Source organism: Thamnophis sirtalis, unplaced genomic scaffold, assembly GCF_051295495.1.
Source record: "Thamnophis sirtalis isolate CommonGarterSnake01/CBP01778 unplaced genomic scaffold, rThaSir2_p1.2 scaffold_2, whole genome shotgun sequence".
Classification (NCBI taxonomy): Eukaryota; Metazoa; Chordata; class Lepidosauria; order Squamata; family Natricidae; genus Thamnophis; species Thamnophis sirtalis.
Window position 1 is genome coordinate 155,581,015 of NW_028261382.1, and position 126,157 is coordinate 155,707,171.

Consider the following 126,157-nt stretch of genomic DNA (forward strand, 5'->3'; position numbering starts at 1 on the left):
CCATTCTCTGAATGCATAATAGCCAGTTTTAAAAAGGCAGAGCAATTGTATCAGCATATTTCATTTAGTAACAAATTCCTGTTGTAATTTCATTGGCTCCAGTCTATTATTTTTACAATGAAAGTATGTATCCCTTTCAAAATTAATATTTGTTTTGACATCAAACCTTTTGATTCCATCCTCCAGTTAAAACAAGGATGATAGATTGTAAAGAGTAGATTTTTCCGCAATAAAGGTTGGAAGTCATACATTGCTTGACTGCAGGAAACCCATCCCTGCTGTCCATGCAGATGATCAATATGGAAAAAAATAACTTCAGACACACAGCTCCTTTATCCCAATGATTAAAGGCATGGAGGTTGAGAGGTATGCCATGCACTTATCCTAAGCATGGAATAGGAGTAGCCTACACAACCTAGTACAGGTAGTCCTCGACTTATCACCACAATTGAGACCAGAATTTCTATTGTTAAGCAAGGCAGTAAAGTGAGTCATACCCAATTTTACAATCTGTTTGCCATGGGTGTTAAGCAAGTGTAGGGTCCCCCACTGACTTTGCTTGTAGGAAGCTGCCTGGGAAGGTTGCAAGTGACAATCACATGACCCCAAGTTGTTGCAACTGTCAAATGTATGTCAATTGCCTGAATTTTGATCACATTACAGTTTTAGGTGTGAGTAATGGTTGTAAGTCACTTTTCCCAGGGCTGTAGTAACTTTGAATAATCACTAAATGAATGGTTGCAAGTCAAGGAATCCTTGTGTGGTAGTTCCTCTCAATCAGAGAATAATGCCCCTGCTTGCACTCTTGCTCCAAAATAACTGGGAAATATTGACCTTGGCTCAGTTGTGATGAAGCTGTGTAATGATGATCTATTCCTTTTCAAATCACACCGCAGGGGCTGGGTGGAAGCACAAGCATACTCATCACTTTGTTGTTCCCAGAGCAACATTATTCCACCTGTTCCTTCCAGCTTTGAGTCACAACTCTGCTAGGCAAATGCAGAATTGTTCCTTCTGGCTCCCATCTCAATTCTGTGCTGGAAAACTCCTCCCTAGCAGGTGGCCGTGACTGAGATTCCGGATGCTTGGAATAATCAATTGCCCTGTAGTGTTCACTGCATTTAAGACCAAGCCAAAAGGAATGATCTCCTTTTGTGTGGCTGCATTTGCTAACCAATTTACAAAGGCAAACCAAGGTTGGACCTCTTTCCCCCCACATTCCTGTAGGAGTAATCTGCTGGAAGCAATATGGCAATAAATTCATTGGTAGATATGGCCAGAGCCTAAAGTTGGCATAACCCATAATTTTCTAGCACTCATTTCCCTCCTGTTCACTTTGTAGCCAGCTGTTCCAAATGGGTCAGATTTCTCCTGTCCAAGAACTTAAGGGATCACTTGCAAAGTATCTGCAAAATAAGCCTCGGAATCATGTATGGCAACAAGACTCCAGTGGTAAATCAGCATTGGCACAAACTTTACAAAGTACAAACTCCTGCGGCACCTTTTCCATTTCTCAATTCACTGGAAGCAACACTTACTGTAGGGCAGGGGTGAAATCCTCCCCGTTCAGCTCGGTTCAGCTGTACCGGTAGGAATGATTATCCCTGGTTCTGGGAACCGGTAGTAAAAAAAAGCTTCCAAGGAAGCTGTGAGCAGAGCGATTGTCAGAAGCTCCCCCCCACCCCCGGGGCGCTTTTTAAAGTATTTTTATCCTGCCTATTTGCTTGAACCAGCAGGGAAAAAATGCTTTAAAAAGTGAAAAAATAGTTGGCCACACCCACCCAGTCGCATGACCCCACCATCACCAGTGGGCAAAATTTTTAGATTTCACCACTTCTATGGGTTTTTTTGAAGGCATCTGGTTGGCTGCTGAACAAAGCAGGACACTTGCTTGCCTAATTCAATTCAGTTCCTATTCATATTGCTAATTTTCCTTGACATCTACCACATGTGTAGTTTTTTTTTCAGCTGATAGGTTCAAAACAACAAAGAAGCAAACACAATACAATAATGGAAAGAAATGGGGGGGAGGTCAATAAATTTTAAGGGAGAATTGGTATAAAATGTTTTACAGGTGATATATAACTCCATCAATAATTACCAAAGCAAACAAATCATATAACAATATATGTTGGAAGTGCCACAAAAAAAAAAACATTTTATCATACAGTATATGATAGTCATATTAAAAAAAATCCTCAAAATACTGAAAAAATATAACAAAATATTCAGAAAATTCTAAAAAGAAAATTTGAATTGAAACCATTAATTTTTTTTCTGATATAATTCCAGAAAATATAAATTAAAAAAATACAATTCATTAAGATACCCGCTGACATCTACAATTTGCCATAACATAGGAAACTGACATATCTGTATAATAGAAATCTAACCAAATTTAAGCAAAAGTGCACATCACACAGGAAGGCAATATGATTTCTAGTAAAACAATTATGAGACCAATCCAAAATAACTAATTAAAGGACCTAAACAGAAACTAGCAATATCCTTCAAAATTTAATGCTAAGTCATGGAAACAAATAAAAAGAGAAATGTTCCCTAATTTTTTTTCTATAGTGTTTTTTATCCATGCTTTATCACTAGGGGTTTCTTTTTTAATTCCAATATAGGTAGCCCTCAACTTACAACCATAATTGAGCCCCAAATCTCTGTTGCTAAGTGAGACAGTTGAATTTTGCCCCATTTTATGACTTTTCTTGCCACAGTTGTTAAGTAAGTGTTTCTCAACCTTGGCAACTTTAAGTCCTGTGGATTTCAATTCCCAGAATTCCCCAGCCAGCAATTCTGGGAATTGAAGTCCACAGGACTTAAAGTCGCCAAGGTTGAGAAATACTGTGTTAAGTGAACCATTGCAGTTGTTAAGTTAGTAACATGGTTGTTAAGTGAATCCAGCTTCCCCATTGACTTTGCTTGTCAGAAGGTCGCAAAAGATGATCACATGACTCTGGGATATTGCAATCATCATAAATATGAACTAGTTGCCAAGCAATCATGCTGTCATATGAAAAACAATCATAAATCATCACTTTTTTCAGTGCCACTGTAATTTTGAACAGTCACTAAATGGATGGTTGTAAGTGGAGGACAACCTGTTTTAAATCCCCATCTTTCTAAAAATCTAAAAGCTTAAACAAAAAAGGGAGGAGGTGGGATGCATGGATGCATGTATTATAGTGCAGATAGTACACTCTATTCTCTCCCTACTTTGTCTAGTTTTGCACCAAGCTTAGGCGAGCAATGAATGAATGATCCTTTTTGTCAGCCTTCACTACCAATGAATGCCTGGGTAGGCTTGTGCAGTTGGTAACATTGTTGAAAGTGGTTTACTGCATCTTCTTCTGGATTATTTTTCGACCTCTTACTAAGGACTAAGAGAAAGTGATTGGTCCAATCACCCAACTAGCTTTCATGCCTAAGGGAGCATTAAAACTGCCTTTAACCACTGCCTTTAATCCAGACTGCTGAATTACACCATCTCAATGTTTAGGACAAGTATGTGGCCACCTACTAGTAACTAGAGCAGTGCATTCGCTGGCTGGGGAATTCTGGGAGTTGAAGTCCCGGACATCTTCAAGTTGCCAAGGTTGAGAAACACTGAACTAGAGGGAGGGCTGGGCAAATGCCAGGGACTCTGAACACTCTGAACATGTAGAAAGCTGAGCCCCTAGCTCTTAGAGAGAGACAGAAAGAGAGAGGGCGGGGAGAGGGGAGAAAGAAAGAGAAATTAATGAGAGAAAGAGAGAGAGGGAGAAGGACATGAGAGAGAGAGAGAGAGAGAGAGAGAGAGAGAGAGAGAGAGAGAGATGAGTGAGGGAATTAGAGAGGCAAAGGTGATGAGAGAGGGAGACAGAAAGAGAGAGAGAGATAGGGAGAAAGAAAGAGAAAGTGGTCAGAGAAAGAGAGGGAGAGAGAGATAGGGAGAAAGAAAGAAATTGATGACAGAGAGGGGGAGAAAGACATGAGAGAGAGATATGAGTGAGGGAATTAGAGAGGCAAAAGTGATGAGAAAGAGAGAGACAGAAAGAGAGGGAGAGAGAGATAGAGAGAAATAAAGAGAAATTGATGAGGGAGAGAGGGAGAAAGACATGAGAGAGAGATGAGTGAGGGGATTAGAGAGGCAAAAGTGATGAGAGAGAGACAGAAAGAGAGAGAGATAGGGAGAAAGAAAGAGAAACTGATGAGAGAAAGAGAGGGGGGAGAGATGAGAGGGGGAGAGATGAGTGAGAGGGAATTAGAGAGGCAAAAGTGATGAGAGAGAGAGAGAGAAAGAGAGAGGGAGAAAGAGATGAGAGAGAAACAGAAAGAAAGAAAAGAGAGAGAGAGGATTCACACGGCCACAGGCGCGTCCGGAGCAAAGGCTGATCAGGGGCAGCGCCAGTTGATACCGCTGCTCCCTTCCTCTCCCCCCCCCCCAACTTCTGTGAAGTTGCCGAGTGAGCAAAGCTGGGCGGCTGAATCACGGCCCGGGAGCCAATGAAAACGTTCATTGGAGGTCGCCGCTCCGCATTCATCCGCCGAAAGGCTTGAAATACGGGAGGCAGAAGGGGAAGCAGAGGAGGCGACGGCAAAGCACCACCACAGCCATGAGGGAGATCGTGCACATCCAGGCGGGTCAGTGTGGCAACCAAATTGGAACCAAGGTATGAAGGGGGGGAGAAGAGAAACCATCTGGTATTATAAGGCCAAGCGATCCATCCTAGGCAGCCGAGATAGGCAGGGGTGGGCGCGAGTGGGCGATGTCCGGCAATCCCCTAAGGACGACCGCGCCTTCCCTTCCCGTTCTTTTTCAGGTGTACGCCATGGCTTCGAAGCCGCCCCTTTCCTTCCTTCGTCTTTCATACCAAAAAAGGGGACAATGAACAAAAATAAATAAATAAATAAAGCGATGAGCAAAATTCCTCCTTGGGGAGATTTTTTGCGAGGAGAACATTCTTTAAAACTGCCGGCGAGCCTCCTGGGCGCCGAGAGCGCTGGAAAGAAAACCGCACCCACCCACACTCCAAACGGGAACTAAGTGGAGCCCCCTTCTTTCGCCTTGACCATACAAGGCTTCGGAAAAAGCTGAAACCGGGAGGAAAAAATGCTGAAGCGGCGGTGAAAGAGGGGCGGGGGAGGATAGAGCGATTGAAAGCGGGGAAAAAGGCTGAAGGTTTCAGTAGGAAGCGGGCAGAGGATCTTAAACCCGATTTCTTTTCCTTTTTGCAATTCTTCGGTTCCCTCCCTCCCTCCCTCTCTCCCCCCCCCTCTCTCTCTCTCTCTCTCACACACACACACACACATACAGTCCGCCCCATGTTGTCCCTGCTGGGTTGTGGCGGGGAGGGGTTGGCCTCAACCATGCCTGGCATTCGGCAGCTGCTGGATCCGACACATGCCTTCGAGGCCGCCTCTGCCTGAGCCGCGGTGGGTGGGAGACAGGCAGGCGGCCGCGCAACGGACCCGGCGGGCTGCTTGAGAACAGCGCCGCCCTAAACCGTCCTTGTCCTCGCAGTTTTGGGAAGTGATCAGTGACGAGCACGGGATTGACCCGGCCGGAGGCTACGTTGGTGACTCAGCTTTGCAGCTGGAGAGGATCAGTGTCTACTACAATGAATCATCCGGTAAGTTGTACGCAGTTTCAGGCATCCCCGCCGTCTCTTTAGGGGAGGAGAAGAATGGGAAGAAAGCAATCAGGTTGCTCAGGCGTTTCCTTTAGAAGAAATACTCCCTGAGCTGGCACACAAAGAGCAGCATTCCCCTGGCTTTAGTCTGCCCATTCCCAGGCATGGTGGGGAAATTCTGGGAACGTCCCAATGCACCTTTGTGTTTTAGAAACTGCTCCGTGAACTTCACCATACTTTTATTATCAAGCTGGCTTTAAAAAAAATCATCTAGTAAAGAAGTTCATATTAGTGCAATATCTATAATAGTAACAGGAAGCAGTATTTAAGTGTGGCACCATCATGAGTGAATTGAGTTTAGTTATACCACTTCAGAATGGAAAGTGAGGTGTTGCTTATTATTTATAATCAATTGTGAAATGGTATTTTTGTCTTTTAAGCTCTGTTGCCCCATGTGTTTTGGGCCTTTTAATTAATAAGTACAACATACATATATCAATAATTTTAAAAATACATACTGTTTCTTGCAGAAATAGGATTACTGGGGGAGACAGAAATGAAACATGGGACAAATACATTACAATTTTAATAATATGTGCTTTATTTGGCTCTCAATAGTACCTGTCATACATGTCAGCTTTTACCCTAATTCCCAATGTAAAAACAACATCTACTGCTTGTGATGCTCCTTTACATTGTTGAGCCATTCTTTTAAGAATGTTCCTAATTTGTAGTGAAAAATCTGTTCCTTTGTCACTCCTTGAACTTCATTACATATGACCCTGAGACGGTCTTTGTGGTCACATCCTTGGACAAATGGTTGCTGATACTGCTGCCTCAAATTTTTGTCCTGCCACATTTACTCAACTCCCTTCTCAACTGTTGCTGAATGCAAGGGTTGAGTGCAAGCCTGATGAAGTAGCAGAAGGCGCATGCATTGGCTGGAAGAGGCTGGGTGCCAGGAGTCACCTGTCCTTGACTTAAATGGGGAAATTACTTAATGAGCTCTCAGTTCTCAGGAACGGGAAATTGCAGTTCCTCTTCCACTGAGTGAGAGACATTTGTGAATGTGGGTGCATGCATATTTACAAGTACAATATGTGTAGCTGACTTCTGACCCGCCGTCTTTTGCCTCCTACAGCATTGGGAGCAGTGGCAGATTAAGGCTCACTGGTGCCCTAAGCACTGACAAATCTTGGTGCCCCCTTCCTGTACAAATATTCATTGAGGTTTTTTTTCTTTCTCAACTTTGTGGTGCCCCCTTGGGCCTGGTGCCCTAAGCATGTGTTTAGTCTGCTTAATAGTTAATGCACCACTGATGGGGGATGATGGTATAGAATAGTTGCCCTAAAGCTCTTTCTTGATTAGAGAAAAAATTATGAGTGTGAAGTTTGGAAAACCTTAGTAACTAGCAGTGATTTACTAACATCAAGCCCTAATGTTTTGAGCTATTGTCCCAATCCAAAAGCATGAAATTCTGCCATTCTTTACAAGTGTGAGCATGTTAAGCTTGGTCCTAGATTAATTTCAGATAAGGTTGTAGTTTATTCTCCTCTCCCCTTCCCCCCCATCCCCAGGGCTCCTGACATTTCTGGCTGAATGAAACCTCCACTAACTTTCCCCATCTGTTGAAGTATACAAGTTTCATTTGCTTATCCTTACTTTAGCTGATAGCATGATAGATAGGTGTTCTGACCCCCCTCGTCCAACACCAAAGCACGCAGAGCCAAAGATACTTTACAGAATTTATTAACAGAAAGACATTTATTGGCAGCAAACCAGCACAGACAAGCCTTGGCAGCAATCCAGCACAGACAAGCCTTGGCAGCAATCCAGCCTGCCAAGCTAACACTACAGTTCTAAGAGCCAAGGTGGCGCAGTGGTTAAATGCAGCACTGCAGGCTACTGCTAGATCAGCAGTTCAGCGGTTCAAATCCCACCGGCTCAGGGTTGACTCAGCCTTCCATCCTTCCGAGGTGGGTAAAATGAGGACCCAGATTGTTGGGGGCAATATGCTGACTCTCTGTAAACCGCTTAGAGAGGGCTGAAAGCCCTATGAAGCGGTATATGTCTACTGCTATTGCTATTGCTATTACAGTTCTCCAACATTAGTTAATGCGTTGACTCCTGCAAAGGGGGCGTGTGCACAAGCATTCCTTTTATAGTCTTGAGAGGAGCCTAATTACCACCAGCTGAGTGCAATTACCTTCCGTAACTGCGCAACTGTTCTTGGTGCCTAATAGCTCTCTGGTGCTGGGCATTCAGGAACAATTCCCTTGGCTCCTCCCCACTGCTGAGGTCCGGATCACACTCCCTTGTCTCCTCCCCACTGGTCCAAGGCTCAGACGCCTCCTGGTGGCCAACCAGCCTCTCTGCGCCCTGCCTGTTCGGAGTCGGAACCCTGTCCAGGGTCCTCCAAGTCCTCCAGAACGGACTCATAGGGCCCCTCACTGTCGGAGTCTGGTGGCAGCTCCAACGGCTCCTGCTGGGCCACAACCGATAGGTAAACAAAAGAAGCTCTAATCGTTGTCGGCCATGTTTATAACTGATAACCGATACTGGTTATTCTGATCCACTATACTAGCATGACATACTAACATGAGGCTAATAACAAAGCTATCATTCTCATCCAGACATGGCCAAGGACATGCCTTTGGGAAGCCAAAATCTGAATACAATAGTTGTAATGGTATGTGGAAAAGAGTATGATGATCTGAAACTAAGTAACTCACTCACTCACAAGGACACTCCTGCAGGTGTTGGCCAAGACAGAGACTTCTCAAAACAAAAGAACAATTCATAATTGGACAATGTGTTCCATCAGAAGTGGGGAGAGATCTATATTTTAATATGTGGACTTGCGTGTGAAGCATTAGAGTTGGTTTAGCATTCTTCAGTTCTGAAACCATGTACTCAATAAAGTTTTGCTTTGGGGATTTTGAAGTTCCTGGAAGTGTCTGCTTTTGTTGGGTTCGGTAGTTAGACTGTTGACATTGGGACTGTAAAGGCTTGAAATTCTGGTTTTATAAACTGCACTAACTTGGCATTTATATCCATAAATGCTCACTAGATATGGCACCTAAAGGATGGATGTGGGAGTGAACTTTATAGATTTTAAAAATGGTATGGCATACGTGCTTTGGCTGAACTTAAGCAAAAACCTTCTTGCTTAAGGACAATTTCAATAAAGGAGAATAAGACGTTTTCCCAAAGGTAAAGAAATTGATCCCTCTTTTTGAGATCAAATAAAAATTAGATGGTGTGGCAAATATTCAGAAATTCATGTGATAAGATGGGTACTCAGTTTTAATTTAATGTACTTATCATTTCTTTTAGCCCAAACATATGTACCCAGAGCAATTTTGGTGGACTTGGAACCAGGAACCATGGATAGTGTTCGATCTGGCCCTTTTGGACAACTCTTTCGGCCTGATAATTTTATCTTTGGTATGTTGACGATATTCTTTTACAAAAAGGAAACTTTTAAAGGACAATGCTTTAAATACATGCAATGGACAACACTCATGTATCCTTGCACATTGGCAGCTTTGGTGGGTTCCTCTTGTTTCACATTAACTCCAAATGTAACAAAACTTTATACAGCTAGCCAATACATTTTTCTATAGCGCTGGCGGATTAATCTTGAATTTTTAATAAAAGGTTTTTTTAAATGTGAACTGGAAAACATATCCATCTCTGCACTAATGGTTTAAATGGAATTCCTGTTTTCTAGTGTCCGTATACCACAATGTACCTGAGTGTAAAATTATATGAAACATTTCTAAGAATGTTTTGGCTATTATTTGGCAGTTACAATTCCCAATATATGATAACACTTCTTGACAATGTTTAAATTTGTCTACATTTTGGAATGGTGACAATTCATCATTACAGATATTTTGAGTCTGTTTCATGACTTGGTAAATTTGACCTTTTTCCTATCATTTCAGGACAAACAGGTGCTGGAAATAACTGGGCCAAAGGACATTATACCGAAGGAGCAGAACTTGTAGATTCAGTGCTTGATATTGTGAGAAAAGAATGTGAACACTGTGATTGTTTGCAAGGATTTCAGCTCACTCATTCTCTTGGAGGAGGAACAGGTTCTGGGATGGGAACACTTCTCATCAGCAAAATTCGAGAGGAATATCCAGATAGGATTATGAATACATTTAGTGTCATGCCATCTCCCAAAGTGTCTGACACTGTGGTAGAACCATATAATGCCACTCTCTCAGTCCATCAGCTGGTTGAAAACACAGATGAAACCTACTGTATTGATAATGAAGCACTGTATGATATTTGCTTCCGTACTTTGAAGCTTACCACTCCAACATATGGAGATCTCAACCATTTGGTGTCTGCCACAATGAGCGGGGTGACAACATCACTGCGTTTTCCTGGCCAACTAAATGCAGATTTACGCAAGTTGGCAGTAAATATGGTTCCATTCCCACGCTTACACTTCTTTATGCCTGGATTTGCTCCTTTGACTGCCCGAGGCAGCCAGCAGTACAGAGCACTTACAGTTCCAGAGCTCACTCAGCAAATGTTTGATGCCAAAAACATGATGGCCGCTTGTGATCCAAGACATGGACGATATCTGACAGTGGCCACAGTCTTCCGAGGCCCCATGTCCATGAAAGAAGTTGATGAACAGATGCTGGCCATCCAGAACAAGAACAGTAGCTACTTTGTAGAATGGATCCCAAATAATGTCAAAGTGGCTGTTTGTGATATAGCGCCTCGTGGCCTCAAAATGGCCTCTACTTTTATCGGAAACAGCACCGCCATTCAAGAGCTCTTCAAAAGAATTTCAGAGCAGTTCTCGGCCATGTTTAGGAGAAAGGCTTTTCTTCACTGGTTTACTGGTGAAGGTATGGATGAGATGGAATTTACAGAAGCAGAAAGCAACATGAATGATCTAGTTTCTGAGTACCAGCAGTATCAAGAAGCAACAGCAAACGATGGAGAAGAAGCATTTGAAGATGATGAGGAAGAAGTTAATGAATAAACTTAATACAGTTAATAAAGTTAATTCTCAAGTCTGAAGTGTTTGCTTTAGTACTAATCATTTGCCTGATATTAAGAACATCATAGTGCTTAATTTTCAAAGAATTTATTTAGCCATTTTCTCTAGAACGGATCATGAATGCTTTGCATCAAAAGTAAAGCTAAGGATTCCCCTGATTTATTTACTTGCTCAATGGGGCTGTGAGAGCAAGACTTTAACACACATGTACACGGCCCAAATTCTGCAAAATGAGCATTATCTCTCCCATATTCACTGGGTTGGCTGAAGCAGCAAAATTGAGTCTTGGCCATTTAAAGATAGTGTCATAATTGTAGTTTATAAATTACAGAACTGCCCGTTATAATGGGCTTATGAGTGCACTTCATTTGACTTGGTGTTAGTGCACATAAATAAACATTATACTGAAATAAGTAATTGTATCCAGCTCTTTGAAAGAAATGGAGATTTTTTTCTTTTAAGAAAGAATATCTCCCCCGCCATCAAACTGAAACAATTTACACTGTAATCCTATGCATGGTTACTTGAAAATAAATATTTCTTACTCTAAATGGGATTTAGGTAAAGGTAAATGTTCCCCCGCACGAGTGCTAGTCATTTCCAGCTCTAGGGGGAAGTGCTCATCTCTGTTTCTAAGTCAAAGAGCCAGCACTGTCCGAAAATGTTTCCGTGCTCATGTGGCCGGCATGATTAAATGGCAAAGGCACATGGAGCACTGTTACCTTTCCACCAAAGTGGTCCCTATTTTTCTACTTGCATTTTTTACATGCTTTCGAACTGCTAGGATGGCAGAAGCTGGGACAAGTAACGAGAGCTTACTCTGTTATACGGCACTAGGGATTCAAACCACTGAACTGCTGACCTGATCGACAAGCTCGGCATCTTAGCCACTCAGCCACCGTGTCCCTCAAATGGGATTTATATCCAAGTAAATGTGTTTCAGAATTGCAGTGTTACTATGTCTTTGTTCTTTTGTACCATGTAGACTTGTTGGGAACAAACTCCATTAATTAAAAATGATTTTAAAATATAGTCTTCTGCATATTCCATATTTATAATTAATGCTTCAACATTGGTGTTTTGGAATCTTTAAAAAAATAACCTCCAAGGAAGTGAATGATTCTTTTGGAAGCTGACGCCTTACATTTCATTCAGAGGTTGCAGGACCACATGTACCCTAACTAATTCTCAGAATTCTTTCAAACATTGTTACTAATTTTCCACTTTACATGTGATAGAAAGCATTAAAAACATTCCATGTGGCTTAACTACAGCAAATGGAATTTTGTTACATTGAAATGTAAATTAATTCCCATGTTCTTTTTCTGGCTCCAGCAACTTTGCTTTTAGCCCCACCTACCTGTTTTGTAGTGCTACCAAGCACGGCACCAGTCATTCTCTTGAGTAATCCCCATCACGTGAATGGACCAGACAGGTTGTCTGAATAGTTGTCAGCACATTCCATAAGAATTCCAGTCTACTTCACTATCCGCCCCATTAGATTTTCCTAAATGCTATGCCTGTCCTATGCTGACTTTGGACATTTTGGAGTAGATAGTATGACACTTAACCAGCATCAAGTGAAACAAAGCACTTTCCAGCTGAACTCCCATTCCAGGCTGCAAAGATGAACCTCCAAGTGTGTGCAAATGAAATAGCTACTACAGGAACCTAATGATGAAGGCTGGGTTCTGTCAGAGCTTTCATTAGCTATCTAGCCTTTTCGATCCTTGATTCTTGTGCTAGCTCTTGTCACAATCCAGATGATGTGCCATTAACGGTTGAATTTTTAATATCTTCTTTGAAGATCTCCAAACATGATTTTTTTTAGTGCAGCCACAAAATGGACTGGATTTTTCATGGGTCTATTTTCCACAATCTTACTATCCTTGTTTTGTCACATATCCATAACATACTCGCAAGCTACAGATTTTGCCCCAATGCTCTTCCTTTGATAGTTGCTTCTACTATTTATTGCTTTTTAGATTGATGTTGTGGGAACACTTTTCCATTCTTCTCTTTTTACTGAACTAGATACTTTTGCAGCAGTAGTCATGTCTTCTTTCTGCTCAATACCAGGTAATTTATGAGCAAGTTAAAGGATCTGTTAGCAAAGATCCCCAGTTTTTTCTTCATTGTCAGCTATTCAGATTGCATTCTGTTCTAATTACTAATGTGTAAAAGGAACTCCAGCTTCTTAGTCTTAAATACTCTTTGCTAATGAGAGATCCATCCATCCTTTCTTGCTTGTGCAATCTATCTATGGTTCTGAACAGGAAGATCGGTATGCACATGTGTGTGTGAGCTCATATGATTTTACTTAATATCTAGATAACAGTACAGAGCAGACTACCGTACTTCTTGATGTTATTTTTCATGTCAATTTACTACAGTAGATGGTACATGATGAATTCTGATTTTTCTCATCTCATAACCACACTTTATCAGTATGTCTATGGGTCTACTAATCTTCAAAAGTTACCATGTAATCTTTTGTGTCTACATTTTTGTAGTTATTAGAAATCTAATATGGTTGTATTGTCTCATTACTGGCCCAAGGATCCAAGAGAATCTGCCTGTTTGCACAGTCCAGTGTGCTGATTTTATTTGATGTTTCTAAACTGTATTTACAAAATACATTTGTATGCTCAATATTTTACAATCTCATGTAGAAAAAAAATCCACACTTTATTAAAATTGCAGTAATATAATTTAGATTTTACACTTCATTGCAGCCACAGACCCATACTTCTAATGAATAAGCTCTTTAGCAGGTTCCCAGTTTGATCACCGACATCTGCAGAGTCTTTTTATTGAACAAGAGAAAGAAAGAAATTTAAATCGGTGGTTGAAAACTATGTGCTTTAACAAAACAAACATATTTAGGCAATGTGGGATCCCGGGAAATACTCTTTATGATCCAAACCAACAATTTCAGGATATTAACAACTCACATTTGGTAGAGGTGATCAAAAGAATATTTTTTTTCCAGTTTTCTGGGAAGTTGTACATTCTAGGGCAGTTTAAATATGTCAGGTTACACAATTGTGATACAGATCTGAAAAGCTGCAACTCTAGAATTGATTCAATGTAGACCCATTAGTTCTATGAACTATATTTTTTAAATCAGGAATTCTGGGAAACAAGCTTTCTGTAGATTCTGAATACTCTGTAGAGGGGAAAATCCACCCTTGATAGCCTTCTTCCATAAAGCAGAGGATACTTGGACACCAGATTTTTGAAGGGTTTCCTCTTTACTTTTCAGTGCGCAACATAATACTGTGTCACTTTTATGTACACCACCATCATACTGCAACACTAAAAAGGCACATGTCCTCTGATCTGCCTGGCAGTTCCCTCATCTGTTGCCTCTTCTTTCTCCTCGCGTTCTTTGTTCCAGTCTTTAAGGCCTTCTGGAAGTGAAGTATCTTCATCTAAGCTGCCCGTGCCTTCAACAAATTCTTCATAGGTAGATTTTTCAGCAAAAGGTCGGGGGCCAAGCATTTCAACCATATCACTCTTATCCAAAACCTCTTTTTCTAAGAGCCTTAAAGCCACCTGAAACAATAGACATGCACGTATTAGAAGGAACTTCAGCCTCTAATCTTAATATAGTGCTTATGGATAAAAGAAATTCCAAATTTTAAAAACGATTAACTCTGCTGAACATCTTCTGAGCTGATTACAGTACTACTTTTTACAAGGTCTTCCAGGTTAGAAAATGCATAATAAACTCTGCATCTCTGTATTCCAGTATTTCAAGCTTTCCAAAAACAAAATGCAATAGCAATAGCAGTAGACTTATATACCGCTTCATAGGGCTTTCAGCCCTCTCTAAGCAGTTTACAGAGAGTCAGCATATTGCCCCCAACAATCTGGGTCCTCATTTTACCCACCTCGGAAGGATGGAAGGCTGAGTCAACCCTGAGACGGTGAGATTTGAACCGCTGACCTGCTGATCTAGCAGTAGCCTGCAGTGCTGCATTTAACCACTGCGCCACCTTGGCTCTTATGCATAACTTTTATTCTGTTATGACTAAAACACCATCATTTATACTAATGAGATATCTGGAAATAACATTTCTGCTGCTGTCAAAGCTTTTGGTCAGAGATTATGGCTATTATTTTTGTATAATTATACTTTTGAACAAATAACACGATATATTAATAGATACAGATTTTTCTGATACACAGAGCTTACTGAAACTCCACTACCTTAATTTCACATTGGAGGTAGGCAATTTTCATTTGTTTCTGTTCTTATACCTACACTCTTAAATAATAATTCTTGGTAACCAGGTGATACTGGAATTTGAAAGGAAAAAGGAGTTGGAAGAAATGACCATCCCCATTTCTTTCATCAACTAGAAGGAATTCTTATGTTCTCAGAAAAACAGGTTTGGACTCAAATCAGCAACCGTCTTTTAACTTACTTAGGTAAGAATCATTAAGTAGGACAAGAATGCATACCTTTTCTACCTCAGCCTTCTTTTCATTAAGTAGAAAGAGTGTCCTTTCATAAGCTTCATTAATAAGTATTCGCACTTCATCATCTATCAATCTTGCAGTTGCTTCACTGTAGGGTTTTTCTAACACCATGTCTCCTTGCCGGGGAAGATCGAATGAAATTTGGCCAACTTTTTCATTCATTCCAAACTGAACAATCTGAGGATTGAACAGCAGAGTAGTTAAGCAATTTTGATAACACTTAATCAAGAATCTAATATTAGTGGGTAGCTGTTTTCGGCGATAATATCTTAGCTGACAAGCTGACCAACATTAACTGTTGATATGTTAATATGAAGTTGGCTTCTGAACAAGAACAGATTAAAAGTCCCAGTAAGAACCTCTGGCGGGGAATCGCTGGCCAAGAGCCATGTTCTGACTTTTGAAAAACTCTCAGGAAGAAGGATTGTCCATTTGCATTTCCATAATTATTTAGTTCTGAAGTCAATAGTACAGGCAATAGAAAGTATCATGCTGATGTAACATCACTGAAATGCATGGAACCTGCTCAAGAATGCAATACACACACCTGTGCAGCAGTTCCCATTCATTCCTGTGTTCTCAGAGAGATGCTTCGGAAGAGACTCTTCCTGGATTTCACCCAATACAGCCTGTAAAGGGGATGAGGCACATGCTTAATGGCTATCCAGGAAAGTTCTGTTTAGCAATAAGACAGGCCCAATCTAAGCTGCTATGAGGCAACCCAAGCATTTCAGCATAAGTCTAATTCCCCTGATTGCAGTTAATGTCAGTAGCCTAAAAGCCATTTAATTGGGAGATGCTAATCAAAATTATATAGTACTTTGGAAAAGGGTAGGTGATAAAATTTAAATGACCAAATAGGATTTTTAATTTTTGCATGAAGAAACAGAATTTTGGGAAGACAGCAAACTCTTTTTCATTTAGCATTTAGCAGATTTCAGATGAATCTTTGAAAGAAACTGTGGTATTGTCAGAAGATATTAAGAGGAAATAGCATGTACCAGCAATATTCTTGCTAGGGAAGATTTCTACAAAGGTGGTGAAAACACCAAGTAAAAATACAGACCTGAGCATATGCACTCTGAGTAACTTTCTTTAGGTCATCTTGGGCCCCTGTGGTAATTTTTCCGAAGAAGATTTGTTCTGACACACGTCCTCCCAAAGTCATACACATTCTGTCTAGAAGCTGTTCTTTGGTGTACAGATACTGTTCTTTTGGCAAATATTGAGCATAGCCCAGTCCTTTCCCACGAGGAATAATAGATACCTTATGTCAGAAGAGAAATAGATACCTTGTGTCACAAGTGTTTTTATAATAAACAAACGAAAAAATAAACAAGCAAGCATTAATCTATAACAGTGATGACTAACCATTTTGTCATTGCGTGCCAAAAGCGCGCCTGCACCCATAATGCAATGCGTGTGACACATACACACCCCATACGCCCTGCTCCTGCGCGCATGCACCCTGCTCCACCTCACCCATTTTTGGCTTTCAGGTTGGCGCAGGAGGGGTTGGGGTCTCGAAGGCCTCCTGCACCAACCTGGAAGACAAAACAGGGCCCGGGGACGCTGCACGAGCCCCCAAAATGCAATGTGAGCACCCCTCCGCCCATGCTCTCCTCCCCAACATGCACAGCAGAGACCCGAAGACCAGCTGGTTGGCAGGAGGTACGCATGCATGTGCGTGGAGCTGTGCTGATGGCTAGTGTGCCCACAGAGAGAACTCTGCGTGCCACCTGTGGCATGCGTGCCATAGGTTTGCCATCACGGGCCTATAACAAATCTGTATTTCATATGATGGCTATCTCTCCAAAGACACTTTTACATAAGAAATATCTAAGACATGACTTTTGAATTCAAAGATAGTTAATTGACTTAATAATCTTCCATACTATATGAAATAGATAGAGAATTAATAAGAGGTCCTTCGTACTCTCTGAGTTTGCTTGTTTTCTTGCAGACATTTTATTACCACAACTAGGTAACATCATCAGTGATAAAGGATTAATTCAAGGCATCCTGGTTTGAAAGCACTGCAAAGGGGGATGCCAAGGAGATATATAAAAGACTCACCTATTATTTATTTCAACTGAAAAGCAGTCCTTCGAAAGAACCTCTATTCCAGAAGCCAACATACCTTCAGAAGTGGATCAGCGTGTTCCAGAAACCACCCAGCAACTGCATGGCCAGCTTCATGATATGCAACTATTTTTTTCTCTTCTGGTTGCAACACTTGCGTTCTCTTTTCGAGACCTTTGATTGGTTAAATAAATAAGTATTTAATCAGTATATCAATTTCTATGGAGCATATTTCTCAGCTGCTGTGCCAATGAGTGGCTAACAAAAACACAACAAAATGAAACTACTAGATAATTTTTCTGTTCTCCCTCTGCATGAGTGAAAAATTATCACAAGAGAGGAAGAAGAAAATTGGCTCCTACATATAATTTTCAAGTAAGAAGCAAAATATCATTCTTGCCTCATAGCAGGGGTGCCAAAAATTTAGATTACCAGTCAAAGCAAAGTCAAAGTCCCCTGAGTGGTTAAATAAATAAGACCCCACTTTTTTGCAGTTTAAGGATTTACAGATGAATGGGCAACACAGGTGCCTTAAACCTCATGTATACTTAAGGCACCTGTCTCATCTGTTTAAAGTCCCTGCTCCTGCCCGGGGTTGTAACTTTCATTGGTGGTATCTAATGAAAAAGGGACTCTTACTGCATTAGAGGAATAAAATGCCACTTGACAATCAAAATTTTGACTGTCATGATTTTGTCATTCCTTCTAAGTTTTTAATTCCCTCCTCCATCCCTGTAAATTATTCTATGGACACTGCCCAGATGCTCATGGCATCCATGTGTTGCGTAAAGCCTAGCACTATCCATGTAGTAATGAAAGTATTTGCCAAACAAGCAACATTAGAACATGAATAAAAGAACCAACTGATAACAGCACAGATAATGTGTGACTCCTCACCTCCTATCACTCTTTCAATAGCTTGCTCAAAATGCTTTTGACCGATGGCATCTGCAAGATGTCTTGCAGCAATTAAGGCAGCTTCATTGCATACATTAGCTATATCTGCACCTAAAGAAAGGATAAGAGACATGTAACTCCAGACTATTTCCATTTTTTTAATCATTTGCCACAAGGAGGATATTTTGACATTTTATATCTCAATGGCTAATGTTCCACCAAAATAAATGCTACTCCTAGAAAAACCAAACTTCAAATAAATTTTGAGTCAATTTAAAGATTAAATTGCAAATTGCTAATATAAAGAATCCATTCAGTATACCTAAATAATTGGAACCTAAGTTAAAAGAAACATTATTTGCAAGCTCCATAAAACTATGTTCTGTATGCTCAAGGTTAACCCTATTTTGTTAGGCACTTTTTTCCTTTGAAGATCACTATGCCATCTTCAAAATAATCTTGGCATATAACATCACAAACAATGTTCCCTCTAAGCTGTGCGGATGCGCGGTCGCGCACGTGGCAACAAAACACAGCGCAGCAGTTTCCAACTGCCGCCCAGTGGTTTTTGTGAGACGCCTTCCATGATAATAGGAGAGGAGAGCCAGCCTGGAGACAGCAATCACAAGGCAGAAAGTAGCTGAGAGAAGGGGTGCGGGGGTTGGGAGAAGGCATGGGACGGGCTTCCAGCAGCGGCTGCTCAGATTTGCCATTTGAGAGAAAGAGAGGGGGGGGCGGAGGGGGAGAACGCGAGTGTGTGTATCCCTCCTTCCTTCAGCCCAACACTCTCACTGGCATTCTGGCCAGACGAGAGGGACTGCAGAGGGTCTCCTCGAGTCTAGGGCATCGAGTCATTCGATGGGAAAGTTGCCTCTTGGAAGGAATGACCCGGCTTGGCTCCCGCTTCGTCTCTCCTGCCTCTTCGCTTCTCCATTCGGTTGTTGGGCGACAGATCAAAAGCGGGAGCCAAGCCGGGTCATTCCTTCCAAGAGGCAACTTTCCCATCGAATGACTCGCTGCCCTAGACCCTCTGCAGTCCTCTCGCTTGGCCGGGATGCCAGCAAGAGTGTTGGGCTGAAGGAAGGAGGGATACTCCCTCTCCCTCTCTCTCATTAAGAGAGAGAGAGAGATAGTTGGTGGGCAGGCTTAGCACTTTGTTAAATTTGTTTCTCTGTGTGTTGTGTATATATACATGTCTCCATGGATGCAATTGTGCAAGCATTTTTTTCCCCTTTAAAAGAATTTTCGGATTTCTCCTCACCAAACCTTTAAGACTAAAAGAGTTAGAGTTGAAATATAAAGAGATTGTCAATCGCCATACTGTTAGATTAATAGGCAATTATGGACTATCTTGATTATATCCTCCTTAGAAAGAATATGCTACTGTATGGTTGAGAAAAAGATCAAACTTCATTCCATGGAAGCCCAACAAAGTTCATAGGGAGGGTTTCTTTCTACGATGGGCTTCTTGGGTCAAGAGTGAATATCAGTTATCAAAAATGTAGGTAGAAAATTAAGCAGGCAGTAGGCAATTGCAAAAAGGGAAGCCAACTTTCTGAATTCTGTTTCTTTGTACTTAGTGACTTATAAATAGACTAATGTTCTGAAAACCTCACCTAAATTACTATGTATTTTAAATAGCTGTAAAGCTATGCTGAAAAAGTTATTCTCACGGTATTGTGATAAATTCAATAAAAAGAAGGGAATTCTTGATGAACTTAAGGAGAAATGAGAGTATTGGATAGTAAATGGACAAATAAAATTACCAATCAAAGAGAATATTTGCACCTCAGGGTTGAAATGAGATGTTCTCTCTTACTCTTTCCTTTTCCTCTCTTCTCTGTCTCTCTCATCCTTTTTCTCTTTGTTTCTCTTCTCTTTCTCTTCTATTCTTCTGTCACTTTCTCTCTCCTTCTCTGTCTTTCTGTTTCTCTTCCCTCTTTTTTTCTTCCTCTTTCCCACTCTTATTTCTCTCTACCGCCCAGTCTATCCCCATACTTATCTTCAACTGATCATGTTTGCAATAATTTACCTTCTTTTCTAAATAGGCACAGTTCCCTTACCGGATCCCTCAGTCACTCAAACACACACACACACACACACACACACACATTCACAGATGCACAAAACCATTTTTCTCCATTCCAATTCGGATCCTATAAATCAATTGCTCTGTGAAACATCTGTGAAAAAAATTCAGGTGCTCAGGCATGAAAATGTGCCGCTCAAACACTATACTTTTCCGCACACACTGAAAAAAAATTAGAGGGAACATTGATCACAAAGTCTTCTTAATATGTGTACAAATTCAGTAGATGATATTTGTTGTGGAATGTATTAACAATGCATTAGTTATTACATAGGATTACCTACCTGAAAATCCAGGGGTTAGTGATGCAAGTTTCCGTGCTAAATTATCTTTATTCAAGGTAGTATCCAACTTAAGAGGTCTAAGGTGAACTTTGAAAATAGATGCTCTTCCCTTTATATCCGGTGGCCCTTGGAAAGTTTAAAAAATACTAAATACTTTAAAATACACTTTTTACAAATATTTCAAACATGTATACTTTTTATAAAAGCTAATAGTAGTCTCTAATTACTCCATTTTTCTTGCCTTCCACGTACAAAGAGTATCCAATTTGAGAATCTTTTAGATGATAAGTAATTTCACACGTTAGATTTGCTTAGATGCGCTAGGAAAAATAAGAATTGCACTTCATTTCCTCTCTGCGTAATATTGTTTAGTATCTTACAAGGCCAATATGGGGAACAGCTTACCAATGAAGATCTGTCTATCGAAACGACCTGGCCTCAGAAGTGCAGGATCCAGGATATCTGGTCTGTTGGTGCCTGCCAAGACGACGACGTTTGTTGTGGTATTAAAACCTATGAATGAAAAGTAATATTGAGTAGATATTGATTATTGAAAATATATTATTTTCCAAAACAGACCAATAAATTATGTTTTAAGCCTTGATTATTCAGAAATCCCTAAAGAGGCAAAAATGCATTTAAGCTTTATTAAAATAAAATTGTGGGAAATGTATTTCAGCAAACATTGCTGGAAAAAGCTGTTTCAGTGAATTTTTAATATAATTTTTGTTATTCCATAATTCTTTACTGCATTTGCTTTCCAATTCTCAAAGTAAATTATAATTATTATTTCCATTTTATCTCTTTAAGACTGCAGTTTTATTTTAATACCTAAGTAATACAATGTAGCAGAATTACTATAAAATTTAAACAGTTACCATCCATTTCTACTAGGAGTTGATTGAGTGTATTTTCTTGTTCGCTTTGCCCTCCAAAGTTACTCCTTCCTCTCTTTCTTCCCACTGCATCTATTTCATCAATGAAGAGAATGCAAGGTGCATTTTTACGAGCCAGAACAAATAAATCACGAACCTTTGCAAGAAAACAGAAAGTATTTTCAATGAATTAGTTCCACCCCTTGTTTTTTATTCAACAGAAAGTTACAGCAAAGTCAGCAATTATATTGTAGCCAATAACTAGATGTAAAATGCATTTTGTGCAAATTGTAAGATTTTTAAAATGCATCAAACATACATTTTATGTTTAGTTTAACCATAAAATTAAACATAAAAATATTTTCTTGTTTGAGAGCCAAATATATAGAAGAGCTGGATCTAAAATGAATAAAGATTGATCCAAATTCCATCTGCTAAAGCCAGATCATTTCAATTATGTGTGCCCTATTTATCCAGATACTGTAATATGAAAGGCTATATTCAGTGTTTATAAACAATGAAACTTCAGCAAACATAGTATTATGTTTCCATCTTAGAAATACCAAAGCAATCCATGCTCTGTTTCTAGACAATGCAATAAAATGTTACTTTAATCAGAACTGAAGGGGGAAAGTATTGCCTAAATCTCTTCAAAAAATTAGTATTAAATTGCTTCTCCCATATTTCTTATTGATTGTGCAATTCTGCATTCATGACCCAGTTAGTACATTTCCAACATTGATAAGCAAAAGATGAATCAACACTATCCTGTATTCAGCTTATTCACAAAAACAGAATGTACGTATACTATTCCATTATTTAAGAAAATATGAAAGAAGAATACATACTGTATTCAGACAGTAAATCCATAACTTCACTCAATTTTATTACAGAAAACCAATTGCCTATAATTAATCCATACCCATAAATATAATATATTTCATTGGCTATAAATAAAGAATCTGATTTGAATCTAACTGTGCTTTATCTGGTCCTTATCCAATATAGCATATTTTGAAGTGAGATTTCAAAATTTGTATGTTAATGAAACAAAGGATTCAAAGTACAACAGTATTCACATGATTGTTAATAAGAATGTAAAGAAGAACAAATTGACATGCAGTGAAAAAAGCTGACAGTAAAAGGGACTACAGGTAATCCTCAATTTACAACCACAATTGAGCCCAGCATTTCAGTTGTTAAATGAGACATTTGTTAAGTCAGTTTTGCCACATTTTACGACCTTTCTTGTCACAATTGTAGGTGAATCACTGCGGTTGAAATTTAGTAACTCAGTTGTTAAGTGAATTGGCTTCCTCATTGACTTCTCTTCTCAGAAGGTTGCAAAAGGACACAGCAATGGTCATAAATATGAACCAGTTGCCAAGCATCTGAAGTTTGATCATATGATCTGGAAAAGGTTGTAACTGTGGAAAATGATCATGTCACATTTTCAGTGCCATTATAACTCTGAACTGTCACTAAAGGAAATGTTTTAAGTCAAGGAGTACCTGTACTAATGTAAGAATGAAGGAGGAACGGAAGAAAAATTTGATATGCAGGTAGCCCTTGTTTTGAGACCGTTATTTGGACTGAAAACTTGGTTAAGAGAAGCAGTTGCCAAGTGAAACTGCAATTGTGCTTACAATCTTCAGCTCTTCTATGCTTTTCAGATCTGTGAAGGTTGAAAATGTGAGGATTGGTCTTAAACTTACTCTTTCATCTCTGTTATAAATGAGAAGTCACTAAACAGGGCAGTCATTAGCCATGGAATATGAAAATATTACACTGTTTTATGTGAAAAACTCTTAACAGATATGGATAAAACTGTGAGTCTAAATCAAAAACCATGAACTGGAATGAAAGCAAACAAACACTTCTATTATTCCTACTTCTGTAATACGGGAATCAAATCCTAATAATTTCCCTCTATTTATGTTCCAATCTGGATTCAATCCCAACCGTAAAGTTGCATTAAAACTGTGCTCTTATTTATATCTTATTTTATTTTTTACACCTGACTCCTTATTAGAAATAAAATAATAAGTAAAAAAGGTAATATCTAATAAGGATTTGTAAACTTGTGTATAAACTTTTTAGTAGCATTTCAAGTCTGTTTCGTTCTGAATATGGATTGAAACATTCAGGCAGAAGGTGGTGGTGGGGCGAGATAGGGAGAAAAAAATCAAGGATGCTATTGTGTTTGTCTCGTGCACTATGGCAACACACAGAGGCAGATGGGGTATATAGTGCTAGGAGCTGTTGAAGGAAGAGAGGGGTCCCATGTCCTACTTACTTTACAGAATCATTCTACATCACAACAAATGTCTGTAGATTTTGAAATAAAGTATTTTTGGTTCACACAGAATCCTAGAATCTAAATTATTTTATTCATAATTTTGTCCATATGCTGTTTAAAAAAATGCAACAAAATAGTAATGTTTATCCTACCTAAGGCTGCTGCAATATTGCATTATTAGCAGATAAAACAACAATTGTATGCATGAACTCTTGCTAAAATTAGAGATGTCAATGAATCACTGAAATTTCAAGACCTAATTAGTTAATACAAATTATACACCAAAAAGCATTGTTCAGGAAACCAGAAAATAATATTTTTCTTTTAAAAAAATCTAAAAACCCCCAACTGCATAGAAAACTAATTGAGAGAGTATTTTTTTTAAAAAAACTGGATTACTACCACACAGATTTTTATAATCCATCTCTGAACAGTATTATTAAAGCAAATGCTGCAGCTACCAACTTGGAAGGGTCAAGGTTTTGCTTACAAAATGTAATCTGAAATTGTTGACTGTGCTGGAATCTTAGAGGATAACTTTGTGATAGATCATGACAGGATTTCTCTTTGGTGGTCCCTACACACTGGAACATAACCTGTGTCTCCTAAATTTCATAAGGTTCTACATTAGTTCTTATTTAACAACCAAAATTGAACCCAGAAATTTGGCTGTATATTGTTGCAGTCATTAAGGGAGACACCCACATGACAGCTCTCTGAATGACTGCAATCTCTGCTCTGTAGTTGCAATTCATTGGAGGATGGCAGGCAACTCTTTCGCTCCTTCACTGAACTTCTTCACTGGGTGAACTGAACAGGGCTAGGATCTTTCCATATAGCTTGCCCAGTGAAGGTGTGAACTCCTTCACTGGGCAGGCAGACAAAAGATTGGATCTTTGGGATTCAAGTTTGTTTATCCAGCCTAGTGTAGGAGTTCACCCCAACCCCATATCAGAGAAGGACCATTTCAGCCAGCCTCTTTTGAGAATGAAAGAGCTTCCTGCTAGATTGATATGGCCCAAGTGGGACGAAGTCCCTCTGCCAAGCAGCTGTTTTGCTCTCAAACAGGCTTAGTGAAACAGGTCTATCCTGAAATCCAAGGTTTTCAATCAGTCCTCAGGAATTAGCCAGAAAGCAGCAGCTTGAAACTTTCCCGTTGATCATGTAGGAACCTAACAAAGATGAGTCTCTTCACTCAGGCTCCTTGCGCACACATCAGATGTACTGTTCTTGCTCCTGGTCTTATTTCTGATCTTTTTATGGTATTTGATTTTATATTATCTTTAATTTATTATTTTGCATGCGTATTTTATGAATTGCATTGAGATGGTTTTCTATAATGTATCAATATAACTTTCCCTAAGTATTCTGCCTTACATATCTCAACCAGCCAAATGCTTTTCTTCCAGGCATCAGTCACTCCTTCTTCACCTAGCCCATACACATCTCTAGCCTTCTTGTTTACAGTATACAGTATATCAACAAGCTTGTTATATTTATTAATTAAAAGACCTAATATGACCTAATTGAAAGAAACAGACAGAAAACTGCACATCCAAAATAAGATTTCTTAGAAACTGAGTGGAATATCATAGAGTGGGCTCAATTAAAAACTTTGACATCTATAATTTGAAAAAGAACTGTAATCTGGATAATAAATAAAGTACAGTGTATTATTAGGTTTTTAGGCTTTCAATGTTAACTATTCTTTTAATCAATGACACTGCAATAAAAGATCAAAGTCATGGACTTACTCTAGCAGGACCCACACCGACAAACATCTCTAAGAATTCAGACCCATTGACTGTAATAAAAGGAACGTTGGCTTCCCCAGCTGTTGCTTTTGCCAAAAGAGTTTTTCCAGTGCCTGGGGGTCCAGTCAGAATAGCACCCTAAGAAAAGGTAGGGAATGAAAGTTAAGCATGATTAAACACACACATACACACACAGAGTCATTGTCATTTAATTTTGTCACAGTACTAGCAAAATTCAGCAAAGGGTTTCAATTGGAAAAAGATGTGAAATATTTAAGAAGCTCAATCCAAATTATAAGATCTTATGTCAATACAGGGCACATACTTCCTACTGAGGAGATGAAGCTAACACATATTAGCTTGCAAAGCAGTCTTTAGATTATAGCTCCCAACATGCACAGAGCAGTATAAACATGTTTATTATTATTTTTTAAACTTGCAGCCACCATTTGTTGAGGTTAATTTATATCAAAAAGGTTTCCTTTTTTTTGTTTTATCTAAAAGGAAGTAATAGGATTGAGTTAATTCAGCAACATCAACAGTATTCTTTACAATCCATAAATTAATAAACAAATTTTTCTTATTCGTGCAGTTAACTAAAAAAAACTAACATAAATAGAATGTAGGAAGATAATAAATTGTGACTGTTTGAAATTACTATTCCATACCAAAGAAATTTCTAGATATTTCTAGCTCTAAATCAATGAATACTCTTGAGAATTAGTACCTTTGGGATCTTTGCTCCAAGATCTTGATACTGCTTTGGGTTTTTCAGAAAGTTAACAAACTCCATTATCTCTAATTTAGCCTCCTCACAGCCAGCTACATCTTTGAACTTCACATCTATTTCATCTTTTAAGACTTTAGCAGTTGTTTCACCAACACTGAAGAGTCCACCCATTCCCCGGCCTCCTCGGCCTAATCCAGCTGCTCCTCTTCTTATTGAATATAGCAAAAAGCCAATTATAAGGACTGTTGGCAACATATTCAGCAGAAATGAACTAAAAAAGGATAAAAGTGAAAGTTGGTATAAAACGTGACCTAGTCAAAATATTCAAGCAACTTGTCAAACTCAATGCAGGGAAAGTACATTGCAATGTGTATATTTATTGTGTTAGGAATCTTCTAAACTTAATAGAAAGGCTAATATTTACATTAGCAGAATATCTATTCTCTTCTTTAAAATGTTTAGAAACATACCATCTATATCGTAAAGAGAATACCGGATTTATTTTTCAGGCATTTAGGACTTCTTTAACTTATTGTAAACAGGTCTAAGTGTCAGAACTGCCACCTCGCGTTCTGCTATCGCTTGGTGCCAGTCTGCCATGAACTCCAGGAGACTGGATGGGAGAGGGGAGTGCCTGGGGTAAAGAAGAGTTCACTGCATCAGCTAGAGTTGTGACTTCCAGATCAGATGGCTAAGAATGGACCGCAGTTGCATTCCAACACTTGGAGCAACCATTCTGAAAAAAATCTTTTTGAATTTGATTGGATGTTTGGGGGCCAGCATAGAAATAATCCTAAGGCACAGGATGGGCAAATTTCAATTCTGGCTTAATGTTAGACCTGCCTCAACTTGAACCTTTAAGTAAGAATGATCCTTGACTCCATTCGCTGAGAAAGATAGTTTATTAAAGGTCAAATGAAATACAGTAGAGCAAAGCCAGAACTGAAATGCATGCACCAAAATACCCAAATCTAACATTCTGTCCCTTAGAATCCTCCCCATGCTGGCCCCTAAATAGCCAATCAAATTTGAAAATGATGTTTTCTGAATGATTGTTTCAAGTGTGGGTTGGAATGCAGCTGCAGTCAGTTCTCAGTTGTCTGACCTTGAAGTCGCAGCTATTGCTGATACAGTGAACTCTTCATTACCCCTGGTTGCTCCTCCCTCCCATCCAGTCTCCTCAAAGCTCAGGATAGACTGGTGCCAAGCAATAGCAGAGCATGAGGTGGCAGTTCTGACACTAAGGCTAATTCTACTGAGATAAGTGCAAACGTAACTAAAGAGAACTTTGGATTCCAACCATTATTTAAAATGATGAAAAATGGAATTCAGATTAAAAACAAGGAAACAATGGTTTATTTCATGCATATCACACAATGAAATAGCTAAAAAAAAATCATTTCCCAAAATACTGAAAAAACAGCAGCAACTGCTCAAAAACCCTCATTTGACGGTCATCTTTGCTTTTAGTTCTGAGAAATCAACAAAGACTTTAATAACATAATTATTCAATATCTTTTAAAAGCAGCTGCTCTTGCAAAAGTGAATCTTTATTTATAATTTTCTTCAAAAATGTCATCCTTAGTCTCAATAACCCTTTAGAAGAATTGTTTAATACTTCCCTCTAGTGATTTTAAAGGTAAATTATAATGCAAAAATTAAAATCTCTATCATTTAAATTGCTTACCCATCACTTTCTGCAGTATATACTACTGGCAATTTGTTCTCTCCTTCTATGCCCATCTCCTGTTGGGCAGTTTCCAAATTCCGCTCAAATGTATCGACACTCCCAATATTAAACCAAAGAAATTGCTGTAAACAGACCAAAATGGTAGCTTTAGCACTTGAAGTAATTTTAGACAATAACACTTAATTTCAGAGAAAATGATTCCATTATGCATTAAGTAAATCAGAAAAAATATGTATTGATTGAATTGCTATTTAGCTTTTCATTCAGTTCAAATTGCCACATATAGTAAGTATTTTGTTCTATTTTGTCCCACAACAGTAACAGGTTTAGCAGATATGTAACAAAATTAGAAAATTCTGGATTCAAATACACATGCTGATTTCAGAAGATTGTAAAGATTAATATACAATTGAGACCAACAGATTTCATTTTGCAGTTGATGAACAAGCAGTTGGGAAAAAATCGTGAAAATAATTTGTTTTGTGCATAACTGAAGTGAGAACCATATGCAGAAAAATGAAAAGATTTGGCATTAACCTCAATAGAAAATTGATTGATGAAGGCGATGAAACTTGCTGAGATGCATAAATTGACTTCATAAAAATGACCTCATGATTTATGGTTTTGATGATTTAAAAGAACATATTATGATTGAGATGATTAACATTAAAATTAAAAACATAAATTTCTTAAAAGTGCAGCAAAAAACCCCATTTCTTCTCCATGAGCCTTAGTTTTTGCCAACTGTATATGAAGACATAGACCTAATGCCATAATGCTACATAATGGGGGGATAAGACATTATTTAACTTATAGGAATGCATATAAGTATAAATATTGCAGCCCTTGATGTTTGAAGGTTACTATAAATTCAATTTACCCCATCAACAGGAGATTTCCCTGGAATAAAGACGACTCTAACAAAGCGTTTGTTCACTACTTCTAGTTTGTCCACCTATTAAAAAGAAAAGAAACATATTATTACCAGTATTCCTTGTTCATGTAATACTGCATTTCTATTTGTATAAAAGCAGCAAAGTATTAGTCCTAGATTTATTAACGTCTCCAAATTGTTCTCCTTGCTAATTAGAGGCTTTAAATCTGAATCTGTGCTACAATGATGTAAATAACCAATCTGTGTTCAGTTTAAAATAATAAAGAATATGGGTAATGTTGATAAATTCTCCCTATGAGCAGACCTGTGTTTCGTATAACTGTGCCCCTGAACAGTTGGCCCAAAATATGTTGGGGCAATGAGAGGAAGAACTACAAAAAATAAATGAGAATCCACTAGTCCCTGCTTTGTGATCCTTTACGTGTCTTGAATTGCACTGGTGGGCCCATTCTTTAAACAAATAGAAAGAACAGTACCTGAAACCATGGATTAACATTACTTAAACCTATTTAATGCTACCATTTGGTAAAATGTACATTTTTTAGCGTTTGCAATAGAGCTTTTTCTCAATTTCAGCTTTCCTATTTAACTTCTGAGGTACAATAAACAGTTAAATGTAGATTGCTCCATTAGCTCTTCATCTCCTACTAATGTTTATAGGGATATGTTACAAAGATGACTGGATCTTAGGAGGCTAAAACATATGATGAATAGTTGCAAGAAGTGAGTACGTCTAACAAAGAGAAGGACTAGGGTGACATGATAGCAGTCTTCCAATATTTGAGAGGCTGTCACAAAAAAGAGGAGGACCCAAAGCACCTGAAGGCAAGACAAGAAGTAACAGATGGAAGGCTTGCCTCCAGAAATTGCGGATACTCCAACACTCAAGATTTTTAAGAGATTGGACACCCACTTGTTCAGAATGGTATAGGGTCTCCTGTTTGGGCAGTGGGTTGGACTAGAAGATCTCTATTACTTTATAAAAAGACTATTCTGAGTCTGTCACTGCAACATTAATAGACTTATGGATCTCAAGATATATATAAACTAATAAGAAGATACTTATTTGCTTCTCTTGAGGGATCATGACTTTTTTTTAAACAAAAACAAAAAAACAAAAACAAGAGTTAGAGAATATCTTGCCTTTAGTTCACTGTATATGTGGTAAATTTGTGGGACCTCTTCTGCCTTAGAATATCTGCTCACTCCACCAGATTAGGTAAGGTAGGCATGCTCCAGATCTCTTCCCTGAAATGTCATTTAATGGGAAGTGTGCCTTTTCTGGATTGCCCCTACCTTACAGAAGACTTCTCCCCAATGATTGGAAGGCCACCACCACCATTTTAGCTTTTAGGTAGGCTATCAAGATCTGGCTTATTATTTAGATGCTGAGATAGGATTGCATTGAGTATACAAATAGTTTGGATGAGGGTGACCACAGCCTTCTGTGGGGCATCTTAAGGAGATGGTTAAGATACAAAGGTTTTGCTTTATTGCTTTTATTATTGTTTTATAATCACTGGTTTTATTGTTGTGAGCAGCCAAGAATTATTTAGGATGGGTATCCACGTAAACCAAATAAATACATAAATAAATAAACTCTAAACAAATAAATGGATGTACTACTAGCTTCTCAAAAGAATGATAGATTTTTTTAAAAAATAGGAAAAATGAGTCGTAAAGTTCTGAAACTAGGACTTGTATTTATTCATATGGAAATGTGGGGTAAAATGATTATTTTGTTAAAAAAAAAAGACCTGTAAGAACATTCCAAGTATGAATTACCTTCTGGATAATTTAAAGAAATCCTGTTCAAGATACTATGTTCTGTTTATCAGACAAGATGGCTTAGGATAAACATGGGACTATCCAATGTGATTCTTTTCTATCCCCACCTGTCAAACCTGGGAAGGTCCTTCTCTCTTTCTAAATATATGGCAGTTTGAAATCAAATTGCTCTGTATCTCTTTCTTTGGGTGATCTAGTGAGGAAGGAAGGAAATGTTTGTTTCTTTGTCACCAGATAGCAATAGCAATAGCAATAGCAGTAGACTTATATACCGCTTCATAGGCCTTTCAGGCCTCTCTAAGCGGTTTACAGAGAGTCAGCATATTGCCCCCAACAGTCTGGGTCCTCATTTTACCCACCTCGGAAGGATGGAAGGCTGAGTCAACCCTGAGCCGGTGAGATTTGAACCGCTGACCTGCTGATCTAGCAGTAGCCTGCAGTGCTGCATTTAACCACTGCGCCACCTTGGCTCATTACGACTTCAGACAAGCTAATGATCCATGTCCTGATATGATATAATCTCCAGGATATGGAATCTTTATATTCTATTTTCTCCTTCTGGAAATTCAAATCAATTTACATGGGCACATTTTTACATTAATTCAATAATAACAATAATGTAGAGTAGACTGGATAAAGAGAGTGGTCCCAGATCAGCCAATAGGTTTCCATGGCTGAATCAAACGGATCCCTCCAGTTCTAGTTTTAAGACTTTAACTGCTATTCCACTTCAGTTTATGGATCAATAAAACTATTCCTTGTGTCAAATTTAGAATACTGTCTTTTGAAACACACACATCTTGAAAGCTATTATACCAATTACAATGTTAAGTATCTATCTGAATTCTGGCACACATTAATTAATATACAAGTAAACAATGAGAACACCCATAATATTTAGAACCTAAAGTACTTTCTAGAAACTAAAGCACCTCATTAAGAAACTCAGACATAAATATTAGTGTATTTGGGTCTTGTATCATGGGGAACCATCAAACAGTGATTCTGGTTTCCACTGAATACAGGAAACTGCCTTATGCTAGTCAATCCATCATTCCATCAAGAACAGACAACCTATAAAGTTACAGATTTTGTGAACTTCAACTTTCAACAGATTCATGACAAATAGTAAGGAATGTCTAAATACTTTATAGTTCAGTTATGTCAGGTGAGTTACAATTGTCCTCTTTTCTGACTGGCATCAGTTCTTCTAGGATTTTAGATAAGAGTCATTTTGTAGCAGGGGACACAAGGGATTGAGCCTTCTGCATGGAAAACACTAGTTCTGGTTACTGCTCTTGATATTATATAACCTGTTTCCCTGAAAATAAGACCTCCCTGGATAATAAGCCCAATTAGGCTTTTGAGCGCATGCGCTAAAATAAGCCCCCTCCCCCAAAAATAAACCCTCTCCAAAAATATTGCAACACCGCAGCAGCCATGACATGACCACATTCACCGCCTCCTTCACCTCAAAAATAAGTGCTTATTTCGGGGGGTGGGGGTGGGGTCAAAAAAAAAAAGCCTGTCTTATTTTGGGGAAAACATGGTAGCTATTTTACTTATAAAATGCTAACCCAAACCACATTACAGTAAATGTTTATAATTTTCTAGGTTAATCGGTGTTGAGGTGAGCTTAATCACATTAATTATAAATTATATAGTGATGCTATCTTTCATAAGATTACTTCTTATGGCTACTTACGACTCCTTTGGAAAGATAATTGTTGACAAAGTCTTTCCATGTGATTTCTCTTCCAGAATTCCTGAACATAACATAATAGATTACCAAAGACCAGAAAAGAGAAGTTGAGATGAAATAATATCGGAACTCTTTATCATCCCAGGGAAAATCACCCTAAAAAGAAAAAAAAAGGCATTACTACCTCCAGAAGACAATTCTGTATAAAAAGATAACAATTTCTTATTTTATACTAACAAAAACAAGCATGTAGCTTTTTAAATATCCTACCAATTACAATATCTTTCACAGTGTACAATATCTTTCAGAGTTTTATATTGTTCTAAAAATATTTGAGTTCTGTACATTACCTGAAAATGCATTAAATGACAGGCACTATAAATTATAAATACAAGCAAAGATTATATTGAGATAAATACAGATGCTTTCCACAAACACTGAGTTTAGGTCAGAGACTTATAAATTTAAAACACAGAGTGGCATAATTTGTATTGCTTTGTACACTAATAAATAATTTGATTTAATAACATTTTCTTAAATTAACAGCATTCCAAATGGAATATCATATGTTAATGTATTTATTTAATAAGGCTTTTATGTTGCTCCAGTCCACAAGGACTTTGAGGAGTTTGTAGTCCCTTCTCTCCAGATACAAGATAGCAGCTTTACCACATTGCCTGTTTGGGCTAGGTTAAGAAATAAAACAGGTATCAGTGGACTCTGTGCTAAAGAATAATCTCTTCCAGTAACTTCATACAAAGGTGTATAAAAGGGATACAAGTGACAAGCCCTGCAGCACTCCATAACAGAGCAGCCCCAGGCTACTTTTCCTATCTCCACTATCACTGACTGGAACATCTTCTTCAGAAACCATTGTAAAACAGTGCCTGTTGTTCTTAACATTGGGGGGCGGAGAATGGCCATCAGGCGAATCACACTTCTGTATCTCAGTCCCACCACAGATCTTCCATATGGGCAGTCAATAAAGTTCTAGTACCATATTTAGTCTGAAGCCCAACTGAAAAGTATAATGAATGTTGGTCCACCTCAACAATCTTCCTAACAAAGGAGACTATATTATTGTTATTATTGTTGCTGGGTTGAGTATTCTTCAGGAGGGGATGCATCATCATTTACTTCAGATAGGGCCATTGTCTCTCTCAAGGATCCATTATCTACACCTCCAACCCAACTTTCTGCTATCTCTTGAAAAAAGAATTGGAACCTTTTGTAATCTTGACCACCAGTTAGAATCTTCTTTCTTGCCACCTTTTTTGCCTCCACCACTACCTCCTCCACTGCCAGATTTGGAAGGTTGCTGGGACTCTGCCTCCTTTGCATCTATAATAAACATACATACGTTTCAATGGAAACTATAAAAGATTTATAAAAATTATCAATCTGACATTCTCAGATATAGACAGTTCTGTATATGCAATATTTATACAACATTAATTGCTATAATAGTAGAACAGAGCTTCAAGTAATTACACCACCATTAAAATTATATTTTGCACATTTAACTTTAAACTGTTGGCTTATCAAGAAAGTATGCATGATGATGGAAATTTGATTGAGAAAATCTCCTATTACATCCAACATCTAATATTAACTGTTGTTGTCCATTATTTCCCATCTAATTGAATACAAATGCTATTATACAGGATAGTTTATTGCAATACGTGATGAGAAAGCTCCAGTGATTTTGGTTTGCCAATAATCTCAAAGCCAGTAGGTCCACAACCTGAGGTCTCTGAAAACCTAGAATGTAATCCTGGAGTCTTTCAAAAGTTATCGAATGCCAATTTTTAATGTAAGAAAAAAAGAGGGTGGGATAATTAACTATACCATTATAGAACAATTATATTATTTTAATTAGATTTAAACATTAACAAATGTTTATTTGGAACATATTTGACTTTTTTTTTTTGCAGGATGGCATTTCATTGAAAGAATTAGTGTAGTTTCAGCTTTGTTATAGAGAAAGATATCTCTGGCAACCACTGCCTTCCTTATGTAAGGAGTCACATGGCTTCTTTCCCACAAAGTACCGTATTTTCACGACCATAAGCCGCACTGAAAATCCTAAAATTTGTCAAAAAACCGGCAGTGCGGCTTATAACCCGGTGCGCTTTATGTATGGAAAAAGATCGAAAATCTCTCCCTCCCGATTTTACGCTCAAACTTGAAGTCCCTTGGGTAAGGTGACCAGTGTACATAAAGAAAAATAAAATAGTAAGATAGTGGGATCCTTCCCCATCAAGCTCAGAAAACAGCGATCCCACGATCTGTCCCACACCTCCTCTTTCCCTAAGAGGTGGTGGGGTGGGAAATCCTTGCCCATCAAGCTCAGAAAACAGCGATCCCACGATCTGTCCCACACCTCCTCTTTCCCTAAGAGGTGGTGGGGTGGGAAATCCTTGCCCATCAAGCTCAGAAAACAGGGATCCCACGATCTGTCCCACAACTCCTCTTTCCCTAAGAGGTGGTGGGGTGGGGGATCTTTGCCCATCAAGCTCAGAAACCAGCGATCCCACGATCTGTCCCACACCTCCTCTTTCCCTAAGAGGTGGTGGGGTGGGAAATCCTTGCCCATCAAGCTCAGAAAACAGGGATCCCACGATCTGTCCCACACCTCCTCTTTCCCTAAGAGGTGGTGGGGTGGGGGATCTTTGCCCATCAAGCTCAGAAACCAGCGATCCCACGATCTGTCCCACACCTCCTCTTTCCCTAAGAGGTGGTGGGGTGGGAAATCCTTGCCCATCAAGCTCAGAAAACAGGGATCCCACGATCTGTCCCACACCTCCTCTTTCCCTAAGAGGTGGTGGGGTGGGGGATCTTTGCCCATCAAGCTCAGAAACCAGTGATCCCACGATCTGTACCACACCTCCTCTTTTTCCCTCTCTCCCCAGGCGGATTTTGCAGTATCCTACCCCTGGAGTGGGGAGGAAATGTGGATTTCATAGTATCCTTCCCCTGGAGTGGGGAGGGAATGGGGATTTCATAGTATCCTTCCCCTGGAGTGAGGAGGGAATGGGGATTTCATAGTATCCTTCCCCTGGAGTGGGGAGGGAATGGGGATTTCATAGTATCCTTCCCCTGGAGTGAGGAGGGAATGGGGATTTCATAGTATCCTACCCCTGGAGTGAGGAGGGAATGGGGATTTCATAGTATCCTTCCCCTGGAGTGAGGAGGGAATGGGGATTTCATAGTATCCTTCCCCTGGAGTTTGGAGGGAATGGGGATTTCATAGTATCCTTCCCCTGGAGTGGGGAGGGAATGGGGATTTCATAGTATCCTTCCCCTGGAGTGAGGAGGGAATGGGGATTTCATAGTATCCTTCCCCTGGAGTGGGGAGGGAATGGGGATTTCATAGTATCCTTCCCCTGGAGTGAGGAGGGAATGGGGATTTCATAGTATCCTACCCCTGGAGTGAGGAGGGAATGGGGATTTCATAGTATCCTTCCCCTGGAGTGAGGAGGGAATGGGGATTTCATAGTATCCTTCCCCTGGAGTTTGGAGGGAATGGGGATTTCATAGTATCCTTCCCCTGGAGTGGGGAGGGAATGGGGATTTCAAAGCATTTTAAACTATACCTTATAACCTTCCAAATGGAATAATAATAATATAAGAATGGCAAAGAAAAAGAATAATTATGCTTTATATTTTTACTGTCATTTATTATCTTACAGGCAGACAGGTTAGGAAACGAAATGAACGAGTGGCCAGCCAGGCTAGGAAACGGAATGCAGGCAGTGGGGAAAACGAAATGAATGAGTGGCCAGTCTAGGAAACGGAATGCAGGCAGGGAGGGAAACGAAATGAACGAGTGGCCAGCCAGGCTAGGAAACGGAATGCAGGCAGTGGGGAAAACGAAATGAATGAGTGGCCAGTCTAGGAAACGGAATGCAGGCAGGGAGGGAAACGAAATGAACGAGTAGCCAGCCAGGCTAGGAAACGGAATGCAGGCAGTGGGGGAAACGAAATGAATGAGTGGCCAGTCTAGGAAACGGAATGCAGGCAGGGAGGGAAACGAAATGAACGAGTGGCCAGCCAGGCTAGGAAACGGAATGCAGGCAGTGGGGGAAACGAAATGAACGAGTGGCCAGCCAGGCTAGGAAACGGAATGCAGGCAGTGGGGGGAAATGTTGCAAAAAAAAGTGTGGCTTATAACCCGGTGCGCTTTATATGTGGAAAAAGTTTGAAAAACTAACGTTAATTGATACTGCGGCTTTTAATCCGGTGCGGCTTTTGGTCGTGAAAATACGGTATATAAAACTGTAAACATCTGATTCTGGATTTTTTGAGCTTTTACAAAGTTTGCATCTACCCAGCCACTTCAAGTTAATAACCTAAGAAAAATACTAATATTCAAATTATGTGATTATGCTACTACCATTAGAACATGTAAATACTGAGGGAGACAGTTTTGTAAGCAATTTACAAATTACAGATCGCCCTTCAGGACGATATCAAGAAATGAACTGGTATGACTAATGTTTCAAAGACTGTTTGTAATTTTCCAGCATAGTATTGGATTTCAATGACAAGAAGCAATGGGTGGAAGCTTATCATACATTTCCAAATGTATTTATTAAAACATCTGTACTAATGTTATGGCCTGCAAAATAGAAGGCTGAAAATTCAGTTTCATCTCCCAGATGCCCTGTGGATCCCAAGGAAACTAAGATAAGTTTAGCCTAATAAAGAGAAGGTTTAGGAATGACATGATAGTTGTCTTCCTATACTTGAAAGACTGTCGCTGTGAAAAGATGGTTGATTTGTTCTCCAAAATAGCTGAAGACAAGACAAGACGCAATGAATGGAAGCTTATCAGAGGGAGATCCACTCTGGAACTAAGGATACATTTCCTTAGTTCTAATTTAAAACAATTAGAACAGCTTGCCTACCGGAATTTTAGGTGCTCCCTCACTGGAGGTTTTTAAGAAAGAACTGGACAACCATTTCTCCATGATGGAATAAGGACTCCTGCCTTGGGCAGTGGATTGAACTGAATGACACCCAAGATCCTTTCCAACCTTATGAGTCTATGATTCCTTGCATCCTGCTCCTATTCTTGCTCTGAAGTAGCAGCTTAGGCATTCCTGCTGCAACCATAACCCTTCAGGGAGATTCATTTGGCATATAGCTCCTAATATTAGTGTGCAAGACAGATAAGATTCTTTCAATCTATGGTTCTATCTAACAACTAAAACATCAAAAATCAAATGTTGAAATGATTTTGCTGGTGCCATATTATGTTTTTATAAAGAGCCGAGGTGGCGCAGTGGTTAGGTACTGCAGGCCACTTCAGCTGACTGCTATCTGCAGTTCAGCGGTTCAAATCTCACCGGCTCAAGGTTGACTCAGCCTTCCATCCTTCCGAGGTGGGTGAAATGAGGACCCAGACTGTGGGGGCGATATGCTGACTCTATAAACCGCTTAGAGAGGGCTGAAAGCCCTATGAAGCGGTATATAAGTCAAACTGCTATTGCTATTGCTATATAGTAAAATCCCACTGTAGCTGTAGGCATTAAAAATGAGATATTCAAGCGGACTGACAAGGGTTGTTCTACGGGCATTTTAACTGCAACTTTCACATTAGCTAAGAAAGAAAAAACCATGAAAGGTGCTAGAAATTTAATTGCAGATCATCATAGCAGAGTCTTCACCACCTCCAATGAATATAGTTTGAATTATCAATGAAGGCTATACACCTATAATTTTGTAACTTATGCAAAGATTAACAAAGATTTCCTGGTATCATGCAGGAAAGAGATATAAAAAATTAAGCACAAATTTCTGGCTACCTAGAGTAGAACCTCTGGTCACGAATGCTTTTGACCATGAACAAATCAGGTTCCAACCAAAAAGTTCACTTTTTTTCTCCTCATGACCGATTTCCCCTTCCATGCCATTTTTTTTGAGAGAGAGGGAGGGAGGGAGGGATGGAGGGAGAGAGAGAGAGAGAGGGAGGGAGGGAGGGAACTTAGAATCAGTTTCTCTCTCTCTCTCTCTCTCTCTCAGTTCTCTTACATGACAATATGACTGTTTGCAGACTAGATTTCCAACTATATTATTTGCTGTGATTGCTCAGCTAATTCTGTTTCAGCTACTCTATCAGTAATGTCTTCAGGGATGAAAAGGTTAAAATTAGCAAGATGGCAGATGGACTATTACAATACAGGCCTCACTTCTTTAAGTAGCATACAATGTTGGCGGATGTACAAAAGAAGTGGAACTTCCATCAACCTTGTTCTTCTATACTCTTGCTGATTTTGACACCCTCTACCTATGAGCACTATTGCCTTCCATGTTACCCTTTTTCTTTGCCCTCTTATTATTTATAACCACAATTGAGCCCAAAATTTACATTGCCAAGCAACACAATAGTTAAGTGAATTTTGCCCCATTTTACAACCTTTCTTAAGTGAATCATAGCAGCTGTTAAGTTAGCAACACGATTGTTAAGTGAATTTTGCTTCCAGATTGACTTTGCTTGTCAGAAGGTTGCAAAAGGCGATCACATGACCCTGGGACACTGCAACTGTCATAAATATATGCCAGTTGCTAAGCATCTGAATTTTGATCACAGGACCGTGGGGCTGCTGCAATCGTTGTAAGTGTAAAAAACAGTCATAAGTCATTTTTTCCCAGTGCAGTTGTAACTTTGAGCGGTCACTAAACAAATGATTGTAAGTCAAGGACTACCTGTAATATACACAACAGTAATCAAATAATCAGCTCTTTGCTTTCGAGCAATACCTAATATATAACAAATCTGACAATGAAATAGCAATTTAATATGAAGTCAAATCTGAAATGTGCATTAACACAATATATTTTTTTCTAGCTAAAAGGTATTCACAGAAAGTAAAATAACACAAGTGAAGAACAGAAAGATTATCTTTAGAGAGAGTCATTTAAACCAGTTTAAGCACTGAATTATAAAACAACAAACATGCGTACTAGTGCAAATGATCATTTGAGTTAATGAGTACTAAAATGGAAGTAACCAAGTGAATATTCATTCTACATACAGGCCTCTAATGTAAGAGCGTCTTGGTACCTTTGGGTTCCTCACTGGGCTCTTTCTCATCATTAGGTTTCTTTCCCCCAGGAAAATATTTTTCAAATCCTATTAAAATAAAGCAGTGGAAATAAAACGACCTTGACATTGATGCCTAAGACAGTAAAGTTTCATTATATAAATTATCAGGTGGCTTCCAGGTGCAATTCAAGGTGCTGGTTATCACCTTTAAAGCCCTTCAGGGCAAACAGCATTACTAGTGGAGGGACCATTTACCACAAGCTGCTTTTGCCCATTGGGTGTAATCAAGAAGGATGGGTGTAATCTATAGATTCTGTCCATCAAACAGGGTCAGTTTACCTATCCAATAAGCACAACAATTTGGTTGCAGCAGCTGTCTTCTGAAATGATACCTCTCAAAGATTTGTGCAGCTCCTACCCTCATGATATTCCAGAAACTGGGGAGGGGGGGGGAAACAAAGCCATGGAATAAATAGGGTGATGGAGGAGCTCCTTTTAGTTTAGATTAATATTTTCTAGATTAAGACTGTATTTTCTTTTTGTGTGTGTGTATGTGTAAGCTACCCAGTTAGCTAGCCTTGACTGGGATTGATTAAACAAACAAATAAAATAAAACTCCCATTAATAAAAAAATGAGACATACTTGTAACTTTGTTTTTCCATATTTTTATATTCCTAGATACTTAATTCCATCAGCTGACTAATTCAGTTAAGCTACAGTTTGTTAAGCAAAGGAAATATACTTATTCAGGCTTACAAACACATTCCTTTTCATACCAAAAGAAGAAGAAAAAATTATCCCTGGCGGATTCCAGTATGAAGAAGAAATAGACAAGATGACTTCTGATTTGTGCTTTATAATGATTTTTGACATTCAAAATTTGTATATATGTGCACATTTCTTATAAAAACAAAGCCACATTTAAGACTACTGTATTTGATTCAGTTGACATAAAGAAAGGGACATCAAAAATCAAATATTTACCTATATTATTTAAGGAAATGTTTTAAAACATTTATAAATAATAATATAGTAGACATTTTGATATTTAGCTAAAATGTTACGTTTCACTTTATATCATAAAGACAACTCAATGTATTTTCTTTAGTTTCTTTTATCAATATTAAATTGGACATTAATTGTTCAATTTTTAGATATCTCATTTGAATTTTTTTTTAAATTAAAAGAAAAAAGTATTTTGATTTGAAAGTACCTGGAGCTAGAGAAAGTTTTCAAAAAATTATGAACATACATGCATAATTCTATTGATATCATTGAATTTTAAGATGTTGAAACTAAAATTATAGAATAGTTGAAGCATGCATATTATGAGTTTAAATCTCATTGCACATTACTAGCTTCCAGTAAGTATTACCGATATTATAGGATTTCAGGAAGATGTAGCTGTTGCATATTTTTTTAAGATGATATAACAAATTTTCCAAATGGAAATGAAAATTTCATTGATTATATTTTAAACTTTGCTACTTTTTAATAAAATGCAGAAAATGATAATAAATATATGAAACAATCATATTTTGAACAATCTTTTGAAATTAATGAGTTAGATTCCTTTTATCTCAGCTAATTTACTTAAAGTGACTGAATTTGAATATTTTTTAAACCATAAAACAATCTGCAAATCACAGTTTCATATCTCTCTCTTACCATTCAGAATAAGTCTTGTTACCTGTATGCATACTTTTACATAACAATATGTAAGGTATATGGCATCACTATTATATAACAATAATTACCTTTTGGAGGTTGGGAAAAGAGTTTTTGGTAAGCAGCAATTACATTTACAAGGACACTGTTTCTGTTTGTAGGAACCTGGGAGACCACTTTATCATGAAGCTGAAAAAATGAGAATGATCATTGTAAGAATGAAAATCTTTTCAGATCTTTTTAGTACAATTTTAGGCACATTTTAAAATAACTTACGATGCTTACAGTAAGTCATTCAACAATGGAAGTGTGACGAGATCCTGACAGATGAGAATGTAATTAAAAAAATATTAGAATGTGCAGAAATGGATAGACTAATGCTTACTATTAAGGGCAAAGAAGAAACTGAATACTTTTTGACATGGGACTTATTTTATCAATGGTTAGACAATAAAAACAGAAGTTAGAAATGCAGGGACTTAAAAAGGATAAATATTAAAATTGAAGTTTGATAAAATAGACAAGCTAAATATTATTGTTATTATAGTATCAATGTTATTGTGATGTTATTGTAAGCATTTTGATTATGATTGCCTAAAAACAACTGTACCCAGACAACACACAGTTTGATTGAAATGGAATTTTTACATGTTATTCAAATAAAATAAATATAATATTAAAAAAAGATGCTTATGGTGAGGATTACTGGTAAACTGCATCCAATATTGTTAGATTTGAATTTACATAAACCTATCCAGGATTATATCTCACTGATGTCACACTTCCATTATATTGTACATTCCCTAACTTCTTCGGAATTCCGATGAGAGCCCCAGGAAAGCAGTACTTCAAAATGGCTTTCAACATCCAACAATATCACACCCATACAGGAAGCACATTTGGAATTTCTTAAAAGTTACATCAGCCTCATGTCTAATAATAGTGTGATCACCAGAAATGATCAGAACGCCCATGAATGAGGAGATGAGGAATAGATAATCCCTGTTAGCTCTTCCTTGATATCTATGTGAGCCATGGAATACAAGTAGTTTTCACAATTAGCACAGAAATAAAAGTGTCGTAAATGGGAAATAGAATGCTGTAGCAAATATCTATGGAGATTCTCAGTCATCCAGACCATGGTGGTCTCAAAGATGCTTTTTCAAAAGGCGATTGGGTTGTTTTTTTCCTTGAAGGAAAAACAGACCATTTGCCTTTTGAAAAAGCATCTTTGAGACAGAATGCTGTACTGTATACTTCTTCCGGCAACAAATTTAACAGAAGTCTTATTTTTCTGTTTAACGATTTTAAAGTTACATAAGGTTCATATATTGTGCTAAACTGGGATTCACTGAGTAACAGAATATGAAGGACTGGGTTATGCAAGCAACAAACAACTATACGTTTTTGTGCTGGTTTTGAACATCTGAGGGAAGCTTCCTTTCTACAACTTACAATGGAACAAAACTTCTTTAAGTTAATTTCTTTCCCAAGTAATTGTCAGGGTTCCGACCATGCCCTAATTAAATCATGAGTTGACATTAAAAATATTAACTGTCATTGTAGAAAAATATTTTTTCTACAATTGCTTACCAGATAACTAAAGCATAATTAATAGCTACTAAATACCATGCGGAATAAAATTCTTTCTTCCTTATGGAATCAGGCACCCAAGCATTTTACGAGAATCCCAGCACATGATGAGAGAGATGGGGATTTTGTTGCACTGTAATGTGTTTTAAACTTTCTGATGATGTTGAGGTTCACTCTTAAGTCTGCCAGAGAGGACGCCCCATTTAAAAAGATTATAGGATATTCATTAGTATTAAGGCTGCCCTAAAGGGAGCGATCCTGATCTGAACATGCAGATCTGTTGCGTTCTTGCCGCGAGCAAAAACGCAAGCTACGCAAATGTGCTTCGTCCCGGCCGCTGGCTCAGTCGATTCGGGTGATTAGGGGCTCAAGAAGCGCTTATGGGGGGGAGGGGAGGGCAGCAATGGAGGAAAGAAGATACCCATCTGCCCTTGCCCTGCTTATCATATGTGACTCACCTGTCTCAAGGAGCGGGAAGGGACAGCTCGACCTCGGGACCAAAACTGCAGCTGAGGTCCGGGGACCCGAGTAGGCGTCCGCCGGCAACAACCGCGCGACAGCCACAGACAGCGATGAGCCATGGCTCCCCCCCAAACAGGCCTAAAGGCCCCACAAGCACAACTCTCTCACGCCTCCTGAAGAGGCTGGACCACGCTCCTGGCGCTCCGTTTCCGTCATCACGTCGACGTCCTCCTCCTCCTCCTTTTTCCCATGCGCGCGCAGAGCGTCTCTACGCCTGTCATTTGCCTGCGGGCGTCCCGTTTCTTTTTGCAGTCCTTTCTTTTTTTCTAAATTGTGGAAGCGCCGCTGTTTCCCAAGCCAGTTTTCGTGCAACAGTGCCTCCGTGCTTTTCCAGAAGGATCTTTAGGAAATAGGAAAAAGATCCGCTAAAGTAGCCCAAAATTCGGACCAAAATAGCATAAATAGAGAGAATAAGTTTGAAAAGTTGCAAGTTTAGAATTATATTTGCAGACCTTCTTCATACATAATCAGTTTCGCAGAGGAGGATAAAGATGACTTTTGTATGCTTTTGCTTCAAGATAGTACAACAACAACAACAAGGCTTGAACAGAGCAAGTAAAATATAACTGGCTTGTTTTCTTTCAGAATTCTTAGAAAACACCTGATGCTGGAAACTGGGCTACTAGATTCTAGTTTGTGAGGAATACAAGACTCACTGTGTTAAAGAAATTGCTCAATAATTAATGGGATTTATGTTCAAGCAAGTAGAAATGAAATTGTGGCAATTTTGTTAAATGAACATGAACTGTTTTCTAATTAAATGGTAATTATCCAGGAAATAAAAACATGGTTTCAAGTCTGCTCCCAATCTGAAAAACCTTTCTATATGTCTATGGAGAGTTTTAGTCATCCAGGTCATGGTTGTTCCAAATGTGCTTTTTCAAGAGGCAACTGAATTTTCTGGTTTTTCTTTGAAGACGTTTTGCTTCTCATCCAAAAAGCTCCTTCAGTTCTGACTAGATGGTGGGGAATGGCAGGATTTATACTCTTTGCAGACAACTGGACATTTGCATTCTTTTAGTCGTTGAGGGCACCTTTTTTTTTCTATACTTCAATTTTATAATCACATGATAGGTGTGACTTGCTGACCCAGCTTGAACTGGACTATATAAATGTGATACTCTGAGTTCTAGGACATTCTGACAAGCAGCAAGGGCATCAATAGCAAAAAAAAAAAAAAGGTTTATCTTGGTCTTTGTTCACACTATTACATCACCGCATGACTGATCTACCTTTCCTCCAGAAAAAAAATAGCTTGGAAAGGACTTAAAAATCTGTTTTACTAAAGGTTTTTAAACCAGGGAATAAAATAGTTTAAATTACAAGGAAGTTGATTTATACTGGGCATCTGGGAAAAAATTCTAACATTAAATACTAATCCAGTTGGCTGAACTACAGATGTCTGAGGTTGCGCTACATATGGTAGTAATACTGTACATTAGGTAACAGCTGAAATTGCACAATGCTCATTGTCAACTCTGACCAAAATACCTACTAAGTGAACATGCCCATCTGATAAGGCTATGCGTTTCTTTTTTGTTTTAATTAAAATTAGTGATCCAATACGATTAATTATTAAATTCGGTGGATTTAGCCAGGCATATTTTAAAATGAGGACATTCTTCTTTAAAGTGCTGCCCATTCGGAAGTAAGTTCTATTCGCAGTGCTTCTCAACCCTGGCAATTTCAAGAGGACTGGACTTCAACTCCTAGAATTCCCCAGCCGAAAAGCCCGGCCGCGTAGCAATGACGGCGCCGACCGACAAGGTGAACTCGGCGTCTCCGGCTTCAAGGGCGTTGCCGCCTTTCCTTGTGCGCTTGGCCCGCCTTTTCCCGCCTGCCAGAGCCGAGAGTGGCTGATCCAGGAGATGCTCTGCCCTTGCCTTGGTGACGCAAATGCTGACGTCTCTGGCCACATTCCTGTCCGGGAAGCTTTGCCTTTTCCTTCTGAGCCCAGAAGCCGGTGCCTTCCGCCGTGCAGCCGCCGCTCTTTGCAGGATGAAGATCTGGAGCTCGGAACACGAATTCGGGTAAGGGGAGGCAGAAGGGGAGGACGTAGCTTGACATCCAGCACGGGTTCCTCTATAGCCTGCTTTGTGGAAGATCTCCAGCTTTTCCTAGCTTGCCGTCTTGCCGTCCCTTTAAATTCCCTTTAATGGGAAAGGCTGAAGTGATCCACTCTGCTGGCGCTAATGAAATCGTAGTTTATTTCTTGGATTTGCGCAGTGGGCTAATCCATAACCCACGATTTACAAATCGTCCCGCCTGGATCCCCGGAATGTTTCCTAAAGATACAGTGAGGTAACAGATATAAATATAAACATGATTATGTATACATGAAATGAATACGAAAGAAGAAATATTAGGACAGGGACGGTAGGCACGCTGGTGCGTTTATGCACGCCCCTTAAAGACCTCTTAGGAATGGGGTGTCTTGTCTGAAATGGTAGAAGATCTCCTACTTGAGCAGGGGGCTGGACTAGAAGACTTCCAAGGTCCCTTCCAGCTCTATTCTGATTCAAGATGTTGTGTGAATGCAGCCCGTTAACCCACAATTTATTGGTCAGCGCCAGGGAAACCCGTTTCCTACAACGTCTCTGCCTAACTGCTGTAGCTTTGCCGACCTCAGGGTCATGATGTCGAAGACTTAGGTAAAAAGTGAGAAGAGCTTTAAAAGTTGGCTGGTATTGGTGGGTGGGTGTAGAGAGAGTTACACTCATTTTGATTTATTTAAGGCATTAATTCAGTATTTATAGTAACAAGGTCTTTTCCCCCTAATGTTTCCTTCTTGTCCTTATTGCAGGGCAAAGTAGTTCTTGATTTGCCCTCTAACAGAAACTGGTAAGAGGACACTTCTGCTAGGATGCTGGAAGGTCAAGTTGGTGTTTTCTTCCTCTATAAATGTGTGTGATCCAGGTTGGCTAGTCCTTTGTGGATGATCTTAAAACCCTTACCTGTTCTGAGGTTTTTAGAAATAGTTTTCTGATGTGTGCAATTTTAATAAACAGTTTGATTAAGTGGCAAGTAATACTAGTCCTAAATCTTCCTCTCTGGTCCCCACTGTTTTGACATATTTGAGTCTGCTTTGGTTATGAAAAATCCAGAATTTGGACTTCAACTTAAGTCCAAATTCTGATTTTTTTTTCATAACCAAAGCAGATTCAAAAATGTCAAAACGGTGGAAGCCAGAGAGGAAGATTTAGGACTAGTTTTACTTGTCAATCAAACTGTTTATTTGTTTTTCCTCATTTATGTTTCTTTGTATGCATACATGAGAAATATTTTGTTTTCTAAATCCATTTCTTCTTTGTCATCTTTTTTTAGTAGAGAGTTTGTCCTTTTAGAGACCAAATTAATATAAAACAGATTTAGCACTTCAAGGAAGGGTGGCTAAAAGTAAGAGGTAATGTTGTGATATATCTCCAAGTATACAGATATGGAGGAAATAAATTCATGATCCAATTATTTTGGAATTTTCTAAGTAGAGAATTTAGGACACTGTAAAAGTTGTCTTCATTGTAATGGTCTGTTGGATAATTTTTGTTTTGCATGAACAGAAGTTATATTTTCTCTCTGGCAAAATTATGTTTCTTGCATGGAAATTAGAATTACGATTTTCTCAAACTCATTTGATACACTTGGTTTACATTTAAAGGCTTCAGTGATTGTCCAGTCATGAAAAGCAGATACCCTAAATTATGTACAGTATTATGTATACTGTATATAATTTAACAGTATATTATACTATATTATTATGTAGCATAATAAACTGTTAAGTAGCTGTGCTATTATAAAATGATTCTATGAAGTTTCAGCATAAACTATATGTCTTTCCTATTCACTGATCTTTTCCCAGAACCTCATACAGTTCTTCCAGCTGATACTGAGTGTGTCTGTCTGTCTGTTTAATAGAATGAATATGAACAAGCCCAATATAGTATCCTTCAGCTATTCTAATTTTCAGGCTTCTAAATGATTCTGAAAAGTGCTTCTGCTTTAAGCATCATATTGAAGGTAATTAATTGGTGTCTTTAAACAGTCACACCTTTTTTAGACTTCCATGGAAGCCTAAAAAAAAGAGGGTACTTTAATAAACGGCAGGGTGGTTCTGAAACATTTTTTTTTTTGAGGAGTCCAATTAAGTATGCCATTCTCATCCTTGTGTCCCCCCCCCCCCCCCCCCCGAATGTTTAAAGACATCCGAATGTGAACTTACCCTTTATCATCTTTCTGTACAGTGTCTGGTTAGATTGCATAAACCCTAACATTGCACATACTGGTGTGATGAAAATCTTGTAATCTCTTACTGACATTTCAGCTATTTTAAATCTGCATTTCTATTCTGCAATAGATACCAAAATGAGAATACAAACCTGTGGCTGCAGTTTCCTACCAAAATTTATAGAACCCTCTTCTAATTATATCAATAATATTCTGCTAAGAGAGGACTTTTTAATTAATATGTGAAATAATTCCTTGGTGGAGGATCATTTTTTTAGAATGAAAATTGAAGATAGTGGTACTTATACTTAATATTGGTCAGTGCTCCTTCCACTGGAAATGGAAACAAAGGTGGATACATTTTTAAGACATGCAAATTGTGGTGCAAAGGTAGCAGGTAGAATATGAACAAAAATTGAATATTTATCCCAATAATTTAATATGGCTGGCTGTGTGAATGTGCTTTTGCCTAATTTATTATATAGAAATGAGTGTTGGTTATATCAAAAGAAATATAAAAGTAACTTGATGTAGGAGAAATTGGCTATGTTAAAGGGGGTAGCTTATAAATTTATGAAATAAGAATGCATACTATTGAATGAACATTAAATACAAAAAATGAGCAAGCAGTGTAAAAGAAGAATGTTGGTCATAGAGAAATTCCACTCTTCCACTGTTAGTTCCACTCCAGGGCCAGGTGGCGAGAATTGTCAGGGCCCTGGTCTCAGGCTGTTGTTGCTAAATGCCAGGTCTGTGGTTCACAAAGCTCCCCTTGTCCGGGACCTAATTTTAGACGAGGGGGCAGACCTGGCATGTATTACTGAGACCTGGCTGGGCCCAGAGGGAGGAGTCCCCCTCACTGAAATGTGCCCAAAAGGTTTTCAGGTGCTTCATCAGCCGCGACCCCAGAGAAGGGGTGGGGGAGTGGCTGTCATCGTCCGAGGGTCTTTAGTTCCTCGTAGGATCCCTGCTCAGGAGTTTGTCGGGTGTGAGTCCCTGTTGATGAAGCTGGACCTTGGTGGTCAAGTGGGTCTGTTGCTAACGTACCTACCTCCCAACAGCATTGCAACAGCCCTCCCCTCGCTCCTCGAGTCAGTAGCCGAGTTGGCGGTGGAGTTCCCCAGGCTTATGGTTCTGGCGGATTTCAACCTGCCTACACTTGGTGAACGCTCTGATGGGGCGCAGGAGTTCATGGCTTCCATGACAGCCATGGACTTGACCCAAGTAATTCGAGGTTCGACTCATTCAGCGGGTCACACACTTGACCTTGTATTTCTGTCGGAGCAGTGGAGATGTGATCTAGAGTTGAAGGGCATTAAAACCTTGCCCTTGTCATGGTCTGATCACTTCCTGCTGAGGCTTGACTTTCGGAAGCCAATCCCCCACTGTAGGGAGGAGGAACCGATTAGGTGGTTCCACCCCAGGCGCCTGATGGACCCAATGGGGTTTCAGACGGCGCTTGGAGAAATACCTGACACCATCGTCCACAATCCAGTGGAGTCCTTAGTTGCTGCTTGGAATACAGTGGCGGCGGGGGCTCTAAACCGGATTGCGCCTTTGCAACCTCTCCGAGGCGGCGGATCCAGGAGGGCCCCTTGGTTCACCGAGGAACTCCGGGAGATGAAGCACCAAAAGAGACGCCTAGAGCGCCGCTGGAGGGCCAGTAAATCTGAGTCAGACCGAGCACTGATGAGAGCCTTTATTAGAGCCTATCTCGTGGCAATACGGGCGGCGAAATGTTTGCATTTTGCCGCCCTTATTGCATCCACCGAATCGCGCCCAGACGCCTTGTTTAGAATAACTCGCTCCCTCTTGAAAGGGAGGGACGCGGGTGACCCTCTACAGGGTAGAGCTGAGGAATTTGTTCAGTATTTGACGGATAAAGTCGCTCGGATTCGGACAGAGCTGGACTCCAATTGCACGATACCAGCCGAGGTACCGGGGGAGGGTCTTGAGCATGCTTTATGGCTTGAGTTTCAACAGGCTTCTCCTGATGAAGTGGACAAGGCCATGGGAGCGGTGAGTGCCTCCACTTGTATACTGGACCCGTGTCCCTCCTGTCTGGTCTCAACCAGCAGGGAGGTGACACGCGGCTGGATCCAGACGATTGTGAACACCTCTCACCAGGAGGGAATCTTCCCACCCCTCCTAAAGGATGTGGTGGTGAGACCCCTCCTGAAGAAATCGTCTCTGGACCCAGCCATTTTGAGCAACTATCGTCCAGTCTCCAACCTTCCCTTTGTAGGGAAGGTTGTTGAGAAAGTGGTGGCGTCGCAACTCCGACGGTCCTTGGATGAAGCCGATTATCTAGACTCTTTTCAGTCGGGTTTCAGGCCTGGTTACAGCACGGAAACTGCTTTGGTCGCGCTGATCGATGATCTCTGGCGGGCCAGGGATAGGGGTCACCCCTCTATCCTTGTGCTTCTTGACCTCTCAGCGACCTTCAATACCATCGACCATGGTATCCTTCTGCGACGGTTGCAAGAGGTGGGGGTGGGAGGCACCGTTTTGCGGTGGTTCTCCTCCTACCTCTCGGACAGGTCGCAGTCGGTGTTTGTCGGAGGGCAGAGATCGACCCCAAGGCCCCTCAAGTATGGGGTGCCGCAGGGTTCGGTCCTGTCCCCCCTCCTATTTAACATCTACATGAAGCCGCTGGGTGAGATCATACGCCGGCACGGGATTAAATATCACCAATATGCAGACGATACGCAGCTGTATCTGTCTGCCCCGTGCCAACTCAGCGAAGCAGTAGAAATGATGTCCCAGTGCCTGGAGGCTGTTAGAGTCTGGATGGGAGCAAACAAGTTGGCACTCAATCCAGACAAGACCGAGTGGCTTCTGACGATCCCTCCCAAAGATTGTCCAACTGTTCCATCTCTCAGGCTGGGGGGAGAAACTATACGCCCCTCAGAGAGGGTTTGCAATTTGGGAGTCCTCCTGGACCCACAGCTGACTGTAGAACACCATCTGTCGGCTGTGACCAGGGGAACCTTTGCCCAGGTCCGCCTGGTGCACCAATTGCGACCTTACCTGGATCGGGAGGCCCTTCAGACAGTCACTCACGCCCTTGTGACCTCAAGACTGGATTATTGTAATGTGCTGTACATGGGGCTGCCCTTGAAGAGTGTTCGACGACTCCAATTAGTCCAGAATGCAGCCGTGCGAGCGATTGTGGGTGCACCAAGGTATACCCACGTTACACCTATCCTCCGCGAGCTGCACTGGCTACCTATTAGTAGCCGAATCCGAATCCGCTTCAAGGTGCTGGTCGCTACCTATAAAGCCCTACATGGCATCGGACCTGGGTACCTGAGAGACCGCCTCCTGCCGATTACCTCTCTCAGACCAATTAGATCGCACAGGTTGGGTCTCCTCCGGATTCCATCTGCCAGCCAATGTCGGCTGGCGACTCCCCGGGGGAGGGCCTTCTCTGTTGCAGCTCCGGCCCTCTGGAACAAGCTCCCTGTTGAGATCCGGACCCTTACTACCCTCCCGGCCTTCCGCAAAGCCACCAAGTCCTGGCTGTTCCAGCAGGCTGGGGGGAGCTGAGAAGCATCTACCTCCACGGAAATTGTGAATGTTGGTTTTGTTTTTAATATGTTGTCTTTGTCTCGTTCCCCCCTTTCCCTTGTCTTTTGTGAGCCGCCCGGAGTCCTCCGGGAGTGGGCGGCATACAAGACAAATAAATAATAAATAATAAATAATAATAATAACAAGGATCAAATTGCAAAACAAGTATGTGAAGGAGAAGACAAAGAACATTATGGTTGCATAGGATTGATGAACTACAAAAAGAGACCAATGAGGGATTTAAAGAATAAAAAAACTATTGTGTGAAATGGCATACAGAGAAGGTAAAAACCGAAAATGAGACATGTATTGAAGTGTCCTTTCCTGTCCTTATTTTTTCCTTTTAAACCTTCTGTTTATATGTTACTCTTTTTCTAAAATGTGCATATCATTGCTTATCTAGACAAAGAACTGCATGATTGGTATGATATATGTCAATGAACCAACACCCCAGAATAGCTGTCATCTTGCCAAAGTTTATCTAAGGTTAAATCCCGAAACTTTTTAAAAATTGCATTATTATTTGTATGACGTTTAGTATCAAACATTTAGCTTCCAGCAAAAGTCTCAATCTACATGTAAGTGACAGAGAATAAACTGTAGAGGTAGAGCTCGCTTAAAAACAATAATTCGGACTAGAATTTCTATCACTAAGCAATGAAGTTATGAGTGTGATGTCACATGACCAGATTTCTTATTGACAACAATCCCAGCAATTCCTGTTGCTGTTGTTAAGTGTGGATCATGGTTGTTAAGTGAGGACCTCGTGTGATTGGAACGTGTGACTTTTAACCAGCTTCCACCAAGTTAAGACAATGGGGAAGCTGATAGGAAGTTGCAAGTCTCCTTCGGTGGCTTTACAAGCAGGGCAGCAAGTGTTTGCGGACCTGGGATGCAAAAGTATGTGTGGGTACTTTGTTGTGGTGTGATCCCGGCAAGGCCAGCATGTGTATGCTCAACACAAGTGCAACCAGATAGGTGGCTGCCTACCTGCCTGGGCCTATTGTTTGGGATTTCTTTGAGAGAAAAAACAGTGGGGATTATTTACCATAGTAACTTGCAACCTTCCATACTGGCTTCCCCATTGACTTTCTTATAGAAAGCCAGAAGAAAATATCATAAATGGTGATCACAGGATGCTGTAAGTGTAAGCCAGTTTCCAACTACCTGAATCGTGGTCATGTGACTGCAGGGGTGTTGGGAGGGCCACAAATATGAATACTGGTCGTAAGTATCACGTGTCAACAGTGTCCTAATTTTGAATAGTTGCTGAACAAGTGGTTTTTAACCGATAACTACTAGTATGCATTCTTGCCTTAAATAAGTTCCTGTCAGCTCTTCAGACTTGGAAAGAATGGAATGTTCTGGCACACTGAATGAGATTGTACTACTGATATGAATTGGTGAAATTCTTGTTGCAATTATTTATCCTGCGTAAGACTCATGCTAAAAGATATGTTTAATGTGATTTGAAATTGCCAGTGCACATCAGAAAAGAGCATTTTCAGCATTTTATTTTATTTTCATCCTGTCGGTGTTGTTATTTAGAAATAACTCAAGGTTGTAAACATACCTAATACTCCTCCTTCCTCCTATTTTTCCCCACAAACATTTCATCTGTGAAATGAAGTGGTTGGACTGAGAGAATGACTGACCCAAAGTCCTCCAGCCAGTTTTTCATGTCTAAGACAAGTCCAGAATTCACAGTCTCTTGGCTCTTAGGCCAGCACCTTAACTACTAGACTACACTGGCTTTTTCCCTGTGTTGGAGGAAATATTATTCCTCCTATTAAATTAAGAACCAAAGTGATTGAAAATAGTTCCAACAAAATATATTTTATTGGCAGGCCCAGATTATAGAAACCACAGGCCTTCTCACCAAGGAACTGTAGAAGAACCCTGAACAAAGCATGGTTATATATGTTAGACATTTGGTTTGTTACTCTATGTAAGATAGATTAAGAAAAAATTGTAAATCACAGTGAGACCTTTGTAAAACAATCCCTTTGAATATGATGGTGAGTAACCTTGCTCTGATGCTCCACACAATTCCTTCACACAATTAAGATTCCCTCTTGATGTATGCAGTCAGCATATTTTTTAAACAATAGTGATTAATGTATCGGCATGCTTTCTCCTCTCCTCTCAGTCTGTTAACATTTTGAGGAAAGGCAGTTGTTTTGGTTTCTGTTATCTGTAACTCCAGGGACACCGCACTAGCCTTCATTTCAAATTCTACTGGACAGTTCAATTTTAAACTATGGGAGAGCTATTAACTAAAAGAATAAATGAAGTATAAATGAATTAAACCTCCAGGCAAGTATTAATTATCAAGAGAATCTAACAGAAGCTCAAGCTACGTATATTTTAGCATATGGGAATTGCAACAGAGCCACTTAAAAGAGAGATGTGGAACAAGTGATTCTATAGAACAATGTTCTGTTGCTCTCCTTTCAATTCCAGTGATCTAAAGGTACTTCTAAAAATCAAAGTCCAGCTTACATGTTCAGAATATACACGTGTTACGTGCTGACTTATATTCAGCAGCCTGAGGCAAGTAGGGAACAAAGGTTGTGAGTTGTAGTTTGATTTATCATTGGATACTTCCAGACTTATCAGCAATAGTTTTCAAACTGACCTAGTTTCTTGAATAGGCATTGAATCATGATGCCTCTGTTAGATATTTCATTTGCATAGTCAGTTTTCTGGAGCCATCAGAATTCAACATAAATGGAAAATATAAATAGATGTTGAGTGACAGATGAGAACTATCTAGGAATTTAAAACTTCCAGAAATATGGTAGGGAGAAAAAACAGATAAAATAATAGAAATGAGAGAATATTTCCAGGTCAGGTGGTCAAGTGGATGAGACAAGACTAAAAACTACTTTAAAAAACTTATAACCATAACATTGAAACAGTTTCTAAATACATTGTTGGCACTGGTGATTAGCAGAGCTCTGTTTTAAGAAAATCTTAAATACATAATTGAATTTATAACCTGAAAGATTTTCCTTTGAGTACAGTAGACCATTCCTAGATAGGAACTTTCTACAGAGAAAATTTGTCTTGTTAGTTTTTAAAATGAATAATATTTGCATTGGTATTGTAATAATATAGTATGATGTTCTTGTAATGCTGCTCATGCTAAAACAAATTATGATATAATTCTTCCAATTGAAAAATATAAAGTAGAATCCAAATTAAAAGTGCATTACACATGATTTTATTCTTCATAACATTAGCACATCATTTTATTGTACATTAATTATATGTTGGGCTACCCTTATGTCCTTTGGATTGCGGGTGTGGAGGGCTGTTCAATTAAAAAAAATTGCATACATTCACTTTCTCCTAACTAACATAATATGGATGGGAAAAGTTGGGAGAAGAATTAGAAAATTAGGAGATACTGATTCCTTTGGGGGGCATTCTTTAACACAAATTAAAATAATTGCTACCTGCATTGAACCTTCTTAAAGATGTATATTGATTAATTCTGTTCTATTTCATTTTTCTCAGGCATTCATGGGATACTGTAATAAAAGCTGCAATGAGAAAATACCCCAATCCTATGAACCCATCAGTGGTAGGAGTTGATGTCCTGGACCGAAGCCTTGATAATCAAGGAAGATTACATAGTCATCGATTACTTAGTACAGAATGGGGTCTACCAAATATTGTAAAAGCTGTAAGTTACAAAAGCCAGCGAAAACAAAAATAAAACGTATAATGTTTTTACTAATTAACTTACCCTCTTGGCTTCTTAATACAATTATTGCTTTTGACCTTGCATTATTCCAATGATAAAGATTTAATATTGTTTTGTTAGGAGAAAGAATTACAGTGTTTGTGAAGAACCCTTCTTTTAAAGATTTATGTTTATTGCATAATTTCTGCTCTTTAAGTGTGACTTTGTATTAATTCTTTTTTCTTTTTTTCTTCAAGATTTTGGGAACAAATAGAACTGTTACATACATTAAAGAACATTCAGTAGTTGATCCAGTGGAAAAGAAAATGGTATTGAGTTCCACAAATGTAAGTAATGAAGTCTGTTGGTTTTTTTTGCTTGCAAGATAAGAGGCTTCCTGAATGTTTTCTCTGGGTGTCTTTAATACAACGTGTGAAGACTCTTTGAAAAATATAGTTGTAAAACCAAAGTGGTCAACGAGGACAGAACACTAGACAATATTGAGTATCTCTGAAGTAAACCTTAGGAAAGTCATGCAGGGGATTATAGATCTGAGAGTAGGGTGGACATCCAGAGGTGGGCTGCTACAGGTTCTCCTGGGACAGGTTCAGGAGAACCCATAGCTAACATTATCACCGGTTTAGAAAATCTCCAAATCCCACCCCTAGCTGACTCCGCCCACCCCACCCCTCCCAGAAGTCTCCATGCGGCCCATTTTGGATGCGAGGTAAGTGCAGGGCCTGGCACAGGAGGCTGATTAGGCCACGCCCACTATGGCCACACCCACCCAGCAACCGGGCAGGGAACCCATTGCTAATTTTTTTAAATTAATTAAAAAAAAACAACCTTTACAAATGTTTACCTCCCCCCCCCCCCGACTTCCCAGAACCAGTAAAGGGTATAAATCTTTAACAAAGATATTCTAAAATAAACTTTAAAAAGGTTAGTATCATCTTTCATTTGAGCTTTAACTCCTCTTTGCTAGGTTAACTCTAAACAAATTATATCATTCCTTGTTTCTTCAGTCATAAACTATCTGGAATTTCTTAGTGCCAGTAAGGAGCAGTAAGGAGGAGTTGGAATATAGAAGCCAGGAAGAACAACAACAGAGAACAACGGAAGGAGAACAAGGAGAACGTAGTAGGGAGGAGAAAGAGCAACAGAGAGAGGAGGAAGTGAGACCAAAAACAAGGAGCTGAAAAAGAAACTAGAGTTAATAAAAATAAAGACAGGCAGAGAATTAGGAGGAAGGAAGTAGAAATACAATTATTGTCAGTAAATATTAACGGTTTAAATTCGCCAACAAAAAGAAAGCGTATCTGGGCAAAATTAACAAAACAAAAGGCAGATATAATATGCTTACAGAAAACACACATTAAAAAACAAGATATAAAATACCTGGAATTAAATTAGGAAAATTATATGGAGCATCAGCAGAAGAAAAGAGAAAAGGAATAGTGATATATGTTAAAGATGGGATAAAGACAAATTTAATGTATGCAGACCCAGAGGGAAGAATATTAATGATAGAGATAGGGATAAACCAAAAATAAGTACTACTGAGGTAATATATGCCCCAAACGAAAATCAGAAGGACTTTTATAAAAAACTACACAAAAAATTAGAGGAATTGGATTAGGGAATATTTGTATAATAGGAGATTATAATGCCATAGAGGACAGTAAAAAAGATTACATAAGTGACAAAAAACTAAAAACAAAAAAAAAGTATTACTAACAACTTGCTTTGAAATGATGGAGGAGTTAAATTTAATAGATATTTGAAGAAAAATGGAACCAGAAAAAAAACAATTTACCTTTCACTCCAATCCACATCAATCCTGGTCATAGAATGATATGGCATGGATGAATGGGGAAATTGGGGCAGAAATACATACAATTGAAATATTACCAAATAAGGGGGTGGATCACAACCCCATTAAAATAATTTGGGAAGGAAAAAAAACAACTAGATGAAGATGGATGTTAAATTTGCAAATGTTAAAAGAAAAAGAATTTATTCAAAAATGTAGAAACGAATTGGAGTTATTTCTTAAGGAAAATACAAAAGAACAGACATCTATACAAAATCTATGGGACACCATGAAAGCTTATTCCTGCAGAATTATTATAGCGTATTCAGCAAAAAGAAACAAAGAGAAATGGGCACAACAGAAGATATTAGAGGAGAAAAATAAAAATTTAGAAATAGAATTACAAAATAAGCCACAGAATGACAAAATTAGAAAGGATTGGATGTTAGCAAAACATAAATTAAATATATCAGACCAGGAAGAAATGGTAAATGGCCTAAAACTAACAAAACAAAACTTCTTTGAGCAAGCAAATAAACCGGGAAGGTGGCTGTCATATAGATTGAGAAAAGAGAGAGAAAAAAGATTAATATATCCATTTCAAGAGAAAACTGGTGAATTACAACATACAATGGAAGGGAAGAAAAAGATTGTATACAAGTACTTTGAGAATCTGTATAAAGGAGAACAAGCAGATAAAAAACGAAAAAAGAATATCTGAACGGAGAAGAAACACTGTCAATAACAGAAGACATGAAAGAAATGTCAAAAATAAATAAATAACGAAACTGGAATTGAAACAGGCGATCCAAAAACAGAAAAATAATAAAACGCCTGGCCCAGATGGACTTCCAGCAGAATGATATAAAATAATAGATGAATTGAATGAATTGATAAAACCCTTGATGTTGGAGATATATAATGAGGCACTGATGAAAGCAAAAATATGGGATTCACGGAGGGAAACACATGTTGCATTAATATTTAAATAAGGTGCACATAAAAAACATCCAAAACTATAGGCCAATCTCATTGTTAAATGCCGGCTCTAAAATATTCACAACAATAATAGCGGAGAGATTGAAAAAACTATTAAATGACTATATACATCCAGATCAAAATGGATTTCTTCCAACAAGACAAACAATAACACCAGAATAGTAGCAAATATCTTAGAGTACTATGAGGTGCATCCAGAGAAACAAGTGGCACTTGTTTTTTTCTGGATACACAGAAGGCATTTGACAATTTAAATTGGGAATTCATAAATTGGAAATTAAGAATATGAAATTAGGGGACCAATTTGAAAGATTAATAGAAACAATATACTCTACCCAAAGGACAAATATATTATTAAATGGGGAAAGTACAGAGACCTTTAAAATAATGAAAGGAGTAAGGCAGGGTTGCCCACTACCACCTCTGCTATTTATCCTGACGCTTGAAAGTCTGCTAATAAGAATTAGACAAAATTCGGAGATAAGAGGAACTAAAATTAAAAGAGAGGTATAAAATTCAGGCCTTTGCAGATGATTTGGTATTTATTATAGAAGATCCACTAGAAATAGAAAATAATTTAATGCGAGAATTAGAAAAATATGGAGATGTAGCAGGGTTAAAGATTAATAAAGAAAAGACTAAAATGATAACTAAAGATTTGAAGGAAGAACAAAATAAAGAATAAGAAAGAATAATAGGACTGCAAGTGACAAAGAAAGTTAAATATCTTGGAATATGGCTAACTGCAAAGTGCTCAACTACAAAAGAAAATAATTATACAAAATTAGTGCAACAAATAAAAAATCTAGAATTATGGGGGAAACTACAATTATCACTATTAGGGAAAATAGCAGCGATAAAAATGAATGTATTACCAAGACTATTATACTTATTTCAAACAATCCCCATAAAATTAGAATTTTTTTTTTATTGAATTGAACAAGATTATGTTAAAATTTATATGGCAAGGGAAAAAAGCCAGGATAAAGTTGAAAGCTCTACAGTATGACAGAAGCAGAGGTGGTATGGAACTCCCTGACTGGGAGCTTTATTACAAAACAGCAGCATTAACATGGATTAGGGATTGGGTAAATTAAAAAAATAAAAGAATACTAACATTAGAGGGCCATGATTTGCAAACGGGATGACACTTTTTCCTATGGGAGAAGGTAAAAATAAACAAAAATACTTTCATAGACACTATGTTAGAGATGCACTGATACAGGTCTGGAATAAAATTAGAGAAAAATACTACATGAAAATACTGAGCCATAAATAAATATATGGCTTTCCACTATGGAAGCCATGACACATCCCAATATACTAGATCTATCGAAAATGGTTAGATATAGTGAAATTTTAGACATCCAAGGAAATTTGAAAACAAATCAGGAATTAAAAGAGCAAAATATAAATATAGACTGGTGGCCATACTTTCAACTACAATCGAGATACAAAAAAGATGTAAAAGAATATGGAAAATACACAGAATTACAACAAATAGATAAAATTTTATTTGGCCTGGAAAATAAATTCATAACGAAAATTTACAAATATTTATTAGAAGTAACATTAGAAGAAGAAAAAGTTAAAAGTTGCATGATAGCGTGGGCCAAAAACTTTGGACACAATATAGATCTAGTGCAGTGTTTCCCAAACTTTTGACATATGTGTACCCCTTCTATAATTTTCGTAACGCTGAGTACCCCTCATAAAAAACATACCGTATATACTCGAGTATAGGCCGGCCCGAATATAAGCCGAGGCACCTAATTTTACCACAAAAAACTGGAAAAGTTATTGACTCGAGTATAAGCCTAGGGTGGGAAATGCAGCAGCTACCGGTAAATTTCAAAAATAAAAATAGATACCAATAATGTTTTTGAATATTTATTTCAAAGAAAAACAGTAAACTAGCTCTGGGATATCGTTATGTGGCTGCTTGCCATAACAAGGAGGAGGTGGGACATCGTTGCAGAGCGGCAGGAGGGGGAGGAAGGGGAATCGTAAGACAGCCCTGCATTACATTAGAATGTGAGGAGGGGGGATGGTGCGGTGCGCGCTGCGTGGCAAACTGACACAGAGGGAGGGGAAACTCACAGGGGCGCCGGGCCATTCACGAGCGTCACCCAGCAGCATGGCCCCGCCCCTTTTTCTCCTCCATTTCGGGCAAATTTTTCACTGACTCGAGTATAAGCCGAGGCGGCTTTTTTCAGCCCAAAAAGTGGGCTGAAAAACTCGGCTTATACTTGAGTATATACAGTATGCTTTAATAAAAATCAAAATATTTTTATTTTTTATTTTTTTGGTACATACGCAAAATAAACGAAAGTTATATTATAAAGAAGATTTATTTGATTCAATGAGAATGATGAAATTGTTTATGTTGAGATGACAGATCATCATAATTTGGTTCCCTGGTTGTTAATTTTAATCTGAGATGCAGTTCCACGTCCAATAGTCTGTTCCTTTTTTTTGACTTAATGCGTACCCCCACCAAACTCTTCCCGTACCCCTGGGGGTACGCGTACCACACTTTGGGAAACACTGATCTAGTGGATTGGGAAAGAATTTGGAACACAAATTATAAACTAACACGATTGGTAGCACTCAAAGAAAATATGTATAAAATGTTTTATCGTTGGCATTTACCACCAACAAGATTGGCTAAAATGTACCCAAACATGAATCCGACCTGCTGGAAGTGTAAAAAAATACAAGAGACTTTCTATCACACATGGTGGGCCTGCCCAGAAACTCAAAAATATTGGAGAAAAATTTAGAAATGGGTGCAAGAAATTACAGGAGAACAAATAAAATACAAACCTGAATTCTTTCTGCTGGGAATAATCAAAGGGAAATGTACAAAGAAAATTAAGTACTTATTAACACATGTGCTGACCACAGCTAGAATAGCATTTGCCCAATGCTGAAAACAAAATAATATCCCCTCGGACGAATTAGTGATACAAATTTTTTTGGATTGTGCAGAGATGGACAAATTAACACTAAAATTAAAAGACAAAGAAGAGTAGGAATATTATGAAATTTGGAATATATATAGGGAGGGAGGGAGGGAGGAGAGAACTGTGTATAAAGGTTTATAAACATAGAAGCGAAATAATATTTACATGTACAGGTATGATGACATAATAATGTTGATATAATGACTAAGGTGTTGTAGAAGGAAAAAAAATAATAATAATAATTTTAAAAAAATGATAAAAGAACTAATTTATGTTTTTATTTTTCTAAGATAACGCTTACAAATCTTGTATCAGTGGACGAACGATTAGTTTATACACCTCATCCTGAAAATCCTGAAAAGTAAGTTTTGATTCTTCTTAAACAAAAGCATGAAAATTAAGAATCCTTTGTGGTCTAACTTTTTAATTTTTTCCTTCCCTAGGACTCTTCTAACTCAAGAAGCAATTATTACAGTAAAAGGTGTTAGTCTCAGTAGTTATCTGGAAACTTTAATGGCCAATACAATATCCTCCAATGCTAGAAAGGTAGGCATATAAAAACTTCTTATTGTATTACGGTTACTACAATGAGGCCTACAGACTTAATTAGTACACATTGTTAATTGTCATTAGCTTTTGGGATAGATGCAATGGGCTCTACATGGGGTTGCCCCTGAAGTGCATCCGGCGACTACAGCTAGTCCAGAATGCGGCCGCACGAGTGATAGTGGGCGCACCTCGGTTCGCCCACGTTACACCTGTCCTCCGCGAGCTGCACTGGCTACCTGTTGGTCTCCGGGTGCGCTTCAGGATACTAATGACCACCTTTAAAGCACTCCATGGTAGTGGATCTGGGTACTTGAGAGACCGCCTTCTGCCGATTACCTCCCTAAATCGACCAATTAGATCGCACAGACTAGGCCTCCTCCGAATTCCATCAGCCAGTCAATGCCGACTGGCGACCACACGGAGGAGAGCCTTCTCTGCTGCTGCCCCGGCCCTATGGAACGAGCTCCCCATGGAGATCCGCACCCTCACCACGATCCAGACCTTCCGCGCAGCCCTCAAGATCTGGCTCTCCCAGCAGGCCTGGGAATAGGTTTCCAATCACCCGCCCGAGTGTTTGATTGCTGAATGAAAGTTGTGTTTTATTATTTTTCTTTTGTTCACCAATTGTTTTGTTTTGACCTTGCACCTCCCCTCCCCTGTGGTTGTAAGCCGCCCTGAGTCCCCTCAGGGAAAAGGGTGGCATATAAATCCCAATAAAACCTAAACCTAAACCTAATCCAAGATGCCCTCAATTAAAACCCTTTTAACAGAAATAAAAGAGTAGTCAAAATGCAACACTATTTAGTAGTTTTCCAGTATGATGCCATCTAGACATTTTGGATTATAATCCAATGTATAAATTGTTTTGGAGTGACAAGAGTTAAATTGAATGAAAGTCCCTCATTCAACATTTTAAAAACATGGTCAATACATAATGTGTGTAGCACATGATTTGTGCTTCTGGCAACCTCTGTACTTCCTAAAATATTCAGTCTTTTTTAAAAATTGCAGAGAGCATATTTATCACAGAAGCTTTGACCTACAGCTACAATTTTATTTTTAAAAGGAAGTCATGGTATCCAGGGGATTCTTAGAAATAAAAAATAAGAGGTTGCTCTTTTGCTTTGCAATGTAGTAACTTCCTTCTAATTTTATTTTTAAACATTAAGATGAGGTAAGAGGCTTGAGGATAGGCCAAAGAAATATCTGAGGCCCCCTATTGGAATTCAAAGCCAACCCATCTGAAAAACCACTAAATTGCTGAATGGTAGGGAAACATTACATTAAACATTCAATATAATTTTTTAAAAGTAAGATTAAGAACAGGAAAACCAGTGGTCTTGTAGAGAACATTCTTACTATTTAGAGCTTAAGATTCAGAAATTCAGATGGTGTTGCATATGTACTGATGATGTGCTAGGTTTTCTTTTCACATACATTTCTTTGTGTGTATATGCTTGTTAAAATGGATATTTATAGCTAAAAGAGTAGAATGTATGTGGCTGAGATATAAATCACATATTCAGTTTGAACTTGAATTGGAAATGTGACAGTTGGCCTCCTGAACATAGATTAAAGAATAGTATTTCTTATTACTAATTATCTTACCCAGTGAGTTTCTGAAGGGACATAAGATTACAGAGGAAGCAAGCCAATCACCTGCTTGTCATTTGTAGCCTGGAAAGTAGGGGAGAGGAGAAAGAAAGGTGTTTATCTATTCATGTCTTTGGTTTATATTATGCATTAGCAACTGTTTAAGGCAGCAGTTACCACCGCATGATGCGATGTGATGTGAGCACCTTCCTGAGAGAAATCTGGGAAGAGGGGAATTATTTACAAGTTATTTAAAATTAAAATTGCCCAAATGTCATGGAATATAACGTGAGAAAAGTGTGCAAAAGCTTGTCTTTCTCAAGTTTATAAGCTTGCAGGAACCATCCAATAGTTCTTTGTTCCCAGCCCCTGGTTTCTTTGCAAATATAATCTGGCAACTACAATGTGGAATCTGTTCCAACTGTCATTAGACAACTTTCATCAAGTGTATCCAAAATAGCTAGTGCTATTGGTTTTTAGGTTGAGTATGAAAAACATGGCATACTTTCTGTTATGGCTGCATTCCATTGAGAATAGTCTGCTGCTTCAGGGAAAGTTGAAGTCAAGAATTGGCCTGCCTCCTTTTTACAGATTAGTGCAGATTGCAAATACCTGCTCTGTTTAGTGATACATGAAAAAAAAAGCTTACAAAATATTTACTTTAAATGGTTGATGCTGCCTTTAAAATAAGGTGTAATACACACAGTCCATATGTTTGAGACACTGGTGATAAACCTGTCACCTCCAGCTATTGCTGGTCTCTGTTGGGCATGATGGTTTAAGCTTCTGGAAGTGAAGGTTTTGAAAAGGTACAAGTTTCTCCTTCTGTGTTAGTGGGTAAGACAAAGCTAGCATCATAAGCATGTCATCTTTTTCAATAATTTCTAGTGCAATTAATTTTAAATAATAAATATGGAGATTAGTCAGTAGTATTTTCACCTAAGTTGATAAGTCTGACAAACTGCAAGTCCCTCTTTTCCCTGTGACTTTGGGCTTGTCCTAATTGCAGCACTTAATGTTTGCTATGAAATATAACTTTGGGTTCTGTGATGTGTAATTCTTAAGTCTTTTAGAATTTAATTAGAAATGAATGGCAAAATGTCAACTAAGTAGCTCGCTCCTATAAAGTCTGTTTTTTGGAAAAGATCCATATGATGAGATGCTGTTCACAGATTTTTGGGAAATGTGATAAACAATTACATTTACCTGTCGTTTTAGAAAATTGTCACTGCATTGCTTGACCTAGTCATTTGCCTGCAGTTTTTCTGCAGTTTCTTCTTTTCTGTCCTAATTCTGAGACCACTAAACAGTCAATGTGCCTTTCTATTTTTCACTGATTCAGCTGAGGTCACTTTAATTTTGTAACCAAGTGTCTAGATGGCGGTTATTTTTTAAGAATTGATAACACATAATCTCAAGTAGATGTTAAAAACAAACGAACAACACTTGGGCTTAGTTGACTCTTCATTATTAGTATGATGGGATGCATGTTTATATGCTGTCAAAATCCCGCTTTGCTATACATATAAATGTTTTTTTGGGTACTCTTGTTTTCTATAGCTATGCAATTAAAAATGTTTAATTTTGCAAGAGGCTCTTATATTGTAGGTTTGATGATTGAATAACTGTTTGCTGCAAGTTGTACATTTTTTCTGTGTTGCTCCAGGGGTGGGATGCTCTTGAATGGACAATTCAACATTCTGAAAATGTTCTAAGCTAGCAGTCTCTTTCTACAGCTGCATTTTGTACTAACTAGTGGTAATGTCAGCATTTGTTATCTTGGTATAGCATTTCAGCTTCTAGCAAGTACATGCATGTTGTGGTGATGTACCTTTTAAAAGTTGCATGCTTTTATATGTATATACACACATTGCATATAGAGGAACAGTGCCCCTAATTCCTTAATTATGGAATCAGGGCTCCTTTGGTATCTAAATACTTTGTCATAGGAAGATTCTTAATCCAAGGGGATCAATTTAAAGCTATTTTTATATTCTTTGTTGTTGCTTTTTGTGTAAAAAGAATATTATTAGAATACTAGAGAAAATTTCTTTTTGAACATTTCTATGTTGAATTGATTGAAGAGCTCTATTAAGCAGTACCTGTCAAATCAGATGGATTACATTTCAGGTCTGGGCATTGCAAGACTACATGTGAAATAACTATTCAATGAAGAGTTACATTCAAATCCTTGGTTGCTTAACATGTATTACTTGACATGTAATGTCAAGTAATTGGTTTCAGTTGACTGCAGTATTTCTGTAGAAGAGGGGTGTCAAACGTTGTCATCACATGATGTATTCATGACTTTTCCCCCTTTGCTAAAGCGGGGGTGGCCAGCGTGTGACGCATCTGGCCCACAGGCTACAAGTTTGACACCCCTGCTTAGAAATATGATGCCAACTGTATTTAGTTAATTGATTGATTATGTGCCAAGAAGTCATTATCAACTTTAATAACCACATATATTTTTTTTTGCATGGTGATCTCTTAACAGAACATTGCAATACAGCATGTGATAAAAGCTGTTCAAATACAATCAGTGTACTCTGATTATCAGATTAAGTTTAGTACTGCAACCACTTCAGCTGACTGCTAGCTGCAGTTCGGCGGTTCAAATCTCACCGGCTCAAGGTTGACTCAGCCTTCCATCCTTCCAAGGTGGGTAAAATGAGGACCCAGACTGTGGGGGCAATATGCTGACTCTGTAAACCGCTTAGAGAGGGCTGAAAGTCCTATGAAGCGGTATATAAGTCTAACTGCTATTGCTATTAAGTATATGGATTCCAGCTGCTAGAATTTGACAGAGATAGAGGGATGCTATCCAAATCCTCCTCATGAGGGGGCAGCCAATTCTCAGGTTATTTACATCTCATGCCTTGCCTTTCTTGACAATGCTGTGGGGAAGAAGTGGGGAAGGTAGCAGATTCCATACATGTCATGATATATCTAAGTCAAACTATATGTACAGTATTTGCCCCATAGAAATACAAGATTGCTTCCTCCAATAATTAGGGGGTTGGAATTAAAGTTATCATTTTGAAGATTGGGCTTTATTTGGAAACGGCTACTTGTCTGATGAATATTAACTCTTTTGTGACATCTAAATAGTCCTTCTCTCTTTTCTTCCCTTCACAAATAGCTGCCTCCTTCCTTGACCACATCTCCGTCTCCTTCCTTCCTTCCTTGACCACATCTCCGCCTCCTTCCTTCCTTCCTTCCTTCCTTCCTTCCTTCCTTCCTTCCTTCCTTCCTTCCTTCCTTCCTTCCTTCCTTCCTTCCTTCCTTCCTTCCTTCCAATATGATTCTTCATCTGGAGAGTGGTTTATATGACAGAATATTTAATATATGCTGATGAATTAATGGATTTATTTGCATTGCAGTTATTAATTTTAGAAAGTTATTCATTCACTAGTCCCAGTTTTGTCTATTTCTGGAATGTGATTTTTTTTTTGTCCGTCACATCCGTAAAACACTCATATTTATTGGCAATGTTGAAAATTTCCAGCTGGTGAGAACCTGGTTTAAATGTAAACCCTGGGCACAAAATTTTGTCCAGAATTATATTTTTCTATCTACTTATTTTGAAAATTGTTAGCCTTGGGGAACCTTGTCTTCAATTCAGCATTTTCTTCCTTTGGATAAATGCAGTAGATATTGTTATCTTCATTGTTTACAGATACATGATAGCTTTTGTGCTTTTTAAGCGAGCAGTCATACAGAACCTTTTGGTTCCACTTGCATCTAATTCAAGCTAAATCGATTAGCATATTCTTGAGATTAAAACAGCTTTCTCTTTTGCATATAAATTCTCCTTAAAGAGAAATTAGAAGTTTCTAGTTATGTTATAATTATGCTTATATCTAGATTGAATACAATGAGTGGCATAATAAACAACAGTTGCTATTCATTGGATGAATTGCAGCTCATGAACTGATATTACTTGAATTCATACTAATAAAGTATTATTTTCCATAATAAAATATAGGTGTTTTTTTTCTCCAATTGAATAACTTGTTTTCAAAGGTACATAATCTGATAAAATTATCAGTTATCTATAGAAATAAATTCAGATAGGGCCCTTTTTACATTTTTCTATCAATCTTGGAATAGAATAGTTTAATTTCTTTGCTTAATATCCTAATGTATAGGTAATTAAAATTTATACAAAGATGATGCAATTATTTAAAAACTGATTTTGGAGTGTGTGTATATAGTATGAAAATGGTACATGCTCATGATATCTTTTTAGTTGCCCTTAAATGAAAAACCATTAATGTGTCAATTTTGTACTACCATCATGTGCATAAATGTTAAAGGTGCATGTCTATTGGCAAATCTGCTTGCTTACAGTGTATATTAATACACTATTTTGAAGTACATTGCCAACTAATTCTTTGTCAGGATTGCTCTGCCCATAACTACATTTATTAAAAGTAATTTATGTGTCTCCTTCAACTGCTATAAATGAAAGATAACTCTTTATTGCAACATAAACTTGGGAATTCAGACATTTGCTTATTTCTCAGTATAATTGGAAGTTGTTGAAATCAAATTATTTCGCTTCCTAGAATGTATTTAAATATACACCCCCAAATTTTATTTAAACTGGAATTTTGTTGACATACGTGAGAGATTTGAAGTAATGTTTAAAATTAAGATTTCTGAAAGTTGATATATTGCAAGTGTCTTGCACTGTAAGAATGCAACGGTTTACGCTGTGTTTTGCAATCAATCAGTGAATGTCTTCTTTCAGCATGTTATTTTTCTATGTTGATGATTAATTTTCATCATTTTTTAAAATATTTTTATCTAGAAAATTTAAAAGTAGATCTGAACTGTGCAATCTGCAATACTGAAGACTGAAGCATGTTCAGATAGATAGTAGTTTAAAGATGTTTGATTTAGAACTGTTAAAATGTTTGCTGGCTTCAAAAAATACGGAAATATTAACAATGAATATACTTTGCAAAAATGTGAAACTACCTGAAAAAATATATAATTGATCTGGATGCTCTTTAATAATTATGCAATTTGTGTCATATCTCTACCATAAAGCCTTTTATTAAGAGATATTGTAGTACTGAATTTAGATAATGGCCTCATTCTAGATTCTTTCGGGAAAAGTCATGGCAGCTAGGGTTAATCATAAATTCAGGACCAGTTATATTTGTTGCAGGCCTAAACTTGGAGTATGGATAGTTCTTAAAGCTCAGCCTTGTATCTCCTATATTTACTTGGTACATTTTTCCTCACATCGCGCTCTACATGGGGCTGCCCCTGAAAAGTGTTCGGAGACTACAGTTGGTCCAGAATGCAGCCGCGCGAGCGATATCGGGTGTACCTAGATACACCCATGTTACACCCATCCTCTGCGAGCTGCACTGGCTTCCAATTGGTCTCCGAACGCGCTTCAAGGTGCTAATCATTACTTTTAAAGCCCTACATGGCTTAGGACCTGGATATCTGAGAGACCACCTCCTGCCACATACCTCCCAAAGACCAATAAGATCTCACAGGTTGGGCCTTCTCCGGGTGCTGTCGACCGGACAATGCCGGCTGGCGGCCCCTCGGGGGAGAGCCTTCTCTGTAGCTGCTCCGGCCCTGTGGAACGATCTACCTGTAGAGATCCGGACCCTTCCCACTCTCTCGGCCTTCCGAAAAGCCACGAAAACCTGGCTGTTCTGGCAGGCCTGGGGCTGTTGATCAAGGTCCAGCCCCACTTAAATGGAATGTTTGGTGTGTGTTTTTTTTTAATTGTATCTCTTCTTTATTTTAACTTTAACTTTTATTTTTGTTTCTGTAAGGCGCCCAGAGTCCTACGGGATTGGGTGGCATATAAATTTATTAAATTGCCAAATTGCCAATTGACATCATAATTAACTTCTATTAAGAATTCACATTTTTGTAATTTAGGGACAATACATGCAAATAATACAATAATCTAGCAGATGAAGACAGAGTAGTAAGCACCATCTGATTATTTTTTTTAATAAAAGCAAAATTCCTGATTTGAATGGTAGGTTTTGCCATCATCATAGTAATTGGGATATAGGTAAGCAGTTCTAATCAAGTTTTCTATTCCTACCTCACATATTTTTACAGAACTATCATAAACATGGTAGCTTGATTATGTACAGGTAGAATGTAATTGATCCTGATTACATTCCAAAAAGGAGTAGGTAGGCTTGGATATGGTTAGTGCTTGATGACAAATTGTCGCCAGGAAATTATTGCCAACTAATTCATTGTGTGTACTTGTGACATGCTGTTACTTCATGTTGATGAGATTTTAGGTGTAGGTTTAGCTCTCTAAGGTGATTTGATTCTAAGTATTTATGATACTTTAAAAAGTCTGAAATTTTATTGAACATAATTGGCAGTTACTCACTTTCTATAAGTGGCACTTTAGTTGAGCTATTTATAATCCAACTGTGCCCTTAAAACAGGTTGATGTACAAGTTTTTGTATTAACTTCAAAGATCAAAATATTAGTAAAACAGCACTAGCTATATATGAATATTTAATAGTCCTAAATTAGGATTTTTGTATTAGTTTTAAAACCATTTCTTCAATTAAAGATTTTAGACGAAATTTATTTCAGCAACTCCAGGACTGTGAACATGTTGAAAAGTTTGGGATTCATAACCCATTATGTTCCTCACTATGATTTGTAATGTCTTCTTTTAATCTTTGGTGTTAGGGAATTTCTCAAAGTTGGAAACAGCTAGAAATTTTTCCTGAAGTCTGAGGAGTGACAAACTGGCTTTTGAGATAACCTCAAGGACTATAGAATTCTTACATAGCATTATTTTCTAGGACTAGCCCTTGAACTATTATTTCAATTCCGGAAGGGAGAAAAAGAAATCAGAGCAAGGAATTTTCTCATTTAGAAAAAGCAAAAAGATACTCTAATGTATTTTCTTTGTTGACATTGTGTGGTAATGGCGAGTACCGTAATTCCAGTATTCTTAGTATTGTGGCTTGTGGAAAAAAAATCATGACTTTTTGATTAGAACTTGGGTCATTGATATGTTTTGTTCTGGAAGTATTTGTAAATCCAATCTAACAGTCATCTAGAAATGTTTGAAACTTCATATTTGATTTGATGGATTGAGAAATTTATTCATTGCCATTCTTAATATGCAGTCTTGTAATTTAATTGGCAAGGGCATTTTTTACAAAAAAATCATGTCATTAGGTTAAAAAATTTCAAAACAAGTTAGAATTAATGACATTTCTTAAGAGAAAGAGATCTAAACAATAACCCTATCGGGTCAGTAGGACTATTAATACAGCAGTTTTTTCATAATCTAGGCAGAAACAAATCACTTTGCTTTTGACACTTTTTGGGTGCTGCCAGAGGAAAGTTTTACATGCTTAGCATTGTTTCCAGTCAGTCAAATAACATTTTCTTTTTCCATTACAGGGGCGTGAAGCTTTAGAATGGGTGATTGGTGAACTAACTTCAACACGAGACAGTATGAAATCAACAATGGCAGCTGCTTCAATGGAAGACTGATGAACTGTCACAATCTTTATTTTTCCATTTAATTTTTCATTATTGTTGCTGAGGCAAATACTCCTTATTTTTTTGATATACATATATAGGCAGGCAGGCAGGCAGAGAGAATGAGTTTGTTAATTTATAATCAGTTTTACAGGATACTTTTTTTCCTTAACACTGAAGCATTTGGGGGACCCACCGCATAATAATTAAGCTTATTTTTATGTTTTTGTATGGATTCAAGATATAATTACATAATTCCCCTCAGGACAGTGACCTCAAAGTCAAGGTATTTGCATGGATTTCAAACTGAAAGAATGGTTGAAGATTAGTCTACATAAATACCAAGCTGTGTTTTGATAAAAAGAGCTATGTGAGTACACTTTTGAATGTGCTGCTTTTTGCTGCTTGAATCTTAGCATTTATTTTTTTAAGTAGTTGTAGTTCTTTGGTGAAGTACACAGATACCAAAAATATGGAGATTCTGTCAACCTGTTGTAGCTATTTATTTGAGGGGGTGGGGGTGGAATGCAGTCCAAAATAATGTTTTTCAAATTTGAACAACTTTAAGATATGTATACTTCAATTCCCAGAATTCTGGGAGTTGAAGTCCACATATCTTAGTTATCAAGTTTGAAAAACATTGATCCAGAAGAGATATACTGTACAGGCATGTTCTGATTAATCTCCTTAATTTTGCAGCATGGCCTCTTGTTTTAAAGAAGCCTGTTTGGAGAATATACCAAGCAGTGCTCCTTGGCGAGTTACATTGTTGGTTTCAGGTTTCTGTGGTATTATTTTTGCACTGTTTGTAGAGGGCTGAACAAGAAATGCCAACAATTTACCTCTTTATTTATATTCAAAGCACTGCTAAAGTAGGGAAGCAGATATTTTGCTACAAGATAGTAATCTGAATATTTTCTTGCCAGCTGATATATAGTGCATTATTTATTTTGAAATGGATTTGTTCTAATCATTTGTGAAAAGCCAACTAATACCTCAGAGGGAAATACTAGAAATAAAAAGCCGGTACATATATTTTCATACACTTAGGATAACTTGCTTGTTTAGGTTATTATTTCACATTATGGATTAGAAGGTTGCAAAAAGGTTTTCTATACCAGTCTGTATTTCACATCTTGCTTTAAGAATTGGGTTTATCCTGTCCTTAGAACTGTATTTTTGATATGTTGTGAAACTCAAGTTATTGCTCTTTGGAGCCAATAACCTTCATAAAGTTAGTTCAAATATTGGTTCCAAATTTCAAAAAAATGTTCTTTCTAATACAAATTAGAATTGTGTGGCTCAGTGGCTAAGACGCTGAGCTTGTCGATCAGAAAGGTTGGCAGTTCAGCAGTTCGAATCCCTAGTATAGGTCCCCTGCATGAACAGAGGGTTGGACTAGATCACCTCTAAGGTCCCTTCCAACTGTTACTGTTAATGCTGTTAGAAATAGTTTTATTAATGAAGACGAATTGGAGATCAGCCGTTTTAAGTTATGACAGGAGCCTGTAATTTTATATCTCAGAGAGGATGCAGTAAAAATTGCCCTGAATATTACAAAGCTTTCATGAAATAGAATTAGTTTTCAGTCATTTTTAAAGCTAAGTTTTGTTTGCATATTATTACATTTCATGTAATTTAAGTTTTTATATTTTTACAAGTAATTCCCTAAGGAATGAAAACTTGTTTTGTGATATTTTCTCTAGAAATTAGAAGCAGGAAACATTTTAAGTCAATAGTATATCCGAGTAATTTCAAAGCTTTAAAAGGGGAAGGTGTAAGCCACACAATTACTTTATTTCCAGAGTTTTTTCAGAGGAACACACACTGAAGAATGCCTTTACTATAGGAAAACTGCAATCCTATTGCCTATCTGCAACCCTGCTAAATTATTTCTGTTGCCAAGGCTTTTCCAGTCTATAGATTTATTTATACCACTATTTTACATTTACTCACTCATTTGTTGGCATTACAATATAATTAGCAACACTAATGGCAGGAATAGTGTCAAAATGTGCAAGATGGTGGATGCAGCATTGCTGTCTTACTGATTTGGAAATTTCCTATGAATCCTGCTGAACAAAGCCCTTCACTAAGAGAAAGGAAGAGCAAAATGTTACTGATATCCAGCTTACTCCATCTTATGCTCTAACAGAGTAAAATAGATAAAGGGGAATTGGCAAGGAAAATAATAGTCTTTAAGATTGTATTTTCAGTTTAACTGAAGAAGTGTAGCCACTTCCAGCAACTAATAGTGACTGTATGCAGGTGCCTTTTCAGGTTCATTATTTGCCAATGTTAGTTGCATGTTCAAATGTTTAGTTCATAATGTCCTTGAATCCATTTGGTCCTTAATTGATCTTGTAACCTCTTCCTTATTTGCATGTGTTTTTTGTTTGCATTTAAAAATTCCTCGATGTAAATGAAGACAAAGCTATGTATCTTCAAAAGATGTAGAAGTATTTGGAATGCCATGACCAGAGACATCTGTGCAAATTTTATTTTCTACCTGATTGGCAATTAAAATAGAAAAATACTATCTTCCCTGATAATGGGGTCCAGTTTCTAGAATAAAGAAATCTTGATTTTAATAGAGATGTGTAGTCTGATTATTGGATTATAGTTCGCTTTCTGTTTTGGACAGTCACATCAACATCTCTCATTTACATTCTTTTAGTTAAAGTAGAAAACTGCCATGATTGATGAAAGGCAGCAACTACTTTTCAAATAACATTACTGAAGTGAGGGAAAACATTGAGGCACTCTATTCTAGTCATTATTTTGTCATTTGATTTGGAGTTCTCAAAGTGACAAATCATTTGATCTCAAGTGTTAAATGCCATAATTTTTGAAATTATAAATTAATATGACTCGCCTAGAGATGACAAAAAAGTATTGTTTTCTTTAGGAAAACAGTCTGTTTTTATGTCATTTGTTGAACAGGGTAACCATATGCTGAATCATAAAAACTAAAAAAGCACTAGCAAGGGGTAGCAAATGTTCTAAAATGAATCACTAAATTAAAGAATAGTTAAGAGTGCATATTCCTTAATTTTGTGTGACCCATGGTATGAAATTAAACCAATGGGGAGTACATAACATGGTGTTTATATCTAAAACTAATAAAAGGATATCAAAAATATTATCTTGGGTTTTTTCCCCTAAAAGCTAGAAACCATATATTCAGACCAACAAGGGTAATTCTTATTTCCCTTGAGTTTTATCTTATCCAGGCCAATCCACTCTCAGAAATATAATTTATAAAAATGGTCCGATAGATTTTAACATTTTAAAATGTTATTTTTGTGTTTGTGCATATGATAATTGTATTAAGGTGAGACAACAAAAACAATCTTGCATTTTTTATGAGTTTAATAATCCATAACCTGCAGGTGAATATTAAGTAACAGGAAAACAAGCAGAAAAATAATTATTGCCTTTTTCATTTACAAATCCTTATCCATCAGGGTAGCCAGCATGGTGATATAACGAAGTAGATTAAAGAACTTACAGTTGTGCTTCCTTTTCAAATCATTGCCAAATACCATTGCAGGTTCAGGAACAATTAAAAAAAAACTAAACAAGTGTGTGATTTTTTTTCCTTGTAACCATCCTGACTTTTGGTGACTGTATTGTTTTGTTTTTTAAAAAAAACAGCTATGTAGAAGATAGTAGGGGAAAAATAAAAAAAACAATTTTGACTCTTTCCCCCAAACATATTGCCTACTGGCAGAGAGGAAGCCTATATAACTTCTCTTTCATTACTACCATTTTCTCATTTATAATGCAAGATAAAGTCATCACTGCAGCAATAAATACTTTCTGAGTATAATCAAGGAATGAAGTCTTATCAATTTAAAAATATCACTGTAACATACAATAGCTTTAGTCCAGTGTTTCTCAACCTTGGCAACCTTGGGGAATTCTGGGAGTTGAAGTCCAGACATCTTCAAGTTGCCAAGGTTGAGAAACACTGCTTTAGTCAGTATTCTAAATCCAGCTCTAGTAAACTCAGCTTTCTGCAATAATCCTTTGGCCTGGATGATTTTCTGGGTGAGCACAGCCCTCTCAGAAAGCAAGATTTCAATGTAGAAGAAAGTCAATGAAGAAAAAAAGGACAATAATTTCTCTACAAATACATGTCTACAAAGATTTTTGCAATATCTTCATTTCTGGAGAGCAAAAAAAAATGTCTTCAGTCAGGAACAAAATCTAAAATGTGAATGTTATGATCCTAATTTGAATATAGAGTCATCTCTGCACAAGCAAAGAATTATTGTTCTTGACAGCCAGCAGCAGCTTCCAGCAAAGGGTTCTTGCTGGTGGAAAGCTGAGTACTTAATTTCTATAGCAGCTCTCTGTGTCATCACATTAAAGATTTAGGATTTCCCCCGTCTTTCAGATCAGATTTTGAGAAATGGACATTGGCAAAAAGAATTATGCTGTGTATGTGTGGCTTTTCCCTATGGATTCAGCCAAATCAAGGACTTCTGTATCCAATCCATAGTTAAAGTGACTTTGTATTTTAATTCATATTTCTCATATCTTCATGCATTTAAAAAGTATACAATTCTATACATGCCAATGGACTTTGAAGCTTAGTGCAGATCACAGCATTGTGATACAAGGTCAGATGTTTTGCTTGTGAATAGCATGGAACTGCAGAAAGACATTTGCTTGACGTCCCTTCCTAGTGAGTGAGAGAATAGGATTCTGACCCACCCAAGAGTTCATCTAATTCTCTTATTGGTTGGAAAGTGGTGGTTGCCAGATCTAAGTTTAGTGATGGTCTTTTTTTTAAATTTCACTTTTGGCAAGAATTGATCTTGGAAACAGGAAAGGGAAATCATATAAACCATAGGAATGCAAATAACAGAAATATGTAACTTGCAAATGGTTTTTACGAGTTCATTTAACTTTGACACATATCACATGATGATCAGAGGTGCTTTCAGAATTACTACAGTAATCCAAGTCATCTATTTGATTTTCCCCTCCTGGGGTATACTTTTCTTTTGAAAGCATGCAGTCATGGCTTGTGGAACAGCTTTGTTATATTCTCAAACCAATTAGGCACACGACATTTGTGCAAAGCATTAAAAAAACAATCACTTCACAAAGTCGACCAGTACAAGCTAAATACCCTTCTGCGTTGATACTGCCATGTTCTCTGTAAGGCTCAGGACAAATATTTTGAAAAATTTTTCTTATGCAGAGACGCACTGTGAAAACCTTCAAAGCAGCCAAACTGCTGGAAGAGTCTGTGCTTTGGCAAATGATTAATTTGGATTTAAATTACAAAACAATTTGAGGTAGAGAAGAGAGCCTTAGTTTAATAAAATTCCAGTCACTGTTCCTACGAATGGATTTGTTTTTTAATTTATGGGACCTTACACTGGAGCTGATTTTGAATTACATAGCATATGTTGATAAGCAATCACTGGGGGATAATTTATAAATACATTTAAGCCCAGCTCTAAAGAAAAATGGAAAAGGGAAGTAATAGATTTTAATTTATACAATTTCTTCTTCAGTAGGCTTTGCCTTCATAGAAATAAGCTATTTAAATCTGTTCTGACATTTATATTGTGAATGTAAGCACAATGTAATTATGACAAGGGTGGTCATGGATCAGAAAAATGGAAAATATTGCAACTGTCTATTCATTTTTCAGCTGGAAGTATGGAATTTTGGAGTAAACATTTTTTTTTAGTACAAATTGGTAAAACATTGTCTATATGACTGCTGAATACAGATAGACCTCAACTTATAACCATTCTTTGTAGGGCTATTCAAAGGCACTGAAAAAAGTGACTTACACTCTTGATTGCCACAGCATCCCATGGTCATATGATCAAAATAAAATCCAGATACTTGGCAGCCAGCATGTATTTTAATGATGGTTACAATGTCCTGGGATCACATGATCACCATTTGTGACCTGCCCTGCTCACTTCCAACAAGCAAAGTCAATTGGGGGGGTGTGTGTGTCTGGATTTGCTTAACAGCTGCATGATTCCCTTAACTGTAGTGGTTCATTTAAGAACTGTGGCAAAAAAGATTGTAAAATTGAACATCTCGTTTAACTTGCTTAGCAATGGAAACTCCAATCCCAATTGTGGTAGTAAAGTTGAGGATTACCTATATTTATCCTGTGCAGCCCAATACAAAATCTTTAATTCATTCATTTCATTAGTACATCAAATATATGTAGGCAACTATCCAATTATTGTCCTAAAAATTTCAGGTTAATCTCACATATCAGAATTTTGTAAGTACTTTGCTAGAAATAAATTGATATATTTATATAATACTTAATTTTTGTGTTCTCCTTGGCCTGACATAAAACACATTTTAAAAAAAAAACCATGGAAAATATTTGCTGATAAAGAAGATTTAATAAAATCCTGTAGTATTTTATTAAAGTATTCTAGCCTACATTTCAAAAGATGGTTTCTGTAGAAAAAAAGAACCTATTTTTATTTTGTAATGAGAACTAAGTGATTCAGCTAGAAGATCAGCTGCACTGGAAGAATACGGAAAGATTCTGGTAACTCAGGGTAATAAGGACTACCAGTTTGATGATAGAACAATACTTTGCTTTCTTGATATATTTGTGTGTAGATTTTAAGTTAAAGAGAGTAAAGAACCTAAGATAAATTATTTGCTGATTAACAGAAACGATTACTAATTACCTTAGAGCTTTTCAGTAATCACTCATGTTGTCACAACTCTAACATAGTTTTCAATAAATTTCAAATATCTATGATCTTGTAGGATCATCAAAATTTTCAAGATTTCTTTTATTATGCATGAGATTTTAGCTATTTAATTTCTGAAAATTTTGCCTAATATATTTAATATTTATTTGGGATATTGTATAATCATGCCTCTTTCCTGGAAAGATTGCTGACTTATTTTTATTGTTACATTTTATATAGTTAGTTCATCACAAGATGTTTATCATCTACAATTTGTTGTGATGGTTTCTATGGGAGACCAATATTCATCCCCAAAATAGATGAATTCTTCATCCTTGGATATTAAATTTAGCATTCATAATTTCACTTAGATAATGTAACAGTAAACTGTTTGGGGTATTCAAGGAATAATCAAATCAAAATATTAATGCTCAAGGATTAAGAAGACAGAATAAATTTTGACAGTATGTTTCATAAATAAATATATGGTTGGTAAATGATATAAGAAAATTTTGGCTGTTTTGGAAGTGAACTTAGGTGTCACTCATTCCCTTTACAATATAAAAATGTAACTTTTCCCTATCATATATTGTATTTTGATTCTAAACATAAGCTAGGTCATTAAATATAGCAGAGTAATTCCACAGATGATCTCCAAGCAGTTTAAATGGGCTGCTATATATATAAAAATAACCCAATTCCATACTAAGTGCCAGTTTTGTTTAAAAAAATCTGACTATAAAACAGTGCAAAAATGTGATGTTCAGTAGTATTTTAACTTGAAAACATTCAGTGTTTCTCCAACCTTCTGAAAGCAAGGAAACAAAAACACTTCTTAATCTGAGACACATTGTGTCCCAAATTTTTCCAGGAAAAAAATCTTTACAGCCAAGATATTTACCCCTGTAAAAATGGGGTTAATAATAGACATGCTTCCATATTCTTAATTACAGCAGTACTTACGTATTGCTCTATAAAACAAATATGCATATTTATCTTAACTTTCTCAGGATTGTTACCCAGAGAACCCTAATTTAGAAAAATTCATTCATATTAAAAACTAAACTTATATTGCATTCTGCCTCTATAAAGGGTTTTGTTTTGTTTATTTATAAAAGCTACAGGTAACACTACCACTAATATTCAGAGTACATTCCAAATAGGAGAAAAAATAATATTTTGAACACACTAATTTTATTATAGTATAGCAGAAGCTGCAGGAAAATAATTACCCATTCAGGCTTCCAGCTTATTCAGTATTGTATACTAAGACTGAGATGGTATGGATTGATTCACCATTTCCAGCATAGTAGCAAATCGTTCTTAATCTTGTGCTATAAGATATCAAGTTCTGTACAATAGGGGACTACGTACATCAAATTAACAAAATATGATTACTATTTAATTGGTAGCAAATGCCAATATGGTTTACAAATGTACTAACACCATAATCTAGTTTTTCTTTAGATCTATCTACATATATATACACATACATACATAGAGACTCATCTTAAAAATAACTAAAGGATAAATTACAAAAAATACAAATAAAGACTTCCTTTGTACACTGAACATATACAAGTAGACAACAATCTAGTATAGTTGTTTTCCTCCAGTAAAACAAGCTTATTCGCTGGCCTGCTGGGTGGGACAATTTCTGATTCTTTTTATACATTATATCGAGCAGGGAAACCAATAAGCTAATAAAAATGTAAATGATCAAGTAGAACAAAGGGGAAAAAATGATGCTCTGGTTTTGATGAGTTTCTCAGGATCTCATGAAGAGTAAATAAAGAGAAAGGCACAAGACTCAGATTTCATTGATAGTCCTCTCAGAAGGACAGTATTCTGAAGTGCCTGGAGATGACATGTAGAATGACTGTGTTTTCCTTTTTAATCTGGCTCGTTTGTTAGCCAGAGAGAGGCTGCGGCGGCTTGAATTGATTATTTCTGAAATGAACTTCTTGCAGTCCACACACACCTCCATGGTGCTCCAGTCCTCCATGAGTTCTTTTGGAAAAAATGGTTCTTCATTTGACTTATCTACCGACTTTGACTTTGAGGATAACCTAAAAATAAAAGAACAGGTCTGATATTATTAATACCATTTGTCTTTCCAATTGTGCTAAAGAATTTCAGAAACCTTTTAAAGTTTTTCCAGTTCTTAACATTTGGAGTAAAGAGAAAGGAGAAATAAAATAAATCACCTGAATTTCTTATGTTCATCGTATTAATTTTTTTGTTTCTGCCTTTGAGTCATTTTTGACTCCTGGTGACTGCCTGGACAAGTCCCTGCAGTTTTCTTGGCATGTTTTTTTGGAAGTTTGTCACTGCCTCCTTCTCAGGACTGAGAGTGAGTGACTGGCCCAAGGTCACCCAACAACACAAAAATAACCAATTTTATATAATTAGAACATTTAATCCCCAGGAAAAAAATTGCTTGTAAAAAAAGACTGACTTAACACATGAATTATAAAAGAAGACAAGTAGGGCTAAGGTATTTCAGTAAATATATTCAAGAAAAAGAAAAATGCAAATTTAATGAAAATAGGATGTAGCTGTGGAATATAAATTAAGCAATTCATATCTTGTTATGCTACTAGCTACTACTGCAGTTTACCAGACACATTTGGAGTTTTTGAAATTCTTGTGGCGTCTTAAATACACAGCATTTTATCTTAAATCATGCTGTGCACGAAAAGTATATTTTCTTTCATTTTACAACATGAAATGACATTTAAAACTGGCTGAGATACAAAATATTACATTCTTCATTTAACCTGAGATTCTCACAGCTACATCACACTCACCTATAAGGAAGATAGAAAGCCAATCAAGGAAGGGTTCCCCCCCCCGCCCAATTTATTACAGTGTCAACAGTATGGCTATCTGTCTGGTAGAGATAAATTTACATTAAATGCAATTAACTCATGGCACCCAGGAAGCAACCCTGTTCCAAGACCAAGATGGCTGAAGTAGAGATGCTTGGATAGCCATAGCATGTGTAGACAAATTATACTGGGATGTGGTAGCATTGCCCCACATCCTAAAAAATCTTGTTACATGAGAGACTGAGGGAAAGAGCACCCCATTTCAAGAATAAGGCAGATGTTCTCACTGGAGAGAACAATCCTTGGGTGAAAGACCCATTTCCTTACTAAGACGATTCCTATGGAATGTCAGACAGATGGTTTCTGATAGATATGTGGTATTATGTGAGCTTGATATATAGATCACATGATGACTTGTCTATTTGGTATAAAGGTTTCTAGGCATCATGAGTCAGATAGATGTAAATTACTAGACAGTGCAGGGAAGGAACAACGGTCATTTTGTTGGCACCAATAATATAAGGAACTATAGTATGATAGTCTTAAATTTAGGTTGCTAATTACAGACTGTAATCCAAGGCTATCATACTAGTGTTTTCAGAAATGTTACCTGTTCCAAATACAGGACTGGCAGAACTCAGGAGTCTTAATGTATATGAGATGATGGTGTCAGGCACAGGGATTTATACAAGTCAAGATTCAAATAGGTTTATATATGCACAAAAACTTTCCAAGAAGGATGCTTTAGTTGCCTGCCTTCTTCACAGAACATTATGTTGTACTTCACAGAATGTTGCTCTGGAAGTTGTTAACAGGAATGGGAAGAGGAGCTGTCCTTTTGAGATCTGCCTAGGAGTTTGTTAAAATATTGTTTATTTTAAGATAGGGAAAACATTTAGACCATAACTTCTAGAATTCTTTCCCAGCCTTTAGAAATAGCTATACTCTGGATCCTGTGACTGGGCAGGAGATAGGCGTGGGAATGGGGTCTTAGAATTGAAGTGTTGGGAATATTTCAAGTGACTGACCAATTGCCTCTTCCATATTGGGAGGGGAAATTCCAAGATGTGAATTTATCTGGAATATAGTCTCTGGTTAAATCCAGCCATTTTGAACTCTGTATTTCTAGCTTCTTCTCCACTTCTAATTTCAGTTAGTTGCATTAATATCCATTAATTTGGAAAGATGAAAGGGGAGAAAGAAGAAAGAAATGATTCTCTGTCTCTCTCCCCCATTATTAATTGTAAGCATAACTTACCTTGGTATGCCCTTTAGTGACCTATGATGGCTGATGGGAGTTTTATCAGGTCTCATAAAGCTTTCTCCTTTTTGTAAAGCAGAAGGTCCCAGGGAAAAAATTGGAAGGGTGGAATATGGCTTTGATGGTAGGCGCATCTATCATAAAAGCAGGGGAACAATGGTGAGATATAATTGCCCTGAAACTGCAAATGCCATACCATTTATAGTACCCTGCTCCAATATATTCTCAATAATATTGTATTGACTTTATGAATTTTAGTAAAATGTTGTAACAAAGCTTTCAGCTATTTTGCAAGTATAATATTCCAAAAGCAAGTGCAGACTCTCATATTCACAACTCATCATTAAACTTCATTGCATGACATTTGACCCCTAACAATATCTGATTCAAAAAAAAACCTCTTATGTTGTTTTAGGGATAAAATTGGAGAAGGATAAAATTAGAGACGGAATACTATATATACTATCTTGAATTCCAAAAGAAAAGGCAGAATTTAAAACTAACAGATAAAAATAAAATATTTAAACAAATAGAAACAGTTTAATAAACAGATTTTAGATTGTTCTTCTTAAACTTACTTTTTTACAGCATTGTGAACATACAGGCCTACAACATAAAAAAAGATTGGCTTTCTTAGTTCAAAGTAAAATTGTCTATATTGCATTTTTCTTATAAAACTATTTTAAGAGTTATGTAGTATTTTTTAATTTCCATGATTATTTTATTGTTCAGCATGAATAAAAAACACAGAAAAAAGCCAGAAGACTGTAACTGGATACAGAAGCTCGTGTGTGCTTTCTAGATCCACTCCAGCTTCCCACGTGGGCTATTAGTTCTCCTGTTCAAACCAAGTTTGCCTCACTAGGTGATTTAACTTGTAGAAACTCTTTGGAAATAAAGAGGAGAAACCTCAAAAGCCAAAATGAACATCTTTCAAATAGTATGCTCACAGATTTGGGTAATATTTCACAATCTAAAACCAGAAATGGAAGAAACAAAAATCTGCTGAAATTATCTTCTCCTAAGAAAATTTAGAAACTGGACAAAGATTTTACTTGAGATTACAGCAGACTATTATTTCAGAAAGTAGAAAGCAAATTATAAATGTGTATTATGAAAAGTTCAGAGGAGGGTTACTGTTCAGATCAATATAACAATCAGGTACAGTATAAATGCATGCAGTTTGTATACAGGCTTACAAGACCAAGACCGTTAATCTATTTTCTGAGTAAAGATATATCTTGCTATTTATTCATTTTATATTAGCTGGCATGAACATCATGCGCCATAATTAGCATTGTTAGCTGCAAAGGTTTCCAACTTGTATCTCTGAAGGTGCAAACCTTTAATCTGTTCAAATTCTTCTTTACTCTCCAAAAATTATCTTTTCTCCTTCCTTTCATATGCAAAACCAATAATAACAAATTCTTTTAAAATGGTTTAATAAGTACTTCATTTCTATCATTGTATTATTCAGCAATTTTTAATAACAGCCATGTGCTTACCTTTTACAAAACTGACAAGTATAGGACCAAGTGAAGAAAGAAAATCTTCTTGTGCGACAACAAAAACAGAGCTACAAAAATTGGGAATAAGATAGCCTATTAATATCTGTAAACAAACCTCAGCAGATACATTGCGTAATCAAGTAGTTGTATACTTAATTTAATCACTTTAATTACATTTATTAAAATAAGTTTTTCTCACTCTTTATAAAATACTCATTAAATGTTTTTATAATCCTTTGCTAACTGACATATCATCTTCTATATTAAGCATTTTAACAGCATAATAGGGAAGCATGCTGACAAAGAAGAACTACCTTTGAGTTCAAGAACTGGATTCAAACTTATGCTCTGCAGAATTCTATTGGTGTTTGAGAAGATGAAGATGGTGATTTATATACTGATTTTTGTTCTTTTCCTCTATGAATCTTGGCCAATGCTTCATATATAAAGCTACTCCAGAAGGCTGAATGATATTTGGAACAAGATATGATAAGATCTGCAAAAATCACTGTGGTGTCCCCTATTGAACATTTGTTAAAAGGCACTCTTCTATTTTCAGAAGAATAAGTGTCAATTTACAGATCTAATCTTTTCCTTTTGTACAAATATTTGAACTCATCTCTGCAAATTTTAACTTCCTGTGTTTGATAATTTCTTTTCCATACGCCGCTGTTCATATCTGTGGAAAATCAACACAATTAATTAGCTGTACCTTTCCCTTCTTTAGGGCAGTATAGACATCTTTGTATTGTTGATATTTCTCTAGTTCTGCCTTTACCAGCACTTGACGGATATGCATTACTTCTTCCACTGTGAGAGCCAGGCATTCCACCGGGTAACAAAACTCCTCCTGAAAGGAAAAAGAAAATCAGCTGTCTTTCTCAGAGAATTTCTCAGCTATCCGTGTAAAGAGCCAGCCACCTGGTTAGTAATTTTAAAAGAAATAGATTTTATCATCAATATCAGAGAACATTTATATGATCACAAGCATCAAAATAGCAAAGACTTCAGATATGCAGGCTAGAGAGGTTGTCCCTGAAAAAAGCCTTTGATGGTTATTAAGCCAATTATTATGATGGTGTCTTTGATACCTTAAGATGCCTAGAGAAGCCAAAGAAACAGTTAGTAATCCAATCCAGAAGAAATTTTTATTCTGTGGTATTTTTTAATACAATAAAATTATATGTATAATTTTCTTTATAGAATATTTAAACAATTAAAGTTGCAAATTTGTACACCTTGTACTCCTGCTGTTAGCATGAATATCAATCCATTACAATTTGTTATAAGTAGTATATAGATCTTTTTTTCAACAGTAAAACACCATAACAGGTTAATATTGAGTTGACTAAATCACCAGAATTGTTATACCACGGAATAAAAATGCACATCCCAAATTCCCCTCTTTCATAGATTCTTGCCATAGATTTTGTTGAAAGACAGAATTCTTGCCCTAGCTAAATTATCTGTTGCAAATAATTTGGTTTCTATGTTATATAAAATGATATGCTAACATTATTTTACTCTGTGAAAGAAAGACTACAGGTTGGGAGCAAGAGGAAAATGAATAATCAATAGTCTGCAGAAGTATTAGGACATTCATTCATAAGCAATTGCTTATACCTCTTAGGAAAAATGGTACAAATTCATATTATAAATGCAACATAATGCTGCAAAATCCAACTAATTAGACTAACAATACGATGCTATTTCAAGGAGCTTATAATTCTGTCTTTCAGTTCAGAAAAATTTACAGTGCAGAACTAGTAAAGAGAGTATACCACGGCCACCATATTTTAAGAACAGCTGTCTTACCTATCTAAAAATGGACCTCAAATACAAACTTTATCTTGCTCAAGATGCTTACAAATTGTGCCTTTTCTACCATTAATTTATTCATACTGAAGATGATGTGACTTCAGAGTCAAAATTTAGTGTGGTTTGTTTGCTATACTATATTAACCTTAGTATTACACTGGAAAATGCTATTTTCTCCTACCACATGCTAAAGTCTTCATGTTTTATAGGTGTTTATAATTTTTCATATTTTGCTTTCAGTTTTATTTATTTACTGCTTTGACAGAATTATCTAACTTATTTTAAAATAGTAATTTCTTTAGTGTTTTAAATTTCCATCACGTGTCTAGTCATGGACTCCAAAACTCTATTGAGGTTTGCTAGGATATATATGATTATCCGGAAAGAAATCAAAGAATATGATGGTAGGATTCTTTATATTAAATGTTGATATTCCATAATCCAAAATGATTTACCACTAACATATTTTAAGGATTGTTGCCTTAGTATGAAGCAATCCATATCTGAATGCCTTGCTCAATCACTGACACTAAACTATGAAAGTCCCTCTCCAAAAAAATATCATTGTCCTTCCTCCTATCTGATAATTATTAAATACTGTAGTTATATTCAACTATTTAAATGATTGGTTTAAATTATTAAACAACTTGTCTTTTGCTGCTTATTTCATAACTTCGTTTAAAAGTCCAATGCCCTTTAAGAATTAATTAGAAAAATTGTGGGAATAGGAATTGTCCTCTTCTTATCTGTTTCCCAATGGTGTTTCTTCCCAAGCTACAACATGGTCCAACAACTTTCATGACTAAGTACGGTACATATTCCATCAAATAAATAATGTATGAATATATTAATGTAAATAGTGGTATCATTGAGAAATTACTAGCTTTTTCATTTTTTTCATTCATAAAATACCATCAAATTATAAATTCATAGCTTTTTGTCTTAGAAATATGATTTTTTTTTTAAAAAGTGCTTCTTTAAGTGAATATAACACCAGTATGAAAATGAGAAGCCATGTTTGGAAATGTTTAGTACAGAGAGGACATGTGAGAGTAAGTTGCTGCTTTCTATCAAACTGATCAACTCAGCTCTTTCTCCTGGCCTTATTATATCTAATAAATTATTAAAGTATAAATTAATACTTTTTGCTAATATTTATTACATGTTACACTGGACAATTGAAATGTTTCATGTTATAATGGTAAAGCTATAACCATGAAGTATGACGCGATATTTTCTAACTAATTTTTAGTTCTTTAAATCTTGAATAAAATGTTTCATCATGGTCTTCTCAGTATAGCCTCACTGATGCTTATTTTGAATAGCATGTTACCAGAGTGTTTGTTCTCTTGCTGAAAGCCCGGCTGTACTTCAACCTCTTCACATGTACATATTGATCCCAACATTCATTCAAAACAATTGTGCTTGTTGTGTGGATACTAGAGAAAGGAGACGTGATAAAGACACTCTTGTTTCAAAACAGGAGTGACCTATATGCCCGGTGGCTTCATATAAATCTGTCTGCTAAACCCTTCATATAGGAATAATCTATATTTAAACCTTCAATTATCCAGCCACTCTGGCTATATCTTAAAAGCATTTTGAAGTACTACTAGAATTTTACAATGAAAACTAATAGAGAGCAATTCTTTAGAAAGTTCTCCAACCTCACAGAATATTAGGATAGTACTGTTGCTAAGACTTTTCTTCTAAAATATTATTGTATTATTGATAATAGACTTAGATCATTCCTGACGCAGCTGAACTAATATTTCTTTTTCATTAGAGGTAATTCAAGCAGCTGTTTGCAGGATGGATACAGTAGTTACCAAGCTAAAAATCCTCAGACAACTCTGAACTAGTTTATTATTATACTGTAAACTACAGAGGAATAATTTCTATTAAATAACACATAATAAATATATTCATAGTTTGCAAGTAAAGACTATAGTGAAATAACTATAGTGAAATAAAAAAAAACTTTATAATGATAACGCCCAACGTATTTGTTTATTTTTGGTCCAATCCACTGAGAAAAATGCAGTAATTTGTGTAAAAATGTTCAGCAATGTTCAACTATGTTGACATGAACTCATAAATGTTAATTGTAAATTTTACCATTTGTAAATCTTAGTTTGGTTAAGCTTTCATTTAATGTTTGGCATTTACAGTTATCTGTATGTAAATACACATTAAAGATTAATTTATAATGTGACAACTTGGCCCAAATTGACATGTATGATTTTATGAACTTGAATACATTCTTAATTTTTCTAAACTATTTCTCTACTCTTGATATTTGTTTTTTTAACTTCTAAAAAGTTAAGATCGTAAAAAACTCCTCTCTAATAAATTTCTGATGTTACATTCTAGTTTGATTATCTTTTCCAGACATTTTCAACTTCCAAGGAAATTGATCAGTGAATCTAGGCATGCACAAAAGAGTTCTGCAGGCACCGAAATCAATTTTAATCAGAATCCAGTGAATCCTAAACAATTAATGTCTTGCCACAGCTTAGGAATCTCTTCCCATTTGGTGGGAAGGAAAGATTTCTAGGACAGATTTACAAAGCTCACAGTAGGAGGCAAACCTTTGAGGCTTTCCACTGGTTAAAAACTCTTTCACATAGATAATACACAGTTCTGGCCAATCCAAACAAAGCTGCTTCAAAAGGATGAGAACTAAGCTGAGAAGTTGTATGTATGGTTGAAAAAAGGGTCTTCCTTGGAACCTGAACATTAGATAGGAAGTAGAAAAAGGAATGCTAAACATAAATAAAACAGTTGTCTACTATTTTAGATAATATAATCCCAGCATTCACATTTCATTCTTTCTTATTAGGAAGTCAGCTCAATACAACCAGAACTACTGTAGGACATAACACAAGCTCCCTGCTAATTCTGCTGGAAGAACCCATTCAACTTTCTTTTCAGTGGAAATGAAGATTATTTAAAGGTGGGATTTCTTTCACCAGAAGATAACAGTGACAATCCATCAATCCTGAGGGAAGGAATGAAGAAGGAGGATGTTAAATTTAACATAGGATAATGTGACCTTATCTATGCCATTTTCTTTACACTTTGAGAAACTGTAGGCTTAAACTTGTAGTATTCATTTTCTATTTTTTCTTAAATATAATTTTAATGGTACTGATAGTGAAAGAGTTATTCAATTATAATTAATAAATTGTTATAAAATGATATTTATGGCTTTTCCTAAAAACAAAAAATACATGTGATATCAGTTATTTTCCTAAGAAGAAAGCATAAATGCAATAGGTATATATTTACTTTTGAACAGCATAGTATAATTTTTTTAATTGCCATTTTGCATAACAGGATTCATCGCCCTGAACAAACACAACAATTACTGGCATAGGACTATATTAATTATGTCTATTCCAGTTAAATGTGCTATTTGATCTTTAAAACTTTAAACAGATTGCATTCTGTCTATGCAGATTTTGGTCTCAACTCTAGTTGACTTCTGGAAACTATTTTAAGTTGGAAGTTTTTTATTGGATATTTGGGCTCTGGCACCAGGTTTGCCTATTTTTGAATGTTGGGTTTTTTATATTTTCAATTTTTATCAATATTATTTTGATAAATATGTTTTTAATAATGTGATTTGCTATGAGTCTTTACAGAATTGTGACAGGATACAAATGTGCTTAATTGAGGGTTCAGTTTCTTCCATATTTGTAGCCCTAAAATACATCCAAATAGAAATCTGTAGGGAACCACTAAGAGCTGATAAAAAATAAAGTTACAGAATATCATAATATTACAATAACATGTTTGGTGAGCAGGTGAGAGGCCTATCAAGCCTAAAACCATTGTAAGTTCGGGTACTAGAAAATTCTTTCAGGAAGTATTGATTTAAGCTGAAATTTTAATCATTTCAGTCATTGCCTCCTGGGAATGTGGGAATTTTGGCAAATCACTAAGAGGATTGAGTAGATTCTGCTGCTTTGTGATCATTCATTCTATTTTAAATTTGTTAACATATTATAATTGCCTTGTTTTTAAGGAAACCAATATATAAAATGTTTAAAATAAATAAATACTTACAAGAAGTTGTCTCATTCTCATAAGACCAAACAACAACAGAAATATGGGGTTTTCCTTTCAGTACAAGATATAAAATATGAAATTATTTCTTATTCAGGAACTTCTGTAGTTTTAATTTTTAATTAACATTGATTATCCCCTCCCCCTATTTGTACCCCATTCCAAGAAACTGATTTAGCAAAGCAAATGCCATGTGTGATACTGATGCTGCTCTGATTGCTCTTACAGCAATCTTGACCCCCAATGGGATCTGGTAGATGGCAGTGCCATCCTTTGTTGGCTGAATGAAGGACTTTTCTAGCTTGTTCCTCTCAGAACAGACAAGAGAAAGAAGTCCAGAATAAAAATCCAGAATTGTTTCTGAGATCATGCCACACAAACCCTGGCAAAAAGTATCAATATTTTTTTAGTCTAAAGTACTTTTTGAGATAAGACACCAGAAATAATTAATTTATATTATCATGTGGCTTGTTTTCTAACAATCCACAATTATGAAACATTCTGACTTGTTTTATAAAAACACAGGTAGTTATAAGTTTTATTATATTCAGAGTTCTTGCTCTACTTTCATTCAAGGACTAAAATAAGAATATAATTGTCAAATAGTATTACTTCTGCTAAAACAAACCAATTTATAATCTGACTTTTTCTATTGATAATATTTTTAGGATCATTTAAGAAAAAAACATGATGGGTCTTATAAATCCACAGACAACTTCTAAAATTATATGATTTCTTTAAAAGAAAGCACATTTCACAGCATATCTATTAGAAACATCAGATATTCAGAAATGATATTTTTTCCGTAATTGGGTCGCCATTAAAAATAACTTTTATGTAGTACATAAGAAATAACTGCTACACAAGTTTTTTTATATTTCTGAATGCCTGCATAGCTATACTTCAAAGAACTATTATTCACATAAAGCTATTTCTTAGAAAATAATCTGCATATGGAACTGACAAGTGAGTTTAAGATTATCTAGGATCAGAAAATGAATTCAAGCTAAAATGCAATTGATTTTTGCTCTGCTCTATGAATTAATGATGGAATGCAAGTTAACTTCAGCATGCTAAAAAATTGGCATCCAAACCAGATCCTCTTGAGCCAATGCAGAATAATAAGGCTTTTATTAAAACCAAGCACACGCCTCTTCCTAAACCTGAATTGTTTCACTCTTTTATCAATTTTAAGAATTCTTTTTACCCCAAAAATGATATTACTTATAAAAATACAAGGTTTTGGCATTCTGCTAGCTCCTAAAATAGGCATGTCATTCCCTTAGGACAACTTTGTGTTATTGGTATCTACTTTCAGATAAAGTCACCTAATTGAATGTGCTGTATTTTCTTTTGATCCTTAAATAGATTCAATAATACTATATGACTACATGGCATTTGGTGGCTCTTTAAACATAATACAAAAACACTTCTCAGCTTTGAACAACAGATTAAAAATATGCAAAAACAGCAGCCAAAAAAATCATTTTCATGTACCATATAGAAGACATTTTAGTTGGAGACATATTAATTTTATTAGCAAGTTTAAATAAGAACATTAGCAATTAGGCACAACATTCAAATCCTGAATTTAAAAGTTCAGAGTTATTTCATAACATCTTACTTTCAACTTACAGGAAATAAAATTCAAGAGCTGTTCCAAAGTCTTACAATTTTGAGCTAAGGATTTCTCACAGCATTTTTTTTACATATGGATTTTCTTCTCTCAGTGCTGGAACCACTCTGTTTGACCATTCAACCAATGATGAATTTGATCTACTACAATACTTACAAGGGATCTGGAGCTCTGTTTTGTGGGAGGCAAGAACTGCCGGACGTTTGTTGGCGTTTCCTTCTCAATAGAATGTCGTCTCTGAGGTGGTTGTCTCCTTTCTGGCTGTGGTGTAGATGATATTGGCAAGAATTTTGGAGGCACTATAAATTTGATAAGGATGAATTATGTTCAGATTTTGTAAATTAATATTTTAACGATACCTGTAATTATGTCATTCATCTAGAATGAAAGTACCATCATATACAGTGGATATATCATATATCATATATCGTATATTGTATATCATATATCATATCATATTGCATATTGCACGTATACACAATAATAGCTCTCTTAATCCATCCAGGTTCAAAATGTTTCTATTGTTGCAGGAAACCTCACCCTTTTTTCCAGATGTGGTCTCCAGAAACACATCTTCCATCTGGGAGGGAGAAACACTACCACTGCTGGCTGATTTGGGTATAGACTCCTCCTGGAAATAATAAAATATGGCAATCAGCTGTCTCCCTTCTCCTTAATTGGGAAACACTATAAACAATATGCAGAAAAATATAGCATAATGTTTAATGATGCAGTATATGGAACTATACATGATCACCTGGTCATATTAATGAAAATGTTTCTAGAAAACAAAATATCACTATTTCTTGAAACAGCAGAAAATATTATAGAGGCCATACAATAGGTTGATAGCTATAAGTTTCTTGTCCATATGTGCAAGCCTCATAAATTAAAAGCAATTCAGTGGTGTACTATAGATATCAATAGTACTTATGTTAAAGGAGCATTCATACTGGGATTTTGTACAATCAAGGGTGAAGTGATAGCAAAGTAGACCAACTGAATGCAAAATGTTATCAACATCAGGAACACAACCTAATCCAAGGTTATTTATTTCACATAGATGGTTTTCCTAATATCTTCTAGCCAGAATTGGATAGTGACACACAGACCAAATCTGCTTTTGACATCACAAAGATCTTTGAGTTTTAAACTTTTGCACTCTAATTTTATAATTTGGTTTTAATCTTAACAGTAGTCATTAGAATGAATTGGATAAAACCACATTTTGTTCAAAATGATTTGAAAAGTACTTTTACCAAATGTACTATGCAATACTTTAAAGCAAAACAAGTTTCAATGTGACCAATAAAAGCAGTAAATGGAAATGAACCCATTATAGGTAGTCCTCAACTTATGACTGTAATTTAGCCTGGATTTACGCCCTGGTTTTATTATCATTTTTGCAGTGATAATTAAGCAAATGTGGCAATCGTCAAGTGAATGCATTGTTTGGCAAGTGAATACAGTGGTGGTTAAATAAGTCTATGGTCCACAATGGGTGTTTTTTTGCCAGAAACCAGAAGTAAACATTATTTTCCAATAAAAAAAAAGAGGTCATAAATTGAAGTCATGTGAGTGCAGGATATGGCAATTGCAAATGCAGGCTGACTGGCAAGCGCCCAAAATACTATCACTTTACCGCAGAAGGAAACTGCTGAAACTTCAAATCTGGGTTGTAAGTAGTTTTGGGGAGGTCTGTCATAACTTGAATGGTTGCTAAATGATCAATTATAAGTCAAGGACTATCTGTAAAAATCTAAAACTGAAGGAATGTATTGTTGCTATGCATCTTACCTCTGAATCTGAGCTACACAGTTCAGCCAAAGTGGGAGCTTTCAAAAGTCTCTTCCGCTGCACCGTTAATTTTGTTGTTGTACCTAGACCATTTACCTTTGCTTTGGATTCCAAGCTGCCATTCGCTATACAGCTTTCTAATAGGTTTTGGGAGGCTGCTGATGTGGGTACATCTAAAAAAGGCATGAAAAACAGCATGAATAAGCACTACTACTCTGGTATTTATCTTTTCCCCTAAAAATTACAATTATGTAAAAAATTGAGATGTGACAGAAAATCAGTTTTGAGATCTAAAGTTTGGAGATTTTTTTTTCCAAATGTGAAAAAAAATGTGGTTACAAAATGAGACACTTTATACATGGGGAGGGGGGTAGGCCCCATTTCATAGGACCCTCTCTGTCTCCTACACACACAGACATGTCTTTTAAATCTGAGTTGCAATCCTTTCAAAAGTGATTTGCAAAGTGTTCTGAGAAAAGGCAGGAGAGTTTTCTTATTATCTTATTCGCATCTCAAGCTTCTGATAAGTAGTTCTTAAAATCAAACTGATAAAAGCTATACCAGTGCTGCATAGATACTTTGATATTAAAATTATATGGGAAAGCATACAGTTTTATTTTATTGTTCTGTTTTATTGTTTTATTGTTTTTCTGCTTGTGGAACTGAAAAGACTACAAATAAGACATATGATTTCTGTAGGTGATCCTATGTAATCCTAACTCTTATTGGGCAGAAAGTTCTTAACCCCAGAGGTTCCATAAAGAGGTAACAGAATTGGCATTAAGACTTTACTAATCCATTGCTAATTCCCTCTTTCAAAATGAGATATAAACTTAAAGCTTGCACACCAGAGGTGGGTTCCTACTGGTTCGGCCGAGTAGGTAGTAACTTGACCTGCCACGCTCCTGAACTGGTTCTCTCCGCAGTGCCATAGGCGCCGCTATCTTGTTTTTTGCTTATGCGCAGAAGCATTTTTAGTACTACGCATTTAGTACTGTGCGTCCATGCACACAGTGCATCCCTGAGCAAACCGACAGTAGCAGCAGCCTGAACCCATCCCTGTTGTATGAGAATGAATTTTTACATTTTAAATCAACTGCCTTTGTTTATTTTAGTAGAAAATAAAACTCCCTTCAAAGTGTTCATATTTTAATTTTATCCAGTTCATTATATTTTTCTTTGTATGATCAGCAACGGAGATTAATCAGTCAGGCACTTGAAATGGCTGACATACTATTTTAGAAATGAACTTGGTTAACACATCTTGGAAAAGTTTTCTTCAAGTTGACCTTGATTCCTAGAGGTTTCATCGCATATCTTCTTCTTGTTCCTAGCGTATTCCCGCAGATGCAGGGTTTGCTTGAACGCCACTTTGTGTGGTTAGCTGCGTCTCTGGAGTGCAGTCCCAAGGCTTGCATGGCTTTATTGATGGTGTCTCACCATCTCTATTTTGGACACCTGCGACGTTGCTGGCCATTGATTTCTAGTTGGTAGGCAGTCTTGGCCACAGTGGAAGATGCTGTTCTCTGGACATGTCCATACCAGCGGAGCTGGCTTTCTCTCATCTTCTCTGTAATTGCTTCCACACCAAAATGCTGTCGAATGGTATCATTTGTGATGTGGTCAAGAAGGGAGATGCCCGATCATTTGCATTTCCATGGCATAGAGATAGTTTTCAGTCCCTGTTGTTGCCACCCAGCATTCAGTGTCATACAGTGCAACAGGGTGGATGGTTGTCACATATGCACCACAATTTTCTTGATAACTTAATTGCCTTCTTTGGGGGGTCTGTTTCATCTTCTCAGTCTAGCCTAGACCTCTTGGTATTTTGGGGGGGGGGGGTGTTATTGTCCAAGGACAAATCACACACATTCCACTCAGTTCCTGAGCCCAGAGAGATGAACCAGGTTTCATCAAAATCAAAGTACTCACCTAGCCTGCTACGCCTGATCTCATCAGGTGAAACAGGTCTTAGCTTTCTTTCAGATTTTATTTCTTCCAGAATTCTTTCATGGAGGCTACGTGGCCGCGGTGGAGTTGGCTTCAGTTTTCTTGCAGATGCCTGGAAAGAATAATGTAACTCAAAGAAAAATACTGATAATGCTCATCAATTTACATGGCTTTATCTGAATTGCATGTCTATTGAAATAAGATAATGGTAAATTTTTAAGCTACAATTTAAAAATAATAGATTGCTTGCCTACAATATAACTGGTTTTTCAAGCAACCATTGCATATTCATTTAAGTAGATTCTAACTCTTCTTCACAATGCATTAAATGTGTTTTAAATGGGAAAAACACCCCTTGTCTGGCCACTGCACATTCTACAGGTTTGGTTTTCTGGCTAGCTGCCTAATATCTTGAACTGATATCAAAAAGAAGTTCTTTCTTGCAGACCAAAGAAGAGACCTGAGAGGGATGAAGGGAAGGTTATATCAAGGCATAGATGACCACTCAAAGAACCAGAATTATGAATTAGCACCTTGTTTGTCTTTGTAGAGGAAGTTTTAAGAAGAGATTGGGCAATCATTTGTCTAAAATGGTATAGGCCGATGGTGGAGAACCTATTGCACACGTGCCACAAGTGGCACATAGAGCCATTTCGCCCAGGACGCATGGCCTTGCTGGCTCCTCTTCCAGGTTCCTGTGCATGCACGCACACCGGCCAGCTGGCCCTCGCACGCGGGAGCGCTGAAACCCGGAAGCGCAGCGTTTCGACATACATGCTGGGATCCAAACGTCCGGATTTCCATCGCATGCATGCACGATGGCCAGCTGTTCATCAGGCACACACTCACACCAGAAACAGGAAGTTCAGGTGCCGACACGCACATCTGTGCCAGAATACTACTCTTCTGGGTTTCGGTGCTCTTGCACAAACAAAGGCCAGCAAGGCCGCACGTTCCAGGCGGGATGGTTCTGCATGCCATTTCTGGCACACGGATTGGCACACAGTGACAGAAAAGGTTAGCCATCACCCGTATAGGGTTTCCTGTTTGAACAGGAGGTTGGACTAGAAGACCTACAAGTTCCCTTCCAATTTTGCTCCTCTGTTATTCTGGTATATGTATATCTGATTCACCCTAATGGGAACACATACACAGTCACATTTTCAGATAAGGAACAGATCCTCATATCAGAATAGATGACATAAGCAACAGGCTAAAAGAAATATCAGCTATAGCAGACACATCGAATTGATATTGCATATGGATAGTGCATAAGGCATGTTTCATAAAGGAAGCTGATATAAAACAGCAAAAATATATGAGATTTTATTTCAAAATTTTATTTCTAATGTGTATTAATTTTATATAAATGCATTTGAAAGATGTCACAAGGACATCTTTTATATAGTCACAAACTATATAAAAAAAGAAATCTGTGTTTTCTATATTTTAGGGAAGACTAGGAAAAGCAGTAGAAGAAAGCTGAATATGGTTAAAGTAAAAAGATATAGAAAATTTCTTGTGTTCATTAATTTTGCCCCCTTGTATTCTCCATTGTATTACATACAGGATTTAATGGAGGTCGAGACCGGATAAAGTCCAAGATAATTTCATGGGCACTCTTTTTTAATCGTGGAGGAATATCCCCATTGACCTAAAAGAGAGAAAGAAAAATATCTATTATTTTGCTTCCACATCAGTATCATGCAATCCAAAAGGACACGAATTGTAGATCAAACATCATTGCAGTGGAAACTGAAATGCAGCTCATTGACCACCGGGAGGCAGGCACTATGTAACCAGTTTTATATTATCTGAAACCTGTAAAATATAGCTACCCAGAGGTTCAAAAGGTCTTCGGAAATTGAATTCATGGATTTTGCATTTTAGATTACTCTATATAAAGCATTAGCTTTAGGGGGTATCCTGTGCTCAATGGTCACAGGAAGGGATACCTATAAGTTATTCAATTTTTTTGGTAAAGGATTTTTATAGCTTTCATACAATGAAATAAAATGAACTTCAATTTTATAAACTACCATGTTTCCCCGAAAATAAGACAGGATCTTATTTTCTTTTGACCCCTGAAATAAGCACTTGGCCTTATTTTTAGGGAAGTCTTATTATTTTTGAGGTGCAGGTGGCGGCGAGTATGATCACATCATGGCTGCTGCTGTGTTGCAATATTTTTGGGGAAGGCTTATTTTAACGCATGCGCTCAAAAGCCCAATTGGGCTTATTATCCAGGGAGGTCTTATTTTCAGGGAAACAGGGTAGTGTTCCTGCTGAACAGCAATTTTTGTTAATTTAATATGATACAATACAAAAATCTATGCAACTAGTTTTTCTGTGCCTAAAGAAATAAGGTCCTTTTTCTTCCAAATAGCAGATTCTATAACATAATCACTTTTATTGAAGTCGAGGTGATTTTCAAAACAGCTTGTAAAATTAACTAAGATTCTAATATTTTAAGGGCAAAAATTAAACAAAACAATATAAAACACCTCCAGAAGGCATTAGTTTTTCAAATTAACTAAAATAGTTTTCTCTTTTTTGTCCTTTTTAGTAGTCCTAACATAGTTTAAGGCTATACAAAGAATGATAAAATTTTGACGGAGCTTACCGTAACCTTTCTTAAAGTATAGCGCTTGGATCGAATATCATCCATCAACATTTCATACGGAGTGAGCTGATATTCTATGGGAAGAGGGTTGTACTGACGTTCTTGAACTTTCTTAAGTTTTACACCATTTCGCAAATCTCTCATAACTTGAATCCAAAACTGTGCCTGAAGTAGTTAAGAATAAAAGGTGTATAGGTGATTAAGTTTGTATTATTGTATTTTAAGCTCTACTAAACCTAAATACTTATACTTAAATACTCATTATAACTTCTACATGTATCCTGAAACAAAATGATGCCTCAGTTTTTATAAGCTAGAGTTTATTTTATTGAATATTGAGACAATTATCTTTTTCCAGCTAATTTCCATTTTAGCTAACAGAGCCAATATATCTTTGTAAGCATGTAAGCAGGATAGGAAAGGTTATAAACAAGCAAGCAGTTATTTACATTGTCACATACAATAATCAGTTGCATGTCCTGAAATTAATAGAGCATCTTGGAGTCATGTTTCTTAACTTCAGTAATAATACATTCTTTATTATTTACTTTATAGAGGAAGAACAGATATAATATTAGCCATGATTTTATAGATTTTAGATATATGCATCTTTTAATACATTTGATAGAATCATTTGATATAGATTGTGTTGTCTGTCTATAGGTTTGTAATACAAATCCATTACTTTATTTTAAAAAAGTAATCTTACCCAATCAGCAGTTTTTAATTCATCAAGGTCAGTGCTAGAGTCCTCATTTCTTTCTTTGTCCATTTCCTGCATTTTCTTTAAATTCTATTAATTAAAAGAAAAAAAATTGTTTACAATAGGATCGGTGCCCTACAGATATTGCTGAACTATAACTATTAATTCTACCCAGCATGGTCAGTGGTAAAGGATATTATGCATTATAATTTAGCGACATCTGAAACAATGTCAGCACCGTCAGTTTTAAAAGATTTTAAACTCACATTTAAAAAAATTATAATTATAACATGTTTATTTTGATACTTCCAAACAATGTTTTTAACAGACACAATAAAGAAGATAATATGTTAACACACTGATATGAAAGGTATAGTGAAAGTAGTAAAGGAACAAGATGGTGAGAAGTGAAAAGCTTGAATCTACTTTCAAATCACAAAATGAATTTATATTAAATATATCCATTTAAAAACTAAAATCCAAATAAATATAATCGTAAAAGAGCCCAGTACCAATATTGACAGATTTAAAAGATAATTATATGGTGCCATGGAAATCAAAATAATTATGACAAATGTAATTCACAAAATAGAAGTATAGTATTTGTAATTACAAAAACAATTGTTTTGGAGTGTTAATACTAAAGAACATAAATATATGACATTTTTAAAATGCAAAAAGCCAAATGACTAAGTGATTTGTACATTACTTACCTCTCTAGCACTTTTAATTTTGGCCAAGAATGTGTACAACTCCATTGTTTCAGCAAATAGTGCGCGACATACTGCTTGATAGTGATTTGGCGCATCTGATTGGGTTGGCAGATGGGTAGCGCAAAGCTATGCAAACATGTTACAATAGTATAATGAGTTTTGTTTTACAAAGAAAATATGAATGCCCGATTTATAGTTTAAATATCAGAGAAATGTAATTTTACTTTTCAGTATCACAAAAAAAATTAACCATACTTGAATTATTCTTCATCCAAGAAAATAAAAAACAAATGTTGTTTAACTATACATCATCCAGCAATACCTAGAGCTATTTTGCCCAAGAATATATGCATTAATAAAACCAGTGCTTCTAGAATAAATCCTAATATAATAATTGTACTGAAGGCTTGACTAGTGAGAATTGCAGTAGGAAAAAAACCAAAACAATGGGAGGATTATTTCTCCTCCAGATACATTTGGATCAATATGAACTTAGCAAACTGTTTCCATGATCAGTATCAGCTCAAGAATTTCTTCTTCAAGTTATAAAGCCTGGCAGATTTGTTTTTGACTGTACATTGTTTGTAATTAGTTCCAGATCTTCACTAAATTAAAATATGGTTTAAAGCAGGGGTGGGCAATTAATTTTCCCAATGGGCCACATGAGAAATTGGGATTGTTGTGGAAGACTGCTGTCATTTCCCCATCCTCCCTGCTGACCTCACTCCACCCTCACTCCCAGCCCCACCGCCCCACCACTGCCAAGGGCTGGATAGGAAAGCCAAAGAGCCGGATGTGGCCACCTGGCCGTAAAATGCCCAGGTGTAGTAAACAATCTTTAAGGTTTTGTTTTACAATTAATATGTAAGCAAGACAGGTTTCTTATGCAAAAAGTTCATTTCTGTTCATTTAAAAAAAAGTTTCAAAAAAGGAAATTCTTTGTTTATAAATACAACTAATCAGATAAAGCAAATTAAGCAATGCCAGTCTGAAGCTTCAGGCTATAATCCCGCAACCCAGATCCATTAAAAAGTAAGTTTTCAATTTTGTGTTTTAAAAATAAAATAAAAAAAATTATATGAATATTTTAGTTATTTTAATTTCCAATTTTTTGAGAGTCAAGCTAATATTGATAAAAATTTCCCATGTTTCAATTTAAATGTAGCTCCAAATATAAAGTTGCCAGAGAAGTGCTTATCTTTTCCAAAGAAAATCTCTCTTTAACTGTGAAGATGATAAAATCCCAAAAGTGATTTAGAAATGAGGAAGGTTAGTTCTAGTGTCCATAAATTTGGCCATATCACAGTTGTGAACTCAAGGGAAATCTTGTTAGAAGATTGCAAAAGGGAATCATATGATCCTGGGATACTGCAACCATTATAAATGTGAGTCAGTTGTCAAGTATTCAAATGTAAATCATGTGATATGGGGATGCTGCAATGGTCATAAGTGTGAAAAATTGTCATGTCATTTTTTTCAATGCCGTTGTAACTTCAAACGATCACTAGGTGAACTGTTATAAGTCGAGGACTACTTGTACAGGATAGCATAGCTTTCTTCAATACGCCAAAAAACAAAAAACAACCCTGAATTTAAAACGGCATTCACCAAGAAAGATTAGCCTGAAAAAGATAACACAGAGATACTTAGATACTGTGCAGTTTTTTAGGTGTGCAGCACTTCAGAATAAAAAATTAAAAAGTGCTTGAGTTTACATGAGTGGGCGAACATATTGCCTATCTGCAAACACTTTCTTATTACAGCAGGATGGGGAAAAAAGTGCCTTTTCAAACAAACCTTTTAGAATTATTTTTTTAAAGAATTTTATCATTACTTTATCTGAGTATACTTTTGTAAACCATCAAAGCTATCCAAACTCACTACACATACAGAAATCTTCTACCACGAGCAATATAATAATGGTTTTAAAAAACTATAATTCTCTTGCAGAGAAATTAGGCATCATTTGAGCAAAAAAGGAAGCAAATTATGATTGTTCTTAAAGTTAAAATTTTGCAAGTGCATTTGTGTCATTGTGCTAGGAAAAAGTTTGCAGTCCAGATTTTTTGCATAAATATGGAACTGATGGTTGTTTGCTGAATATAGTAGGTGCAGCATATGATGAAAATAAACTGTCCAAAAGGAATGCTTAGTGAATGGTTGAAAATTGGGTAGGCTTGGGGGAGAGTGTCTCCTTGGTTGTTTAATATATTTATGGATAAAAGCATAAGGAACATTTGAGGTATGCAAAGGAAGGTTTGCAGATGATGCTATGTTATTGGTTAAGACAACACTTCACCAATTTTTTCCTTCATTATTCAAAACTGCAGCAAATTGTGACTTTATCATAAATGGACATATTTTGTTTTTTTCTAATTGTGGCACAGCCATATAGACAGCAAGTATATCACACAAACCCAAATTCTATGTGCTGTTACCTATGGTAATGTATTGTAGGTTGTTTTGATCAGGTGAAATTGGCCATTTGTTTACCCAAATCTTCTACATAGTACATTATAGATATCCATTGGATGGCATATAATCAAGTGGCTCTCAACAAGCTAAGCAGAATTGTATCTGTTTGATATTAGTCTACTGAATAGCCTTTAAAGTTGAAAGAAATGTTCAAAGAGAGGGCAATAGAAAACCATGCCTACATTATAGGCACTTTTGACTTATAACCACAATGGAGCCTGTTTCTGTTGTAAGTCATGATGGCTGTAACTTGAGGGACTTATGTGATTGAATCAGATTTTATTATTATTTTTGCAGCAGTTGTTCAGTGAACACTGTGGTCATTAAACAATTGTCAAAACCATTACATGAATCATATTCAACTTGGCTATTTTTTGTGGAACCCAGACAAAGAGGTCAGAAACTGGCAAACAATGTCAAAAATTGTGGTCATGGGTTCAAGGAATGCTGAAATTGGCCACAAAATTGAGCTGGTTGTCAAGTGCCTGAAATGCAGTCATTGATTGCAGCTGTCAGAACTCTAGAACCAAATTGTAAGTAGTTTGGAGGGTGGGTGGGTGGTCTTAACGTTAAACAGTTGCCAAGCAATTGGTCATTAAGTGTGGAAGAAAGTCACTGGGAATCAATGTTTACTCAAAGGCTATGTTACTAACGATCTAGAGATAGTAACTACTTAAGATGTAAATATTGTATTTTGACAAAAAAACTTTCATGCTGAATTAAAAAGTAACTTTACAATGCTAAATAAATAAGGCTAAATAAAGGACTATTTACAGAAAAATATTTTTTTATGTACCCAACTTTGCATATTGCAAAAAAAATTGTCCTTTAGATTTTAATCTGACTGAAATGAACAGATCTGTCTGGTATGTGTTTATATGAAAATGGAATGTGCTAAGAATGTGTGGGTTGTGGAAGAATATTACATCAATGCACTGATGAAATTCCCAAGACGTTTCGCATTGGAATGACTGTAATGGAAGACAATAAACTCTTGAAAACTGAAATGTAGTAAAACAAAAAATAGGTTTATGCCAAGGTATATATCAGAGGAAAATAATATTTTAAATTAGAATATAGTATCTGGGTGAACAGGGTTAACATTATAATATCTAGGTAAACTCTAATATGCTTATTAGACAACCACGTCAGTGCCTAAGCATAAAAGGTGTCATTTAATTTAACCGTTTCTTAAATATCAACATTGAATAAACAGATTAAAACTATACCTTCATGACATCTCTATAAGACTGTATAACTTCAATACTGTCTTTATGTTCATCATCTGCAGCTTCATCCAGAGCTTCATAACCTTCATCTTTGGTTGCATCTACGTCCACTGTATTAGTCATATGATCAATCAGTTGCTCCAAGGGAGGGCTTAGCTCTCGCTCTTCATTCTCTTTCAAGCCATAATCCAGTGCTTTATAAATAATAATTCCTAGTGATTCTATAACCTGAAAAGAGATTATATCAGGTTTTAGATAAACAGTCAGTTTTGCATCTTCTATTTTATTTAACTTAAAGTCCAAAATATCTGAAAAGCAACAGATTGTAAAAGACTAGCTTATATTAAATGAGTAAACAAGAAAAAAAACTTACCAAATCAATAGTATATACGGAAAATACATATTACAATATAATCCAGACATTAACTAATTAGCTTCTAATATGCAGCTTGCCCCCCCCCAACAAACTATCTTGCTGATTGTACTTTTCAAAGTACTGAAATTGGATAAAGTGGATGTGTTTAATTTTTGTTTGTTGCTTTGAATAACCAGGCTGTAACCAGATTACTTTCAATATTATGCAATCATGCTTCCTTTGAAGTCTACCTGTGGAACTGTGCTTTTTCTATGTTTCAGCTGTCTTCTACTGAATAGGCATGACAAAGCTCAGTTGAGTAGAAAACAGCAAGCTTACTCCTCATAATATAGGAAGAGAGTCTACTCTTACAGATTTAGGTTCAGGGAGGAAAAGTGGGAATGAAAGGGAAAGTTCCCAGAGGAAAATGTAGGACAGAAATGAGAACTGATACAAGGGAAATGGGACAAACATCTCTCTAAATCTCTTTTTCATAGCTACCCCTCCTAGTGCTTTCATGTTTGAAAGGGACTGAAATTTAAATAATAGACTTCAGTTAGTTTAATAAAGATAACTGACTTTAATGCAGATAATTAGAAAGCTAATATAAGGGCGGGTTCTTTCTCGCTTTGTTATATATTTAATAAACAAGTATTAAAAACAGACCTTTTAATTATATTAGGGTCTTTTATTTTCACGTTTCATGCTGTAATACAAAATTATGCATACCATTCTCCCACACTTAAACAATATAATACAGCATTGTCCATAGGCTTGGTTCTTTCCCTGAAGTTCTCATATTCATAAATAAAATAACAAAGCCTCAATGCATGTTTTTCCTTGTAAACAGTAAAAAAGCTGTTTTGGGCCAAAATTCTTGCTTCTCTAAATTTTCTCAGGACTATTTATTCCTTCAGTTTGTTTTTTTTAAAAAGTTCAAAAATCATCATAGCAATCATAGCAAATTATGTTTAATCCTGCCATGTTAGAAATTTTGGTGCCACTTAATATTCTGATTTACAAACTTCCGAAACATATTAATCCAAACTAAATGGATTATGACATAAAATATAATACCAATATTAATTAATTCATAGTAATAGCATAAATTACACTATAAACATACTAAGGAATTAGACCAATTGAAATTGAGTGCAGATTATTTCTAAATTGGCAAATAGATGATTACACCATCCATTTTATTTAAGTTCTAATCAACACTATCATAATATTCCATATAAAATATTACATTCCTCTAATAATAGTTTAGAACACTCTAAACTAAACAATGAAAGCAGTTATTTAAGTACATACATTGTTCCCTTTACTAGCACATGACTTTTCTTCAACATTCTTGAGAACATTATGTACAGGTCAGAGAAAACTGTTTCACTCTTCAAATAGAAGGTTTGTTAATTTTCCTATTTGGATATGTGAACTCCCTCAACAAACAAAGAAACCAAATATATTTAAAATTGTAGCTTCACAATTAACCTTTCATGAATTGCACTCTGAAAGTCTATTACCTATACAATTATAACAGAAACAGTACTTTTTAATATTTAATTGGAGCTTTATAAATATTAACAAATTAGAGAACATGCAGGTAGATATTTTAAAGTGTCTCCTCTTGTATCAAGTTCATTGTACCTTGTATTGTTCAATGTCAACTACAGAGAAAAGAACATTTTGGCTATTTGATTAAACCGGTAATCTTTTAGATGACTGAATTAGTTCACTGTGATATGAATTAGTCAGTATTGGATAACACAAATAATAAAGGTATTTAGATTGCTGATTGCTGCACATTTCAAAACTACAACAAATAGCTAGCTAGGCCAGCTGTACTGTTTCTACAGTTACAGTAAACGTAATGTATGAATTACATCTGCATGACTGCAAAGTATTGTGACATTTTTAAAAGTCATGTCAGATTCTGACTAGGGCAAATGTCAATATGGATATTTTAACTAATTGGGAGCATATCTTTTTGTATGCAACTAATTTTTGATATAGATTTTCACCAAGATCAGATTAAATGAGATCAGTGAAAGTAGTCCCACTGGATGAATTGATAAGTTTTAGAGAAGTGAGCTCAGGAAAAATGCAGTCTTTTGTTTGTTTAACTGTCTAATGTTAATATCAATCTGGGTGACTTACAAATATCTATTTGTTCTTGTACCTTAACTCATAATATTTCTAGTGAACCTGACTGAAATCTAAATTCAGTAATAAGTACAGATAATAAATCCATTGAATCTACTTTTGATATATTTTGGGATAAACATGGACTACCTAGTTCAGGGGTGTCAAACTCAAGGCCTGCAATGCCCGTGATGTGGTCAGATCTAACATGCGGGGCCATCCTGGGAAATGTAAGGGGCTGGCCCGCATCGATCTGGTCTACTCAATGCTAAGAGGAAACATTGGGCCAACATGGCTTCGGCCTGGTCTACCAAGTTGAAGAGAAAACATGGCAGCAGTTTGGAGAGTGGTGTTAAGCTGGCCATGCCCACCTAGTTGGCCACACACCAAGTCAGTCATACCCAGCCAGCCCCTGAAGTCAACTACAGCCTTGATGTGGCCCTCAATGAAATTGAGTTTGATACCCCTGACCTAGTTGCATATTATAGGCATGTATGTAGCCAAAAAGCAGTATATTCCAAGCCTAAACCCTAAATTAAAGACTAGCTGAACAAATTAACATAGGGAGCTAGCAGCAATGAAACAAATGGTTCCTCTACCTGAGGAACAATCTCACTCCAAAGGGATTAGACTGCCTCACTCACTCTGGCAGAAGGACATGCTGCAGATCCCATTGGCCAAGAAATTTCAGCTGGCAGGATCTCGGGTAAGAGGCTTTTCTGCTATGGCTACTGCCATTTAGAACACTGTACCATTGGAGATGAGATCTACCCGCACCTTCCCGGCCTCTGGGAGGGCCTAAAACCTGATTGTGTCGATTGGTGTACGGCCGTGATGGGGGTATTGCACACTGGAGTTGGCTACTGGATTAAGAACATCCCACCTCATCCCATTCATATACTAGTTTAGCAAATTTCTTGTTAATTTTAATATTTTAACATGTTTACATATTCTTTTTTTGTGTGTGGTAAGCCACCCTAGTTGTTTGATAGTGAGATGGGCAGCATACACAATTAATTAATTAATAATAAATGAATAAATAAATAAATAAAATATAGCTACTACAATGGTAGAAGAAAACATCTCCCTTCCCTTAAAAAATTTAGAGCAAAAATATTGGCATTACTTGAATTAAAATATACACATATATACACCCAATATTTAAAATCTTAACAGAACACCTGTGCTGACTGTATAGCATAGAGTCCATATTTGATCATACTTTTACCATATTTTAAAATAACTATTAACATTTATTTTAAAATAATGTTTTAATCCAAAACATATACTATTCGTTCAGGGCTATTCAAAGTTATGACAGCATTGAATACAATACAAACAATCTTTTATTGTTTTATCAATGTATAAAATACAAAGAAAAATAAAACTAGGTAACATCATTGAAAAAGAAGTAGGATTGGTCCTTATTGTAGTGAACATCATAGTGTACAATAATTATGTAATTGTGATTTTGGGCACTTGGCAGCTGTTGACCAATTATGATGGTTGCAGAGTCTGGCAGCCACATGATTGCCATTTGTGATCTTCACTTCCAATAAGCAAAGGCATTGGGGAAGTCAACAGGAATGGTGATCACTGTACTTAATGAACACCTGGGATTTACTTAACAATGGCAACAGCAACTGCCTTTGTAAGTCAACACAATTATGTAATGTCATGCTTTATGACTGCAACACTTAGCGATGGATTTGTTAGTCTCAAATACTGTTGTTAAACAAGAACTCCTTGTACAACTTCCTGGCTTTAGCTGTATTCACAATGTAATCACATTGGGTCAGATTGCAATTGTAAATCAATGTTATTAAAAATGTCCCTGAAGTAGAACAATGGAGCTCTAAGCAAAATCATCATTCATACTTCTGTTTGCTCTCCAGAATTTCAACTGGTGTATATAGTATCCAGTGTTTAGCAAATTGTATGACTGGTTTGCTGTTGACCCCAAAGCATATTGTAAGTCTTATGAAACATTTAACTTTCTGAATTGATCCAGTAAAAGATTTGTGTTCAAACTGTGCTTTTCTGCCTTAATAGGGATGGATGGATGGAGGGAGGGAGGAAGTATTCTCTGCCTCATGTCAGTGTTACAGACTGCTACTAACAGCTTATGTTTCATATAAATTCTTACCTTTGTTTCAGAAAAATGTGAATGTTCAGATTTACCTAAAAATGTAAAAGGAAAAATTACTGTCACATTTAAAGGGAAAAAAAGAATTTAAAAACAACTGAGAAAGTCTCAGTTGCATTCTGTCCATGAACCCGATAAAGGCAAGATCAAAAACTCATTCATAATCAAAGTCATGTTAAAATCATCAGTTTTGAATGGATACATACACATCCTCTTTTACTTTGCAATCACACACATAACAAATAATACGTGAACAGAAACCATTTTAGTGCCATTTGTTTTTTTGTTTTCTTTTTGTTTTTAAGGGTCCATGTCTATTTCCTTAAGAGTAAGCCCCATTAAACTAAGAGCACCCTCTAAACGCAGGACAAACACATTCTGCTGGTTTGGTTATTCAACATGTCCCTATGACTTTGTCTCCATCTTATCTTCAGCACACAACAAAGAGAGCTTAGAGTCATTTTTAACTGCTTGTTTTAAAATAGTGTTTTCCCTCTTTTATTAATATATATTTTGCCACATTAACAATGTAGTTGGTGACATGAGCAATAGTTGAAGTCTACGTATTTATACTGGCCATTCTAGGCTTCGGCTGCTATACTGTTTTCCATTCTGGTTTTGGGTTAGCAGTTGGATTCTTTCCAGCTGCCCTTTCCCATATTCTTCCTATGTTTCTGAAACTGAACCCCCAAACAAACATCTGGATCAGCTTGAGCTGAAGCGGACTACAACAGGAGAGATAAATCTGGCACAATGAAGCCGGGCACAGAAAGCCATCTCTCTCACACCAATTCAGAGTGCAACTCTCCCCATATCTGCTACTTATTAATTAATACTAAATTTACTTGGTGGAAAAGATGATTCTTTACCTGTTCAGGTCTCCAAACACATTGATCAGGTTTATGGGACTAGAAATGTATTGGGTAAAGAGCCACCTATCTCAATTTGCAAGCATCCTTCAGCTAAAGATGAGGGGGTCAAACTATTTTCCAAAACACCAAAAGACAAGAAACAATGGATGGATTAGAAATTAAGGGGAGAAACAACCTATAACTAAGGAGAAGTTTCCTGATGGTGAGAGCAATCAATCAATGGTACAGCTTGCCTTTAGAAATTGTGGGTGCTCCATCACTGGAAGCTTTCAAAAAGAGATTGGACAATCATTTATCTGAAATGGTATAGGATTAGGATTAGGCGTGAGCAGAGGGTTGGACTACAAGACATTCAAAGTCCCTTCCAACTCTATTATTCTATGTTCTACGTACACACAAAGTGTGGGGGAATAGTGATTTGAAAACAGGGAATCCTGTTTTACCATATAGCTCTCTCAGGAAATGTCAGCAATTTTTCAGGCCAACTTTTAAATTCAGAAGTTCTCCCTCACTTCACCAGACTATTCCTCTGATGCTCATTTGCTATTTTAGGGACTGGCTCACAATGATTGGTAGGTTGATTTGTTTCTTCTACTTCCTGCTGGAAGTCTATCTTCCAGGTCTTCAATCTGTGGCTAACTGAAAGGGTAGAGAAGGGCTGCAGGGAAAAGGGTTTTCTGAAAAGAAATGAAGCTTCCAGACCCTCATGTTTGTTTAGGCTAAGAAATTATTTGGGCTAAGTTAGCTGCTAAGTTTATCAAACCTGACAATTTACTATTGTTCATAATTCTAATAGTCCTTAACGAGCAAGATTTGTAGCATTATCATTTGTAGTATTGTCATTGAGTTTAATGTAACAGCAAATACCTACAGATGTATTCATCAAGGAAATGTTCCCCCACTTTTAGAATGAAAAGTATATTCTTCCTCTTCAACTATTGATACTAAACAATCTATCTCTCCTATTTCTGGTTCCATTTCTGATTAACATCTCATCAAACATATAAGACTTGACTCTTTCAGCATTATTCATGTCTTAGTGTATAACGTAATATTGCATCCATCAGTTCCAAGAGTTTAGAGACAGCAAAAGTTGTTCACTGAAAACTAGCAAGAAATAAGTAGAAACATATTTTGTATTAAATCTTTCCTAATGTTAAACTTGAATCTGCTTTCATCTAATTTCATCTCATTGATTATTGTCCTGCCCTCATTTTCCATAATGAATAGATGGTCCCTTCTTGTATATGCCAGCTTTTTCGATATTTATCCTAGATTTGTCTCTTGCAAGATAGGTATATTCAGTTCTTTTAACTATTCCTTACACAGATTTGTTTCTAGACACCTTGCATTCTCATAGTTCTTATAGTCTTTTTAAGGTGGGAAGTCAACTGTAGACTGACTAGTGCTGAGTACAATAGAACTACTACAAATAAAAGAAAGCAACATTTCGACATTTGAATATATTAAAAATGAAAACTACAAATGCATGTGTTATTAATGATATTTGTAACTCAGCATGCCATCTTTGGCTAAAAGGATGAAAATTATTCAGCTGAGCGAAACTGAAAAATGAAAAAAAGATTGATGATCATTGGTTACTATGTCAACCATGTATATACTTTGCATGTTCAAATATAGAGCGATGGATTCTTACAAAATGTTTCTGTGTACACATAGGGAGAGCATATTAGTGGCTAATGTTTCCTTTTGACAATTCTTTTTCACAGTGACATGCAGTCAGGGGAGGCAGGGCCTCACCACTGTCATCATGAAAAGAAAAAAAAGGAAAAGGAAAAAGGCTGATGTAGTTGCTGCCAGAGTCACAGTGGATGACTCTGCTTAGTGTTTAACTGTTTAAAAAAGCCTCTAAAAAAGTGCCCTCAACAGGAGGAGGCAGGAGAAGCACATGCCTTATTTGGTCTATCTTTATGATCACTCGAGCAGAGTTAAGCAGGGGTTAAAAGCCGAAAAATTCCTTATGTAGATGAGGCACTTGGTTCTCTCGCACTCCTCCTGGTAGAGGGTGTTTTTTTTAGAGTTTTTTTTAACAGTTAAGCATCCATTGGGGACTCTGGCAGCAGCTAACACAGTCTGACCTCAGCAACTCTTGCCTTTTTCCTTTTACATTTTTACATTTTCATCATGGCAGACAAGAGCAGAGTTGAAATCCTCTGTGAAACAGCTGGAAAAGGTATGTGGGTCGGAGGGATTGTAATTTGTAAGTAGTTGTATTATTGTAAGTAATTTGTGTGTGGGGGGGGTTTACCCGCCTCTGCTGGCGTGCAGGCTGACACTTTTTTTATGTCAGACATAGCGGCAGGGCTTTTGGACATAGTGGCAGGGCTTTTGGACATAGAGGCAGGGCTTTTGGACACAGTGGCAGGGCTTTTGGACATAGCAGGACGCCTCTATGTCGGACACAGTGGCAGAGCTTTTGAACGCCCTGGCGCTGTGTCTGCCATAGAGGCAGGACGCCTCTATGTCGGCCACAGAGGCAGGGCGGCTTTTGCCTCTAGTGCCAGAAGCCATCCTGCCCCCCGGCGTAGAGGCAAAAGCCGCCCTGCCACTGTGTCTGACATAGAGGCATCCTGCCTCTATGGCAGACACAGCGCTGGGGTGTTCAAAAGCCCTGCCACTGTGTCCGCCATAGAGGCGTCATGCCTCTATGGCGGACACAGCACCAGGGCATCCAAAAGCCCTGCCACTGTATCCGCCATAGAGGTGGGACGCCTCTATGGCGGACATAGCGGCAGGGGGCTTTTGCCTCTAGCGCCGGGGCAGCAGGGTGGCTTTTGCCCACTTTCGAGCTGCCCTGCCGCCCCGGCGCTAGAGGCAAAAGCCGCCCTGCCGCTGTGTCTGACATAGAGGCGTCCGGCCTCTATGGTGGACACAGCGCCGGGGCTTCTGAAAGCGTCTGAAAGCCCCACCCCTGTGTCCGACAGAGGCGTCCCACCTCTATGGTGGACACAGCACCGGGGCTTCTGAAAGCATCCGAAAGCCCCACTGCTGTGTCCGACTTAGAGGCGCCCCGCCTCTATGGCAGACACAGCGCCGGGGCGTCTGAAAGCCCTGCTGCTGTGTCTGACATAGGGCGGCTTTTGCCCTTTTGCCTCACCAGCCACAAACCTCACTGCACGTCACTGCTTTTTCATATCTTTTTCATAATAAGATATTGTTCAAAATAGGTCATTTAGTTATATATCACTTCCTCTATAGATCATGATCCTAATTTGGATCTCAAATGATTGTGGTCTTTTTTCTTTGAAAGGTAAGTGACTTTATTAATAACACTTTAAAGGAATCTACATGTAATGCAAAACAATAAGCTGGTCCTTAGGAAGACTTTATAAATTCAATATTGATCATTTAGCTAGAAGTCAGTCTCCTGTTTCTAGCCTGATGCCTTAACCACTAGAACATTATAATCACATTATTTCATGTGCAATTCCATATATTTCCTATTCAATTTATAAAACCAAAATGTCTACATAAGAAAGGGGAAGAGGTAAAATCAGGGTTTTATAGAAGTATGTTGTCTCTGAAGAAAGTAATAAGACCCTGCTATTCGCAGATGGCCTTTTGTCAGACTCAAAGAAAAGAGCCTTTTTCTAAGTTGTTTCCAAGCAGTTCTCTTTAGAACAGGAACGGGCACTTTCCCAGAAACTTCTGCTCTACCCCCTCCTATTTACAGAGAAGCACAGAGGAATCACCTCTCCTGACACAGAGAAAGGGAATGAATGCTCCATGGGATGGATTTTAGAGAGGGAAGTTCTTTTGCCTTCCAAAGCCTTTTCTTCTGGCAACGATCAGTGGAACAGGATTTTCTTGGGGAAAGAAACTAATACTTAGTTGAATTAGTTCCCCAAGTCTGACTCTAAATTATTGCCTCCATTTATTTTTTTAAAACAAAAGATGCCAAAACATATGTATTTGAATTAAGGTTTTAAATTCTATATAGTGAAATCTTAATGACCTTGTATATTCCCATTATATTTGCACAGTAGGGAGATACAGTGAATCAATTTAACTGACAATGAATCAATTTAACTGACCGTCTCTTATTTTCACTGTATGTACAAATTCAAAATCATGACTTAGACTAGTCAAATACTATAAAACTGAAAAACAAACCCTAGATGGATTAATTAGTTCAGTTATCAGGACAACAAAGAACCAAACTCCATCAAGTGAAATGATGGAGCAATTCTGCTATATTTCCAGTGCAAGATCTCTTTTGCAAGAGATCTTAACATATTCCAGTGATGTGCGGTGAAGTTTATGGCTGGTGAGGCAGTCCTCTCCCCCAGCACCCCACTGATTAAAGCGCTTTCTCTCCTAATCAGTGAGGTGTGTGCCGGGAGGAGAGGAGAGAACGCTCAGGTATACTCTCCTCTCCCCCCGGCATGCACCCCACTGACTAAAGCACTTTAATCAGTGGGGTGCCTGCCGGGAGGAATGTTCAGGCATTCTCTCCTCTCTCCCTGGCACACACCCCACTGACTAAAGCGCTTCCTTTCGCCCGCCTGAGCTCTACTCTATGGCAGACCGGCGCCGGGGCTTTGGACGCGTCCCCTCTATGGCGGACCCAGCGGCAGGGCTTTGGATGTGTCCCGCTCTATGGCGGACACGGTGGCAGGAACATGGCAGCAGGGACGCCCTATGGGCCTTTAAAATTAAAATTACTTTAAAATTACTTACAATAATACAAATTACATTAATTTTGAATTCCTCCCCCCTCCGTCCGACCCACATACCTTTTCCAGCTGTGTCACAGAGGATTTTAACTCCGCTCTTGTCTGCCATGATGAAAATGTAAAAAGAAAAAGGCAAGAGCTGCTGAAGTCAGGCTGGGTTAGCTGCTGCCAGAGTCTCCAATGGATGACTCTGCTTAACTGTTTAAAAAAAGCTTCTTAAAAAAGTGCCCTCTACAGGAGGAGGCGAGAGAACCACGTGCCTCATCTACATAAGGATGTTTTCGGCTTTTAACCCTTGCTTAGCTCTGCTCAAGTGATCATAAAGATACAATAAATGAGGCACGTGGTTCTCTCGCCTCCTCCTACAGAGGGCACTTTTTTAAGAGGCTTTTTTAAACAGTGAAGCACTAAGCAGAGTCATCCACTGTGACTCTGGCAGCAACTACCTCAACCTTTTTCCTTTTATTTTTTTTTTCTTTTCATGATGACAGTGGTGAGGCCCTGCCTCCCCTGACTGCACGTCACTGACATACTATGGCATTCTCAGTTAAGACTGATGAAATATTGTGAGATATGGCCGTTTTAAGGGTTGGTTGCTAGGGCGGGACGGTTTGTATCTATAGTTTGAAAAATATTGTAAAACTTCCCCACCCCACCTGCTTTATTATTTCTACAGAAACCAAAGCTATAAAAAGTCTCTGCTTCAGAACCACTGCTTAGGTTTTATATAATAATATTCTATTGTACATTTCAGCACTATAATGTTATGCAAGAGAGTTGCATTTACTTTCACATTTTCTAAGGAAAAATGCTTAATCCATTGATGTTTGGTTTGTATTATTAAAGCTAATTCACACTGAGTTTGTATCTCAGCAATTCCATTTTGCATTGTGGATAGAAATTGTTTTCAGTGGTTATTCCTCTATAGAAGAAATGTGCATAAACTATTTTCAGAGGTGCTCTGCGTAATTCTAAATTGTAAAAGATGTATGAGGTTTTAATAAAGAAACCGAATAATATTTAACCAAAACTATAATATACTCCTCCAGAGCACAAAAATATTTCCATTTATTTTCCTAGCGTACATTTTGTATTGTTCAACCTTTATCATGCATGATTAAAATAAAATGATCCAACTTCAAAAAATGTTAACTCCTAGATTGGCTTCCATTTTTAACTATGTAAAAAGCAAACCATTCTGAGTTGAAATAACTGGATTCCTGCCATGAAGAAAAAGCACTTTTTGGAAATTTTGTATCAACTAAAGTAATTTGTTATAAAATATGGTAATTGTTCTTCAGTACTATTGTAAATTTGCTGTCATAGATGCATAATTATTTTTTTCTACTATGTTTACTGATATGGTACAGTCCATTATAGCTTGTATAGCCATCATCTTCAATACATAAATAAACTTTGGAAGTTAAAAGAACAGCATTTTATATATTACAAACCCACTGGCTTTGTGATTAAGAATACATCTGGCCTAATCAGTCTTAGCTTTCCTTTTATTATATATATATATGGGACAATTTTTGAAAGTGTCGCCAAGACACTTCCAATTTTACGCGGGAGAAAACCCGAATAACCAAAGACCTACACACACACACACACACACACACACACATTTAAAGTCACAACCCCTGGTATGCCCAAATATGGGAGGAAGATCACTACTTCCATTCTCTGTCCTTCAGCTCGTCACAAGAGACCATCCAGACAGAAACCCAATATTTTTTACTGTTGCCTTTTTGTTACATTTGTTATATTTGTGCTGATAAATAAATAAAGGGAGACTAGTATAGATCTATTTCAAGCTATTTAGCTCTCATCAGCTAGCCATACCCTTACTGGGAATCGAGCCTGTGCTGTATTGCCTCTTAGGCAGATGTGTTAACCACTGAGCTACAGAGCTCGACTCCTTATCAGCCAAGCCAGGGTGAAAGGTATATATTTAAAGTCACAACCATCCAGACAGAAACCCAATATTTTTTACTGTTGCCTTTTTGTTACATTTTGTTGTGTGTGTGTGTGTGTGTGTGTGTGTGTAGGTCTTTGGTTATTCGGGTTTTCTCCCGCGTAAAATTGGAAGTGTCTTGGCGACACTTTCAAAAATTGTCCCATGCAACCTACGTGTTTTCATTTCCATGGTATTCTGTATTTTTATATACAATTGTAGAAAAATGTTTTTAAATATGTCTTTTTTGACATCCTGTTTACACATTTAGAAGATATTATTAAAGAATGTGTCTACTACATAAGCAATAATGGGATTTGTCTTTTGCTTTGTTGTATGTGATTCACAATTTGTGATTTATGGCTTACTCAGTCAACTGTGATTTACACTCATGACTGAACAAACTCTGCTTCATGTGATATCAAATCAGATTCAAGAAATAACCAGAACTTTTTTTATCTTGACTCATAAATGTAAATATCATACAAATGTATTATTTATATAAAATAATATATTATGTATGTATTCATTTGTATTTATATTCTGCCCCAATCCCAAGTGACTGTGGCAGGCAACTACAGAAATAAACAAAACAAGCAATAAAATAATAAACTTCACTAATCAAAATACCACACTCAATAAAATCAATTGAAGCCAAAGCTTACTGAAGCTTATTGAAATTACACAGGTTATAAGACCTCAAAAGTTAAAATGTTTGCTATTTTTATCACAGTAAGTTTAGAGACTGCACTTCTGTCATTGTTTTAACAGTCAATTCCTATGATCGCCCTAATACTTAATAATCCTGAAAGTGGAGCAATGGTAGAACAAAATCAGATTCTCCATTATGTCCAAGGTCTTGTTTATGTCAAACAAAGATGTAGAAATAAAAGAGCATGGAAATTTTTTAGAGTACACCTCTTCCCCAATTCAGTTGTGGCATATATCCAGGGATAAGGTCAGAGTATAGGTATTCTTCAATTTATGACAGCAATTGAGACAGGAATTTCCATCACAAAGCAGTGTGATCATAAAGCATGATTGGTCTGTTCAGTGATGGCAGTCGCTGCAGTCCTGGCTACTGTTGCTAACGGAATCCACATCATTAAGTGAAGCAACTCTCATTGGCTCACCATAGTCAACTCAATGGGGAAACTGGCAGGAAGTTGCAGGTACCAAATAGCTTACAAGCAAGTAAAGTGGCCGCTGCCAGGTGAGGAAGAGGGCAAGTACAGTAGGTGTGTGAGGATGCCAAGGAGATGCAGCTAGGCTTGGGGAAGCTGCACAAAGGTTCAAGGGGATGCATAAAGGTGCAAGGGAGAAACGGCAAGGGTTGGAGAGCAACTGGTAATGCTTAGCCAGCTGTTAAGCACCCAGATTGCAATCATGTATCTGTGGGGTGCTTGGATAGGTAGGCCTCTAGAGGGTTGGTTGTAACCATCCTGCTTTCAGCTCTGTCCTAATTTTGAATGGTCATTGAACACACAATTACAAGTTGAGAACTACTGTACTTGTAATTTTACCTACCTGATATTGCATCAGACACAAATTTTGACAGCTCTTCAAAATATAAATAAATTTGATCAGTTTACTGTATACTGACTATACTGAGAACCATAAGACAGAAGGCTGGGGATTCCGATTCCCTTTTCCAGAAGGATTTAGGATGTTTGGACACAGCTCATTTTGGGATACCAGATTAGCAGTTTCTGTCATCATCATATATCTTCCAGGTGATATTCCAGTCATCTCCTAACTTCAATGTGAAAGAAAAATATCCTAGGATGTTTTTTTTTTTAAGTAATGTTTGTTTTTTTTAGCTTATTTAGCTTTACTACTTTATAAATAACTCAAGATGGTGAACATACAAAATCCTCTTTCCCCCTCCTCTTTTCCTGACAACGACTTTGTGAAATGGGTTGGACACAGAGAGTATAACTGGCCCAAGGTTGCACAGCCAAAGTTCATGTGTAAGGATTGGAACTCATAGTGTCCTGGTTTCTAGCCTGGTGCCTTAAAATTACATTGCCTGAAAACAACTGGTGATGTAATTAAAAAAGAGAAATCCAAAACAAATAGATTTCAGATAGTCCACCGTGTAGCATTGCTTTGCTACAAATGAAGGACTCTCTATCAGAATCTCCAAGAACATACTGGAGAAATTTCCAATTATGTTTAAAGATCAGGAGAAGAGTTGAAAGAAAATGTGTACCTCTATGAGAATGAGTGAAGGCTTACATTAAACTATTTTTAACATGTACAGAAAAATAAAAACCTAGGACTTAGCACAGCGCAGCAAACAATAATAAAAGCCCAATACAAATTTCTAGTTACACATTTTATTACTGCAGAAGTAATACAGAAAACTTGTAAACCATGATTCACTCTTTGGGTTGCCTGGGCTACTTTAAATGAAGAGGAGCTGTCTTGGGCTGCATATAAAATATAGAATATAGTTAATGTATATAAATCACATAATAATTTTAAAAGTTTATGACCTCGTGGGGCTGCATTGCTAGCTCTCCAGGGCTGCATATTTCAGAAGGAGAGGAAGCAATTGAGGTAAACTAATTCTGTATGTGACCAAGAGCCACATTTCATTCATGGGGATTTATAGTGTCCCCATGAATGAAATGTGGCTCTTGGCCACATACAGAATTAGTTTACCCCAATTGCTTCCTCTCCATCTGAAACATAATCCAATGTGCAAGCTACATTTAAAACTGTCAGATTTATGTTTCTATATACTGTTCTAAAAACAGGAAATGGGAGTTTTAAGAAAAAGGACAGACTATACTAAAGGATAAATATAATTTTTCCCATAAAGAAAAAAATGGAGGGGTGGAGGAGTTTATTTTAGAATTACTGATCAATAAGATTAAGTCAGAACACAGCCATATATATTAAACATTATGTCAATTTTTCCTAACCTGGTGTCCCTTCCAGTTACACTATACTTCATTATTCAAAAATTGAATTATTATCTCCTTTAGCAATATGGGTAAGATTCAGGTTGAAGCCTGTATTCACACCACGCCATAACACTGTGCTAAAATGTGATCACTAATCTGTACAATGAATCCAAGGAGTATTATAAGTTTATGGTTTAATGGGTTATGCAATCCCATGGAATTGAATTATTTCATATTGTATGAATACAAGGTACAATATAATTCAGACGCTGCAGCTTTACATCACGTATTTTACTTAAAAAAGCATCTTTAGTATTTAATGCAAAACAGTGATTTAAGAAAAGAGTAGCCCTGAAATTACTGGACTACAGTAATTTGTTCTTCAGGCACTTTACTGCAGTGCATCTTTCCTGTTATACAAGTTCTCTGCTTATAGCCTGGACAGCAATATTTAATGAGAGAAAATGTAATGTTAGGCGTTTGGGCTTTATATTATATTAAAAGAACTGGATTTGCAAGAAAATGTGGCTTGGAATGCTACTTTGCTGATCCTAGACAGTCAATCATATTATCTTTTATGAGTTCATAAACTGCCAAGGGTACAAAATGAAAAATCCATTTTTCCCATCCCCACATCCCCAAGCTTGTTCTTAACTATTGCAAAGACTCTATAAAATCATTTGCATATAGCTTATGTTTTAAAAACATCTTATATACCTCTTGTTTTTCAATTTCCTTACTTTTTTTTTTCAGCATTCTTCACCTGAGGGAATGATGCAGGAAAGATATATACTTAATTTTCCTCAAATGAAAGTTATTCTTTCAGCTCAGCACCTTCTAATGACTTACAGACATGAAGGATAGGACAGGATAGTGGAATTTCTTCTCTAAAAGACAGCCGGAAAAGGAATTACTCCAAGCAGAATGGTTATAATAAAGTGAGATTTAGTGGCTATGTGTTTTATATTAGTTAATAACATCTCAAAAATATATTATCCCCAAAATTCAAATTTCCTAGCAATTTTCTTTCTCTTGAAATTTGTAAGATGACATGACTTGCTTTATTTGAACTATTTGAATTTCTTTAATCCAGCGAAGTTTATTTCATTCACTCAACTTGCCTGTAGAATTTTATGACATATATAATTTTCAAAGAAAATATTGAAGCATTTGATTTACAACATTCCTAAAAACAATATAAAGGAACACAAATATTTGTACGTTCTTCCCTCTTTTCCGATTAAGAAAAAGAAACAATACAGACATTGCTATCAGAGCAATTCCATAAAAGTTTATTCTAAAGCCTTTGTATTCAACAACTCAAAAATAATTGTAGTCACATGGTAACATAAAACTTATTGCAATTGTTATTTATCTTATAACATTCTTTATAAGTTTATTTTTCACTACCACATAGTTTCTATTACCAATTGCCACATTTTTATTTTTAATTTTTTTTGTAAATAAAGTATTTGTTTTATTTTAGAAATGTTTAAGACTAAGTTAATCCACTTGTAGTATCTTTTGTCTGATAATGTATGTTATGTGAATATAACCATTTGTAAACAATAATATCCCAACTAATTGTGGCTTATTTAACAATCCACTAAAAACCTGTGACTTACTGTTATTTTGATGGACCTAGATTAATAATGGTATAGGAATGTTGAGATCTTTCTGCAATTATCAGATAATGTTTTAAAGCTTTCTAAATTAAAACCCTGAATAAATCATATAAATGAAATACAGGTAATCCTCAACTTACAACCACAACTGAGCCCAAAATTTTTCTTGCTAAGCAAGACAGTTTTTAAATGAGTTTTGCCCTATTTTATAATCTTTCTTGCTGTAATTGTTAAGCTAATCATTGCAGTTGTTAAATTAATAACATAGTTGTTAAGTAAATTTGGTTTCTCATTGATTTTGCTTGTCAAAAGGTCCCAAAATGTGATCACATGAACCCGCAATCGTCATAAATATGAATCAGTTGCCAAGTGTCTGAATTTTGATCACGTGACTGGGGGATGCTGTAGCGGTAATAAATGTGACAAATGAACATAATTCACTTTTTTTTAACGCTGTTAACATTTTCAGTCACTAACAGTCACTAAATGAACTGTTGTATGTCAAGGGCTGTTTGTAATGCATCTTATTTATCAATGTTTGGCAATCATTCTGATACAGAGCATAATATATTTGATGTTGCAGTGTCTCATTATAAATTTTTGACAGTAGAATGCTTTGTAAGTACAACATTAAATAGGTAATATTTAAAATATATATATAAAATAGGTAACGGGGCTTGTCAACAATACTGTTTACCTCCCACAGTAACACTGACATGTTTTGAAAGTATTAACAAGAATATAAACAACATGCACTGTGAAATGCAAGCATAAATATTCCACGTAGTTACATTTTTTTTTAAAGGGAGAATTTTCTTTGATCATTACAGAAGTGCTGGCTATAAACTGAAACTCACAACATAAATTCAGCCTAATTAGAATGCCTGCAGTGTTCTTCCATATTTAATTTTAATAGTCTGCCTATGCAAAAATAATCACTTGAACACATTCAGACTTTTTTCACCCTACTTGTTTGCATGGGGATTTCCAGAGTTTCCATATATTTTAAAATCTTAGTCTAATATGGAAGTTAGTAATATAATAGCTAAAAGAAAGAAGACAAAAGGGATACAGTAATTATTTCAAGTATTATAGACCAGTGCTAAGAGGAATTCTTTTTGTTATTCACTGCATTGGTACAAAAACCTGAACAGAAGGGACAGTCCCTCATCTGAAAACTCTGTGCCCTAATCCCAGACATGGAGACGAATCATAAAAATAATTACCTGTCCTTGTGATGTAGAGCTATTATGTTCTCTAACCAATTAATATAAGAATTTTAATTTAACATGTGTATTAGAATTTAAGAATTCATTAATTAATGTTTAAGATTATGAGGGGCCAATATTAACCAGATATTAACTACAATAAATTCTCCTATTATTCTCCATACAATAGAGTATAAAAATCATACATCATATTCAGTTTATCCCCCAATTTGAAGACTTATTAGTTCTTGCTGTTTCGTTCACTAGGTGTCCATTTTAAAATTAGGATCTTTATGATATGCAGCATGTATCACATTTCTTATGTAGTGTTTGATTGACAAAAAAAGACATAATCTGTTTATTGACAGAATGATTTCATGTTGAGTTGGCATCGGTTTAGGATGTTGACATTACTTTTAAAAGTATGTTTATAATGACTACTATAGTCAGATGCTAACCCAAGCAGATCTAAGTAAATATAGTATTTTATTACTCACATACATGAAGAGAAAATTATACATAATTGCTGAACCTGTCTGGCATATAATCCATAAGTACACTCTTGGTAGAGGAATTTAACAAGTCATATTTTATTTCCTGTATTCATTCTCAGCTTGCTTTCCATATTCTAGTTTCAATATACAATTACTGATTAGAATATGATATTCTAGATATTAGAACATGAACATAAATTTCTCACCTGAAATACTACACATAAGTATAAAATCAGGTTGCTACATCCATAGAATGTGCATTCAAAAGTATCAACAACCTGATTTGTATGGATGTAATACAACACACATACACACACACAGCCAGTAGTCATTAAAACCTCTGCTAACAGCATGCCGGGACTCTGACAGCTGCTCTCTTTGTTTTGCTTTGCAGTGCCCTCCCCCACCATCATGCTGACCTATATGAGCAGCTTTGCATCGCTTTCTTTTCCAGGCTTTCATCAAGTAGGAAGCAAAGAAAATTCTAGCTTGAGCAAGAAGCCCAAGCAATGCTGGTAAACACAGATACAGGCTTATCTTACTGAAATCAACTATAGCCATCCATATTGTGGTCCTTGGAAATAACATTGCAATTGCACTTTTTTAAGGTCCTTTATTCCAAAATGCAATCTGTACAAATCCTTTCCTCAGGCCACCCTGCAGACTCAAAAGCGTTTGCCTATATATCAGCCATAATGCAGCATTGGGGGAGGGGAGTGTTGTCAAAATGGTGAAATCTTCCTTTTTTATACGTGTAAATAAAAAAGAGGCGCGTTATTGTAGGGAGGAGGAAGGGATGAAGAAGAAAGGCTAAGCGGCAAATTTTAAGTACAAGCTGTATAACCAGAAGCAATTTTGTGCTGTAAGAAAAGAGGGAGGAGAGGGAAGGGGAGGGAAATTTCACTAACAGAGGCAATCCATATTCCTTTTTTTAAATAAAAAAAATAGCAACAAGAGTTTAAACGGATAAAGAAATGTTGATGGACCGCGGGCTGAAGGTAGGATGAGATTCCCCCCTTAGATGCTACTGACCAACCGGGTCCAGCAGCAAAATCAAGATACGGGAGCAAATGGAGGAAACGCGGCGAGAGGGAGGGAAAACGGGTCCTCAAAAAAAAACCAACCCAACCCAACCCCATCAAAGCCGACCAGGGAAGCGGCCGGGCTGAGCCCTAAGACCGGCGTCATCCTTACCTGCTCCGAGCGGGCTCCGAGCGGCGCCGCTTCCATTCAAAGTGACGGTCCCATCCCTCCAGATCCGGATGTCGGCAGGGCTCTCCACCCGGCGGTTCAGGCTCTCTCCGCGGCGACCCCCGGCGCGGAGGGAACCGCAGCACTGGTAGCAAACGGCCCACGCCTGCTCCTCGTTGATGGGCTGGTTGTAGAGCTTGAGGATCTCTTCCAGCGAGAGGGCTTCCCGCAGCATCGCAGCCGCCTGGCCTCCGCCGTAGCCCTCGTCTTCTCGGCGGCTAGAGGTGCCGGACGAAGGCTCCTCGTCGCCCGCAGCCCCGGCGTAAGCCATTCCCTTTGCTGGAGAAGAAACCCCCGGCCGCGAGCTTCTCTATCCGTCGCCCCTCGCCTCGCCTCAGCTGCTGCCCGCTGCCTTCATCTTCGCCCCAAACTCCTCCTTCCCCGCCAAAGCAGCCACCGCAGCCGAGCGCGTGAGCGGTGCAGGACAGCCCAATCCCGCGGGGAGGAGAATCCAACCGGGAAGAATTGCGGACCGCCGGCCGAGTCACCCGCTTTGAGGGCGGAGACTGTGGAAGGCGGGATTCACTTCATAGCAACCCAATGGCGTCCGCTGCCACCGACAGTTTTCTCCGGTTCGCGCGGCAAGATGGGGCAAAAGAAGGGCCTGTATTATCCTGCGCGCGGGAGGATGGTACGGTCCTCGACTTCACGACCGTTCGTTTGGTGACCCTTCAAAGTTACAACGGCACTGAAAAATGGGACGTTTTTCACCCTTATGACTTTGCAGCGGGTTCCCCCCCCCCCGCCCCCCATGATCATGGGATCAAAATTTAGATGCTTGGCAACTGGTTCATGTTTATGACCTTAGCTGTGTCCCAATGTCATGCAATCCCCTTTTGCCACCTTTTGGCAAGCAAAGCCAATGGGAAAGCCAGGTTCACTTAACAACTGGGTTACTAACTTATCAACTGCAGTGATTCATTTAACAATTGTGGCAAGAAAAGTCATAAAATGGGGCAAAAAAATCTCATATAACAAAATTCTCACTTAGCAACATAAATGTTGAGCTCAGTTGTGGTTGTAAGTTGAGGATTACCTGTATTACCTGTCCATATCAATGTCTTGTGGCAAGAAAACTGAGCACACTGCAAAGCCTTCCCCACTGAGATTTCAGAAAGAAGTCTGCCTTATCGCTTAGACTTCATTCCTCAATTAAGAAGAGTCTGCAATTCTTTTCCTACCAAGTGCACAAGATCCTGATGTATGTTTTGTTCTACTATACAGTACTGCCTTCTTGTATCTACTTATGGCTTTTCCAACACATCTTTGTGGGTTTGTATGAGACACTGAACCATAAAATGACTGGAATTCTATTGGCACAATTCACATCAATTCACATCAAATGTAGTTTAGGTTTGTGTTTTGTCTAAGCACAGCAGACCCTGACAATTACCCAAAGCCTTTGAACTAGCATCAGTCTGAGTAAACAATAATATACACTACTCACTATGAGTACCATAAAAACAGATGCATAAGGAAACAGAGATAAACAATGCCACTCAGGACTGGAGCTCTGGAGTTCTGTTGTTTAGGGTTAGGGATGCATTGGTTCAAGTAATATTGTATAATTCTTATCAAGAACTAGGATAGAAACAGGTGCAAAATGAGAAATGGGTGACTTTTAATAAATATTTATGTTATGCTTAGCCTCCTTCACACAAAATGTGAAGCTAAGGCTACCTTAGAGCCAAACTAATAAAGTGGAACTTCACCTAATATTAGACATAAATGAATTTATTTCAACCTATATTCACTATGTTACCCAGTTCAGATAGAAAAGTTTACTCTGCACAGACTTAGATACGTTATTATCCTCAACATGTATATGCTTTACTCAGGCAAAATATGATATAACATTATCTTGGTGTTTATTCTAAACATACTAGTATATGGAAGTGACCTTGGGAGATAGGAGGCTGGGGGTCCTTTTCCTATCTCTTCAAGATTATTCCCATATATCATCACAGATTAGCCTCCTCCGAGTTCCATCCGCCAGTCAGTGCCGACTGGCAACTACGTGGAGGAGAGCCTTTTCAGTAGTAGCTCCGACCCTTTGGAACGATCTCCCCATGGAGATTCGTACCCTCACCACCCTCCAGACCTTCCACACAGCCCTCAAGATCTGGCTATCCCGTCAGGCCTGGGGTTAAAGATCATAACCTGTCCCCACCCAAATGATGAATGAAGGTTGCTTTTTATTTTTAATTATGTGTTGTTCTCTTTTAACTGTCATTGTGTGTATTCCCTCCCTATATGTTGTAAGCCGCCCTGAGTCCCCCTAGGGAAAAGGGCGGCCTATAAATAAATTTAAACTCAAACTCAACTCAACAGTTAATGGTGACATGAATTTTCTTTATGACCATTTGTCTGTAACCTGTTTCTTCAGAACCTCCAGTGGTGTGCTATCACCATTGAGTTCAACCACCTTTCTGCTACTGGTCCTCTTCTTGTCTTTTTTTTTTCAGCATTAGAATAGAATAGAATAGAATAGAATAGAATAGAATAGAATTCTTTATTGGCCAAGTGTGATTGGACACACAAGGAATTTGTCTTTGGTGTATATGCTCTCAGTATACATAAAAAGACAAGATGCATTCATCAAGAATCATAAGGTACAACACTTAATGATAGCCATAGGGTACAAATAAGCAATCAGGAAACAATATCAATATAAATTATAAGGATGCAAGAAACAAAGTTACAGTCTTGCAGTCATAAATGGGAGGAGATGGGTGATAGGAATGATGAGAAGACTAATAGTAATAATAATGCAGCCTTAGTGAATAGTTTGACAGTGGTGAGGGAATTATTTGTTTAGCAGATTATTTCATTACAGATTTTTCCAGAGTTTGTCTTCACATGATGTATCCAAAGTACAGGTAATCATCGACTTACAACCACAATTTAGCCAAAATTTATGTTGCTAAGTGAAGCAGTTAAGTAGGTTTTGCTCCATTTCACAAATTTTCTGGCCACAGTTGTGAAATGAATTGCCCCAGTTGTTAAATTAGTAACACAATTGTTAATGAATCTGGCTTTTCCAAAGATAGCAAAGGGGGATTCCATGATCTCGGGACACTGCAACCATCATAAATATGAACCAGTTGCCAAGCATCTGAATATTGATCATGTGACCATGGGGATGCCACAATTGTTGTAAGTGTGAAAAATGTTATGTCACTTTTTTCAGAGCTGTTGCATATTTCTTAACTGCTAGTTAGTTTATATTGATAATTGATTTGAAAGGACAAAAGTTAACCCACTCTTTCAATATCTTCACCATCAATTCTAAAGCTGGTTACTATACCTGTTGTCATTAATTTGTCTTTGTGTTTAATCTTTCTCCCATAGTTTTCACTGTATTCATTGACTTTCATTACTAGAGCTTGCAGATAATTTCCATATTCATCAGCATGGTGAAGTTATTGATGATTCCTCCTCCAATTTAAAAAAAACACGTTTTCCTAATTCAGCTTCCCTCAATATATTCTCCATAGATGTTGAATAAGTAATGTGAAATATAAACCTTGTTTCACTCCTTTAGGAGCCAGTCTTTTTGCCATATTCTTGAATTCTTATTTTTTCAAGCTCTTTCTACAGCTTGACGTTATTGTGCAATCAATGAAGCATATACTAATTTCTTTTTGGTATTCTATAGTTTTGGTATTTATTGTGGTGTGGTATTTCTTTTATTTCATGTTGGTATGTAGAGTAACTTCTTCCAATCTGTTGGCCACTGCACTGTTCTCCAGATTTGCTGGCACAGCTTGATGAGACCTTTACTGATTCTTCTTCTGTTGCTTGCCATATTTCTGTAAATATTAATTCCCATAGCTTTCTGACTTGATAGTAACCGAAGTGCTAATTTAATTTCATTTTCTTGTCCTAGAAGTTTTGTAAGCAGGGATATCTTCTAAGATATATTGGATTTTAATATCTCTATTGCACAGATATTCAGTATACTACTTTCATCTTTGATTTTTTTGAAATCAGGTACTATCTGTCCATTGGTGTCCTCTGGTATACCAGTTTGAAGTGGAATGCCCTCCTAGAGATCTTTTAGAAGACTTGTTTCTTTGATGTTTTTGCAGATGTTGCTGTACTACTGCTTCTTCTCTCTTGTAGAAGCTCTCTGAAATAGTTAAGATCCTTCTTCAGATCTTTGTCTTTCTGGGGTTTGGTTTGTCTTCTTGGAAATTTTCATGGCTTGTTCTGACATCCAGTTTGACATCTTGTTTCTTTTTACATGAATATCTAATGATTTCTTTAAGTTTATTTTGTAGTTCCTCTGGTGAAGTTCCAGATTTGAAAGTGATTTCTGATATTCTTCTTGAAAATGGTGGATGTTCAAGATGATATTATGGAAACCTCTTAGTATGTCTTCTGCTTCAGCTTAATTGAGAACTTGGACATGATCTGTTCCACAGTCAACACCAGACACCTCTTTGCTGTCATAATTGTTGTCTTCCAACTCTTTTTATCAGTATGTATCATTGTGCAAGAAATCACACAGGGGGCTGGGGAAGATTGTGGGAAGACAAAAGTCTTCCTTTAATCCTAAGCCCAATCAAATAGGTAATTACATATTTTAATCAAATGATTTTTAAATGATTTCTTTTAGAATGGAATGTGTTATCAGCATCTGAAAAATAACTGAGATACCAGCAAAACCCATCTTTGAATAAGATTACATATACACATATTAAGACATAATTCTTGAATAAATTACAATTGGCTAAATGTTTGCATTTTGATTCACATATTTAAGGAAAACCAAAACACCTTGTAGCTTTTTTACGTAACCTCAGGACAGAAGGATGCAGCGTCACAGGAGACCTCCCCTATGGTGCCCTTTCAAAAAGCCATAAAGGCCAATGGGAAAGAAATGGACTTGCTGTTGCAAATCAGCTTTGCACCATAAATCAAATTGGAACCCTACAAATTCTTGAAGTTTTGTCTAGACTTGGTGTCCTTGAGGAAAAACCTATTCCATGATGCAAACCTGGATTTTTTTTTATTATATGAACTAGGATCTAGTGTATCATATGAATTCAGCCATTAGAGTTTATTTACTCAAATAATTATCTCAATGTGAAGACAAGGCAACGTTAAAATCAGAATTAAAATACTTAAGTATGATGCTAATAGTTCATTTAGATATCAAGATTTTCTTTACTCCCAGAATTACCCCAGAATATATATGTAT

At 37.1% G+C, this 126,157-nt stretch overlaps 4 protein-coding genes across 9 annotated transcripts; 2 read left to right on the plus strand and 2 right to left on the minus strand.

Moving 5' to 3' along the window:
• Window positions 1-4,519: 4,519 nt before the first annotated feature.
• On the plus strand, window positions 4,520-10,673 carry TUBB6 (tubulin beta 6 class V). The gene is made up of 4 exons (XM_014076481.2): window positions 4,520-4,661; window positions 5,513-5,621; window positions 8,958-9,068; window positions 9,572-10,673. The coding sequence occupies exons 1-4, from the start codon at window positions 4,605-4,607 to the stop codon at window positions 10,633-10,635; spliced, it is 1,341 nt and encodes a 446-aa protein (XP_013931956.1). The 5' UTR covers window positions 4,520-4,604; the 3' UTR covers window positions 10,636-10,673.
• A 2,553-nt stretch (window positions 10,674-13,226) lies between these two features.
• Window positions 13,227-43,191, minus strand: AFG3L2 (AFG3 like matrix AAA peptidase subunit 2). The gene is made up of 17 exons (XM_014076480.2): window positions 42,998-43,191; window positions 41,036-41,135; window positions 39,296-39,364; window positions 33,452-33,567; window positions 32,230-32,382; window positions 28,722-28,796; window positions 27,839-27,963; window positions 26,149-26,422; window positions 25,422-25,559; window positions 21,372-21,525; window positions 20,899-21,006; window positions 20,494-20,619; window positions 18,121-18,231; window positions 17,282-17,397; window positions 16,208-16,408; window positions 15,124-15,318; window positions 13,227-14,211 (listed from the first exon to the last, which is right to left on the minus strand). The coding sequence occupies exons 1-17, from the start codon at window positions 43,118-43,120 to the stop codon at window positions 13,972-13,974; spliced, it is 2,424 nt and encodes an 807-aa protein (XP_013931955.2). The 5' UTR covers window positions 43,121-43,191; the 3' UTR covers window positions 13,227-13,971.
• Window positions 43,192-44,921: 1,730 nt separating this feature from the next.
• Window positions 44,922-72,564, plus strand: PRELID3A (PRELI domain containing 3A). 2 transcript variants are annotated; one of them, XM_014076479.2, is made up of 6 exons: window positions 44,922-45,091; window positions 54,375-54,543; window positions 54,801-54,890; window positions 60,612-60,682; window positions 60,765-60,867; window positions 64,130-65,716. In XM_014076479.2, exons 1-6 carry the CDS (start codon window positions 44,958-44,960, stop codon window positions 64,181-64,183), a joined length of 621 nt encoding a protein of 206 aa, XP_013931954.2. In that variant the 5' UTR covers window positions 44,922-44,957; the 3' UTR covers window positions 64,184-65,716. The 2 variants fall into 2 exon arrangements, with proteins under 2 accessions (XP_013931954.2, XP_013931952.2); XM_014076477.2 differs by lacking the exon at window positions 64,130-65,716 and adding an exon at window positions 69,893-72,564 and having other exon boundaries at window positions 44,934-45,091.
• A 763-nt stretch (window positions 72,565-73,327) lies between these two features.
• SPIRE1 (spire type actin nucleation factor 1) lies at window positions 73,328-121,418 on the minus strand. Of its 5 annotated transcripts, none has more exons than XM_014076475.2 (18): window positions 120,895-121,418; window positions 105,936-105,970; window positions 101,290-101,517; window positions 97,586-97,711; window positions 96,879-96,962; window positions 96,170-96,334; window positions 95,114-95,200; window positions 93,529-93,658; window positions 91,693-91,769; window positions 90,340-90,430; window positions 89,956-90,098; window positions 88,164-88,217; window positions 86,684-86,824; window positions 82,987-83,124; window positions 82,272-82,342; window positions 81,345-81,372; window positions 80,764-80,900; window positions 73,328-78,743 (listed from the first exon to the last, which is right to left on the minus strand). In XM_014076475.2, the coding sequence occupies exons 1-18, from the start codon at window positions 121,220-121,222 to the stop codon at window positions 78,485-78,487; spliced, it is 2,322 nt and encodes a 773-aa protein (XP_013931950.2). In that variant the 5' UTR covers window positions 121,223-121,418; the 3' UTR covers window positions 73,328-78,484. The 5 variants fall into 5 exon arrangements, with proteins under 5 accessions (XP_013931950.2, XP_013931948.2, XP_013931949.2 ...); XM_014076473.2 differs by having other exon boundaries at window positions 91,597-91,769; window positions 120,895-121,417; XM_014076474.2 differs by lacking the exon at window positions 88,164-88,217 and having other exon boundaries at window positions 91,597-91,769; window positions 120,895-121,417.
• Window positions 121,419-126,157: the final 4,739 nt, after the last annotated feature.

Excerpts from the sequence above, each read along its gene's own strand:
- TUBB6 (XM_014076481.2), top strand. The coding sequence starts at position 4,605 with ATGAGGGAGATCGTGCACATCCAGGCGGGTCAGTGTGGCAACCAAATT. Across the intron at positions 4,662-5,512 it reads GCAACCAAATTGGAACCAAG|TTTTGGGAAGTGATCAGTGA; the intron begins GTATGAAGGGGG and ends TTGTCCTCGCAG. Across the intron at positions 5,622-8,957 it reads CTACTACAATGAATCATCCG|CCCAAACATATGTACCCAGA; the intron begins GTAAGTTGTACG and ends CATTTCTTTTAG.
- AFG3L2 (XM_014076480.2), bottom strand. The coding sequence starts at position 43,120 with ATGGCTCATCGCTGTCTGTGGCTGTCGCGCGGTTGTTGCCGGCGGACG. Across the intron at positions 33,568-39,295 it reads GCCCAGTGAGGAACCCAAAG|ATGCAAAGGAGGCAGAGTCC; the intron begins GTACCAAGACGC and ends TGTTTATTATAG. Across the intron at positions 27,964-28,721 it reads GGAAATCTCCTGTTGATGGG|CAATTTCTTTGGTTTAATAT; the intron begins GTAAATTGAATT and ends GTCTGTTTACAG.
- PRELID3A (XM_014076477.2), top strand. The coding sequence starts at position 44,958 with ATGCTGACGTCTCTGGCCACATTCCTGTCCGGGAAGCTTTGCCTTTTC. Across the intron at positions 54,891-60,611 it reads TGGTATTGAGTTCCACAAAT|ATAACGCTTACAAATCTTGT; the intron begins GTAAGTAATGAA and ends TATTTTTCTAAG. Across the intron at positions 60,868-69,892 it reads TATCCTCCAATGCTAGAAAG|GGGCGTGAAGCTTTAGAATG; the intron begins GTAGGCATATAA and ends TTTCCATTACAG.
- SPIRE1 (XM_014076473.2), bottom strand. The coding sequence starts at position 121,222 with ATGGCTTACGCCGGGGCTGCGGGCGACGAGGAGCCTTCGTCCGGCACC. Across the intron at positions 95,201-96,169 it reads ATACTTTAAGAAAGGTTACG|GTCAATGGGGATATTCCTCC; the intron begins GTAAGCTCCGTC and ends TCTCTCTTTTAG. Across the intron at positions 90,099-90,339 it reads GACCACATCTGGAAAAAAGG|TGCCTCCAAAATTCTTGCCA; the intron begins GTGAGGTTTCCT and ends TCAAATTTATAG.